The sequence below is a fragment of the Adiantum capillus-veneris genome, chromosome 7 (assembly GCF_014529385.1).
Source record: "Adiantum capillus-veneris isolate H3 chromosome 7, ASM1452938v2, whole genome shotgun sequence".
NCBI classification, from domain to species: domain Eukaryota; kingdom Viridiplantae; phylum Streptophyta; class Polypodiopsida; order Polypodiales; family Pteridaceae; genus Adiantum; species Adiantum capillus-veneris.
In genome coordinates this window covers 9,750,069-9,894,247 of record NC_140937.1, presented here as the reverse complement: position 1 = coordinate 9,894,247, position 144,179 = coordinate 9,750,069, and the positions used below count along the sequence as shown (strand labels likewise).

Here is a 144,179-nt window from a genome sequence, read left to right as displayed (position 1 = left end):
GTAAGGATGGAATACTGAGACTATGTGTATAACCTGAAGATACCACCTACTACCTCAAACAAGCTCATATACAAAACACGGGGTTTCAAGCTGGCGAAATACAGACAGGCCAACGGTTACAAAGACTGGGCGTCTACTAGCCAAACATGGAATACAGTGTCCATAAATACGTCAAATCCTACGATAAATGTATAATGCAGCCACCAGTGGAACATGCCACAATGTTTCAAGTAGTGCAAGCAGCGAAATGGAGTGCTCACATCATTGAGTACTTGAAAAACAAAACCTTTCCAGAGGAATGGGACAAATCAAGAAGGAAAATTGTTGAGGAAGAGGTTAAACACTATTTTCTCATTGCCAACCAACTATATAGGCGGGGAAAGACGAACAATTACCGCTATGTGCTACAGAAAGCGAATATTACGTCATCCTAGATCACGCACACGTGGGATAACCCGGAGGACACTTCTTCGCTGATAAAACGGCAAAGCTAGTGCTAAACTCTGGTATATGGTGGCCGACCCTATTCATGGATGCAACAACATCCGTCAAACGATGTGACGAATGTCAACCCACGTAACCACCCCTACGGAGAAATGACATGCCACTGAGGCCGATGATGGGAGTTCGCGCTTTTGCCAAATGGGGCATTGACTTCATTGGTCCCATCAACCCTCCAGGATACAAGACACACGCACAATACATTATTGTAGCAATGGATTACATGACGAAGTGGGCGGAAGCCAAAGCAACCCAAAAAAATGATGCAAGGACTACAACTCGGTTCCTTTTCGAAAACGTCTTTACGCGGTATGGACTACCAATCAAAATAGTAAGTGATAGAGGAACACACTTTGTGAACGACGTCATTGAGACTCTCCTTGACGAATTCATGGTGGTCCACCGAAAGTCGGCACCCTATCATCCGCAAGCCAACGGACAGGCAGAGAGCACTAACAAAATCCTATGCACTGTGCTCACCAAAATAGTCAGTGACTCAAGAAATGATTGGGATCAAAAATTACACACCGATTTATGGGCTTATCGTGTAGCTTTTAAGACTTCCATTAGCACGAATCTATTTAACCTGGTCTTCGAAATTAATGCGATACTACCATTGGAATTCCTAGTAAAATCCCTCAGGGTGGCAACACAATTAGGATGGATGGGCCATGAGCTATCGGAGAGACTAGACACCCTAGAACAATTAGATGAAACTAGACTCAAAGCGATCACTGGGATATATGCTCAGAAAAAGCAAATGAAAGCTTTTCATGATCGACATGTGATTGGTAAGGAGTTCCAGAAAGGGGGTTACGTTCTCATGTACACCCTAACACAGCACTCCAAGAAACTCAAAAAGCAAGGAATGGGGCCTTTTGTGATCCATGATATATCGCAAAGCGATGCCGTTAAACTTGCAACATTGGCAGGAGAGGAGATGCCTAATTGGACGAGTGGTTGCAGGTTAAAGAAATATCTTCCTCCGCTGACACCAGATGAACTCGCAACACTCCATGCAGCAGCTCAACACAGATGTCGAGCATAGGACATTCGGGAACAAGCACAGCAGGAGGCCAAACTCAAAATATTGAAACGCAGGGAACAATCAAACTTTCAGAGGAAAGAACAACCGGCAATGGCTAATAAGCATGCTCCGAGATCATCCATACAAAGGGCGACTACATGGTTAGGAGGAACGGATCTGCGTATTCAGTTGTGGCTTGCTAATGGCACCACCGAAAGAGCGTTAGTGGATACAGGAGCCAGAGCTAATGTGGTTAACTACTCCACTTTCATAAAAATCACATAGGAACCTCTAATGCCAAACACTATGGGGTTCAAAGGTCACCAACAGAGGTACTATGGACAGTCTAGGCCACATAAATTTGCCAATCAACATTTATGGAACAGTGTATCCACATCGATTTCATGTGGTCGAAGATCAACATCTCAACGAAGCAGTTATTCTAGGCATGCCGTGGATGCGCACTTATCAGGCAACACCAAACTAGCAGGACAACACATTACGCATCGATTATGAGGGCCAATCTTTAGCCACGCCATTCGTACAAACGGACTATGAATGGGAACCTCTACCTTCGCCACAGGCGACAGCTCAGCGATCATCCATCACCAAGGTTACGAAAATATGGGTCAAGAAATCAATCATGGAAACCAAGCCTAGGCAATTGTGGATACCTAAGCGCCAAATCAATCCCGTAAACCTACATTGCCTACAAAAAATTTAAACCATCACGAATTGCCCACCACCGTTGTCAAACGGCCTAAATCGATGGACCACTCTCTTTGACATCCAACCACACTAAAATGGGTATGACAACCGAAACAACATCGCCTTCACGATGCCTCTTATAGTGGATCCCCACCTCGGGAATTTCGATGGCAACCCAAAAAATGCCAACAACCGCCACCATCGGCAACATCAAAACTTTTGCAATGCACAGTCAAACACAGAGCACGCCTTCTACAATTACTATTGTTCGGGCCACACAGCTTCCAAGGAACCTCGCCACCAGCAGCCACTGAAGATATTGTTCAACACCTATCTCTTGCACAGCAATTTGTGTTCCCATGCATTTCCTCCATAAGCATCATAGAGCCACCCTATACGGCTATGCATAGGCACGTGCTTTATTCCCATGCACTCTGACACATGCTCGTCGTCGCGGACGACTCACTTTAGGAAGGGGAGAAAAGCGGTTTGAGTACCACTTGTATATACCATTACTATCATCCTTTTTTTTTTCTTTTCTTTTCATTTCCTTTCTTTCCGTTTCCTTAAAACACAAGTTTTCGGAGCCTGACAGACTCTTAGTTGGCATAATCATGAGCCATACCGTCACGATCTAATACCAAAATAAGAGTATGTATATAAGGGAGGTGACACTAATTTTGGCTAATTTTGGCCAACTAATAATCATTGTAAATAATTTTCTTTTACAAAAACGCAAAAAATGACAGGTGATCAACAAAAAATTGATAAGTCGAGCCAGGAAAGTCAGAATATTGTGGACCCTTGAAAGTCAAAAAATTGATAAGTCGAGCCAGCAAACGCTGAAACTTCAAAGCAAGGACTACAAACATGGCAAATATGGAAAAATTCAACACAAAATGAATTTTGAACCAACTTCTGAAGGATCAAAACTGCAGATCGGACGCCATTTGTAAACCGAGTGTCAGAATGACGAACGGTTCGAACCGCACGTGATGTGCCCAGCAAGATATGAGCAATGAAGGTAGGTATAAATGGGGCATTTATAGTCAAAAAAGGGCAGGAAGAGCTCATTTGCATTCAGAGAGAGAGAGAGAGAGAGAGAGAGAGAGAGAGAGAGAGCCATAGGAGCATAGTGTTTTCGGAACTGCTTCTGCCTGCTGCGACCACCTCGGTGGATCTCACTACACCAGATTTGACAAGTATGATCATTAACCTTGCAAGAGCATGTGTGTGTGACCCATACTGCATCAACAGTACCAAAACAACAAATCAAAGCAGTACAAGGTCACAAAATTGGCAAACTCACAGGGCCAAGGTGGGGGTCCAAAACTCATTATAAACAAGAAAAACTTCATCAGTAGACCCCAACTACCTGGCAGAATCAGCCAAACTAAGAACAGTGGAAAAAGGTGTTGGAACATGGATCACGATCCATGTTCCCAAAACCCTAAAATCAAGGAAACTCCTACAGGAGCAACTATAGAGGCCCAGGAACAAAACCCCATGACTGTTCCTTTTTGCCAAAATCAGGATCAAAGAGGTTCACTAGCTGGACAATGTATCAATAGTCCTGGGGTTGCAAAATGATCACAAACAATGCTCTAAAGATCATCAGGTCCACCTGGATTTCTACAGTCAGTTTGTAAATGGTCTTTTGGTCAAAAGTACTGCTAAAGTAATTTGAAACACTTCAAACTTTCCTCGAAGTCTATCAACAAGCAATGGTGACCTCAGAAGGGTGATGGGATCAAAACCAAGCAAAAGTATACTTGCAAAATGGTGAAACTTGCAAGATTCAGTCTGCCTTCCAAAAAGACTTCAAAGTCTGGGGAAACTTGCTAGGGAACCAAGCAAAGCTATGAACTACAGGCCTCAACCATCAAAAATCAATGCAAGGAGAGATTTCGAGCAAAGCATGACTCCAAAAGTGGTGGCCAGAAACAGATTTGGTCACAACAGAAAAAATATGGCTATAAATCAAGAAATGGGGCAAACTATGGAAAAACATGTCCAAAGTTGAAAAAATTTCACCAGTGTACTAGGAAAACCTATAGGAACCAATGTGCACAAAAATTGTGTTCAAATGCTTCCCAACATGGATCGCGATGCATGTACCTCTTGAGCCAAAATAAGTAAAATCCATGCCATTTGATTCAGGATGATCAAGAAAGCCAAGCCATGAAGTGTCAAGCCATTTGAATCTTAAAAATCCACTTCCAAAAGCCAAAATCTCTGAATCTGTACCTGATTTTCAAAATTTAGCCCAAGTGTCAAACCATTGATCCAAATCCCAAATTTTTTGGACCAAGTCATACTCAAGATGAACCTTACCAGATGGTATCATCAGTTTTCAAAATCTTGCCCAACATGGATCGCGATCCATGTACCTTTAGCTCTAAATCCAGAGAAAATTGCTCAGTAGCATCCCCTTATGCCCAGGGATAACTTCCCAAAGTTAGAATTTTAAAATGTTTTCCAACATGGATCGCGATCCATGTTCCTTTTTGCCAAAATCTATCTATTTCATTACAGTTTTGTGCCTATAGTAATCCTAGGTACACTGGTGAAATTTGGTCAAATTTGGAGTAGTTTTGATAGAGTTAAGCTCACTTTTTTATTTTATGGTCAAGTTTACACTTTTCGACAACTTTGATCAATGGCTAAAATCTGATTTCACTGGCAAATTGGCAATAGGATGCCTCGAAGGAAAGCACAGAAAGAGTGGCATGTGGCACCCTATGAGATAACCGACATCTCATCAAATGAGAAATCTCACCTCACAGAACAAGTACTTGAAGCAATTCCGGCAAATATTTTCATAGGAAGGTTCCAAGCCGCAGACAAAGAAATTGTAAAGGCCACCATCTTTCCCCAAGAAATGTGGACTTTGCACCTGAATCCAGAAGTGCAAGCAGGGGTCAGGTGTTTACAACTCGACAATTTCTTGAGACTGCCTCCTTGGGGAACAGATTTCAGACGGGCTATGATTTCAAAAGCACAATTCAGTACAATGGGGAAGCAACTCGGACAGACAAGGATGGGGCATCCGCTAAAGTAAACATTACAGCGGAAATCATAAATGAAGCCCTCCATCTACCGCAAGGGACGCACAACCTCTTGCAGAAAACAAAGGCAATCGACAATGATAAGGCCTTTTTGAAGCAACGGGGTCACAAGCTGACATATCAGGACCTGATCTACTCAGAAACGGAACTACCGTTGCGTCTTATATCCCAGCATTTCAAGGTACAGAAGCCACCCAGATACACTGAACCCTTGTTGCATATGGCAGTGGTGATGGCGATGGGATTGGCTGAAGGTAGGGTGGTCAGTTGCGACTTTGGCAACTACCTCCTTGACACGGTTGTGGAAGCAAACTTAAAGGGCGGCCAACGAAGTAAATCCTACATGAACGGAGGACCCATGCTCACATGAATAGCCTATCAAGCATTGGGCATGATTGATGATCTACCACCTGCCCAAGCATAAATTGACCTAATCCACAGATCCAAAAGAGCCGTGAGACCAGTGGTAAGGCCTTCTACAAGACCAAATCTTGGAGTCAAAAAAACCAGGCAAAGTGCACCTTTAAGGGATTCGGACAGTGAGAAAATAGAGTCGGATGCTCACAGCAGCCAAGGGGAGGGATCCAACCCACGGAATACTCCTTCAGAATACCAGTCTTCGAAGGAAGAGAAGGATACCCCTTACACCCTGGGATACACTTGATTAAAGAAAAAGGCTACACATTTGGCAGAAGCTATCCCATCACTCATGCCAGAAGAACAATGGAAGAGGCACAGGCATTGAGGGAGAAGCTTTGCCAACAAAATAAAGATCATTAGCAAACCCAAGAGACGGAAGCGGATGACGAAAAAGAAGATGATAAAGTTGAGGATGTTCCTTTAATACGCAGGCAGACAGAGGCCTTGGAAAGAATCAAGCAACAAAAGAGAAAGGAAGCTGAAGAGAAGCGAGAAATTGCTAGTGCCATGCGGCAAAGAATTCACAATGAGCTCAAATGAAAGATGGAACAGAGACAGCAAGAAGAATCAAAGAAGCAATGCGTCGATGATTTGGAATCATCTGAAGAATCTGCAAAAAGCAAAGAGGAGAAAAGTCTCTCGCAAGGTGAGGAACAACATGAGAGACAAGAAGAACAAGACCAAGACCTCAGTTCGCCCAAGGATGCTGAGACAATTTCGGAGAGGTCAGAACAAGAAAAAAACAAAAGTGCAGGACAGTCGGAGCAAAAAGCAGACGGAATAGCAAGGCAATCAACAAACACAGTCACGGACGCAGCCTGCCATGACCTCTGACGCAAGAGAGGGCTTAAAACAAGAGGAAAAGCAAACTGAGGTGGTCGAGCATTCAGATCAGTAGGGGCCAAGAACTCAACGCACTCAAACGGCCATAAAAGAAGGAGTTGAGATGGTTAGCTCCTTTGATATTGACAGTCACCTAGAACAGATCAAGCTGCAATTTCAATGTCAAAGAGCTCTTTATAACCTCGAGGAGTTGGAATTGGAAGATAACAAAAAGGAGGTAGCTAGAACAGCAGCAGAATCCAAGCAATTGACGCAACAAAGAGCGACACTAAAGAATGTGCAAGTCCAGGCGCTGCAGAGAGAAAGAGAAAACGCAAGCTACTATTATAAAGAAGTGCAACAGTTCAATGAGGCGAACTCGGATCTACAGATCAAACAACAAGGCCTCGAGGAGGAGCTAACCAGGGAAAAGGAACAGAATGAGAAGCTACAAGGCTCGTATGCCGTGGTTAGTAGGTCTCTCACTCAACTCTTGGCAATACAGGAGACACCCTCCTCTTCGACTATGCCGGCAAGCTCTACTTCCTTGAGCCAGGAGATCAAGGAGTTAAAAGAAGCCCTAAAACAAGAAAAATATGATAGATAAATCATGATAGCAAGTCATCGGGCCCTACAACAGGCAAAAGACGAGGAAATTGAAGACTTGAAAAAGCAGTTGGGTGAGGCAAGAAAGGAAGTAGAGGATCTGAAAGCCAATCAGACAAAGGATCAGCCGGACACTGAAGAATTTGAGCAGGGAGAAAGATCAGATTGCTTCGAGTTTGAAACTCAACAAACGGAGATAGTAACTACAAGCACTGGAAAAGGCACGCAAGAGTCTGCAGATCCAACCACGACATCCACCTCGGAGTCGGCCAAAGATGAAATTCAGTGTTGGATCTCAGAAGTCAAAGACCCGTCGCATAAGGCATATCTGGAATATGAATTGAAAGTGCAGGAATCAGCTGCCCTCCTCATGATCACTCCAGATGAGGTTGTAAAAAATTTTGGACATGAAATGATCGCTCTACCGTTGATGTGGCAAGAGGTTCGATTATGGCAGCAAAAGATGCTCCCTGAAATTGAACCAAATAGCAGAGGGGATTACAGAGAGGTCCCAATTACAGATCTTCGGATTGAAATAGTCCTTGACAATCAACCCCTCTGGAGAAAGAAATGGTTCGATCAGCGACTGACTGACGAAACATATTACAGGAATGCGCCCCAACATCTCAGGATCGACCCCACTTACTGTCCAATCAACAGGCGGCGATCCTAGGATAGTTTTTACAATTGGCAAAGCAAAAGACCGGCAATGCTGAACTACCCTGTCAAGCCGATCAATAACAACCCCCCATCAGAGAATTACATGGTTCAAACTCTGAAAGGAGTCATCAACATGATGAAGGAGATCCCAAATCTTGCTTGCCAGATGCTGGTAAAGATTGCCAACATGCTCATTACATGCATTACAGCCTTCAGAGACATTGAAGCGGCAGAGCATCCATGGCAGGTATTTGTTGAGGGCACACGGGGCACCTACTGGAACATGGAGACAGAAATCCCCAGTAGAAATATTATCATGGGATTATATGCCATCTCAATACATGCAGACCTTCGAAGAAGCTTTCATGACAGGTTTCTTTGAAGTGGACTCTTCCATATTCAATCCAATGACGAAAGATCTGACAGCTCGTCACATTGCCTATGAGAGCACCATTGCAAATAATCCTTTCAGAGAACTGGCAACCAAAGTCGAGATCGAAGCTAGAGCGCAAAAGTTTAGAAATCTCACTGCAACACTAGAAAGAAGGCACTAAAGTGACTTCCCTCAGATGCAGCTTGCACAAGGGCTTGCAAATGAATAGGAAGGGAGGAATGTTTGGTGGATATGAGCGAGCACGTGTATGCACACCAAATCCGATAGATACTCTATTTTTTCGGCAAAAACCCTGTAATTCTGCCTAAAATGAGTTGTAATCAGAAGAAGATTAGACCATATTCTTTTTTATGCTCTCTGATTCTACCCCTTGTAAGAGTCCGATTGGCCATGGGAAAGCTCCCTAACTTTTAAAGTCAAAACCCTTAGTTTTGAAGGGATTATTATCATTAGCTGGGAGAAGAAAACATGCGCTGCAAAAACCTTCTTGTGTCTACACTTTGTAATCATCATTTCTCCTAAACTAGTAATCAGAATTCTGTTCCGAATAGTACATTGTGTTCCTTGTCTCTTGCTCTTCAATCTAAGTGTAATCATTTCCAATTCTCTGGTGGTTTGCAACGAGTCTTTTGTGAGCTAAATGCATTGATTTGGGAGTTAAAATGGTTGTTTTTTGATGTTTTGACCTTGGATAAGAGTTTCTATGCTTAAGGAGGATCTTTCCAAGTACTTCTGTTTCAGTTTTTTGCACATTTTTTGTGATGAATCGTGATTTATGTACCTTCCCAAATGGTGACAAAACTTGGTAGGATTGAGCCCATAAGTGTTGTGATACCTCTCCTTAAGTTTTGTGACATTCCGGATTCGTTTGGATACCGAAACGGCGTGATTGTGTTGAGTGTTGAGAATGGACGCATACTGATTGTCTGACCAAGAAGTGGTTGATTTGCTTTTGTTGTAAGAACCAGTAGTCTTTGAGTTCACTTTGGTGAGATTGACACTCTCATTAAGTCTTCGTGCCCCACCCCGAGTCGCTTCCTTGCATATTGACATTATGTTAGTACAAAAGAGCTATGTTGCAGACGTCCGTCGCGGCGACCCGCTAACATTTTCCATAGGAGTTGTTTAGCTCAATAGGGTATCGTAGAGGTGTGTCAGAGTCTAACCAATCCTCATCAATTTCAATGTGGAAGCATGTGTAACTCCAAGGTTAGCCTCTCGTTGGCGTCTTATGCGTTGTTGTCGCTCCTTAGCCTCAGCTTGAGCTTGTGTCTTCTTCAATTTTGTTTATGCCTTGGCTACCTTTTTTTAATGGATAGCACATAGTTCCTCTTGGATTAAAGGATCATAGTATCTTTTAAATTTGCTCCCATTGAGGAATCCAATGGTTTCAACTCCATAAAGAGTATCCACAAAAATTTCATTACGTGCTCCATACATAAGGACTTTATCACCAACATTGATATCCTTGTTCCTTAGATGATGGTCAAACAATTTCTTTCTCCTAGCTTTCTCCACAAGTGCGTTTTGCACAGCCAATTGCCTTTCTTCATCTAACCTTCAAGGATATATAAGCGCTCAACTAAAGGATTACCATCCCAACCTTCTTGTGAAGCTACACACAGACTAGGAATTACAAACTCCCATGGCATAACTGCTTCTTGGCCATATACCATTTTGATTGGTGTACAATTAATAGCCACTTTGTAAGAAGTACGATAAGCCCATAGGGTTGACATCAGCTTCAAATCCCAATCTGTGCGATGAGATTCTACCGCTTTGGTCAAGATAGAGAAAAAGGTCTTGTTGGTGCTCTCAGCTTGGCCATTTGCTTGTGGATAATAAGGTGTGGACTTATGTTGTGAGTTGTCATGAAGTTGGTAGTGAGTTCTTTTATCACTCCATTTATAAAATGAGTGCCATTGTCACTCACAATCTCAAAGGGACAACCAAATCTTGTAATAATGTTCTCAAAGAGAAACTTGGCAATTGACCGTCATCAGCCTTATGTGTCACCCTAGCTTCCGTCCACTTTGTCACATAGTCAGTAGTGACGATAATATATCGAGATTGAGTGCTACGAGCTACCGAACTAATTGGGCCTACAAAGTCCAACCCCCATTTTTCAAATGGTTGAGTCACTTTAACCGGATGTAAGGGCATCTTATCCTTTCGTTGTGTGATCTTGTAACATTGGCATTCCTTTTGCAAAAAGTGATACATCTTTGAATAAGGCAGGCCACCAATAGCCTGATTGCAACACCTTTCAAAATGTTAGTTCCCTTGAGAAATGTCCTCGAGCTATACCCATGTGGGCTTCTTGCAGTATGTATAGATACTCATCCCTCACTGGCACAACGTCTATGAATATCATATATCCCTAGCCTATAGAGAGTTCTTGCAATGAGAGAATAAGGTTCACAATTCTTTTAACAATTTTTGAGCTATGTCCTTACAAAGCTCTTTGGGTGGAAAAGCATTAACGAGAAAGTTCACAATATTCTCACTCCACTCAGGTATGGTTTCGACTAGGAATAGAGAAGTATCGGGCAATTCATCATGGACTCCAGTATGGGCTTCACCATTGGGTATGCAAGACAAATGATCTGCCATGACATGTCTTTTACGAGGTCTCACCACAATGGTAAAATCAAACTCAAGAAGAACTAACAACCATTGTGTAATTCTTCCCATGGAACAAGGTTTATTTACTAGATACAACAAGGCTTGATGATCCACATAGAAAACAAATTTATTGGCAAGAAGGTAGTAGTGAAATTTCTTTACTGCGTAAATCATAACTAAACCTTCTTGCTCCATAGTGGTGTATTTTCTCTCTGCATCATTCAATTGATGACTTGCAAAGCTAATCGGGTAGTCCAATTTATGTTCTCCTGGTTGAGCTAGAACACACCCAATAGCAAAGTTTGATGCATCAATATGCACATGAAAAATTATGTTCCAATCGGGCACTCATAAAATGGGAGTGCTTGTCAAGGTCTTTTTCAATGACTCATAAGCATGGTCACACTCCATGGTTCAGTGGAACTCAATAAGAAGCTTGTACAAAGGACGAGCTATCTTTGCAAAGTTTAAAATAAACCGTTGATAATAACCAACATGGACCATGAACCTTTGAACTCCTTTATAATTTGTAGGTGATAGCAATTTATCAATGGCTTTAATTTTGCTCTAATCTGTGGAAATCCTATTTTTGGACACTATATGCCCTAAAATGACTCCATGTTTAACCCAAAATTGGCATTTGAAAGGGCTTAAGGAGATGCAATACAATCTGCACTTCTCAAACACTTTTCGTAAGCTTGATACATATTCTTTCCAAGAGGATAACACAAAGATCATCTAAGAAAGCTTCATAAAACTCCCTCAAATATTCTCTAAAAGTAGTGTTTACTAATCTTTCAAAGGTGGCAGGGGCATTGGTTAAGCCAAAAGCCATAACACGAAATGCGAACACTCCAAATTCGATTATAAAGGCTATTTTAGCTTGGACTTCTAGCACAATTGTGATTTGATTGTATCTACAGTACTTATCTAAAAAGCTATAAGCTTCCTTTCCTGCAACTCTTTCAAGCACATGTTCTGAATATGGCAAGGGGTCATGGTCCCTCCTAGTGGCGGCATTGACCTTCTTGACATCCATGCACACTCTGAGTTTCCCATTCTTTTTTGGTACAATCACTATTGGAGACACCCATTTTGAGTGCTCAATAGGGTATATGAATCCGCATTTCACAATCTTTTCAATCTCTTCTTGAACGATCTTTGAATATTCAGGATTCATTGGGTAGGGTCGTTGCTGAAATGGTTTAGCCATGCTATTCATGGGGATTGTGTGCTGCACCATGGAAGGTGGAACACCTTTCATATCATGATATGTCCAAGAAAATATATCCCTAAATTCCTTGAGAAGTTCTTTAAGTACACACTCCTCAGTCTCTGCCTGATCTCGAGCAATGAAGACAGGTTTGGACTCTTCTCCAGGGACTGCTAACTCTATTTCCTTAACTATAACGGGACCGTCATAAACTCCATTTCTTCCATCAATAAGTTTTCTTTAAGCCTTTGTATACACAACTTTACGTTCCTCTGTGGTGTAGGATTTGAAATGTTCAGGTGCAGGGTGTAAGTCTGTGGGGTTCTGTTGTTCTATGGATTGTGATTTCAGTTTTGATTCCTTTTGTTGTTGAGCTGACTCTTGATTTTGTCGTCTCCTTATAGTACGGCTCAACTTTGGCTTCTCTTTAGCCTCTGCTTGTGGGATGTCAATGGGTTGTGGACTACACCACATAACGCTTTAAAGGTATTCACCCCAGCTATCTACCAACTTCCGATGAGCATCACATGCCCCTATATAATTAAGCCATTCTACGGTAGATTTCTTTTCCTTTATTCTAGCACGCATATTTGCTCAATATCATTGCCTCTTATATCTCTTACTCTTCTTGTCTAATTTTCGATTACGGTCGATCTCTAGTGAAGAGTTACTAGATGAATCGCTACTTGTTTCTTCTTCTCCCTTGGATATATTTTCATCTAGGGGTCCACTAGGCCCTGAATGGTTTGTCCCCACATTTGCACTAAGATTTAACTCAAATTCTTCATCCTTAGAGTCAATTTCAATTTGAGTATTCTGACCCCAAATCGTGTGGGCTATAGTCTTGTGAGACGCTACTGGTTCCAATGCCAATCAGACCTTCATCTTGTAGGTCATTAGAAGCTATATACATTGCTTCTAGCATATTTAAGGGTATCAGTGGTGGCATTTCATCCCCTCAAGTGTTACCCTGGTCATCCCCCTATTTCCCCAAGTGTCTATGTTTGATATTAGGAGGACCCAATCCACATTGTCCGACTTGGTCATCCCAGGTAGTACATCCATATAAGGAGAATCTTTCCCAACATCAATGTCCATTTTATACGTGTAACAATACTGCAATGGGGCCGAGTGAATTGTGGTGTTAGATCTATGATCAATTATAAATGTTTTTCCTAGAGGATGTGCTCGACCAGTTACAAGATCCACTCGAATGACAAAATCTTGGATCTACAAGTAGACATGGTTTTTAGACCAGTCATACACCATTTTTGCTTCCCTCATGAAAGGACATCCTAAGATCATCTCAGATGCCATTGTGTGCTTGGAGAAATCCATAACAATGAAGGTAATTTTTATTTTATGTCCAAAGACATTGATCTTAAGATCTTCTAGCATCCCAATAGGTTTAACAATAGACCATTGGCCGTCTTTTCTACTATGGTTGTGGTTCCAAGGTGAGGTCTTCCCATAGTTTCCCAACAATTTTTAGTCACAATGCTAATCCCAGAGCCACCATCAAGGATTCCCTTCATAGTTAATCCCTTAGTAGTGATTAATATGGCTGCATTGGATTCATCTCCCTCAAAGTATTGTCACAACTTGTTAATAGGTATTTCTACAATAGGGTTCTCATCTAGGTTGGGTTGTGGATCTAAGTGTTCCTCCTCTATTGGCATCTCCCTAACTCCATCCATTTGTGCAAATTGTGGTAGCCTGACCTTCAGTTTTCCATTGAGGAAAGCTCTAAGAGCTAAGAATAGCTTAGGGTCTCCATATAATTTGGACATGATGGTGGTTCTAACCTCTGAAGCCATGAAATCCATCAATTTGGCAATATTTAACGGCACCTTTTGGGCTTTAGTCCCTTAACGTGGGGAAGATGGGATCTCCATTTGTTTGATAGGGTCAGGTAGTACATCTGTAAACATTCTTTCCAACAAGAAGTGAGTATGCCCACTTTCCCATGACTTTAAGTCACTTTCTTCTTGGATGACACTAGGTATGGCTAGGGGTCTATGGACTTTTTGAGGTTGTTGTTGCGTAGGGAACACTGTCTGTGTAATCTGGATCTACCTAGGTGCTGGCTCTAGATCCCTTTGGGTATCTTCTAGCAAACTCCTTAATTGCTTGACCCACTCAATCTCCTCTGCAGGGTTTGGATAAGTTCCTATCTTCTTCTTGGATCCTAGCCATTGTGTCTCATGACGATCTTCCTTGCTAGTTTCTTTCTTAGTGGTTGTTTTGGTCTCCGTGGTTTCACCTGAATCAGAATCCTCTCCAGTGTCATTCATATATACGGGGTCTTCACCAATCCCTATGTTGGTCTTTGAATTGGGGTCTCACTTCGCTGCTTTCTGCGATCTCTTCCTTCGTGTTTTCTGCTTCTTCTGAGATTGGGCAATTGATGCCGTGTCTCTTTCCTCAAGAATATAATTTTGTTTTTGGAGCATCGATCGTGTGAGTACGTTTACTGGTACCACATGCGTAATTTGTGATGGCTCCTCGGTAACCTCAATCAAGTTTAATGGCATGATCTTCGGTGCATTTGGATTATTCGAACATTGGGCAATCAAATGATCTATGCCACATCGATTACACATGAGTATCGACATTGTAGACGTGCTTGCTTGATTGGTTTGCATTAGTGTGGCATTCTTCTCTAGCCTAATAGGACACTCAGCCACACGATGTGGACCTCCACACTCATAGCATTGAAGAGGTGGTCTCTTAGGAGTGTAATTGATATTTTGGCCTCTTGCAGCAAGAGCAGCTACTTGATAGACAGGTTTGACTTGTTTCCAATAGTCCTCCATGTAGTATTGTGGATTTTCTTCAAGTGCATCCATCCCATAGGCAATGTTAGGGTCTATATCTTCCTCAGAGCCTTCCAAACAAGCAATAGATGACTCACAACCCACTTGATTCATAGAAGTGATTCTCGGATGTGGTGGTTTTGCGGTCCTAGCACTAGAGGTGGTAAGGGTGTTGTTTGAACACATTTTGGGCCCTATGGACCATGTGTTGTGATGTTTGTTCAAGAGGTGGAGCCGACATCAATACAGGCACTCGAGGTGTGTCTGTCCATGCTAAGGTTGGTCTATTGGCCATCGCGCGCTTAAATACTATGCAATCCTTAGCTTGATGACCATACCTCCCACAGGCATTGCGATTCCCATTGAATTTTACTTTAAAAGTAGGGCATTCACTGGTACTATGTGGACCATAGCATACTGAGAACCATTGTTGTTCCCTTCTTGGATACATATGATTGTTTTCAAGAGCACGATCGTCTCTAAAACTCTATTGAATGGCCTTGGTGAGATCTGCTAAAGTCATCTCAGATATCTTTGGCTCCTTAGCAATAGGCTTTAGGGTCATTGGTTGATGCTTCGATGCTTGCGAGCTAGTAGATTTAGGCTCAATAGACACTCTTTCTCCTTGAATCATTAAATCATCCTCCAATTGGATCGCACTGGTGGTGACTGCTTCCTAAGTGGTGATACCTCTAATGACTAGGCCATTGTAGATATCCTCATGTCGTAATCCCCTAATGGATCTATCAAGCAATTGATTATTATTGAAGCGCTCATTTGGATTACAACAAGAATTCAAATGCTTTAAGCGACTAATAAAGTCTCTCACGGACTCTCCTTCCTCTCGCTCGGCTTTCTGGAGCTGAGAGGATACACGCCAAAGCACTCTTTCTCGTATGTATTCTTTCAAGAACAGTCTCCTAAGAGTAGGGTAAGTCATTTTTTCTTCCACCCTTAGGGTTCTATACCAATCCCCTGCCTTCCCACTTAAGGTTAGGCTTAAAGCATTACTCTTATGTAGGTCATTGTGTTCTCCTAGAGAATCGCATATTTGTTCAAACACGTCGATATGATTTCTCACATCTTCGTCTCCACTAAATTTTTATGTGAGCTTGGCTATTTGTACTACCTTACTTCTACGTTCTCAACCAGGCATTTTATGCATATTCTCAGCAAAATAGATTGACTGATAGCTTGAGCAAATGTTGCCAGGTCACCTAAGTGAGCAGGCACCGTGGGTGAAGGCGCTCCAGAAACTACATGTGGAGTAGGTATGGGCATTGGGCTTGGCGCATAGGAAGCCCTTGGGTTCCAAGTTTGGTACGGTGTTGTGCCATGTGGTGGCCCAAAGTTCATATGTGTGACCCTAAGCATAGCAGACGTCGCATGTGACATGCTAATGCTAGCCGGTATGGTCCCATTGAAATAAGAGCTTGGGTGTTGTGGTTGTGGAGCATAGGTTGTTGAAACAATGGGAGGATTAGGAGCTACATGAGTATGAGGACCCATAGGTGTATACGATTGGTACACACTTGTAGGTACTGTTGCAGGCATTGAGCTACCATGTAGCGGTGCTTTACTAACAAATGAGGTCCATGGCGTGTTTCTTGGCATGCCCATCATTGGGGTAGGCATGGTAGCCGTGGTGTCATCAAGGGAAAGATGAGCTAGACTTGGAAAGGTAAAGCTATCACTTGTGGGCTCATATTGCACTGAGACCCCTGGCGAAACAACATATGGAGGATCCATCAGACTTACCAAGGGAGTCTGCATTTGCAATAAGATTGGTTGTTTAGCCTTCCCTATATCCAAGAATCTCATGAGACCCATTGAAGGCATGTGGATCCCCTTGTTCTGTTTCTCTAGCTCAATAACCCTATGGATGACCTCACAAACTCTTTGTTGTTGATCCTCTACACTAGTAGCACCCGTTGTGGATTGTAGGACATCAAACCAACCCACGTGATAGGTGTGACCTGTGTATAGGTCGGTTAGAGATTTTGTTTGTCGTTCGTACTCCCAGTTTTCATTTAGGAACGGTCCATCTAGGATTGAGGTGCTAGGGGTGTTCTTTGAACTAGATGCAATGTGGCTCTCTATGGGTTGACCCTTTGTGGTTTCTAATTCAAGAGCACTCGATTACTCTCCTAGAAATGATATTGACAATATAGGGGCTTTTGCTTTTAACTCTCTTTGTTGCTCCGCCTTGCATAAGCTCTCAATTTCCTTTTTCCTAGCCGCAATGATATACTGCTCAACTTCTTGTACTTCTACAGGTTTCTACCATCAGGTAATATAACCTCAAAGGGGAATAGCTCTAAAGAGTCAAAAGTTGTAGTGAATGGAGTATTCATGTGCACCTCTCCAGGAGCATGGGGTGTATGTTGATTATGAATGGTGAATTTACTTCCCCACCCTCCTCTTTTACATCATTAGCCCCATGTTTGGAGCAAGTGGCTCTACTAAAGGTTTCCTTCAAGCGGCTAAGCACACTCGGCCCAGACCGTGGGCCCATGGCATGCATGTCTTGGATTGAGCTATCTCGATTAGGCATCAGATAACCCTCCATGATGTCATAGTCGGAGGAAGAATCACTAGACGCAATATGTGGGACTTAAGTGGTTCTACCTTGGATTCTCGCTAAGGGCCTAGAGCCTAAGGTAGAGGAATAATGAGTGCCCGCGTAAACGAAGACACTCTCGATGTGCTCATCGTCTAGCACACGACTAGAGTGTAGGTACATGTGACCTCGACACTCTAGAGGTGTTGGTGAGTTCCCGTGAAGGCCGCTCACGTATTTTTTTAGGTGTTTACAACCCAATCTGTTGTAATTTTGGTCCCTTTTTTTTAACCAAGTCACAAAATATGGCGTGCGATAGCTCAAAATGAGCATCCTGGCTAGAGGGACGTGTCGTGCTTTACAACCCCCGATTCAGTTACGTACAGTCCTTGGAATCATAAAACTAGTCTTTTCCTAGGTGGGGAGAGGACTAAATTAGTAAGTCCAAAGCGTGAGTGTGAAGGGGATGGTCCATGGAGGACTTGAGGAACTTGTCTCACATGCCCTCCCTTCACTTGAGATCCTAGTCTTTATATATAAGGTAGTGAGTAGTATATCATAGGACTGAGGCCTGGGCCTGGGCCTGGGCTTGGGCTTGGGGAATGATCCCGATCCCGATCCTATCCCTTCCTTTTAGGATAATAAGTTTTTTATTTTAATTCGCAAATTTCTTTTTGGTCCCAAATATCCCAAGCGTTTTTTTTTTTAAAACAATACCGCGAACGGTGGCGCACAGTTTCAGTGGCCTTTTTGGGCCACACACACACTAAACCTTTACCTACTCTCCTAACTAACCTAGCCTTATCTCCTCTACAACTAACTACTCTACTAACTAAGCTTAACTACTCTGCTAATTGCTTTGCTGACTACTAACGAACAGTGAATCTACCTACTCTGCTAACTACTTACTCATTCACTAGCTAACACACTAACTACTAATTGTGCAAATTAAAAAAAACTGTGTAAAAGCAGACATTGGCAAAAAACAAGCTATTCACTATCTATGTAAAGATTGTGTGCAAGCAAACATTGGCAGAAGACAAGCTAACTGACTTATCTACTTACTCATTCACCACTAACACACTAACTACTAACTGTGCAAAAAACAGAGATTATGCAGGAAATAAAAACTTGCAGAAAATAACTTCTACTTCTTCCTCTTCCTTCCTAACACAAACACTCACAATAGAAGCACAGAGTGCCTCTTGAGGTTAGTGCAGGGCGATTCCCCAGCAGCGGCACCAAAAATGTGGGCTTCTGCCGCACGTATCAAAGCAAGGGACTTGCCTAACACTGTGTGCGAGCCACAGATGGATCCAAGCACGCAACTAGACTAAACTAGTAAGCTCAAAGATGACAGTGGTGTGTCACTCACCGCTCTACGCTTGATGTCGTGGAGGATTCCTCACCGCCACGAAGAAGAGGGAGCCGTCGCTATGTCGCGCTCAACCGCCTTGCGGCCGTCGTGCCGCCGCAATGCTCTCTCTCACACTCTCTCTCCCTCTCTCTCTGTCTCTCTCAAGCGCGCGCGCACACACACACACACACACACACACACTAGTACACAAAGGAGACAGAGAAGGAGATGGAGCAAGAGCACTCTTCTTGCATTGCACAAATGAGAGAATGCCCTATTTTAGGTTTAGATTGGCTTTTATATGGGCTTGCCCGTTCACATTTTGGTGCCCACACTTAGCCAATCTTACCCAAACATTATAGGTTCCAGTTTTAGAGTGCACCTCTCATTGGCAATCACTCTTAACTATTCCTACCTGACCGACAAGCCCGACCAATAATATAATACACTACGAGCGAGTCCGACAAGCCCGGCCCATGGCTACATAAAACGTGGTCGCTTGGTGGTAACAGTGTCTATTCTCATGAGCTTTTTAAATCTCATGCACTTCTACTCCCTTTCAATATTCTTCTGGATGCATGCCCTTGTAGTGCTTATCTTTGATTGTTCTACCTCATGTGAAAAAGCTTGCTGCCTATCTTACATTGAAAGGTTGTTAGTGCTACCGAATGAAGCATTGCCATGTGCCCCATATTTTGTCTTTGATTGTTCTACCTCATGTGAAAAATCTTGCATCGTATCTCACATTGACAAGCTGTTAATGATGCCCAATGAAGCACTGGTTAAAAAAATCCATTTGCCCCATATTCTATAAAACGATGCTTCTTTGTCTCCAAGTCCCATATTCTCCACCATGCTACATCATGCAAGCCGTGCTTGGCCTCGATGAATTAGCATGTACTCTCTCTCTCTCTCTCTCTCTCTCTCTCTCTCTCTCTCTCTCTCTCTCTCTCTCTCTCTCTCTCTCTCTCTCTCTCTCTCTCTCTCTCTCTCTCTCTCTCTCTCTCTCTCTCTCTCTTAAATATTGGCACGTTGAAACGAATTCCTATTGTCATATTAGAAAGAGAAGATATCTTGACTCATTTAGATGTATCTACGTAATAGTAATAAGTGGTGCAATATCTAGACATGGACTTTTTAGTTGCTTTGTAGACAAAATCTCAAGAAGAAATGTTTTTGTTGGAATAGTACAATTTTATGATCAAAAATGCCGCTTTACTAGGTCCTTCATCAATCCAAAGAAGAAATCATCTGACACACTCTATCAGTTTCTTCCTATGTTGTTAAAAAGAGAAGGAGACTACCTTATAGATCAATTAATTGTGTGTGTAATATTAATAATTGTAGCATCTACATAGTCACTCTCTATGTTTGTGGCATGGGATCTTCCCAAAGATGAATGATTATTTTTAGGTGTGGGCGGATATTTTCATTGACAAGGGTTGTTATTATTGCATTGTAGCATATTTTTAGCAGCTATTTTTTCTTAACGTGGAACAATCTTTTGCATCATTCTCGAATCATAATTTACAAAAAAGCAAGGGGACCAAGGCCTCCCCATCGTTTGTGTGCACCCACCATTCTCATAAACAAGATCATTGTCTGAGTCGATATGATTGGTGGTGATGATCATGGAATCCTATCGATGAAAATGGGCAAATGCTTTCCTATAAGTAATGATGGATTTTTGTTTGCAAAATTTTCTAAAAACAAGTAAAGTTTGATATATTCCAAAGATCTTGCAAGTTTTGTTTGCCCTATTGTATATCATGCTTTTCTTTAAAGGAAATAGTCACGTAAAGGGTACGCATCCAAAAGAAGAGAGAGAGAAAGAGAGAGAGAGAGAGAGAGAGAGAGAGAGAGAGAGAGAGATTTTATTATAGTCCTTAGAGATCAAATATGACCTATGGGACCAAAGTTACATGTGATGTAATATGTGTATGGCTGATGAGTGACTCTCGATGCTCCAAAATTGTGGTGAGAGTCTCAATGGAGAGCCCACACTGTGGTTGGGAGAGGAAAGTGTTTAGGTCTAAGTCATGGCTGAAAATGTGAGAGAAGCAAGTTTGGATGTGACCAAAAGTTGAGCACTCTAGTAGTGTGTGGTAATCAGACTCTCGAACTTGCAGTGATCATAATGTGCACAGTAGATTTGACTCTTCTCCATTGCCCCAACACCCTTTCTTGCATCGAATGGAATGGGAGCTAAGCTGAATGGCTGTGATAGTGCGTATCGCCAACAAGGGGTTAGACTCAAGCATGTAAGTGTGAGTACGATTTCCTCTTTCAGCGAAGAACATGGTTTTGTAGTTGGGGGCAATATGGGTGGTGTAATGTACGAAGCGTGACCCACTGGATTTCTCCCAAGCCATAATACATTGGCATTGTAGAAAAGCTTCATTTACTTGGGAGTCAATTGAAGCATCATGTAGCAAGTGTGATGCATCCCATCTCCCAAATCACTACTTTATGTCTTGCATCCATCTCTTCTCAAGATCTTGCTTTTATGTGTCTTTTGAACTTTCTTGTTTGCTTCCCATGCAATTGTAGAAAGTTGATGTGAGGGGTTTTGATGCATCTTTATCATGTACTCCACAACCATTTTCATGCCCATGACTTCAATTGGAAGAGATCCCCACTCAAGAAGTAGGAGCATATATGGTGTTTGTGTCTTAACTTTTGGAGAAAGTTTGTAAGAAAACGCTTTTGGACGTTCTCAAACTCTTTCCAAGTAGATTTTGAGAGAGAGAGAGAGAGAGAGAGAGAGAGAGAGAGAGAGAGAGCCAAATTGCAGTTAGAAATCAATGAATTGTTTGCAAGAGAGGAGTGCTTGTGATTGCTATGCCACCTCATGTTGAGCTAAAGATGTGAGGACAATGTCTTCTATGAGCATGGCCTACTCTTGAACCAGTTGGTTATTGTGTTGTCAATGCCCTTGCCCCAATCCCGATTTTTGAATGCTCCTTCCTTCATGCCCACACTCACTTGTAGCAATGGGTCTCGTATCACCATGAAAATTTCCATTGGCTCAAATTAAATATTGAACCTCCATTTTCTACTTGGAAATCACTTTGGATACATCTATTATGCCTACACATAAAACCTACTATATATGAATAGGATTGCTCATTGAACTTTTGAGGTAAGACGAGCCTATAGCCTACCACTTCAAAACACTTGAAATTTGTACATTCCTAAACCAATTTCAGCATGTTTCAAAAGGTGAAAGCATGCCATGATGCCACGTCTAAAGTTATAATGCCTTGATAAGGAATGTACATGACAATGACCTTTATAATTCATTTTTGAAAATAACACATTATGCACATTGGAGAAATTTCTCTCACGTATGAAAAAGCATTAAGAGTGAGATAGATAATATTTTCATGCACGTGCCACAAAACAACATCCACGCCCTCTAAACATGCACATCCTCCAGCATGTTTCACACATATCTCTTTGTAACATGTCGTGAAATGTTAAATAACTACTTAAGTCTAGTTGATGACGAATCATGTAGCATTGTGTTGTGTTGTCAACCTAATCAAAATGGTGTGAGAAAGAAAAGCTCTTATCTATTGGGCACAAGTTGGTGGAAAATTTCATTCCATAGCAAATTTAATGTTGAAAATAATTATTCCACAAGGACAAATTGTGTACCTTGTGCCAAATTGCTAGGCAACCATTTGAGTATAGCATGTTCTATTATTTATAGACTAAAGAAAAATTATTGAACAAAGCCAAGCCGGTGAAAAGTTTATGCCATGTGGAAAAATCCTCAAGCTTGCCATGCCACCTGGAGGGAACCTCTGTATCATGTGCATTTAAAGGGTATAAAAAGAACCCCTCAAGTTACGTGCTACAAGAGGTCATAACATGACCCCTCTTTGAACAATAACTATATATATATATATCAATTTCTCCTCAGGATAGGTAAAAATCCAAGGTATAGGGTGAAAGTCCATGTGTGGTACGTGTGGTGGCTTGGGTGATGAAGATAATTTTTTCCACTAGAGTGGGATTTTATTGTTGAAAGCTTTCAACTTCATGCTTTTGCGATTGAAGCCATTTTTTTGGATCTTTTTCACTATGCACAATGGAATTATACATGGTGTACGCATTTTCGTACGTATTGAAGACTGGGAACTTGCCTCTGCATTGTGTGTGAGCCTCGAAAGGCTGCAAACACACAGCTAGAGAATCCTGGCAAGCTCAAAGAACAATGGTGTGTCATTCACCTCTCAATGCTTCCATCGTGAAGGATCGTGTGCTACAAAGAAGAAGGAGCTCCCGCCGATGCCGCACTCTACTGCCTTGCCACCGCCGATGTCACCACAATGCTCTCTCTCTCTCTCTCTCTCTCTCTCTCTCTCTAGCATACACACATACATACACAAAGGAGAAGGAGACAGAGATGGAGCAAGAGCACTTCTTAGCTTACACCTCAGAGAATGAGGATTTTTAGGTCAAATGGACCTTTTATAATAGTTTGGCCCGTTCACACATGGATCCCCACACAGTGCTCGATTGTTGCAAAACTGCTGTAAAAATAAGATAAGTGGTGTGTCTCTCATCGGCGATCACCTACACACCTATTGGACCGACAAGCCCGATCCATGACTCAATCAAATAAATAATATGCGTCCGTCAAAGGTGATAGGGTGTGCGTGAGGGTTAACATGCCCCCCTTCCTGATGTAGATTCTGTCCTCGGAAGCTATTCAGATGAAGTACGTTCATCAAGGTGGAAGAGCATCCGAGATTGAATGTCCTTAGCCTTCTCCAATCACTGCAAAATCAACCAAAATTGGCACAGTAACTACATTCTCATATACAATTAAGAAGCATATGGAATTGTAAGCAGACAAATTGATTGGTAACTGAACATTAAACAATTTGTCAGCAATAAACATTAAATTGTAATATAATCAAACGCATAAACAATTGTAAGAGTCAAAAACTAAACAAGTTTGGGGCTGGTAATTTAACGATCGAAAGGCACTAGAGGTCAAATATTAATACTATGGGCAAGCGTCTCAATTTTCTCTGGTCAATTAAGTTGTTTAATCGTGAGAGCCAAGTATTTCATGTTTGAGGGTTGACTAGAGGCTATACCTAGAAGACCTTGTAGTTAAGCTACGATAAAAAGAATTCCTCATGAAATCATCGCCTGACTTATTTCCTTTCCTTTGACCCCCCAAAATCTTTTCACATTGATACAATTTTGATGTGTGTGCTTATTTTGTATGCCTTGGGTTTTTTGCTTTTCCAGGAAAAGCGCCCACATTGGGAACCTCTAGGGCTATAGTACCATAGGCGATACATGTGAGTGAAGTACCAAATCAAGCTGAGAATTCTCTTCCAGCTTAAGATTTTACATTGTGGCACTTTTGTTTTTTGTTTTTTTTTCGTTTTCAGCATTTTAATTTTGTAACTTTGGGGGGTCATATAACACTGTTACCCTTCCCAGGCTCATCACACTAGTAAACTCCCTTTATAATACTTAAGTTAAAGGTCAATAGGGACTAAGCCCACTAGGAAGCCCTAGTACATTGCACACAATGCTGCCTAAATCGGATTAAGAACCTAAAGTAACCATTGATTATTAGGAAGGCATTCCCCATGGTATTAATAGAAGATCTCTAACTCCTAGCTTGGTCAAACTAGCTTAGTCAAACTACTTGATTCTGAAACCTAGACAAGAAATTATGAAAGAAAATTATATAGAATCTAATGTTTAATCTAAGCAAATGTGCAGAATATTGAGCTACCAATCATATTTAAAGCAGACATCATGGATGCAAAAACAAAGACAAGGGGCAATGCTAATGGTCAAGAAACACTTGTTTGTGTTGATGATCGCACTTGATTTGAAGAGTGAACGAGAGAAAGATTCCATGAAGGTCCACATCCTAACAAAAGTAACATGTTACACACTAGGAAACAGAAAGAATACCTCTAGGAGGCATATTTATGGGAAAAGGCACCAACCCTTATTGAACACAATCAAAAAACATAAAGAACCCTAACCTAATTATTTGCACTCCCCGAGAGAGTCAAGGGAATAGGATATTGCAGAGATTGGCGGGGAACCCTAAGGCTAAACCCCTATCCTCGTCATTATCAAGAAAAATGAAGTCATCATTCGTGATACCATATGTGCCATCTCTATAATCATGTAACTCTTCCTCATCATTAGAGGCACAAATGTTCACTAAGAGCATCACTAGATGCATATAGTCATCTTGGTCAAGAGAGTAGTCTTGTGCAATCGGGGCGACGTCCTCTACTAAGTATGGATCAGTCATGGTCAAGAGACGTATCATCCATTCTAACTCCTTGAGATTCTTGTCACACGCTACCGTATCTACCAGATCCCATTCACATGCAAGCACATGGTAGACTATGTAAAACACTTGTGCAAAGTAAAGAGGGTACCTCTCACCCAAGGTAGGAGTGGATGACTCTATCGTACTAGCCATATCTGTATACATAGATAGATGATGGTTAGAGTGCAAATATTATAAGGGTCGTGTCAAAAGGTCGTGTCCTTGTGCATAATGTGTTTTTATGATTTTGGGTCATGTACTAGAACTTGTAGGTTTTGAGATTTTTGTTTGGTGGCTCTTGCTCTTTTACTTTTTAATTTTTGTTTTTTGTGAGCATAAGGCTTTATATATACATTCCCTAAGATTGGGAGATTGAGAGGTCAGGGAGGAAGGTTAAGAGGGAAGCAAGTGAATGATGGATGTCAGCAAACACAACCCCCCCCCCCCCCCCCCCCCCCCCCCCTCTTCCTTGGGTAGATCATACCTTTTGAAACAATGTCATCACCCTTTGAAACCAATTGTTCCAAGTTGTTATGGGTGAAGTCTTTAATTAATAGTTTTCCATTGCCCTACGCGTTTCATCTAGTTGCGAGGGTGGTAAGGTACTCTCCCATGATTTTATTTACAACGTTGTTATAGGTGTTGAACTTACAACGGGAGGTGCAAATTCTTTTTTGTTTGTATGGATATGTACAATGGTAGGTGGAGGTTGTGTCAAAACTTCGATTTTCGTATATGAACTACATGAAGATCAAGAAGCTTCATTTGACTTCCTTGTTCCTGAGCTAGGTGGAACAAATCGTTCTTTCTTCAGTACTCAAACTAGCTCTGGAGTGGGTGTGTAGCATTCCGTGATTTTTTCCTTTTCGTGATCTTCGATTTGTTTTGGAGCTACCTGATTGGGCTCACATGGGTCAGGTGATAGGTAAGAGCATAATTTATGTTTTGGCACCCAAATTTGATCATTTCCTTCATAGTAGCCTTGGGCTTCCAGCAGTTTTTTAGGAACCCAATGCAACGTTTCTTTACATTTATTGGGGCGAGTGGGATGTCACTTACCAGGCTCCTATTTTTTAGCACTAGCAGTGGTCGCTAAAGAATCTTTAGGAACCCACTTGTATGTTTTCTTTGTTATATTAGGATGGGACTTGTGTGTCTCAAGCTTTATTTCAACTACAGAAGTTGAAGCTCTAGAGAGTTGGGCTATGGGGACATATGGTTCAACCTCTTAGACATGCAATGTTTTGGGTTTTGTTTCCTTAAGAGGCAATATCTCATGGAATATGTCTTGAGTGGCAGGGCTAAGAGTTGGTTTCTATGTTGTGACACCCCCAGTCCCCCAGTCTATAGTGCATTTGGTGGCTATCATCCATGTGTGTCCTAGGTTTATATTACCCTCCATAGTTTCAACGGGCATTACCAATTTTTTTGAGCTACAACCCCTTGTCATAACTGACAGAAGTGTGCCAAATTCCAAAAACAGTGGTTTTTTTCTTGTTGACACCCTTGACTTGGATAATACTCTCAGATAGAGATAGCTTTCCTAACTAACACCACACCCCATATAATAGCAGATTATACTTAGCACCCGTGTCCAATAAGGAGTTGTATAGCACTTTTCCATAGGCACTATTTAGCTCAATAGGGTATCGTAGAGGTGTGTCAGAGTCCAACCAATCACCCTCTGTTTCAACATGGAATGCATGTTTAACTCCCAGGTTGGCCTCTCGTTGGCGTTTTATACGTTGTTGTCTCTCCTTAGCCTCATCTTGAGCTTGTATCTTCTTCAACTCGGTTTGTGTCTTGGCTGCCTTTTTTTAATGGATGGCACGTAGTTCCTCTTGGCTTAAAGGATCATAATATCTTTTAAATTTACTCCCATTGAGGAATCCAATGGTTTCTATTCCATGAAGAGTTTAGACCCGAATGGTACCTTGTGGGGTGATTTCGCATACTCTATATGGTCCTTTTCCCGCATATTTCAACTTTTTCTTCTCGTTACACACTCCATACATAAGGACTTTATCACCAACATTGATATCTTTTTCCTTTAGATGATGGTCAAACCATTTCTTCCTCCTATCTTTCTCCACAAGTGCATTTTGCACAGCCAAGTGTCTTTCTTCATCTAACCTCTCAAGGATATATAAACGCTCATCTAAAGGGTTATCATCCCAACCTTCTTGTGAAGCTACGCGTAAACTAGGAATTACAAAGTCCCATGGCATAACTTCTTCTTGGCCATATACCATTTTGATTGGTGTACAATTAATAGTCACTTTGTAAGAAATACAATAAGCCCATAGAGCTAAAGTCGGCTTCAAATCCCAATGTGTGCAATGAACTTCCACTGTTTTGGTCAAGATAGAAATTAAGGTCTTGTTGGTACTCTCAGCTTGGCCATTTTCTTGTGGATAATAAGGTGTAAACTTAAGGTGAGCTATCATGAAGTTGGTAGTAAGTTCTTTTATTACTCCATTTATAAAATGAGTGCCATTTTCACTCACAATCTCAAAGGGACAACCAAATCTTGTAATAATGTTCTTAAAGAGAAACTTGGCAGTTGACCTTGCATTAGCCTTGCGTGTCGCCCTGGCTTCCGTCAAATTTGTCACATAGTCAGTGGCAATGATAATATAACAAGATTGAGTGCTACGAGTTGTCGGATTAATTGGGCCTACAAAGTCTAAACCTCATTTTTCAAATGGTTGAGTTACTTTAACAGGATGTAAGGGCATCTTATCCTTTCCTTGTGTGACCTTGTAACGTTGGCATTCATCACATCCTTTCGCAAAAAGTGATGCATCCTTGAATAAGGTAGGCCACCAATAGCCTGATTGCAATGCCTTTCTAGCAGTTAGCGCCCCTAAGAAATGTCCTCCGGCTATACCCCTTGTGGGCTTTCTATAGTATGTATAAATACTCATCCTCACGGACACAACGTCTAAGAATATCGTCCTTCCTTAGCTTGTAGAGAGTTCCTACAATGAGAGAATAAGGTTCACATTCTTTTAACAGTTTTTGAGCTATATCCTTACGAAGCTCTTTGGGTGGAAAACCATTAACTAGAAAGTTCACAATCTTCTCACTCCATTCATGCATGGTCTCGACTAGAAATAAGGAAGTATCGGGCGATTCATCATCGACTCCAGTAGGGGCTTCACCATTGGGTATGCAAGACAAATGAACCGCCATGACATGTCTTTTACGAGGTCTCACCACAACGGTAAAATCAAGGTTCAAGGAGAATTAACAACCATCGTGTAATTCTTCCCGTGGAACAAGGTTTATTTACTAGATACAACAAGGCTTGACGATCCACATAGAAAACAAACTTGTTGGCAAGAAGGTAGTAGCAAAATTTCTTCACTGCATAAATCATAGCTAAACCTTCTTGCTCTGTAATGGTGTAATTTCTCTTGGCATCATTCAATTGACGACTTGCAAAGCTAATAGGGTAGTCAATTTATGTTCTCCTGGTTGAGCTAGAACACACCCAGTAGCAAAGTTTGATGCATCAATATGCACATGGAAAATTCTATTTCAATCAGGCACTCGTAAAATGGGAGTTCTTGTCAAGGTCTTTTTTAATGACTCATAAGGATGGTCACACTCCGCATTCCAATGGAACTCAAGAAGAAGCTTGTACAAAGGACGAGGTACCTCGGCAAGTTTAAAATAAACCGCCGGTAATAACCAACATGGCCCATGAATCTTTGAACTCCTTTATAGTTCGTAGGCGGTGGTCAATCAGCAATGGCTTTAATTTTGCTCTCATTTGTGGAAATCCTATTTTTGGACACTATATGCCCTAAAATGACTCCATGTTTAACCCAAAATTGGCATTTGAAAGGGCTTAAGGAGGTGCAATACAATCTGCACTTCTCAAACGCTTTTCGTATAAGCATGATAGATGTTCTTTCCAAGAGGAATAAACACAAAGGTCATCTAAGAAAGCTTCTCAAAACTCCCTCAAATATTCTCTAAAAGCAGTGTTTATTAATATTTCAAAGGTAGCAGGGGCATTGGTTAAGCCAAAAGCTATAACACAAAATGCGAACACTCCAAATTCGATTATAAAGGCTCTTTTAGCTTGGTCTTCTAGCACAATTGTGATTTGATTGTAGCCAGAGTACCCATCTAAAAAGCTAGAAGCTTCCTTTCCTACAACTCTTTCAAGCACATGTTCTGAATATGGCAAGGGGTAATGGTCCCTCCTAGTGGCGGCATTGACCTCCTTGAGATCCACGTACACTCTGAGTTTCCCATTCTTTTTTGGCACAATAACTATTGGAGACACCCATTCTAAGTGCTCAATAGGGTATATGAATTCGGATTTCACAAGCTTTTCAATCTCTTCTCGAATGATCTTGGCATACTTAGGATTCATTGGGTAGGTTCGTGGCTGAACTGGTTTAGCCATGCTATTTATGGAGATTGTGTGTTGCACCACGGAAGGTGGAACACCTTTCATATCATGGTATGTCCAAGCAAATATATCCCTAAATTCCTTGAGAGGTTCTTTAAGTACATACTCCTTAGTCTCTGTCAAATCTTGGGCAATGAAAACAAGTTTGGACTCCTCACCTTGGTCTACTAACTCTATTTCCTTAACTATTGTTGGACCATCATAGACTCCATTGCTTCCATCGATAGGTTTTGTTTGAGCCTTTTTATACACAACCTTACACTCCTCCGTGGTGTAGGATTTGAAATGATTGGGTACAAGGTGTAAATCTGTGGGGTCTTGTTGTTCTGTGGACTCTGATTTCACTTCTGCTTCCTTTTGTTGTTGAGCTAGCTCTCGATTTTGTCATCTCCTTATGGTACGGCTCAACTTTGGCTTCTCCGGAGCCTCTAGTTGTGTGATGTCAATGGGTTGTGGACTACACCACATAACGCTTTGAAGGTATTCCCCAGTTATCTACCAACTTCCAATGAGCATCACCCACATGCCCCTATATAATGTAGCCATCCTGCGGTAGATTTCTTTTCATTTTTATTCTAGCACGCACATTTGCTCGATATCGTCGCCTCTTATATCTCTTACTCTTCTTGTCTAATTTTCAATTACGGTTGATCTCTAGTGATGAGTCACTAGATGAATTGCTACTTGTGTCTTCTACTCCCTTGGATAGATTTGTTGGAATTAGGGTTGTAGAGAAACGCACACAGCTTGGAGAAGACGAAGGAAGCTCAAGGCACACAATAGAGAGTATATTACTTAGGAAAGATAGATAGCCCTAAAGTGATGGGCGTATATACAATGCATGGGGGGAAAAACCTCCTAAAGAAGGGAAAAATGCCTCGGCGGTCCTAGTGTGTTCACACACATCACTACCACATGTATATGGTAACAAATCCCCCCTGGAGTGATGCGGTGAATGAGAGCTGGCACATGAGTAAAGGGAAGTGCCATGCCCTAAGGACATGATCAGTCCACAAAGGGGAGTAAGTCCAAAGCTTTGCGGAAAGCTTCAAGCTTCTCATGAGACAATGCCTTTGTGAAAAGATCTGCAAGGTTGTCCTGTGTTGGCACATAAGCCAAGCTGATCTCTCCTGCTGAGAGCCTCTCCCTGACATAGTGGTCATGCACCTCAATGTGCTTTGTGCTAGCATGAAAAGCTGGGTTCCTCGCAACTGCCAATGCGCTCTGACTATCAGTGTAGATAGTGTTGGCAGTGTCCTGTCCAACACCCAAATCAGCCCATAAGGCGTCTGAGCCATACACACTCAATCGTAGCTGTGAATACTGCCCTGTACTCAGCCTAACAACTCGAAGTGGCCATAGTAGGTTGCTTCTTTCTCAACCATGATATACATGAACTGCCAAGCATGAAACAAAAACCACTTGTGGACACTCGCGTGTCAAAACAACCAGCCCAATCCGAGTCTGAAAAAGCATGTAAGTCTGGCAGCAATGATCCCCCCTTGGGATAAAACAAGCAAAGATGTAAAGTGCCACTAAGGTAGCGGAAAATCCTCTTGACCCTAGGCTATGCATAACTCTGCTGACCTGTGAGACTGCAAACTGAATATCCGGCCTCGTGTTGCATACATAAATGAGGCAGCCAACAACAGTTTGATAAAGAGTGACATCAGCAGGATCGCTAGCATCATGTAGACTCAACTTCAAACCTATTTCCATGGGAGTGGCAATAGGTTTGCAATCCTCAAGTCCAAACTTACATACCACCATCACACTGCTTAAACTGTATACCCAAGTAATGATGCAACAGCCCCAAATCTTTCATCTTGAAAGTAGCATTCAAATCATCCTTAAATTCAGCAATATGTCTCTCATTTGGTCCAGTGATCAGCAAATCATCGACATAAAGAACCACAATGAGAAGTACATCACCCTCACGCTTTACAACAATGTGCTTTCTGTTGGACTGTTACGAAAGCCTCGTTTGACCAAATGAGTGTCAGCTTTCTCATACCAAGAACGAGGAGATTGCTTCAACCCATACAAAGCCTTCTTACATCTGCACACTTTGTCCTCTTGTCCTTTTATGACAAACCGCGAGGCTGCGTCACATAAACTTCCTCAAATATGTCACCATTCAAGAAAGCAGTAACAATGTCTGATTGATGTACATCCCAACCAAAATGAGCTGCCAATGCACATAGAAAACGTACAGTAGTCATACGACAAGTGGGAGCAAAAGTCTCTTCATAATCTATGCCTTTTTGTTGTGCATAACCCTTTGCAACAAGTCGAGCCTTATGGCGATTGATCTCACTATTTGGCTTGCGTTTCAACTTGTAAACCCACTTCATACCAATTGCCTTTTTGCCAAGAGTCAAATCACATAAAGTCCATGTGTCATTTTCTATAAGTGCATCATATTCTAATTGCATCGCAGCCATTCAATTTTCTCAATATGTGCTTCATCAAAAGACAGAGGCTCCTCAACATCATGTAAGCTAGACACAGCCAAAGCATAACAATCTGATGCATAAGATGCATGGCGAGAGCCTGAACGAGTACGACTAGACAAAGGTGCATCCAATTTACTGCTACGCAAAGTGTGCACCAGCCATATGGTCATACCTCTAGCCTGCTCATTTTTAGTCCTTTCCTCATCAAGTACATCATGTACATCTACATCAGTAATAGGCTAATTTGTAACATTTTCAGAAACCCCCATAGGTTGTACATTTGCCTCATTGGAACTTACATTCGTATTTCCACCACTAAAAAGAGGCAACAAAGTGTCATAACTGTCGTGTGAGCTTACATTACTGTCTCTAGTACATGACAGCAAGGGCTGAACAGAATCTTCCACAAACACTACATCCCATGAAACTAGAATACGCTTTGTTTGAGGATGATATAACCTGTAACCTTTCCTTTCAGTACTATAACCAACAAAAATACATTTGACAGCCTTATCATCCAATTTTCTGCGCTGTGTTTGTGGCACCAAAGCATATGCCAAACAACCAAAAACATGCATGTGCTCAATAGAAGGCTTTCTATCATGCCATGCTTCATATGGAGTAATAAACTGCAAAGCTTTTGTAGGACACCTGTTTAGTACATAAGTGGCACACATGATGGCCTCAAGCCAAAAAGAATGCGGCAAAGCTTGACTTTTGACCATAAATCGTGCCATTTTTGTCAGTGACCTGTTTTTCCTCTCAGCAACACCATTTTGCTGAGGTGTATAAGGCATTGTACATTGGTGTTTCATCCCACGACTAGCCAGAAATGCATTAAATTCATGAGACATATACTCCCCCCCTCGATGGGAACGGAGGGTGCCCATAGTACATTTCGAGACATTTTCAGCCATAGCTAGAAATTGTTTGAAGCACATAAAAACTTCGGACTTCGCTTTAAGAGGAAATACCCATGCATGCCTAGAGTAATCATCAATGAAAGTCACGAAGTATAGGTAATTGCCCAAGGACGGAGTTTGCATGGGCCCACAAACATCACTATGCACAAGCTGCAACCTGCAACCTGCAACCTGCATGTGGCCGAACTGAAGCATCCTTTGGAAACTTAGAATGCTACATCTTACCCAAAATACAGCCTTCACAAACATGTTTGACAGGTGCTTCAAGAGACGGCAAAGAAGCAACCATATCAGATTTCTGCAAACGCAGCAAACTGGCAAAATTCAGATTACCAAAGCGTGCATGCCAAAGTTTGCATCTAAAATAGCCCTTAAATCTGAAATAGCATTTGCAAAATTTTCTCCACACTTGTCATACAAAGTGAGCTTATAAAACCCACAGCACAAAAGGCCAAATGCAACAATTTCATCACCAAAATTGAGATCATGAACTGTACATCTGTCATCCACAAATTTGACTACAAGTCCAAGTCTAGCAAGTGCGGATACAGACAAGAGATTCTTCTTGATCCCAGGTACATAAAGTGCATCAACAAGTGTGAAGGAACTGCCATTTGCAGCAGTAAGTACAATCTTTCCAACTCCTTGAACCGGATAAAGGCATTGTTGGCACAAGTTATTGAATTCCCATGAGGGACAGACTCAAGAGAGGTAAACAATTCATGATGTGAGGTAATGTGCTTTGTAGCACCACTGTCGAAATACCACACATGTGAATCTACAGCAACTGACAAGCATGCATCATGGACAGCAGGATTATAAGTGCACTCTGCGCTAAAAGCCCATTCTGCATCAACATCAACATCACAGTCTCCTTTCACAGAAGACTCAACGATGGCTGCATTTGTAGTGGAACCAGCATTCGCAGTGGAACCACCCTCTTTTTTCTTAGCCTCTTTGGCCTTCAACTTAGGACACGACTTGATCAAGTGATCATTAGCTTTACAATAATGGCAACGCATCTTCTTTTTGCCCTTATCGCCAGAATTTCCAGAAAATTTGCTGGCAGCAAAAGCATTAGGAACAGAATTTTTGCCACTCGCAGCAGAACCATAAGAAGTGGTTGCATTGCTGCTACCACCCTTTCTTTGAGAAGCAATAAAAGCCTGCTCAACTGCACGCTGCCTAGTCCTGTTTTTTCTGGAAAGTGACTCTTGCAACAGCAATGTGCATAATGCATCAAACTTGACAACTTTTGGATTTCCTTAGGTCATAAGTCTCCAAGTACTAGCAAAAGTCTGGTAAGAATCTGGTAAGGCATTAAGGACAGTCTGCACTAGGGAACTGTCTTAAATGACTTCACCTGCAGAAATGAGTTGCTCATTGATATCCTTGACACTAGCAAGGAAAGTGTCATCATCTTCCTCATGCATAATCTTTGACTCCAACTCTTTACGCAACGAAGCAAGTTTAGCCTCATTGCGACTTGCATAAAGACTAGCTAAAATATCCCAAGCTTGTTTTGCATATTTTGTTGAACAGATGTGAGGAACAATGGTGCGCTTCACAGACAACGCAATCAATGCATGAGCCTGCGCATCCTTAACATCCCAACGATCCTTTTCTGCCATAGGCAAAACAACTCTAACAGCAGCAATCCTTGCAGCAAGATCTGCAACATCCTCAACATCGCCTACATCCTCAGAACCAGGACTTACATCAATGCCTTGGACAATGTTCCAGATGCCCTTTGACACAAGAACATGTTGCATCATATAAGCCCACATAGGGTAATTGTCCCTATCCAACCTGTCCTCAGCACCAAACATCTTGAACACATCTGAGTTGTTGTTGTCAGCCATGGTAAATGTTGCACCTGATGTGAAAACTGCCCGAAAATAGGAGAAACGGAGCGGGAACAACACGTTCTATATAGCACAAACCGTAGAATACTGTAAGGCACATGTTATGCAGAAAAAAGCACTGACAGAAATTCTGCACAAAATGACGAAATTGCCTGTGCAGACCTGCCTGTAGTGGAAACGGAGGTCGAAATGAGCCCAAATAAAAAATCTGAGCAGACCATGCTTTTGGCGACGTGCAAACGCTCGCCAAACCTCACTGTAATCAGAGAAAGTGAGCAGGTGTGTGCTGGAGCAGCTGCGGCTAAGCCCGGGAGGACGTAACCTGCTCTGATACCAATTGTTGGAATTAGGGTTGCAGAGAAACGCACACAGCTTGGAGAAGACGAAGGAAGCTCAAGGCACACAATAGAGAGTATATTACTTAGTGTGCAATGGAAAGATAGATAGCCCGAGAGTGATGGGCGTATATACAATGCACGGGGGGAAAAACCTCCTAAAGAGGGAAAAAAGGCCCCAGCGGTCCTAGTGTGTTCACACACATCACTACCACATGTATATGGTAACAAGATTGTCATCTAGGGTACCACTGGGCCCTGAATGGTTTGTCCCCACATTTACACTAAGATTTAACTCAGATTCTTTGTGCTCAGAGTCAATCGCAATTGATGATTCTGACTCCAAATCGTGTGGACTATAGTCTTGTGAGACGGTAATGGTTCCAATGTCGGTCAAGGCTTCATCTTGTAGGTCAATAGAAGTTATATGCATTACTTCTATCATATTTAAAGGTACGAGTGGTGGCATTTCATCCCCCTCAGGTGTTACCCAGGTCGTCCCCCTATTTCCCCAAGTGTCTATGGTTGCTGCTAGGTGGACCCAATCCACATTGTCAGACTTGGTTATCCCAGGTAGAAGATCCATATAAGGAGAATGTTCCCCAACATCAATGTCTACTTTACACGTGTAACAATACTGCAATGGGGCCGAGTGAACCGTGGTGTCAGATCTATGATCAATTATAAATCTGTTTTCCAGAGGATGTGCTCGACCAGTAACAAGATCCACTCGAATGATAGAATCTTGGAACTGCAAGTAGACATGATTTTTAGGCCAGTCATGCATCATTTTTTCCTCTCTCATGAAAGGACGTCCTAAGATCATCTCAGATGTCATAATGTGCTTGAGAAATCCATAACAATGAAGGTATTTCTTATTTTGTGTACAAAGACCTGATCTTGAGATCTTCTAACATCCCAATAGATTTAGCAATAGACCCATTGGCCATCTTTACTACTATGGTTGTGGTCCCAAGGTGAGGTCTTCCTATAGTTTCCCAGTAATTTTTAGTCACAATGCTAACCCCAGTGCCACCATCAAGGATTCCCTTCACAGTTAATCCCTTGGTAGTGATTGGTATAGTCGCATTGGATTCATCCCCCTCAAATTATTGTCCCAACTTGTTAACAAGTATTTCTACAACAAGGTTCTTATCTAGGTTGGGTTGTGGATCTAAGTGTTTGTCCTCTATTGGCATCTCCCTAGCTCCATCCATCTGTGCAAATTGTGCTAGCCCGACTTTTAGTTCTCCATTGAGTAAAGCTCGAAGAGCTTAGAATAGCTCGGGCTCTCCATATAGTTTGAATATGATGGTGGTTCTAACTTATGAAGCCATGAAATCCATCAATTTGGCAATGTTTAACGGCACCTTTTGGGCTTCATTCCCTTGACGTGGGGAAGATCGGATCTCCATTTCCTTGATAGGGTCAGGTAGTCCCTCTGTAAACATACTTTCCAACAAGAAGTGAGTATGCCCACTTTTCCATGACTTTAAGTCACTTTCTTCTTGGATGAAACTAGGTATGGCTAGGGGTCTATAGATTTTGTGAGGTTGTTGTTGCGTAGGGAACACCGTGTCTATAATCTGGATCTGCCTAGGTGCTGGCTCTAGATCCCTTTGGGTATCTTCTGCCAAACTTCTTAATTGCTTGACTCGCTCGATCTCCTCTATAGGGTTTGGGTAGGTTCATATCTTCTTCTTGGATCCTGGCCATTGTGGCTCATGACAATCTTTGTTGTTTGTGTCTTTTCTAATGGTCATTTTAGTCTCCTTGGATTCACCTGAATCAGAATCCTCTTCAGCATCGTTCATATATACGGGGTCGTCACAAGTCCCTATGTTGGTCTTTGAACTAGGTTCTGACTTCGCTGCTTTTTGCGATGTCTTCCTTCGTGTTTTCGTCTTTTTTTTTAGATTGGCCAATTGATGTCGTGTCCCTTTCTTCAAGAATATAATTTTGTTTTTGGAGCATTGATCTTGTGAGTACATTTACTGGTACCACAAGCGTACTTTGTGTTGGCTCCTCCGTAACCTCAATTAAATTAAATGGCGTTATATTTGGTGCATTTGGATTATTAGGACATTGGGCAATCAAACGATCTATGTCACATCGATTACACATGAGTATCGGCATTGTAGATGGGCTCGCTTGTTTGGTTTGCATTAGTGTGACGTTCTTTTGTAGTCAAATGGGGCATTCACCCACACAATGTGGACCTCAAGACTCATAGCATTGAAGAGGTGGTCTCTTGGCAGTGAAAAATAATATTTTGGCCTCTTGCTGCAAGAGTAGCTACTTGATAGACATGTTTGACGTGTCCCCAATAGTCCTCCATGTAATATTGTAGACTTTCTTCAAGTGGATCAATTCTATAGGCAATATTAGGGTCTATATCTTCCTTACAGCCTTCCAAACAAGCAATAGATGACTCACAACCCACTTGATTCACAAAAGTGATTCTCGTATGTGGTGGTTGCGGTCCTATCACTAGAGGTGATAAGGGTGTTGTTTGAACAACATTTTGGGCCCTAGGGACCATGTGTTGTGACGTTTGTTCAAGAGGTGGGGCTGGTAGCAGTGCAGGCACTCGAGGTGTGTCTGTCCATGCTAAGGTTGGTCTCTTGGCCATCGCACGCTTAAATGCTATGCAACCCTTAGCTTGATGATCATACCTCCCAAAGACATTGCAATTCCCATTGAATTTTACTCTAAAAGTAGGGCATTCATTGGTACTATGCGGACCATAGCATACTGAGCACCATTGTTGCTCCCTTCTTGGATTCATATGATTGTTTTTCGGAGCACAATCCTCTAAGACTCTCTTGAATGGCCTTGGTGAGATTTACTAAAGTCATCTCAGATATCTTTGGCTCCTTAGCAATAGACTTTAGGGTCATTGGATGATGCCCCGATGCTTGCGAGCTAGTAGATTTAGGCTCAACAGACACTCTTTCTCCTTGAATCATTAAATTATCCTCCAATTGGATCGCATTGGTGGTGCCTGCTTCCCAAGTGGTGATACCTCTAATGACTAGGCCATTGTAGATATCCTCATGTCGTAATCCCCTAATTAATCTATCAAACAATTGGCTATTATTTAAGCGCTCATTTGGATTACAACGAGGATTCAAATGCTTCAAGCGACTAATAAAGTCTCTCATTGACTCTCCTTCCTCTCATTGGGCTTTCTGGAGCTGAGAGGATACACCCCAAAGCACTCCCTCTCGTGTGTATTCTTTAAAGAACGGTCTCCTAAGAGTAGGGTAAATCACTTTTTCTTCCACCCTTAGGGTTCTATACCAATCCCCAGCCTTCCCACTTAAGGTCAGGCTTAAAGCATTATCTTATGTAGTTCATAGTGTTCTCCTAGGGAATCACATATTTGTTCAAACACTTCGATATGCTATTTCACATCCCCATCTCCACTAATTTTTTGTGTGATCTTGGCTATTTGTACCGCCTTACTTCTAGACTCTCTATCAGGCGTGGTACGCATATTCTCAGCAATAGATCGACCGATAGCTTGAGCAAACGTTGCCAAGTCACCTAAGTGAACAGGCACCGTGGGTGAAGGCGCTCCAGAAACTACATGTGGAGTAGGTATTGGCATTGGGCTTGGCGCATAGGAAGCCCTTGGGTTCCAAGTTTGGTACGGTGTTGTGCCATGTGGTGGCCCAAAGTTCATATGTGTGACCCTAGGTATAACAGACGTCACATGTGACATGCTAATGCTAGCCAGTATGGTCCCATTGAAATAAGAGCTTGGGTGTTGTGGTTGTGGAGCATAGGTTGTTGAAACAATGGGAGGTTTAGGAGCTACATAAGTATGAGGACCCATAGGTGTATACGATTGGTACACACTTGTAGGTACTGTTGTAGGCATTGAGCTACCATGTAGCGGTGCTTTACTAACAAATGAGGTCCATGGCGTGTTTCTTGGCATGCCCATCATTGGGGTAGGCATGGTAGCCGTGGTGTCATTAAGGGAAAGATGAGCTAGACTTGGAAAGGTAAAGCTATCACTTGTGGGCTCATATTGCACTGAGACCCCTGGCGAAACAACATATGGAGGATCCATCAGACTTACCAAGGGAGTCTGCATTTGCAATAGATTGGTTGTTTAGCCTTCCCTATATCCAAGAATCTCATGAGACCCGTTGAAGGCATGTGGATCCCCTTGTTCTGTCTCTCTAGCTCAATAACCCTATGGATGACCTCACAAACTCTTTGTTGTTGATCCTCTACACTAGTAGCACCCGTTGTGGATTGTAGGACATCAAACCAACCCACGTGATAGGTGTGACCTGTGTATAGGTCGTTACAATTTTCATTTGTAGTTCGTACTCCCAGTTCTCATTTAGGAACGCTCCATCTAGGATTGAGGTGTTAGGGGTGTCCTTTGAACTAGAAGCAATATGGCTCTCTATGGGTTGACCCTTAGTGGTCGCTAATTCAGGAGCACTCGATTGCTTGCTTGGCATGGATGTTGACATAGGGGCTTTTGCTTTTAACTCTCTCCTTTGCTCTGCCTTATGTAAGCTCTCAATTTCCCTTTTGTATAGTCATAATGATATACCGCTCAACCTCTTGCACTTCGGCAAGGTTTCTACCACCAGGTAATATAACCTCGGGGGAGAATAGCTCTGAAGAGTTAGCGGGTGCAGTGAATGGAGTATTCACATGCACACTCTCCAGGAGCATGGGATCTACGTTGGTCATGAATGGCAAATTTACTTTCCCACCCCCCTCATTTACATCGTTAGCTCCATGTTCGGAGCGAGTGGCTCTACTAAAGGTTTCCTTCAAGCGGCTAAGCACTCTCGGCCCGGATCGTGGGCCCATGGCATGCATGTCTTGGCTTGAGCTATCGAGATTAGGCATTGGGTAACCCTCCATGATGTCGTAGTCAAAGGAAGAGTCCCTAGATACAATATGCGGGTCCTGAGTGGTACTACCTTGGGTTCCCGCTGAGGGCCTAGAGCCTAAGGTACAGGAATAATGACTGCCTGTGTAAACGGAGACACTTTCCTCGTCCTCTAGCACACGACCAGAGCGTAAGTGCATGTGACCTCAACACTCTAGAGGTGTTGGTGAGTGCCCATGAAGGTCGCTCACCTAGTTTTTTAGGTGCTTACAACCCAATTTTGTTAATGTTTTGGTCCCTTTTTTTTAATCAAGCCACAGAATATAGCATATGATAGCTCAAAACGAGCGTCTTGGTTAGAGAGACGGGCCGTGCTTTACAGCCCCCAATTTGGTTACGTACAACCCTCGGAATCCTAAAACTAGTCTTTTCTTAGGCGGGGAGAGGGCTAGAATTAGTAAGTCCAAAAGGTGAGAGGGGAGAGGGCTAGAATTAGTAAATCCTAAAACTAGTCTTTTCTTAGGCGGGGAGAGGGCTAGAATTAGTAAGTCCAAAAGGTGAGTGTGAAGGGGATGGTGGAGGACTTGAGGAACTTGTCCCACATACCTCCCTTCACTTGAGATCCTAGTCTTTATATATAAGGTAGTGTGAGTAGTATATCGTAAGACTGAGGCTTGGGCTTGGGCGTGGGCGTGGGCGTGGGCTTGGGCTTGGGGAAAGATCCCTTCCTTTTAGAATAATACTTTTAAATTTCAATTTTTGAATTTCTTTTTAGTCCCAAATATCTCGAGCGTTTTTTTTTCCAAAAAAGTTTTTTTGTCCTGGTATGTCATGTGGATATCGAGATCCCACGCGCACACAGCAGCTCCTAGGAGCTCTGTCTAATCTCCTTGTAGCTAATTAACTGTCTGACACAGAATTGCACACTCACACACAATCAACTCTGCTGCTCACTGTCTACACTCACTAACAACTCTACGAACACCTTCACAATACAGATCTTGTAAAACTAACAAAAACCAGTACAATGCAGCACCAACACAGCTTACAACCACTAACAGAATCTGACAAAAACTTGCTAAAACTGTGCATTAGAGTTACTTAACAGAATCTAACAAAAAACCTGCTCATCTGCCCATTGCAGCCACTTAACAGTTCTCACATAACTCGACAAAAAGTAGAAAAATAGATGGAAGAAAGGCTTCTAGAGGTAGCAATGAGTGCTCCTCAAGCTTAATGCAAAGTTGTTTCTGGCAGTGGCGCAAAAAATGTACGCATTGTCGTACGTGTCAAAGGTTGGGAACTTGTCTGTGCACTATGTGCAAGCCTTGAAAGGCTGCAAACACACAAGTAGAGAATCCTAGCAAGCTCAAAGAACAATGGTGTGTCACTCACCTCTCAATGCTTCGGTCGTGAAGGATCTTGTGCTGCGAAGAAGAAGGAGCTGTCGTCGATCCCGCGCTCTACCGCCTCGTCGCTGTTGATGTCACGCAATGCTCGATCTCTCTCTCTCTCTCTCTCTCTCTCTCTCTCTCTCTCTCTCTCTCTCTCTCTCTCTCTCTCTCTCTCTCTCTCTCTCTGACGTTTTTTGACCTAGTAGACGGCAGTTCACTCTTTTGACCATAACTCGCTCATTTGAACTCCGATTTAAGCGATCTATAGCCGCAATCAAAGAGCACAAAGCCCTCTACGCATTGATGTAAAGACATAATTTTTTTGTGTAATGGAAGGCTTTGCTTTAACAACATCTCAGAACTGAAAAAACTATCAAAACTTTTCGTTTTTGTTGCCGACTTGAAGGCAATGTGAGACAAAACTTGCAAGGGTGGAAAATCCACACTCGCCATGGAGAATGATCCAAAATCTTCAAGGAATTTGGATCCTAATCCAACCACATCTACAACAAGCGAAGCAATGATCATGGCTTACTTGATCTCATTACAAGAAACTATCAACAAGCAAGGTGAAGAGTTGCGCGCACTTGCAATGGAGAATGGCACTTTAAGAGTTTTCATGTGGAGAATGAGAACCTCAAGAAGGTTCTTGAAATGCAAACAACACGCTTGATGCATCTTGAGAATGAACTTCAAGAATGTAAACGCTCTCGTGTTGACATGAATGTATTGAAAGAGCGCTTGAGCAAAGTTGAGAGTGATCATGTATTGAAAGAGGAAACAATAGATACAATACGACATGATGTATGTGAGATGAGAAATTCATCCAAATCATGGGCTGATATATGTAAGGATAATGCGGTTTCTACATCTCCTATCATGCAAGCCGTTGTCCAAGCAAAGAATGTAGAGAATGCGGACACTAAAGAATTGCAAGAACAACAAAAACGCTCAAAGAACATCGTCATTCGTGGAATCAAGGAGGAAAGCGTGGAAACACCCTAATCTCTTGCAGTTGCTATTGAAGAGTTTTTTGCTACACACTTTGGTATGTCAGGAATCATGACTTACGGTGCACATCGAGTTGGAAAACAAAGAGTCCCTCGCTCGGGAGAAAGACCTATTGTATGTACCATGGCTGATGAGGTAAAGAGAAAGATCATCCTTGACAATAGTTGGATCTACCTCAAAGGAACGGATTGTAATGTATATGAGGATCGCACTCTTATACAAAAAAAACGTCGCAAAGCATATGAGGAAAGAAGCAAGAAGGTTAAAGTGTCATCTCAAGAAGAAAAGCCACTTAAGGAGGATATAAGTCCACCCAACAAATAGGGATACATGATCTATGAGACCAACTCACGCTTGCGAATAAGCTTTGGGAATTGTAATGGGTATCCATGGAATGCGGGAATTGGCATTGATGAGCTTACCAATGACTCCGATGTGATACTTTTTGTCAAAACATGGGAGCATGATGCACAAAGAATTCTTGGATTTGACAAACATGATGTGCATTCTTTGATGTGGGCCAAAAATGCAAAGCAAGAAAGAGGCCAAGGAGGTGTAGCATGTATGACCAAAAAGGGTTTGAAAGATGTTTCCGTTGTCAAAGAAGATAAGTATAAACGTTACTTATGGCTGAAAATCAGTCCACCAAATGGTCAAGTCATGTTTGTGGCTAGTTGCTACATTCCTCACTATGACTCCAACTTTTATGCTCGCTTGGATATGGATAGAGATAAGCCCTTTGTTGAACTAGAGGAAGACATTGCTCATTACAAAGATCAAGGTGAAGTCATTCTTTTTGAAGACATGAATGCTCGCACAAATACGTTACAACACGACACACAACAAGTCGACATGCCGCATGTCTCAAGAAGAATGGATGACTCATACATGAATAATCGAATTTCTAATGATGCAAAAGAGCTAGATCACTATGGAAAGTCACTTCTACATATGCGCAATAGCACCGGAATGCTCATTGCAAATGGTGTATCTCTATGGCAAGGCACCAATGACTTTACATGTAGAAAGCACAATGGTGATAGCATGATTGACTATATGTTGTTCTCGGAAGCAACTCTAGAATGCATACAAAGCTTTATACTTGGTGAATGGAATCCGGAATCGGATCATTGGATGTTATGTATTGACCTCAAGTGTGGTAAACGGCCCGAGCATGTAGCCTCCAATCATGATGTGAATCGTTTCTACCTACGTCTAGACTTCAAACGAGCACTTATATATGCTGATATGGTGGACCAAATGTTAAGCATGATAGAGCATCAAGATCCCAATATTAGAATGCAAGTGGAAGTTTTCAAAGAAGTGATTTGCTCTTGTGCGAAGGAATGCTTTTCGGTGAAACACATGTCTTGCAAAAGGTCTAAGAAGGGTAGCACCAAGAAGAAATGGTTTGACATGGAATGTAGTAAGCCCGAAAACACTTGTTAAGATTGGATGCAAGCAAAGACAAGGAAGTCTACTTGGAATGTTCACACACATACAAAGCACTTGTTCAAAAGAAGAGGAGAAGGTGGGAAGTCCAAAAACAACTTCTTTTAGTGCAAGAGAAAGCACATGCATGTGGCAAGTTTTTGCAAAATCTTAAAGGCAAGCGCGTTGAGAGCTTTGGTGACTTGACTCTTGAGGATATGTATATGCATTGCAAGAACCTCTATGAGAAACCCAATGTTGATAAGATGGAGTGTTGTAGCTCCCTTCCGTTTATGTCTCCCTTCTTTACCATTGAAGATGTATGCCGCACGCTTGAGAAACTTGCTACTCGCAAGGCAGGGAACCTTCAAGGTGTCAAGGTTGAAATGATTAAATGAGAAGCAAGAAAACACAATATTGGATATGCGATATGTTTAACCTTGCACTTCAGCATGGCATGCCTCATGATTGGAGTGCAAATTGGATCAAACCTTTGCACAAAGGAGGAGATGTAAACAATGTGAACAACTATCGCACTATAATGGTTGGTTCTTTGATGGCAAAGTTATTTGGATGTATCATGGAGATGAAGATAAGTGAATGGGTTGAAAAGAATGGCAAACGTGCGCTTGGCCAAGCAGGTTTTCGAAAGCATCATGGCACTATTGATCACCTTGTCACTCTTCGAGTTCTTATGGAAGCGTCTCGATTGAAAGGAAAAAAGTTGTATTGTTGCTTTCTGGATTTCAAAAAAGCTTTTGACATGGTATCGCGAGGAAACCTTTGGAGACGTATGCAAAGCTTTCAAGTGTCGAGAGAATTTATGCATGCAGTCTTTCGCATATACCAAAAAGTGATATGTCGATTACGTATGGAAGATAGAATTTTAGAATTTTTTGCAAGCACCATTGGTGTCAAACAAGGATGCCCACTTTCCCCAACCCTCTTTGGGCTACTCATTGATGAATTGGATTGCATGGTTCTTGATTTTATGAAGCAAGAAGGCATAGAAGAGGTTAAGATCAGAAATGCGGTGATCATGCTTTTGCTTTATGCCGATGATGTAGTGCTCTTGGCACATACCTTAGAAGATGCACAAAAGCTTATGAGTGTCTTGGAACGCTTTTGCCTACATAGCGGGTTGATCGTGAATGGATCCAAAACTAAGGTTATGCTTGTAAAGACCCTCAATGACAAATATTTATACATTCTACACAACAATGAGCAACTTGAAGTGGTATATCACGTCAAGTACCTTGGCCTTGAGGTTCCATCCAATCATAAATGGAAGGATTGTGCAATGCGTCGCTTGGAAGCCGAAAAAAGTATCTCTTTGACACATTGGTGACACCGGTGCTTCTTTATGGAGTGGAGGTGTGGGGTGGAAGCATCGGGAAGTCTACTTGGAAAGAGTTTGAGAATGTTCAAAACCGCTTTCTCACTAACTTTCTCCAAGTTAAGACACAAACACCCTACATGCTCTTACTTCTTGAATCCGGATCCCTTCCCATTGAGGTCTTGGTCATGCAAAGGGTTGTGGAGTACATGCTTAAGACACAACGTAGCCCTTTGCATCGACTTCCTAGAATCGGAATAGGAAGCAAGTCAAAAGGTCCAAAAGACACGCAAGAGAAAAATACTAAGTTTGGGGTGGATGCTTGACATCAAGAAATGGTTTGAAAGATGGGATGCATGTCACTTGGTCAAGGATGCGTCGATTGACTCCCAAGTTAATGAGGCCTTCTTACAACGGCAATGTATCACGGCTTGGGAGAAATTCAGAGGTTCTCGCTTCAGCCATTACACCACACACGTTGCCCCAAACTACAAATCTCTCTTCTTCTCTAAATGAGGTAACTGAACCCATCCCTACATCCTTGAGCCCATCCCGTTGAGTGCCATCCGCACCATTGCCTCCATTTGTCTTAGCTCCCATTCTCTACGCTGCGAGACAGGACGTTAGGGCACTGGCGAGGAGTCTCATCAACTTTGCACCTTATGCCCTCGTCAAGTGCGAGAGAGTGAGTATCACACACTACTTGAGTGCTCAGATTTTGACCACATTAGGTCCTCTTTTCCCCATATATTCAGCCATGAGCTCTCCCTACATACCTTCCTCTCCCAACCATGATGTGGACTCTCTATTGCGACGCTCATTTCAGCCATTTTTTAGCATCGAGAGTCACTTATGACCTCCACTCACACCACGTGACATGTTCATTTGGTCCCATAGGTCACATTTGACCTCCGAGGACGATAATAGAACTATCTATCTCTCTCTCTCTCTCTCTCTCTCTCTCTCTCTCTAGCATACACACACACATACACGAAGGAGATAGAGATGGAGGAAGAGCACTTCTTAGCTTACACCTCAGAGAATGAGGATTTTTAGGTCAAATGGACCTTTTATAAGAGTTTGGCCCGTTCACACATGGGCGCCCACACAGTGGTCGATCGTTGCAAAAATGCTGTAAAAATAAGATAAGTGGTGCGCCTCTCATCGGCGATCACCTACACACCTATTGGATCGACAAGCCCGGTCCACGTCTCAATCAAATAAATAATATGCGTCCGTCAAAGGTAATAGGGTGTGTGTGAGGGTTAACACATGGTTTCCATGTGAGTGATTGGAGGTGTGATGTTACCATACCATAGTGCTACTTTGATGCTTCTTTGGTTTTGTGGTTGCTTGAGTTGATCAACTTGGTTACTTTAAATCCATGGCGAGTTTGCAATTTTTCTATTGTACATGGTGTGATTTTTATCTAGATCTAGTTCATTAGAAAATTTTCCTTTTATAATGTTACAGTTCATGTTTATAAAAAATATGCATTTCCACAGGCAAGGATGTATGTATGTTTTAGTTGATTGTTAGGCGAATGAAGGAATGCAAACATACATGTATAATTTTTTCATGTCATACTAGTATTCATAGAGATCATTTATTTGATATAAAAGTGAAAAAGCTCAAAAAAAAGATTCAATTGCAAAAAATCAAAATTGAAAGCTCACAAAAATAAAATCCCCTTTAAATCCTCATGCACACCCTAGGTTCTCTCCATGATTTCCTTCACTTCATCGGTTATCGTATAAATGGATTTATCTATGCAATTGTCTTCAGCAAACTTGTTGTTCTGTTTTCCCTCACATGCTTCCATGGTGTTGAGAGATTGATCAATACCCAAAACATGATGCTCAGAGGATCATTGGTTTGTTAACCTCCATCCATTAACGTGTGTTATGCCCAAAACATAATCCGCTAGGAATAAATCTACTACTTTCAAAGCTGCATCTGCTTTGGCTTTACTTCCTGCGTAAAAGTGTTCTCAAAATTCATCATAGCTAAGTATCTTCAATTGATCCCCATTACCTTCCTATATTGAAAGCAATCTACTTCTTCTTTGTCATCTACTTTATTTCTAAGTCCATGTACTGGTCACCCACATGTACAACTGCTGCTTCAATTTTGCCAGCTATTCCCATACGTGCCGATAAGTTTTTGTATTTGATCACACAATTTTGGAGCTACTTAATGCTCAAATTCCTTGATCATGCACTCAATCAGAATGCCCATAAGTTCCATCTCTAGCCTGTAGCATGCAGGGTATTCATCGCCATTATAACAATCAAACTTATCTCTTTTAGCATCTAAAGCTTCTTCTACCGCTTTGTCCACTTTTTCCTGCTTTATCTCGGCTTCATCTGGCTGAGAAAAATCCAAGAAATTAATATGCTTGTACCTATTCATACCAACCAAATTGCTCCTACATAACCTATTGCTACTGCATGATAACAGCAAATAGTTGCATCATCTAGTGCATTGTCTGCTCTAGCGGCATAGACATCTTCTCGAGCCAATTTCCCCATCCCACCTCATTTCACATCGGGTTCACCAAAGAGGTCAGGGGATTTATGTTCGCGAGGTGAGTAAGGTCAACATTGGACTACTCACTGTCGGAAAAAGGTGAGAGAAAAGCCACTACACAACTAATGCAGCCACAAATGACACTTTAGTATTAGAATTGATATTACTAACGAATTATGAAAATGAATAAAAAAACTAACTGCAAATGTGGCTCTATGTTTTGATTCCTTTTGCTTAGTTGAGAGTGAAAGAGAAAGAAGTGGTGCCCGTCACAAATGAGAGGACAAGAGTGGGCGTCCTCATCCTCTTCCCACCTTGCTCTTCCACTTTGCTTTAACCCTTACCTTCTCCTTTGCCTTCCCTCGCTCCTTTTCTTTCTTGTTCTTCGTATCAAGCACCTCTTACTTCATGCAAACCACCAAAGATTTGAAAACTAATCATTAACTTTCCTCTCGCTTCAACATACCTTTAAAAAAAGTATGTGAAAACTCTTTGCCTTCTACTTGTTAGAAAAACCTATCCTTCACACAAAATCTGATGCTCATGCTTTTTCTCTGCTTGCTCGTTATCTCCTTGCATGATCCTTGTTGCAACTCGTTGTCCTTCCTTTTTGCTGCTCGTTAAACTCTTCCCTTGACAGCCCAAACAAACTCTCTTGAACTTTTATGTCCTTGAAAGCTTGCTTGTTGCCGGCTCCCTCCTAACTCTCCTTGTTAAAGAAAAATCCCATCCTCATCATACTTTCCCTCCTTTACAGCTTTTAATACATTTAAATTTTTTTCCCTTTACCTTATTTTTTAGCTAAAGCTTGGCATGGGATCCCTAGCTTAGGGATGTGATATCCCGAAGATGAGCATTGTCAAATTCGCCAAGGATGGTACCAAAATAGTTCGCAAAGATGTGTGCTTCCTTTTTCCCTTTTACTATGCCGCCTTTCCTTCTCTGTAGATGATTCCCTGAGCTTCAAACTGCTTGTGCTCATTGCCTTAGATCACAACTTGTCAACTTTTTTAAGCTCATCCAATTCCCTATTAAAATAACTTCCCTTGTTTTTCTATGTATGGATGGGCCACTTAGTTTTTGAAAGCCCATGGCCCAATCGTTAACGGTCTTAAAGGTGCAAGCATAGGTGAATGCATTGTAGAAAGGCCTTCCCTTCACATCTAGTAGCTCAAAGCTTCTTTGTTGAACATATGTTGGGCATATACGACAATCATTGCGTTCAAGGTGATGAAACTATGAAGAGAATGCCCATCAAGAACTTTTTTGTGCTTTCATAAGAGCTCCACATCTAACTTATATATTGACCAAGCATTGCAACGTACAACATCTTTCCATGTTGGGCAGAATCTTGCAATCAATGTACAACCTTTCAACCTATGAGCTCCTCAAGCTCTTTAAGTGTGCCGCATTTGACCTAATTATTGACTAAACATCACATTAAGTGTACATATCAAGCAAAACATTGCCAGTCACAATATTGGGCATGCATTTCAACCAAAGCACTGACAATCATGACATTTTCCCCAAATAGCCTACCCCCAAGTCGGTAACAAATGCCAATAATCCACTTGAGTGATGATAATGCGACGATATTGGTGCGCTCTTGGACCGTGGGTTTGCATTCACTGGGGAGATGGCTAGGTTCTCCATAGGTCACAACGGCCCACAATTTTTTTTTAAATGAAACATTTTTAGCATTTAACTCCATGTGGAGCAATTTGAACCATCTGGTTTATCCTCCTTGGTTAAGAAAGGATACATATTTTGTGAAGAATGAGCCATGCTAGAATGAGTTAGAGATATTTGCCTTAGGGGTGATCAACAAGAGAGTGGGCAAGAGTGAAGATGACTAGTCACCTTGACGATAAAAAATATTGCCTCAAAGATATTCATGACCAAAGAATCTTGCTCCAAGATGATCATAGATATAACTTGGCAAAAAATGACACCCAAACATGTCGATGACAAGAATCTTGACTGACTTTGTTATCTCAATTGAATTGTCACCAAATTATATACAAAGGTTTGCCTCAGATTTGTTTTGGCCGCACACTATGTTTTTACCATGGCCCCAATGTCCTTGATTGCAAAGATGACTACCCAAGTGGAAGTGTGAAGACCCCCTTATAGGTATGCTTGCTTTATCAAAGAGGTATCCTTTTGGAGAGCAACGAATTTCTTTGCGAGCCTTACCAAAATATTGTCTGCAAGATGAGTGACATATGATAGGTTAATGTTGCGCATTGTCTCTTGTTGCCTACTCCTAGTGGCAAATGTAGCTCTAAAGCCAACCATTGATAGCATGCAGAGGCAAGGTGTATTCTTGTGATGCATAGCCAACACTGTATTTGGCTTATTCATGAAAGCAAAACTACTGAATTAGGACAAAGATGTGTTTCCTTAAATCCTAGAAGAGCAAAACCTTTTCCTCCTTGTAATGTTGAACCCCCCCTCCAAGAACAATTATATGTTATCAACATAGACTCAATTTGGTTCCAAATGCCAATGTATATGCAAGATACTAGGGCTTGTATATCGACATGTAGGCATTGATTCTAGAATGTTTTTGAACTTCTTATTCCAAGTTAAAATGCAAGTCATTTTGCATGAAAATAGGGCTTGTACATCTACTATACCTTTTTTGGAATCTTATACTTCAAAAGAAGATTTTGAATAAGCAATTAGATAAAATCATATGAAGTTGTGACTTGAATAGAATTTTCAAGTTATATTAAGTAAACCTGTGAGGAGGGCCACCATAGCCTAGCGTAGCCTATTGCTAGGCAGCTCCAACGGTACCTCGCCGGGTAGGGGCCCCTTAGGAGGGTTGTATGGAGACCTCGTGTCATGCTTGCAAGAGATGCATGTCCTACTGTCGGCGGATTTACTGCTATCATCGAGGGTTGCCTTTGGCTTGTGGACAGGGGTTGCCCTAGGAGGGGGGCACCCACCTGCCCATCCCTCTCCAATAACATATGGTGGTGTAGCATTGGGCAAGTTTTTTCTTGAAGGGCTTGGCAGTACGACTTCATTTCAAAGCACAACCGCTCGCTTGCTTCGACAAGGTGTGTGTGGATCTGTGATAGGTAGGGTGCATCGTGGCAAGATGTGCCCTCCTTGGCACCGGAGTATCTCTTCCAATGGGGTGGGCTTCCCTTCAAGCCCAGTTTGATGTCGCTGGATTGTTCTTGGTGGCATTGGACATTGCTGATGGTGCATGGCTCTTTGACAAAAGCCTGTGGCACCTATGTTGTGGAGGAGTTTTTGTGTGAGGTGATGGATCTCGAAGGCTCTCGGGACCCTTACATGCTGGTATACTATGATATGGGGACTCTTTTTTCTAGGGTTGCTCCCGGATCAACCCGTCATGATTTGTACTAGATCTTGTTGTAGGATGTGTTTTAAGTGGATCATAATAGCTATTTATAATGGGGTGGATCCCTTGTTAGCCTAACATCACTGCTGGTCGAGATGAACACTTGTTATTATTTTTGTGACTTTTGTCGATGTCCGTGAGGTGTTTGATGTTTTTCTAATTAGACTTCACCACTCCCTTCTATATACATATTGGCAAGTTCTTTACTTTATTACACACAAATCTTCCCAGATTCGTTTGCTGCCTGCTAGTGGTGCACATGGAGCAACAAAACTTTGACTCATCTTTTAGATTTGAACTCAGATACATTCACCTAAAAATCCCAACACTAACCACCTCAATCAATTGTTTTCGGTGTTAGCATTTCATACCTTTAATTATGAAAAAAGAATCCGCAACCCCCTCCTAGCCCCTCGTCCATCTGCAATTGCTGACTGCTGCTCAGGTCCATGCCACATGCGTTGACCTCTGCTCTTTCTTTCCCATCATTCAAAATTGGCATAGATGCCAGATTTTGTTAATAATTTCTTTATTCCAAATCGTAGATCGTAGGTACATATTATATTCAATTCAACCTTGAGATTCCTCCGATTCGCTTTCATGCCCCTTTGGAATTTGCTTCCCTTAGTTACAAAAAGGAGGATAGGATTCGAACCCACACCGTAAGAGCAATGATTCGCGCTCTGCTCTTGTAACTACTAGAGCAAGCTTGTTCAACTGCTCTTTGAGGCAACTCAAGCAACAAAAAAATATTACCCACGTCCCCTTCTCCCTCTGCTCATTGCCCTCAATCTCTACGTGCATTGTGCTCATTTGCTTATCGCTCGCCCTTACTTGCTCATCCTCTCCTGCTCTGCATGTTTCATTGCCCTACACCTGCAATTCTCCAACTTCCCCCTCTAAACGGATCTCAATAGATTCTCATTTTTTTTTTCAAATTTCTCCCAGATGGTACCCCCTACTCGCTCCTCTCTCATTTTATTCATTCATTAGGAATATTCCATCTCATCGCACCATCTCGCCTCTATTTCTATGAAGGTATTTCTCCTCCCCTAACTAAAAGAAGGAAGCATTATATGGCAAGATTCAAACTAGAATAAAATGCCAGTGATGCTGCTGTAAGCCATCCGAGCAAGTGCCCTGTGTGATTCTTGTAGCACTCAACAAATTTTATAAAAATCTACATAATGTGGCCTTTCCCCCTTCACGTGCAACCGTGGTTTGCCCTACTCTTTTCGCCAACATACGTAGCCTATGTCTGCTTGCCTCCCCCCCGCCCCCCCCGCCTTCACACGGGTGTTTTCCTGGGTGTCCCCGCCACTTGCAACCATTCTCCGCCTCCTAGGCAGCTCGGGCCTTGTTTTATTCTTTAGTTTTCAAGATTCCTCCCATCTGTTTCTTCTCATATGAGGCTTACCTCCCACCTTGAGATTCTTATCTTGAAAAAATGGGTGCAAGTATCGAACACGACCCCACTGGTGCCATGACTTAGAGTATGATTCCGTAACTAGTTGAGAATGCATGCGATGCAACTAGCAGTGCAGTCTATTTTTTTTTGTTTTTAAAAACCGTACGAACCCCCACCTCACTGCCGCACCACCCATGCTCTCATGGCTTTCGCCTTTGCCTTGCTGTCGACGTCACCTATTGGCATTTTCTTGCCTCGCCTTGCCTCCCTCGTCGATCACCACCTGCAAGCCCGCCTTGTGATTTGCGGCACCCCTTGGCTTTTATTGTTGGATCTTCCCAGTTTCTTAGTTATAAAACTTTAACAAGATTGCCCCCCCCCCCTCTCAAGTGGCTTAATAAAACTTCTACAGTGGATCATGGATACAATTACCATCCCACACTAAGTTTTTATAAACTGGTTCATGGACCCGGGAAAAAGAATGAGACTTGGCTTTTGCCGCAGCAACGATGAGTATGCAAGAACTCTTCGAGGAGGGGCCGCCCTGTGCAGCGCGAGTTGTTGATGGCGCTCTCAGAATGGTTGTGGTGAGCTTTTTCAGTCCTCATTCATCTTTGCTCAGCATCTCTTTAGGTTACAAAATGCCCTCATTGTGTGCGCGTTGATATTTGTCAGTGGGACTGCACTTTGTACTAACGGGGTTCTCCCCTTGAACCGTTCACATGCTGTGCGCACCTTGTAAGGGCTCTTGCCCTTGAAAATTGGAGTAGAAGATTCTTTTTCGTTGGTTCTCTTCTTTTTCTGGCATGTGGCCTTCGATTGTTTCCATGAAGTCAGATACCGAATGACCATCAACTGTGTTCTTCCCACCTCGTGCAGTGTGTGTAACTATGTGTCTGCAGGAAAAAAGATGTGATAGCCATGGGAATCGATTTATTGATTGCAATTTAGAAGCAATGCAGTGTACTTAAACAGTGACGTTGATTGGAATCTGAGCTATGTGTATGTGCATGTCATTTCCTGTGGCATAAGAGTTTCGCTGTGCAGTCATATGCCAAAAGAGGTTTATGTGCTCCGAATACCAATATGCTCATAAGTGCCATTCACAGCTTGAGAGCTTAACACAGCGACAGAAACTGGTATCGTATCCTGATCTTTTGGATCTCCTGTGTATGCTTGTGTCAACCTTTTTGTGTTTTCCATAGGCACCCCCATTTATTTTTTTTAAGGGTCTTGGGGTTAGGGCGTTGAGCTGACTGGGCCTGGCCTAGTATATAGGCAGGTGTAGTGGGCACTCTCTCTATGATGTTTATCTTGCACCCTCTGGGGCTTTCACGGTCATGATGGTTACGCAGGCTGATCAGCCCCCTCCCCACTCCGGCATTCTCTCTCTCTCTCTCTCTCTCTCTCTCTCTCTCTCTCTCTCTCTCTGCACAAACAGTGGATGTATACTGTGTACCAAGAGACCCAGTCCTCATCTACTCCTACAAGAAAACCAAAAGACTTCTGCCAGTTGATAAGAGCACCACTGGCCAAGGAAAGGTAGCAAGAGCATCCCATAAACTGGTCAAAATGTGTGTGTCATACTGTGCAAAGAGGAAAGTGTCATCTGCATACTCCTGACCCAAAAAATCTGGTGAGCCATCCAGAGGCCTAACAAGTCCTTTCAATTGTGGATGCCTGAGTAAGAGTGACATGGCCTCAACAAAAAATAGAAGCAAGTAAGGTGTGAAGGGGCATCCCTGCTGGACAGAGTGAGACAAATGAAATATCCGCTCAATGTGTCTCTAATCGTGACAACTCTGGAAGCACTACGATATAATGCAGAAACTCTTGAAATCCACTTCAAGGGAAAACCATTCTTTGCCGATTGTCCTCTAGAAGACCCGAATCCACTCTATCATAGGCCTTCTCAAATCGAGAAGCATGATAGCCACTGGTTGTCCCGATTGTTGTGCCCATTCAACTGCCTCATAAAAGGTAAAAATTTTGTCCAAAATGCAACGATCCTGAACAAAACCTGAGTATGAAGCATGGATGAGGTCAGGTTAAAACTTTCTGAAATGCATACTAATCATGCGGGCCAAAATCTTATACACAAAAAACATGAAAGTTTGTCACGAGAACGTGGAAACTGTTATGAGGACGTGGCATCTGCTAACCTTAGTTGTTGGTTTCTTTCCAATGATTTTTGTTTTATTTTTGAGACCCTCTTTTTGAAGTTGCAAATGGTTGGACATTGTATGGCCAATGTGAACGGTAGTCACACCCGCAGACGGGAAGTTGGTCGGCACTGGAATTCGTATAGTAAGAGGATGTCTAGGCTCAATCCAAGATCATGTAGGTTCCCTTGCGCACTTAGCAAGTTGGTGGATACTAGGAAGTGAACTCAATAAAGGCATAAAGTCAAGGTGGGATCACCAACAGAAAGTATCCGACAGTTGGGCCACATTGCACTTTTGGATGCGGTCCCAATGAGGATAGATGGTTAGATGACTAGTGGGAGCCCAACGGAAGCATCTCCTAAAAATTAGGAAACTGCTATTTTGGGCCATGAAATGTGTTCGCGTTATTACCTTCGGAATGACAAGGGGAACATTTTACAACTCTGCCGCGAAGTCAACTGGGCAACCAGTCGGGAGATTTAAAAAAAATGCAACCCCGAAACGGGAAAATGCTTGTAAACGCGCCAAGTGGCACATTTCTGTGCACTTTCCTCATGCATGAAGAAGTGGTGCTGAATTTGTAGCTGGGAGGCCTCATTTTGCAAGAACTGTCACAGGTTAAGAGCTATGGAGTGCTTCCTTTCCACTCTATGTACAATGTGGTGCTAGGAGTGATGACCTGCACACTACACATTGCTCTCTCTCTCTCTCTCTCTCTCTCTCTCTCTCTCTCTCTCTCTCTCCCCCCTACGTGCAGTTATGTGATGGCCCACAAGAGGGCTCTTCATTTGATTGATGTACAATTGTGTGGGTCCATGCGCAATTGTGGAGGCAAGAGCCTCTTGCACAGGTACTGGATTAGCTAGTTGCTAATCCCCGAAGGTACAGGTGAATTCGGAGAGGTTTCACGTGAGAAATCTCGTCCGATTCAAAGGGCAAGTAGCCCTACAGGTGCGGGAGCTCGAGGACTTGCTACAGATGCCACTTGCTCGCGAAACGGAGCCCAAAACAGGGAATTACAGCCTGCTGTGTATTTTTGCAGGTTTAGGGTTTCGGCCCTAAACGGTCCCTAATACCCCGAGGAGGTTCGGGGACGCGAGAGGACCGTTGCAGAGGTGATATGGCGCATTTTCAGGCTAGAAAACAGAGAATTTAGCGTGCTGCAGATTCTTACCAGGTTTTGCAAAGTGTCCGTATGCGTCGGGAAAGTCATCTATTGCGTGGGGATACTGTCTGTGAAGCGTCCTAGTACAGTTATGCTGCCAAAATCGGGCCAGAACAGGTGGTTTTCAGCCCGGATTATGCGGGACGGCTCGTAGGAAATCACAGGTTTTATTCACTTTGTTAATATATAAAGAAATTACGAAAGAGGCACCAATTTTGGGGCCTACAGGTTGTCAGCGTCTGCTCGGAGCATTCTAGCTTCCGAGCCTCGTGTGTGCTTAAGTGTTAATTCCCATCGCAGGTTTCCTTTGCACGTTCTCTGTGTGTGTGTCTAAAGTAAAGAATTTCGGGTGAAAGCCAAAGCCTACCGTCCCACCGGCCGGTTTCAAAGTCCACTGTGAGAGAGAAGATGCATCTGGGCCTTTTGATATAAGAGAAATGAGTCCAGATGCCATATCAAGAGGCATCTATTGTGTAATGAAAATATGTTGCAAACCAGAGAGCATAACTCTCTCTCTTGCTCATGCTTCCAATGTCTTACATGGTATCAAAGATTTTCAACACTCTAAAGATCGATGGTGAGACTTGCATCCGTGAGAGACTTTCCTCGCTAGCATTTCTTTGCAAATCTCCTTGCATTTTTTGCTCAAAATCTCTCCTTGCTCTTGGGTGGTAACTTTTGTAGTTGCGTTTTTGGGCGAACAATAGCCTATTGACTTGTGTTCTGTGCATTGGAGGATGCTATCTCTTGACATGATATCATGTGGTGGTGGTTTGTGCAGTCTATTTGTTTCTAAATTGGCTTTATCTAACAAAAAAATAATTCTAAATGAATTATTGGATTTATAACTGAGGGTTTTCTCACTTTGGACACCAGGAAAAATAATTCTTAGTGAAGTATTGGAATTTTAAGTGAGAGGGTTTTTCTCACTTTGGACACCAGGAAAAATAATTCTTAGTGAAGTATTGGAATTGTAAGTGAGAGGGTTTTTCTCAGTGGAGACATCCGAGTACAAATATCTCTAGTGCATCATTCAGAGTAATGACGGGAGCACTGTGAACGGGAATATCTATAAGGCCACCAGGAACGGGTACTTCTGATGCGTCACATTGGATGGTTGACAAGGAGCATCAAGAAGAAGTATTCAACCATCGGGGAACATACAACTCTGATGCGTCATTGGATGGGTGACATAGAGCATCACAAAGGAGATTGTATTGGAAGCTTGGTAGGAAAGGACTAGGTGATGGGTAATCCTGATGCGTCACAAGGTGGGTGCGGGGGCATCAGAAAGGGAATATTCCGAACTTTGTTAGAACTGTGCACGAGGATGAGCAAGCACTTGAATGAAGATGGGTTCAGAGGAAACTTTGAGGAAATAGAGTTGCTTTTCGGAAAAGCAAACGCTTTTCTGCGAGGAAGTTGATGTGTGCATTGCATCTGTGCATGTGGTTGCATCCAGGGACGCCTGGGAAGTGTGGTGCAAGCATTGTTTTCAGCTTATAAGGTTTCATTGAGTTTTTTAGCAGGTTGAGATCATTTTTAAAGTGTGATCGGCTGCCCACTTTGTAAGTAGGCAGCCCTTGGTAAAAAAAGCATCAAAATCCTAGCGTCCCACTCTCCCTCTCTCTTTGGCAGAAGAACCAGAGATCTCTCCTCTCCTTGTCTGAGGCGCCATCCACCTTCCCTATTCTTGCTAGGAGGACCACTCTTATTCCTGCTGGCTGCTAGGAACCATAAAAGCAAACTCTTCTCCTCTCTCAGGAACCAGGAAAGGCGAGGGCTGGAGATAAGAGGGTGCTGCTGCAGATTTCAGCTGCGAAGTCGACGCCGTCGGCGATGCCTATGGCTGCCCCGAGTGTACCAGATGACGCCAAGACCATGTAGGCGAGTTCCATCGCGAAGAAGTGCCTACGGAGAGTGTTTCCATCTCGGCAAGTTATTGTTTTTCTCTGTTTTCAGCCCATAAACGTCGTAGACGGGGCTGATTCATGAGAAGAAACCCGAGAGCACACCTCTTCTGTGTGTAGGATTGGAAGAGAGGATTCTTTGTGTAGAGATCTCTTCCGGGGCTTTGCTTTTTGAGAACCGAGTTGCATTTCGAGCGTCGAGACTTTCAAGGTAATGTTTTTCATGTTATGATCTTTGAGTATTTGTTTGTAGGTGTACTTCTTTGCGAGGGAGTAGGAGCAGAGGAAGGCACAAGCCTCTGCAAGAGAAAAGCAATCTGCGGAATTAGAGCCAGATCAGCCCAAGGGTTTCGCACCCTGAGTTTGGGAATAGGTCCACAGATTTGAGAGTGGTAAACTCTCGAGTTGGGATCCAGAAGTTGAGATTCCCAAGGAAGGATTTCGCGTCCAGGAAAGCAGAGTTATTATGCAAGGAGAGGGTTTTTGGGAACAAAGTCGGAAAAGAGTTGTAGGGATACCATGCCTTGAGTTTGGAAGGTGAGATTGAGAGGCGAGAACCTTGGTTCTTGAGGATTTGGAATAAGAAACGGAAGTTCCTTGGAATAGGGTCTTGCCCTAGGAATAGGAAACTGAGGCTTCCAGGAACCATCGAGTCTTATTCTAGAACGAGCGTGGTAATACGTTTGGTTCAAGTGCTTGTATATACTTCTCCCTAGTAATAAAGATACTTTTACGTGTGTGTGTGGAGGGGGGCGGCGAGTCCATCTTCTGGTCCCCAATATTGATCGATCTTCTCTCTCTCTCTCTCTCTCTATTAAATATATTCTTTGTATACGATCCACTGCACACTCTGTGTATTTACCTTCCGCCTATGTTGATAGAAATACACTACTTCCGCATGCAAATTCTTTGTGCGCGTTTTTTGGTGTGTGTGTGTGTGTATATATTCTCAGGCTTCAGTATGAAGTGGTAAGTTCTGTTCATTCGAGTATATTTTATATTATGCGCTCCCGTTTGTGACGTTTGTGAAAGTGGTAGCAAAGCTTTGGAGTACCTGGATAGTGCATGAGGATGCAGACCTTGTTGTCAAGGTGAGTCGACTACTCGTCGAATTTTTTTCTGCTAACGAGAATGATATGAGTCAACTTCCTTTTCAGGAAGTGGACTGGCATTTGAGATACCTCTCTTGAGCGTCTTTTTGTGTGCCATGATATTTCGACACAAGAATCTCTATGTGAGATGCGTTCGGTCGCTCTGTGTTTCTCTATTGGGAAGGGATCTTCCGATGGTCATTGGTCATCAAGTATGCTATGTATTACAGTAGCAAGTTATGGTTGTAGCATACGCTTCCGCATAAGCAGGTCAAGTACCATTGGCATACTGTTAGTATGAGCATGGACGATTATATTCTTCTATGAATGGTCAACCAACCACTCCTAGACGGAAAGAGACATTTTAACCACATATGGGAGACATCCCTGAGAATCAAAGCGGGTTCGGCCTGTTGTGAACCGAGTTTGAACATACGTTCAGAGAATACTATGGTTAGAATCTTATCTACCTAAGATTTTGCAAGGCGAAACATTTCTTATGAGTTTCGCAAGGAACAAACACCGATGGGCGTTAGGAAAACACTGTTGGTGTAACAGTTGCAGGAGGAAAAGACGGAAAGAAGTTCCACTGGTTTAGGGATCTTCGGATCAGACCAAATCGGCCTACCTTGAGTAAAGGCAAGGAAACAAGAATTGATGAGTTGTTGCCATAAGGGTGGACTTTAAGAAGCAATCCAAAAGAAGAACCACTGGAGATCATTGTCCTAGTTAAAGTCATCAAGTCGAAGCGTCTTCGAATGCTTCAATTCCAGTTTGGCAATCAGAAGGAAGCAAAGTAACATTTTGTTAAACTCAAGGATTGAGGGACACATGTGGGAGCGATTCTAGGGCGGGCCAAACGAATGCATTGATCTAATGTGTCTATGACCTCGACGCAAAATCAGACATAAGCCATAAACCAGTTCAGTAGACACTGACTTTGCACTACACGACACAAATCAAGCACTTGCACAAAGACGACGTCACTGAACATTCACATCATATTCAAACCATATTACATAAAAATCCATCCAGACCTAGGACCATGATTCCTGGCAACGTGTTTAGCAATCGCATCTAGATCCACACCGGACCTCATTGATGTCGAATTAACTCATTCTTATTGCGATCATGTCCATAGAATCTCAAGATTGAAATGTTGAAATGTTGCAGTCATTTCGTCTTTCAAATCTGCACTCAAACACAATCACATGAGTGAGCACAAAAATCATATTCATTTTCGGGAATTCCCATTACCAAGTTCTTCATTCAGAAAGTCATCAATAGAATATTGTCAGCACATCAGTATCCCTAAAATCCGGAAGGAAATCAGATACTTTACTCCATCTGGGTAATCTGTGACAAAGGAGCGAAGTAACTCCCCTCTTGTGCAATCCTGCTTGCACGAGATTCAACCCTGTTGATATGCGGGATCTCTCGGAATAGACGCAGCTAGACCGAAAGGCTCAAGGTAAAGTTCCAAATTTGAGGAGTATTTGCTAGGTCCTCCTCCTCCATCCACCTCGCATCCAATGCCGGATAGTTCTTGACTAAGAACCGCCGTTCACTTTACCTTTCTCTTCCCTTTCTTGGCGAAAGCCGTATCTAGATCTAGATCATACTGATGTCCTAAAAAATCTATCCTGGTTCTGGGGAATTCTTTGATTCCCTTTTTGTTTCTTTCCTTGTGCCAAAAGGTATCAAATTTTACTGCTTGTTCACCCTTCTTAAGTTCTTTGGTCTTCTTGCTCTTATCCTCGAGTAAGTCGTATTGATTGGCTCTATAAAAGTGCTTCCTCTTAGAATAAAACATCTGGTCATTAGAGTCCGAACTCTTAGAAGAGGATGAATTCTCCTTAGAACTGTCATAAGATTTCCAAGATTTTCGGTGGGATCTGCTCTTCTTGGCCTTCTTCTTGTTCTTACCGTGTCTCTGAGTCTTTTCTTCGTTTCGTGCTCTTTTGGTCCTCATTACTGGAATCAGAGGAGCTATCTGAATTGTTAGAAGAGGATGAGGATGAACTGGACACACCCTCAAAACGTACACGCTTCTTTGTCTTTCGTGCATTTGCAAAAGAAGACTGTCGACCCAATGCGCGACGGACTGGGTGGGAGTGGCTAATAAGTCCGAGTGGCTACTATTTCCGGGGCAGGGACATGAAGATTGTTTCATAGAAAAAATTTGAGAGAGATGCTTTAGGTTCTTTTCTCGAGTGATGATATCGAACACTACCAAAGAGCGTTGATAACAATACTATGTGCAACGGGATTGATTGATGGTGAATGCTGAGGATGAGTGCTCAGTGCGTACTCAAGGTTCCTTTTACTGAAGAGATAGTTACTTTTACTTCATTAGAAATGTGCAATAGACTAAAGTAGGTAGGGCAATTTTGCTAAGTTAATATATAAGCAAACCCAAGTTAGCACTTTCTGGCAGAAGAGGCAGCAGGAGCTCCCCGCTCAACAGGCAACTTCTCAGCAGTACCCCCCCTCAGACCATCCCTGGCGTTTTGCATCTTCAACCACCCCTGGCGTTTTTGCATGTACACCACAGCCTCAGCGTTTTCTCCCTACAGCCAACCATCGCCATAAGTCTCTAGTTTTTGGCACTTGGTCAGCAAGCGACAGGCTCAGCCAGCCATTGGCGTTTTCACTAACGCTAGGCAGCCTGCAAATTCCAGCCTTTTGGTGGCGTTTTTCAGCAGGTGTTCCTCATCATTGGCAGCGTTTTCAGCAGGTGCAGATCTGCCCTAAAACGCAGCTCAGCAGGTATAAAGCATCAGCGTTTTCATCTGCAGCATGAACCCCGAAGGAAGCGACCATTTTCAGCCATAAACACCACAAGAAAACAGTCCATTTTCAGCCCGAAACAGTCCAAGAAATTTAGCATAAAGAAGATCACAGAATTCAGCCCAAGTCGTCGTCGTCATGACCGTCGTCGTCATCAGCATAGTCCCGTTGCATCAGTCCATTGCATACGCATTGTACACCTTCGTGCAATCAAAGTAGACCACTCTCGTCGACGAGAGTGGGGCCTTCGGAGGAGGGTTTTACAACCTCTCGGTGTCGTATCTCTTCTCTCTCCTTCTCTCAGTCTCATTCACTTGCACGCACAATATCCAATCACTTTGTTCGTTATCATAGCATTCTCCATAAGACGGAAAGCTCTCTCTTTCCCTAAGAACTAAAAGGAACCTTGAGCAATAAAGATCACTAATCTTGAGAAAAAAACAACATTCATTCCGTTGCACCTTACATTGGTATTAGAGCTTTGGAAGTGTTCTGCATTACTCAACGAAAGAACCACAAGAACCGCAAGAATTTTTTTTGCTTGTTGTGATCTGTCACGTGACACATCCCAACCCTATGTGTCCGTGGACAAGCTACACCACAACAGGGTTCAATCAGTCCAGTCAAGTTTAGATTAGCAGTGATCGGGCACTTTTGTGAGTCTATTCGTAGACCGTGCATGCCTAGTCACTTAGCATAGATGCATATCCTCCGGTTGCACACAGCATGATCATCGAAATTCCCATCAGAATCCATTAGCATCAGTTAGGGGGATTTTCTAGTGCATTTAGCCTAATTTCCTATTTTTGGTTATTTTCACTTATTATTTTTAAGTGACTTTCCAACAAAAGTAGGTAGGGCAATTTTGCTAAGTTAATATATAAGCAAACCCAAGTTAACACATTCTGGCAGAAAAGGCAGCAGGAGCTTCCCGCTCAACAGGCAACTTCTCAGCAGTACCCCCCAGTACCCCAACGTTTTTGGATCCCCATCCTCGCCGGGCAAGTTCCCCTCAGGCAACTTCTCAGTAGTACCCCCCTGTACCCCAGCGTTTTTGGATCCCCATCCTCGCCGGGCAAGTTCCCATCCTTGGCGTTCCACAGCAGGCTATCGCCATCACCCTCAGCATCATAGCGGCAGCAGATTCTCATGATCGCATCAGAATTTCCCGATTTGCTGGCGTTTTTTCCCAGATTAGCATGGGCGTTTTTGCAAGCATCATAGTGTTTTTGATTTGCTGTCCCAGATCAGCACCAGCGTTTTGCTAAGCAACAGGAACCATTAGCGTTTTTGTTTTCAGCCTTAAGCCGCAGCAAATACACAGTTTTCAGCCCTACGACACAGTAGCAGATTCCCCCCAATTGGTTGCAGATCTTCCCCCATTTTCAGCCATAAAAACGCAGCCAAAACAGTCATTTTCAGCCACCGAACAGTCCCAGAATTCAGCAATTAGAAGATCTCAGATTTCAGCCATCATGTCGCCGTCATCATCACCGTCGTCCTCATCGGCATAGTCCCATTGCATTCGCATTGTACACCTTTGTGAAATCAAGTTAGACCACTCTCGCCGACGAGAGTGGGGCCTTCGGAGGAGGGTTTTACAACCTCTCGGGTGTCGTATCTATTCTCTCTCCTTCTCTCAGTCTCATTCACTTGCACGCACAATATCCACTCACTTTGTTCATTACCATAGCACTCTCCATAAGACGGAAAGCTCTCTCTTTCCCTAAGAACTAAAAGGAACCTTGAGCAAATAAAGATCACTAATCTTGAGAAAATACAACATTCATTCCGCTGCACCTTACATGATCGCACAAACCCAAGTTTACTTGGGCGTGGCGATTCCTAATCGTGTTTTGTTGAAGAGTGACAGGAATCCCAAGAAAGAAGGGCTTGTCCAGCCTCCCCTTGTGTCTCCTTTCACTCATTGAGAGCGGACCGTGCACTTAGCGGCCGGCCAATCGACGTGAGGTGGGAAAAAGCAACCTTGGTGTGAGCGCAAGGCCGCCAAGGGGTGCGCCCACAGAAAAGGGTAGAACTCGGGTGAAGAGAAGATCCTTCTTCAACGCGATTTGCAAGCGAAAGAAAACCTCAAGAACCTCAAGATCCTCAAGAACCCAAGAACCCAAGAACCAAGACCCTCAAGACCCAAGTCCCTCACGAGCTTAAGACCCCAAGATCATAGTGCATGATCGTCACCCGAAGCGGCATGGATACTTCGCATTCAGGTGATGAGCATGAGAGAGGCGACGAAGGATTTTTCCCACCTGGAGATTTTTCCAGCCCTCCCCCTTCGCCATCTACGCCAGACCCTATGGAGGCAATGGTTAAGCAGATGATGGCCATGATGGATAGACAAGAAGACAAGCGCCTTGCTTTAGAACGCGAGCGCCTTGCTCAGGAGTGTGAGCGCATTGCTCTTGCCGCAAAACAAGAAGAGAATTGCCTTGCTCAGGACCGTGAGCGCGACGACAGAATTGCAAAAATGGCCGTAGATCAAGCAGCCAAGGACCGCGAGCGCGATGAAAGAAACGCAAGATTTGCCGCACAACAAGAAGAAAATCGACTTGCTCTCGAACGCGAGCGCGTTGAACGAAATGAACGAAAAGTAGAAAAGGAGGCCGAGCTTGAAGCTCAAAGGGAGCTTCGCAATCAAGAATTTATTGTCCAAATCCTAGCCTCGAAGACTGAACCACCCAAAGATCGTGGGAGTTCGTCAAGTGGCGCAAGCCACGATGCGGATTCACACAATCCAGTCACAGAGAAGTTGACTTTCAGTAAGTATGACGGTAAGATGGACGCTACTGTTATTCATTCTTGGTTGCATCAATTTAATGCTTATTTTGCGACAACTAAGAAAACAGGCAATAGCAAAGGTTTGACGGCAGCTATGTACCTTGCCGGTGATGCCATAAATTGGTACCAGACATGGCAAGAGACACAACTAGCCGCACACTTAGAGGCAGCAGACGATTTCACGCCCCTCTTTTAGTTGGGCTGATTTCCAAGACAAGCTCAAGGCGCGGTTTATGCCACCTCAGTACCTTGCACGATTGATGGATGATTGGCGAGCTCTCAAGCAAAATGATATGCTGGTTATGTCTTTCTCTAATCGTGCTTTGCAGCTTGGCACTCAATTACGCAAATCGGATGCGAAGCGCAAGGAGGCATTCCTTTACGGATTGGACGAGTATATCAAGTATGATGTCGAGGTACTCGATCCAATCGATCTCAACAAAGCGGTAGCAATTGCTCTCACCCACGAGATGAAGCACAACAAAGGAAAGCCTAAGGAGAACAAGACTTCCACAAGTACCTCGCAGACTTCTTAGAACCCGCAGAACGGTAAGAATGATAACTCTTCTAACCAATCTTCCAACAATATCTCATCAAAGAATTCTTCCAATGAATCTAAGGGTAAGGCTAACACAACTGCTAAACCTAAGCTTACTCCAGATGAAAAGGTAGCACAAGGAATTGTAGGAGGATACATCACGTCGGAAGAACAAAGCACTTATTCTAAAGAAGGTCGTTGTTTTCATTGTCACATTAAGGGTCACATAAAAAGAACATGTCCTAAGCTTGAATCGAATGAATCTAAAGAACCCACAGCACCCACTACATCTATCAATGCAATGAATGATAACACGATTGTGCCCAAAGTTTCTCAGGACCCTCCCATTGATGATTCACTCATTAAATGTTATGGTCGTACGTCGAGGCACCGTTTTGTCATATTGTTTGACCCAGGTAGTATGCATGATGTGATCAACCCCTCTCTTGTTGAGAGAGCTCGCCTCGAAGTTAGTCCGAGATCTCCTATCGAGGTCTCTGGCTTTCGTCCTGGTATGGACGCTCTCATCACGAAGGAGTGCCTTGATGTGTTGTTTGCAATTCAACAGACTGCCTTCACTAGAAGATTTGTTGTTTCTCCTCTCTCAGGATGTGATATGATTTTAGGCATGAAATGGTTTCGTGAAATAAACCCTCTCGTTGATTGGGAGGCTAGCACTTTAACTCTCAATGCCAAAAGTGATTCCCTACTGTCTTTCATGGAGTGGATACTTCTCCTTCTCCATCTCTCATTGCTAATACGCAGGACAAGATTGACAAGATTCAAGAGAAGGAGACTCTCTCAGTCTCTTTTTCTTTACAACATGACACACAGGATTTGCATGATTATGAGAAGCATGATGATTTGAATGATAATGATTTGCATGATGATTTGGATGACAAAGACAAGCATGATTACTTGCACGAAGATGATGTGATCAATGATGTGTTAGTTGATGCTGTTCCTAGCGAAGCTACCCCGTTGTAGATTCAATCAATCATGAAGAATCGATCTTGGCTTTCGAGTCGAGGTCCACAGATCCCCCACAAGAAGATTCGCCAGATCCCAAAGAAGCGATCTTGGCTCTCGAGCCTTGGTCCAAAGAACCATCACAGGAAGTATTATGTGTTCGCATGATTGATACCCATGCATTGTTCGAGTGTTTCATTCATGAAGGTTTCCTGTATTTAGTCAACATCGTTATGTGATCCCTTTTTCTAGGCATGACATATTGTATGTTGAGCACGTTTCTCTCATGGATGAGCACGAATGTATGCGGATTGTTCATGAAAAGTTGAAAAGTTTGTATGTCAGGAAGTCGCATTCCAGGTCTCTTCCTTGGCATGACACAGTTTTCGAAAGAGCACATAATTGTATGAGCACCAAGCATTGGCATTTCCATTGTGATTTGCCACAGTTGATTGATTTCGATCAAACAGAAAAGATTCGATCGCATTGTTTGCATGGGTTTGATGAACGGGTTGTCACTCTGTCTATTTGTTTATCTACATTGCATACACAGTCTTTAGAGAAGACAAGTTTTTTTCCCTTCACTTTACATGGAATGGGTATGTTCATGGTTTTGTGTTGGAGATGTTTTCAGGAATTTTCAGCCATGGAGATTCTTGAAGACGAAAGAAGCAGGACTCTCAATGAAGTTGAAGCATCGAAGGAGCCATAGAAGACTTTGTGTCGCTTTCGACGCGGCCCAAAGAAGCAAGCGTTGTAGACCTTTATGAAGTTCAAGTACCGCTCGACCCACACAGCAGAGTGGGCCGACGAAGAGTCCCTTCCAGGATTCCGGATGCTGTTGGCGATCTCCCTCGACGCCATACAGTTCGGTACCAGTACCTCACTTTGAAAAGGAGGGGATGTCACGTGACACATCCCAACCCTATGTGTCTGTGGACAAGCTACACCATAGCAGGGTTCCCGTCAGTCAAGTCAGTTTAGATTAGCAGTGATCTGGCACTTTTGTGAGTCTCTTCATAGACCGCGCATGCCCAATCACTTAGCATAGATGCATATCCTCCGGTTGCACATAGCATGATCATCAGAATTCCCATCAGAATCCATTCGCATTAGTTAGGGAAATTTTCCAGTGCATTTAGCCTATTTTCCTATTTTTGGTTATTTTCACTTATTATTTTTAAGCGACTTTCCAACAAAAGTAGGTAGGGCAATTTTGCTAAGTTAATATATAAGCAAACCCAAGTTAGCACTTTCTGGCAGAAGAGGTAGCAAGAGCTCCCCGCTCAGCAGGCAACTTCTCAGCAGTACCCCCCTCAGACCATCCTTGGCGTTTTGCATCTTCAACCACCCTTGGCGTTTTTGCATCTACACCACAGCCTCAACGTTTTCTCCCTACAACCAACCATCGCCATAAGTCTCCAGTTTTTGGCACTTGGTCAGCAAGCGACAGGCTCAGCCAGCCATTGGCGTTTTCACTAACGCTAGGCAGCCTGCAAATTCCAGCCTTTTGGTGGCGTTTTTCAGCAGGTGTTCCTCATCATTGGCAGCGTTTTCAGCAGGTGCAGATCTGCCCTAAAACGCAGCTCAGCAGGTATAAAGCATCAGCGTTTTCATCTGCAGCATGAACCCCGAAGGAAGCGACCATTTTCAGCCATAAACACCACAAGAAAACAGTCCATTTTCAGCCCGAAACAGTCCAAGAAATTCAGCATAAAGAAGATCACAGAATTCAGCCCAAGTCGCCGTCGTCATGACCGTCGTCGTCATCGGCATAGTCCCGTTGCATCAGTCCATTGCATACACATTGTACACCTTCGTGCAATCAAAGTAGACCACTCTTGTCGACGAGAGTGGGGCCTTCGGAGGAGGGTTTTACAACCTCTCGGTGTCGTATCCAAACCCCCCTCCAGGGGCCCCCCTCTCTATCGCTAGAGAGGTATTTGCTTTGATTGCACAAATGCTGATACAATGGTCCTAGATGCTAAGATGCCGATGGGTGTGTCACAAACTGCTGACGTGTCAAACCACTGAAGAACGGAGCCAACCCGCAGATCTCGACCGAGGGGCCTAAACCCTAAGAGAAGAAGCAGTAGAAGAAGTTTCAACCAACTTAAGGTTCCCATCCGGTGGGGCCTAAAGTAAAGCAACCCATAGAAAAGCATAGAAGCCGATGACTTGGCATCCTTTACGGAATTTCGTATTTTGTGTTGTCTTGCTAACGTGGCAGCCTATATTGATTTCTACGTTTTGTGCTGACATGTGTTGACGTGGTAGTGTACGGAATTCCCTGTTTTGCGTTGGTAGCTTTTGTTGGGCAAGATGCTTTTGAGTATGATGCTTTTCATGTAAATTGCTTTTAAGAGGCTAAGGAGTCTACCCGCAAGAGATGCAGAGTAGAGACATGGGAGTTGTACCTTGTTGAAGCAATATAAAGAAATACTGAAAGGGACGCCAAGGCTTGGGGCCAGTGCTGTCTTTGGGTGGAATACAGCCACTCCTCGTCTCGTGTCGTGCATCTCTTTCTGTTCAGTTGTTATTTGAAGTGCTTAAAGTTGTTCAGTCTGTTCTTTTCCGTTTGCACGTGGTGCCCGTTCCCATGAGTGGTATCAGAGCTTCAGGCGTGTGCTTTTTTGAAAGCATACCGGTCCTACCAAAGAGGAGACAGAGCAAGGTGGCGCTTCCAAAGTCTATTTGAATTTGATTTGAAGTATCTTCGTGTCCCGATCCCGGACTAATTAGCCACTCCCACCCTGCGCATTGGGCGCGCTTCTGTCTTCATCGCTCTGTCTTATAGGGCATAAGCCATAAAGATCACTTGCAAGAGAAGGATCAAAGATTTTTCGAGCCGTTGTTTTTCGCAGAGGCAGTGCCATGTAGTGGTGGATGTCTATAGCTACCAAGCCGCACACTCCAAGGCCTTGGCAAGGTTTAAAGAATTTTTTTTGCCCGAAGTTATATGCCTTCAGACATCTTTCTTCGGGGTGCAGCTTTTGGCAAAGTGGGGTGTCCCGAAATGCTTGCCACGGAAACCCTAGCAAATTATAACTTGAAATTTCTCGACATCTCTCAGCAAGTGTCTCTTCTCAAACCGAAAACCTTGGAGATCTAGTGTGATTGTTATGTCTTGGGACTACCATCACCACCACAGGAACATTGTATATCGAGGCCTGTTTTGACTATTCAAGAGCTTATGGACCATGTTGGGGTCGGTTACAACCTCATGGAAGAAATCTAACCCTTCTGCCTCTTCCCGACTTGTGTCGTGCATCTCTTTCTATTTAGTTGTTATTTGAAGTGCTTAAAGTTGTTCAGTCTGTTCTTTTCCGTTGGCACGTGGTGCCCATTCGCGTGACAAGGTGCTTGGTTCTGCGAGGCTAAGGGCTGAAAATGCAAAATGCTAAGGATTCGTGCTGGGATCTGCAACTGCGACGATGCCATGGGCTGATCTGCTATCACCGAAGTCGGCGCTGGGCTGAAAACTGAAAAACGCTGGCTGATCTGGGGCTGAATCTGAATCGCTGATATGAGGCGGAATCTGAAAGCGCTGGGCTGAATTTGAGTCTGAAAACGCTGATCTGATCTCAATTTGAAAACGTTGATCTGATCTGAGGCTGAATCTGAAAACGCTGATCTGATCTGAGGCTGAATTTGAAAACACTGGGCTGATCTGGTACTTTGGCAAAAAACTGAAAACGCTGGCTGATCTGGTGCAAAAACGCGTGAGGTGCTGAGGTAACGTGGGTACTGGTACTTGTACTGCAAGTACTGACTTATGGTTGAGAAGTGACAACTAGGGTCACTTATATTAGGGAGAAAAGATGGGTAGGGCAATGCCACTTAAAAATCCCACGATTCTAAAAATGATGCAAAAATGTCACTTATTAATGAGTTGATGAACTTCTAATAAGAGGTGATTCACATGTAGATAAATTCGGTACTAATGCAATTGTAAGCAGACATTGGCTATGATCATGTGCAATCAGAGGGGATGCAACTAATCTAAGGTGCCTGGACATGAACGTCTTGCACAATTGTGGGCACAAAACATTGGTAAAAGGAGGAGGAGGTTTGTCTATCACGAGTTCATGGGTTAATTAATGTGAAAGTAATATGTAAAAGGTGAATATGGTTGCCTTGTGGAGCAAACCTGCGACAAGTGCTGTCTTTTTATTTTCTAGAATCTGTGTATTTAAAACCCTGTCTAAATGTACTATTATACAACATCCTTTCCATTGCAGGCTGGTGTCACATGGGGGCTTATAGCAGGATCTCATGATTCTCTGAAAGAAGGTGCGTTCTGATGTTAGTAAGGGTGTTATGATAATCCATAAGGGTAAATTATGCCAAGCCAAACTTTATCATCTCTGATTGAAGTCTCTCGTTTTCTGAATTCAGGATATAGAGGGGTTTCGAGGGCTGCGTATGTGGTAAGCTTCAAAATTGTGTTACAAATTGAATCCTTTACCAGCAGTTATTGTCCTGTCGATTTCTTTATACGCCTCAGAGAGTTTTCTCATTATACTAAATTAGCAGCAGGTTTACGTTTTTTGCCTGGTCTGTTTGCAGGCTAAATCAGTTGGCAGGAATAGTGCATTATGGGGTAACTCTTTTGTCAGTTTACTGAGTTAGAATGCAATTAATATGTAATGCTAGAGACCTTTTATAGTTGTCTATGTCAAAGCTGGATCTTTGGCAACCTAATACAGTGTAAAGGTAGTTTAAGTGCAGATTATTAACTCAAATTGTGGTAGGGTGCATTTGAAGTTGGTTGTGAAGATTTTAATGTCTTGAATGGGATCTTTCAACACATGCTGAAGTCATGTGAAATGGTTCTTGCACAAGGAAAATTCACAATTTTTATTTATTTTCTTACTTTGCATTTGAGAAAAGAAAGAAAGAGGAAAGAAAGCTTTTTAACGTCTATGTGAGGCCAAAGTCCTGTCACAAACTGGTGACGCGTCAGGCCCCCTGACACACTCACAGTCTGGCAGAGTGTACGGACTGGCAAAACGCGTTGACAGGCTTACGCGGCAGTATCGTACGGACGTCCCGTAAATTTTGCTGGCAGGTTGTCAAGCGCAAATTACAAAACTGTCCGTACAGTCTACCATGTCGGCTTGCTATACGATCAGCCACGTCGGCATGTCAGCACAGATTTCGGAAATCCGTGCTGTTTGCCACGTCAGCCCGTTCGTAAATTTTGTGTCACGTCATCCAATCTGTTGTAACAAACTGCTGACGTGTCAACCTACTGAAGAACGGAGCTATTGGCCGAGGAGCCTAAACTCTAGAAGAAGCAGAAGCAACAGAAGAAGCAGCAAACAGACTTCTGGAAATTCCGTCGACTGCTGACGTGGCAGAACTGTACGGATTTTTGCTTTTTAGGTTGGCAGTGCTGACGTGGCAGGTTGTACGGATTTCTGCATTTGCGTTGGCTGATGACGTGGCAGGTTGTACGGATTTTCGTAAATTATGCTGGCATCTTTTTGGCATTGCTTTTGGACCAGATGCTTTTGAGTTTGAAGGCTTTTTACTGTAAACTACTTTTGGGGCCTAGGGCCTTTAAATATGAGGTTAGGGCTCATTCTCTGGCATGCTTCCTGGAGAAGGTGCAGAGTCTAGAGTACCGGCTTGTACTGTGTTGATGCAATATAAAGAAATACCGAAAGGGGTGTCAAGGTTTGGGGCCAATATTCTTTGGGGTGGAACTCCCCCACTCCGTGTCGCGTGTCGTCTCTCTCTCTCTCTCTCTCTCTCTCTCTCTCTTTCTCAGTTCAGATGTTATCGAAGTGTTAAAAGTCTGCTCAGTCTGTTCTTTTCTATTGGCACGTGGTGCCCGTCTTGTGACAGTGGTATCAGAGGATCAGGCGTGTGCTTTTTTGAAAGCATACCGGTCCTACCAAAGAGCAAACAAAGCAAGATTATACTTTCAAAAGCTCATTGGAAATTTTAGCCTCGTGCTTCGACCCGGACTTGTTAGCCACTTCCACCCTTACTTCATCGCGCATCGGGTGTGCTCCCGTCTTCACCGCTCATGTCTTACAGGGCATAAGCCATTAAGATCACTTGCAAGAGAAGGATCCAAGATTTATTTCGAGCTGCTGTTTTTCTCAGAGACAGTACCATGCAGATGTCTATAGCTACCAAGTAGCACACTTCCAAGGATTTGACAAGCTTTCAAGAAAATTTTGCCCGAAGCTATATGGTCTTTGACATCTTCCTTCGGAGTGCAACTTCTAGCAAAGTGGGTATCTTGAAATGCTTGCCATGGAAACCCTAGCAGATTATAACTTGAAATTTCTCGACATCTCTCAGTAGATGCCTCTTCACGAGTAGATGACCTTGGAGGTTCGATGTGATTGCTATCTCTTGAGACTACCATTGCCGCCAAAGAAACACTGTCTGTCCAAGAGCTGATGGACAATGCTGTGCTCGGCTACGACCTCATGGAAGGAACCTAACCCTAATTTTTGGTGCAGGTTTCAGGATGGAAAGTCATTCGACTTTTCGAGCTCGGCTAATGTCGAGATTGCTTTTTAAGTTTGAAGTTTGTTTGAGAATTTGTTTGAAAACTTGTTTGTAAGGTGCAGTGGAATGAATGTCGTACTTTCTCAAGATGAGTGATCCATATTTGCTCAAGGCTCCCTTTAGTTCTTATGGAAGGGAGAGCCTTCCGTTCTTAATGGAGAGTGCTATGATCACAAACAAAGTGAGTGGATACTGTGCGCGCAAGTGTATGAGACTGAGAGATACGACACCAAAGACGTTGCAAAACCCTCCTCCAAAGGCCCCACTCTTGTTGGCGAGAGTGGTCTACTATTGACTGCACAAACGGGTACAATGATGATGCATAAAAACTGATGCAACTTGGGGCTATGTCGGTGACGACGACGGGGATGGCGACAATGACCTAAGGGCTGAAATCTGCAACCTTCTAATTGCTGTCCACAACATGCTATCTGCGGAATTTCCAGGCTGATTTGGACTGCTGAAAAACGCAGGTTTGACTACGTTTTTGTGGAGGCTGAAATGGCTTAACAAACGGTGGTATCTACAGGGTGTTAGGGCTGGAAAAACGCTGTTTTACTTGCTGCAGTTGATGCTGAAAACGCTACTTGGTTTGCTGCTAATCAGGTGGTTCTGCTGGCAATAGGAAAAGCTAGATGCAAAGGGCTACCGCGGTCAAGCAATGGCTGAATCGCCCAAGCAAGGGAGGGCTGGCGATGCTACAAACGCTAGGGCTGAAATGTTGGCGATGAGGCTAGAACCAAAAATGCCAAGTGCTTGAGGGATTCTTGTTGAGAGAGGGGAGTACCTGCTGCCAAAGGCCTGTTGTGCTCCTTGCTTATCTGCCAAAGAATGCTAGCTTTGGTTTGCTTATATATTTTCTTACCCAAATTGCCCTACCTACTTTTGTTGGAAAGTCACTCAAATTAATAAGTGAAAAATGTCAAAAATAGGGAAAATAGGCTAAATGCACTGGAAAATTCCCCTGATAGAATTTGATAGAATCTGATGGATTTTGATGGGAATATTGATGATCATGCTGTGTGCAACCAGAGGATATGCATCTATGCTAAGTGACTGGGCATGCACGGTCTACGAATAGACTCACCAAAAGTGCCAGATCACTTCTAATCTAGACTGACTGGACTGATTGAACCCTGTTATGTTGTAGCTTGTCCACGGACACATAGGGTTTGAAGTGTCACGTGACATCCCCTCCTTTTCAAAGTGAGGTACTGGTACCGAACTGTATGGCGTCGAGGGAGATCACCAATAGCATCCGGAATCTTGGAAAGGACTCTTTACTCTGATGTGTGGGTCGTGCGGTACTTGAACTTCATAAAGGTCTGCAACGCTTGTTTCTTTGGGCTGTGCCGAAAGCGACACAAAGTCTTTTGTGGCTCCTTTGATGCTTCAACTTCGTCTAGAGTCTTGCTTCTTTCTTCTTCAAGAATCTCCAAGGCTGAAAATTCCTGAAACCATTTCTAACACAAAAACATGAACATACCCATTCCATGTAAAGTGAATGAAAAAAATCTTGTCTTCCTCAAAGATTGTGCATGCCATGTAGATGAACAAAGAGATGGAGTGCCAAACCGTTCATCAAAGACATGCAAACAATGAGATCGAATCTTTCTCTTTTGATCTAGAGCAATCAACTTTGGTAATTCACAACGGAAATACCCATACTTGGTGCTCATACTTTCATGTGCTCGTTCTACGAATGTGTCGTGCCAAGGAAGAGACAAGAAAGGTGACTTCCTTGAATGCATACTTTTCAGCTTTTCATGAACAATCCGCATACATCCGTGCTCATTCATGACTGAAACGTGCTCAACGTACAATATGTCATGCCTAGGAAAAGGGATCACATAAAGACGTTGACTAAAATACATGAAACGATCACAAATGAAACACTAGAGCAATGCGTGCGTATCAATCATGCGAACACATAATACTTCCTGTGAGGGTTCTGTGGACCTAGGCTGAAGAGCCAAGATCGGTTCTTCCTGAATGACAGAATCTACAACGAGGTTAGTTTCGCTAGAAAAAGCAGCCATTAACACATCATCCTTGTGAACAATCACATCATCTTTATGCAACTCATCATGCTTGTGAGAAATCACATCTTGATCATGCAAATCATCATGCTCGTGAGAAATCACATCTTGATCATGCAAATCATCATGCTCGTGAGAAATCACATCTTGATCATGCAAATCATCATGCTTGTCTTTATCATCCAAATCATCATGCTGATCATTGTCAATCAAATCATCATGCTGCTCACAATCATGCAAAGCCTGTGTGTCATGCTTTGGAGAAAAAGAGACTGAGAGAGTCTCCTTCTCATGAATCCGTTCAATCTTGTCGTGCATATTAGCAATGAGAGATGGAGAAGGAACGATGTCCTCTCCATGAATGACAATGGGAGAACCACTTTTGGCATTGAGAGTGAAAGTGTTAGCCTCCCAATCAATGAGAGGGTTAGCATTACGAAACCATCGAATGCCCGAAATCATATCACATCCTGAGAGAGGAGAGACAACAAATCTTCTAGTGAAGGCAGCTTTTTGAATTGCAAACAACATATCAAGGCACTCCTCCGTGATGAGAGCGTCCATACCGGGAAGAAAGCCAGAGACCTCGATAGGAGATCTCTAACTAACTTTGGGGCGGGCTCTCTCAACAAGAGAGGGACTGATCACATATGCATACTACCTGGGTCAAACAATATGACAAAACATTGCCCCGTCATACGACCGTAACATTTAATGAGAGAATCATCAATGGGAGGGTCATGAGAAACTTGGGACACTCGTGTTATCATTAATTGCATTGACAGAGGAAGTGGGTTCTGTGGATTCTTTAGATTCATTCGATTCAAGCTTAGGACATGTTCTTTTTATGTGACCCTTAATGTGACAATGAAAACAACGACCTTCCTTAGAATAAGTGCTTTGCTCTTCCGACGTGATGTATCCTCCTACAATTCCTTGTGCTACCTTTTTATATGGAGTAAGCTTAGGTTTAGCAATTGTGTTAGCCTTACCTTTAGATTCATTGGAAGAATTCTTTTCTGAGAGATTGTTGGAAGATTGGTTAGAAGAGTTGCCATTCTTACCGTTCTTATCGTTCTGAGGGTTCTGAGAAGTCTGCGTGGACGTCTTGTTCTCCTTAGGCTTTCCCTTGTGCTTCATCTCCTATGAGAGAGCAATCGCTACCGCCTTGTTGAGATCGATTGGATCGAGTACCTCGACATCGTACTTGATATACTTGTCCAATCCATAAAGGAATGCCTCTTTGTGTTCACATCCGACTTGCGTAATTGGGTACCTAGCTGCAAAACACTATTAGAAAAGACATAACCGGCATACCATTTTGCTTGAGAGCGCGCCAATCGTCCTTCAATCGTGCGAGGTACTAAGGTGGCATAAACCGCGCCTTGAGCTTGTCTTGGAAATCAGCCCAATTGAAGGAAAGGGGCGTGAGTTCGTTGGCTTCCTCTAGGTGCGCGGCTAATTGTGCCTCTTGCCATGCGTGGTACCAATTAATGGCATCACCGGCAAGGTACATAGCTGTCGTCAATACTTTGCTATTTCCTGTCTTCTTAGTTGTCGCAAAATAAGTATTAAATTGATGCAACCAAGAATGAATAACCGTAGTATCCATCTTATCATCATACTTACTGAAAGTCAACTTCTCGGTGACTGGGTTGTTGGAATCCGCATCGTGGCTTGCGCCACTTGAGAAACTCCCACGATCTTTGGCTGGTTCGGACCTCGAGGCTAGCACTTGTCGAAGCAATTCTTGAGTACGTAGATCTCTTTGAGCCTCACGCTCGGCCTCCCTTTCTGCTTTTCGTTCGTTTCGTTTATCGCGCTCGCGTTCGATGCCAACGCAACTCGATTCGCTTCTTGTTGTTGTATTGCATTTCTTTCATTTCGTTCTTCGCGCTTGCGTTCCAAAGCAATGCGAGTCGCTTCTTGTTGGGCCAGCGCAATGCAATTCGCTTCTTGTTGTGCCAGCGCAAGGCGATTCGCTTCTTGTTGTGCCGCCATCATGTCCAACATCGACTTGACCATCATCTCCATAGAAGTTGGTCCAACTTGTGGCGTAGATGGCGAAGGGGGAGGGTCGGAAAAATCTCTTGGTGGGGAGAACTCTTCGTCGCCTCTCTCATGCTCATCACCTGTATACGAAGTATCCATTCTGCTTCGGGTGACGACCATGCACTAGGGTCTTTGGTTCTTAAGTTCTTGAGGGTCTTGGGTTCTTGGGTTCTTGAGGTTCTTGAGGTTTTCTTTCGCTTGCAAACCGTGTTTGAGAAGGATCTTCTCTTCACCCGAGTTCTACTCCTTCCTGCGGGCGCACCCCTTGGCGGCCTTGCGATCACACCAAGGTTGCTTTTTCCCACCTCACGTCGATTGGCCGGCCGCTAAGTGCACGGTCCGCTCTCAATGAGTGAAAAGAGACACAAGGGGAGGCTGGACAAGCCCTTCTTTCTTGGGATTCCTGTCACTCTTCAGAAAACACGATTAGGAATCGACACGCCCAAGCGAACTTGGGTTCGTGCGACCTAAACAAGCAAAAAAAATTATTGTGTTCTTTCCTTGAGTGATACAGAACACTGCCAAAGCTCTGATACCAATGTAAGGTGCAGCGGAATGAATGTTGTACTTTCTCAAGATGAGTGATCCATATTTGCTCAAGGTTCCCTTTAGTTCTTATGGAAGGGAGAGCCTTCCGTTCTTAATGGAGAGTGCTATGATCACAAACAAAGTGAGTGGATACTGTGCGCGCAAGTGTATGAGACTGAGAGATAGAGAGAAGAGAGATACGACACTAGAGACGTTGCAAAATCCTCCTCCAAAGGCCCCACTCTCGTTGGCGAGAGTGGTCTACTATTGATTCCACAAACGGGTACAATGATGATGCATAAAAACTGATGCAACTTGGGGGCTATGTCCGTGACGACGACGGGGATGGTGACAATGACCTAAGGACTGAAATTTGTAACCTTCTAACTGCAGTACACAACACGCTATCTACTGAATTTTCGAGCTGATTTGGACTGCTGAAAAACGCTGGTTTGGCTGCGTTTTTGTGGAGGCTGAAAAGGCTTAACAAACGTTGGTATCTGCAGGGTGCTAGGGATGGGAAAACGCTGTTTTATCTGCTGCAGTTGATGCTGAAAACGCTACTTGGTCTGCTGCAATTGATGCTGAAAAACGCTACTTGGTCTGCTGCTAATCAGGTGGTTCTGCTGGCGATAGGAAAAGCTAGATGCAAAGGGCTACCGCGGTCAAGCAATGGCTGAATCGCCAAGGCAAGGGAGGGCTGGCGATGCTACAAACGCTAGGGGGTTGGAACCAAAAACGCTAAGTGCTTGAGGGGTTCTTGTTCTTGCTGAGAGAGGGGAGTACCTGTTGCCAAAGGCCTGTTGTGCTCCTTGCTTATGTGCCAAAGAATGCTAGCTTTGGTTTGCTTATATATTTTCTTACCCAAATTGCCCTACCTACTTTTGTTGGAAAGTCACTTGAATTAATAAGTGAAAAATGTCAAAAATAGGGAAAATAGGCTAAATGCACTGGAAAATTCCCCTGATAGAATCTGATGGATTCTAGAATCTGATGGATTCTGATGGAAATACTGATGATCATGCTGTGTGCAACCAGAGGATATGCATCTATGCTAAGTGACTGGGCATGCACGGTCTACGAATAGACTCACAGAAAGTGCCAGATCACTTCTAATCTAGACTGACTGGACTGATTGAACCCTGTTATGTTGTAGCTTTTCCACGGACACATAGGGTTGGATGTGTCACGTGACATGTTTGGTGATCCTGTTTGAAATTTGGTGGTGATCCCGTTTGGAATTTGTTTGAAATGGATGGTATCTGTTTTAAACCCGTCTTGGTGCCGATTTGAACTGTTTGACTCTGGTTTTAATACTGGCTTCATTGATTGATGATTGTACTCCCGGGTGGAGAAGTGAGAAATACTGTTTTGGTATTGTTTGAACCTCGGAATGACGCAGGCCGATGCCTAGGGAGTGTTTTGTTGTATACTAGAAAAACACCGAACGACGCAGGCCGATGCCTGGGGAGCGTTTGGTTGTATGCTTGAACCTCCAAGCGACGCAGACTGCGGTCTAGAGACCGTTTGGTTGTACAGTCTTCTGAGCTCATGGCCCGGACCTTTTTAGGTTATTTGCGGGGGGAGTGACGAGGTAGTCGTTGAGTAGCTTCATACCGCAGACCGTGATGAGCGCGCGGCGGTGTGTGCAAGTGAAAGAGCACGCGAGTGTGCGGGGTGTGTGCAGGGAGAGGTGGCGAAGACCAGCAAGAAGGAGGGCGCTAGTAGATCAAAAGGGAGAGAGAGAGAGAGGGCACGCTATCTGCAAGGGAATAAGTGAGTGAGTTGTAAAAACTCACTATCCCTTTATTATTGTGTAAGGACCAATTTAATAAGTTAGTGGCCAAGTTCAATGTGAACTTGGCCAAAGGTTAGTACCTTTAAAATATACATTAAAAGGGGGCCATTTGGGCCTTTAACCCAACAACCTCCCACCTAAAGGCATAAATGGCGCCTTTAAGCTACGTGACTCCCACCATCTCTATGCATAGATGATGTTGTGCTTTGGGTAAGCACTTAGTGAGAGCATGGGTTGGATTTTGTGATGTATGGACCTTAGCCAATGTAATAAGGCCATCCTCAAGCACTTCTCATATGAAGTGATACCGCACATCAATATGCCTTGTGCGTGCATGAAACATGGCGTTCTTTGCTAGACATATGGCACTTTGGCTATCACAACCAAGCATAGGTGCCTTGGCAGGCAAACCAAACTCACTGCATAGGCGTGCTAACCAAATAGCTTCTTTGGAAGCCTCTGTGGCTGAAATATATTTAGCCTCTGTCGTAGACAATGCAACAATCTTTTGCAATCTAGAACACCATGAAACAACACCTCCCGCAAGAGTAAATACATAGCCACTTGTGGATTTCCATGTATCCACATCACCAGCCATGTCAGAGTCACAAAATCTTTTTAATTCCATTGGTCCTTTACCATAGCAGAGGCATTTGTTTTTAGTCCCTTTCAAGTACCTCATAATGGACTTCACTGGATCCCAATGCAACCTGCCTGGACTAGCCATAAACCGGCTCACAACTCCCACTGCATGGGCTATGTCAGGCCTAGTAGCAACACATAGCATACATAAGTGAACCACAAGCTGAAGCATAAGGCACACTTTGTATGTCATTGGCTTCTTCCTTTGACTTGGGACAATCATCCTTGGAGATTTTGACATATGGCTATAATGGCACACCAAGAGGCTTTGCTTCAGCCATGTTAAATCTGTCCAGCACCTTTTCAATGTACTTTTCTTGCGACAAATACAATAGGCGCTTGTCTCTTTGCCGTGTAACACGCACTTCAAGTATATGTTCAACTGCCCCAAGAAAACGCAGATTTCAGCTGCCCTTTAAGAGCATCAACAATGCTTCTTTTCTTTGCAGCTATCAACATATTGTCTACATAGAGCACAAGAATGATAGGGCTGCCATACTCATCACGTTTGGTATACAAACAATGGTCTGCATGGCTTCTTTTGTAGCCATGTTTAAGCATGAAGCGATCAAACTTCTTGTACCACTGTCTACATGACTGTTTCAGCCCATACAAGCTTCTATTGAGCATACATACCAAATGTTCCTTGCCAGGGATGACAAAACCCTCGGGTTGCTTCATGTAAAGCTCTTCTTCCACATCACCATGCAAGAAAGCGGTATGTACATCCATTTGGTCCATTTCCAAATCAAGAGCAGCCACAATGGCAAACAATACACGCAAAGTGGTCATCTTCACAACAGGAGAGAACACTTCTTGAAAGTCTATGCCCTTGGTTTGAACATATCCCTTTGCAACAAGCCTTGCCTTATACTTGGGTTTTGCATCAACAGTCTTGATTTTATACACCCATTTGTTAGGAATAGCCTTCCTTCCTTTGGGCAATTCAACCAAATCCCAAGTATGATTAGCATGCAAAGCTTTAATCTCTTCTTGCATAGCAAGCTCACACTTGTCGCTGTGCTCACATGTCTTTGCCTCTTTATACGTAAGAGGCTCTCCCTCATCTGTCAACATAATGTAATGCAAAGAGGGGTCATATCGACTCACATGCCATCTTTGACGAGTAGACCGTCTCACCCAATGATCCACATTATCCCGCAATGGGTTTACATCAGGTGGCACTACAAAATCATCAACAATAGGCTGCTGTACATCATTTTCAGCATTGTTTCTTGGCTGCAAATGCCCTTCAGGAGCCTCAATTTGCTGTCCAACATCATCTGGCTCAAACACCACTGGATCATCTACATTTTCAGTCATTTGTGGTGCATCTTGAGGGTCAAAAATAGGCCTAACGGGTGGCTGGTCATGCTGAAATTTCACCCTTTTATGGTCATGCTTTGAGGCACAATTGTTTTGAAGCAGCCTTGCCTCATTAAAAACAACATCCCGGCTGCGTACAACCCGTTTGAGCTAAGGTAACCAAATCCTGTAACCCATTTCGCCTTCTTCACCATATCCCATGAAGAGGCCTTTAATGGACTTCGCATCTAGTTTACTCCTCAACTCAGGTCTAACATGCACAAAAGCTTCACAACCAAAAATGCGTAAGCGATCATATGAAGCATGCTTGCCAGACCAAACCTCTTCAGGGATGTCACCTTTCAAAGACATGTGAGGGGATCGATTGCATATATGCACTGCAGTTTTCAAAGCTTCTCCCCAAAATCCATGAGAGAGATTAGCTGTGGACAGCATGCATCTCACCCTCTCACAAAGTGTCCTATTAAATCTTTCAGCCACACCATTAGAAGAGGGGCTGTATGGCACAATAAGCTCCCTCTTAATGCCCAAATTTTCACAAAACTTGTTAAATTCAACACTTGTGTACTTCCCCCCATTGTCTGTACGCAAGCATTTAAGCTTTCTACATGTTTGGGTGGTCACAAATGCATAAAATCTCTTAAACACAGCAAAGGCTTCATCCTTAGATTTAAGCAAATAAACCCAAATTTTTCTAGAATGATCATCAACAAAGGAGACAAAATAACATGCACTACCCATAGACTTAGTAGGCATGCTACATACATCAGAATGTACAAGATCAAGCACACAAGATTTACGAGAGACACCAGAGTAATAAGAACACTTTACTTGCTTGCCATATTGACATTCATTACAAAAGTCAAGCTTCGTGCATTTAGCATCAAGCTTGTTAGAAAGGCCCTTTTGGCTCATATGGCCAAGCCTCTTGTGCCACAACTCCATGTGAGAGTTAATTTCAGCTAATGCAATAAACTTGCCCAACACGGCATCAAAGTCATAAGCATCATCATCTGACAAAGTGGAACACAAGATGTCCTCTACATCTGACAGCTCCTCAATTACGACACTAGAAGCCACATTGGCCTTCTCTTTGTCCTTTGAGCTATCCTGTGCATCTGCCTTGACTTCCTTCTTCTCTTTCTTTTTGTCTCCGCCATTCTTTTTCCTTTCTAACTCAGCTTTATAGTACCTGCAATCGGGTTTCTTGTGACCTTTCCTGCCGCATTGATAGCAAGTCACATCACCCTTGCCTTTGCTTGCATTTCCCCTTTCTTTACTCTTACTCTTGCTCCTTTGTGCATAAGCATTCTTCTTTTTTGTCTTGCCTCTAACCATGTTGGCAGAGCTGCCTCCCTCTCCACTTGCTTTCCTCTTGATTTCTTCATTCAAGATAGAATCCCTAACACCATCAAAGGTCAAATTGGGGTTATTGGACAACGAAACCACCAAAGTTTTCCATGACTCAGGTAAGGTCATAAGCAAGAAGATAGCTTTCAGCTTATCATCAAAAGGGGACAAGCCAGAATCCTGTAACTGCGAATAATGGCAAGTGCTTTGCCGCGCTCTTGGACTCATCTAGTTGCATGCCAACAAGTTTTCGCATCAAGTGCACCTGGTTGATAGGCGTTGTATTTTCATACATTCCCTTTAACTTCTCCCATACATCAAAAGCAGTTGTGAGACCTTTCACATCAATGACGGTCTCATCTGTCATGGCCATTTTAATGTATGTAACGGCCTTCCTGTTCATGCTAACCCATGCTTCATTCGTCATTCTGTGGCTTCACCTGTTCAAGTGCTCCTTCGCAATCCTTAAGAAATAGGATTCCCTGAATCCTGTCTTTCCAAAGATCAAAACCTGTACCATCGAACCTCCTAATCTCGAAGAGGTTCTTCACATCCGAAGAAGATGAGGCTATAGTTGCACGAAATAAGAGGGATAATACGCTGAATTTTTGGGCAAAATGCGCAAAATTCGGAGTATAGCCTCACAAAGATGTGCACTACAACTCCAAATGGTCACAGGAGCAATTTGGGGCAAAACAGGTTGATTTGGGCACAAAATTCAGTTTCTGAAATTTATGCGTAGGAAATTTCAGCGAGCGAATTTGTGCTCGAAAACAACAAATTTAGTTGTTTTTAGCCTCAAAAGACATACATAAGGCTAATACACAGCTTTTAGAAGCATGTAAGCGCAAAAGCCTCAATTTGTAGCATCAAAATTGCATGAAATTGAGCCACAAATGGTCATACATTGCCAAAATTTGTCAAATGTGCGTGGATTGCATCTATTTGCACTTTCCCCAATGTAATCGCACCATAAAAACACTTGCAAAAACCTGCGTAAATCTGAAATTTGCTTAAAACACTTGTTTTAGGGCTTGTTTTTCGGGAATTTCAGTGTTTTCGGGTAGCGGAGACTTAGCAAAAGTATTCCCACACCTTAATACATCATTTGCAGAACCTGTATTTTGCTGTCATAACCTGTAATTTGTTGTTTTTGACCTAATTTCAGCCTGTTTTGGGTCAATTTGGGTTGCCGGGAGCTCTCTAGTGTCCCGGGACGAGTCCTTTGGCGACGAAATTGCAAAATCTCGTGTGAAAGTTGACCTTCTTGGCTGAAATTCAGCGTTTGCAGGTTTGGGAGCAAACCCTAATCGGGCTCTCATACCAGTTGATGAGCGCGCGGCGGTGTGTGCAAGTGAAAGAGCACGCGAGAGTGTGCGGGGTGTGTGTAGGGAGAGGTGGCGAAGACCAGCAAGAAGGAGGGCGCTAGCAAGTTGAAAGGAAGAGAGAGAGAGAGGGCACGCTATCTGCAAGGGAATAAATGAGTGAGTTGTAAAAACTCACTATCCCTTTATTATTGTATAAGGACCAATTTAATAAGTTAGTGGCCAAGTGCAATGTGAACTTGACCAAAGGTTAGTAGCTTTAAAATATACATTAAAAGGGGGCCATTTGGGCCTTTAACCCAACAGACTGTTTGTTTCGCGAGCGTGCTCTGCGGCGCTGTTTGTTGTGTTTTGTAACATACATATGTGAGCATTTGTGTTGCATTGTGATGTGCCAATGACAGAATATTCCTAATTGGATGAGATTGCTTGGGTATGTAATTTCAGTGCATCAAGACACCCGTGGCAGATCAGTATGGGTTGGGTGTGATGCCTAATTTTATTACGCCGGAATATCAAGAGTTCCGATATGGCTAAAAGGAGAAGCTTACTCCTTCATCAAAAGAGTAGAAAGGAGAAGCTAACTTCTTAACAAAAAGAGCAAACTGAATGTCTCTCCGAACGGATTTTTTTTTGAGCTAACTTGAGTGGTTTTGCAGATATGCTGTAATCGCGGACGATTACTCTCTTTCAAGAAGGGGAGATGTAACAACCTGCTGACGTGTCGACCTACTGAAGAACGGAGCTACTAGCCGAGGGGCCTAAACCCTAGAAGAAGCAGAAGCAACAGAAGAAGCAGCAATAGACCTCCGGAAATTGCGCTGACTACTGACGTGGCAGAACTGTACGGATTTCCCGTATTGCGCTGGCTGATGATGTGGCAGGTTTTATGGATTTCCGTAAATTACGATGACAGCTTTTTGGCATTGCTTTTGGACCAGATGCTTTTGAGTTTGAAGGCTTTTTACTGTAAACTGCTTTTGGGGCCTAGGGCCTTTAAATATGAGGCTAGGGCTCATTCTTTGGCATGCTTCCGGGAGAAGGTGCAGAGTCTAGAGTACTGGCTTGTATTGTGTTCTCCTCTAAATCAAAACTAGACAATAACATCACCTTTGCCTTTAAAATAAGCAATGTTCTCCTCTAAATCAAAATATGGTTGATCTCTATCCATGCAAGCATAAAGGGGGAATCATGATAAGGAATGTAACAACCGGTTAAAAAAATGGGTGCTTTTTTTGGTGTCATAATTTTCAGCCATACATAACGTTTGTGCTTGTCATCTTTCACAATTGATGCAAAATCTTTCAATCCTTTCTTAACCATACATGCTACTTCTCCTTGCCCTCTTCGTTGCTTGAGATTCTTTGACCACATCAATGAATGTACATTGTAATCCTCCAACCCGTTAATTTTTTGTGTATCATGCTCCCAAGTTTCAACAAGAAGTACAACATCGGCTTTGCTTGTTAGTTCATCAATGCCAACTCGCACATTCCATGGGGATCCATTACAATTCCAAAAGCATACTTTCAATTGTAACTCGATCTCATAGGTCGCGGATTCCTATTTGCTCGAGGGACTTGCCTGCTCCTTGGTCACATTTCTTCATGAGAGATCTCTTTGTTTTTTTTATTCCTCTCCTCATATGCCTTGTGACACATATTTTGTTGCTTAATAGTGCGATCTTCACATACAAAACATTTTGTATCCCTAAAATAGATCCAACTATTATCAAGGATAATCTTTCGTTTGATCTCATCCGGCATGGTGCATACAATTGGTCGTTCTCTCGAGCGAGGAGCTCCTTGCTTACCCACTCTATGTGCTCCATAAACCATAACTCTCGACATGCCAAAGTGGGTTTTGAAAAAATCTTCAATAACAATGGCAAGAGAAGGAGGTGTCTCTAACTTCTCTTCGGGAATTCCACGAATAACAATGTTCTTAGAGCGTTGCTCCTGTTTCTTCAACTCCTCTACATCGACATTCTCAACATTCTTTGTTTGAGCCATAGCTTGCATGAGGGAGGAATTAGGAGCCACATTGCTACCACTGATCAACCCAAGTCTTATTTGTGCATACATTTTTCATGTTGCATACATCCCGGCTCATGGTGTCAAATTTCTCCTATTTCAATACATGGTCATGCCCTGCTTTACTCATGCGCTCCTTCTAAGCATTCAAGTCCACAAGAGAGCGTTTACATTCCTTGACTTTCTCTTCAAGTTGCATCAAACGTGTTATTTGCATCTCAAGTGTGCTCTGGAGATTCTCATTCTCAACCACAAGAACCCTTAGCGGGCCATTCTCCATTGCAAGTGCCGGTAAGTCTTCACCTTGTTTGTTTACGGTCTCTTGCAATGATATCAAGTATGCTTGGATCATGGTTTTCGAGGTTGTTTGTTGAGTGGTTGTGTTGCTATCTCCAGACTCAGGAGGTTTTGAATTATTTTCTACAATGGTTGTGGACCTTGTTGAAGAAGAACCCTTGCGAGTGCTGGAAGACATTGTATGTAAAATAAGAGATGAGAGTCAACTTCCCCGAACCTGTTCACTTCAGAAATGCTGCTGCAGAAAAGCCTTCCATAATCTTGAAAATTTCTGTTTTTACATCAATGTGTAGAGGGCGTCGTGCTCTTAGATTAAGGCTATAGAATCACCCAAATCGAAGGTCGGATGAAGAAGTTATGATCAAAAGAGTTAATTGCTGTCTACTAGGTCAAAAACGGCTGCACGAGAGAGAGAGAGAGAGAGAGAGAGAGAGAGAGAGAGAGAGAGAGAGAGAGAGAGAGAGAGAGAGAGATAGATAGATCTGGGAAAGGCTCTCCATGCTGGTAACAACTGCTCATACAAGTGATGATGGTTGGTCTGACATAGACACTAAGGATAGTTGGGGCACTTTTGCCCCTTGTTAGGAGGTTTTTTTCTCTGGTTTGTATATACGCCCATCACTCACTGGCAAGCTTTATCTTTGAATTAGCACACTCAGTATACTACTTGCGCTCTTGAGCTTCTCCTTCATCTTCTCCTTCTCAGCGTGCTTTCTGCAACCGTATTTCCAACTCTTTCTCATTGCTCGGATTGCAAAAGGTGAGGCTCACTAATCTTATTTCTTTTCCCAAGAGCTGCTCCTTCTAGGTGATCCAGATTGTCACCAATCCTTGGCATGAGGAATCTGCTCTTGATGGTATTCTTGTTCAACGCACTGTAGTCTATGCACATGCGCCAAGAACCTCCTTTTTTCAGCTTGTATGAGTACTAACAACACTTGGTGAATAGAAGGGAGAAGAGCAGGGCTGAATCAGCCTTTTCTCTAAAAGCTTGTTAAGCTGACTTATAAATCTTTTTTTGTTGAGCTACTCTAATCCTCTATGGTGGCCTATTCACTGGATATTGCGTGGCACTAGTTCTATGGCATGAATGGTCATGTCTTGTGGGTGACTATCACGAGTCTATACCTTGCACTTTCCTTTAAAGGTGAATTTGGGGTTATCTGTAACAAACTTGGACACTCCAAGTCAAGATTCTACTACGACACAGCAGAGATTCACTTGAAAACAGTTCAGAATTCACACTTGAGTTCACACGGCCCGTCGTAGTTCCGTGCCTAGAGGTATTGGCCCAAAAGACTGGCGCCTCTTTCGGTATTTCTTTTTCTATTAATCTGTGTTCAAAGTACAAGAGAGTGGGTAGGTGCTCACTCTCAGACTCTGCGTCCAGATGCTCTGAGAAGTGAGGCCCTGCCCACTATTTTATAGATACAAGGGATGCCCAAAAGCAGAGCCCCAAAAGCAATAACTAAAAAGCTTACAATTTAAAAGCAATTATCCCAAAAGCTGTCCAAAAATCAGCCAGCGCTTTATACAGCAATTTTCATACGGAAATGCCACTTCAGCCCTGCCAACGTGATTTGCACTGCGTTTTTCGGAAATTCTGTACATTGGCCACGTAAGCCTGTCGGCGCATATTGCGGGGATCCTTACTGTTGCCACGTGTTAGTGTGTGTCCAGGTCTGCTGCCACATCACCCATTTGTGACATACCCCTCTCTTGAAAGCATTGTAATCGCCCTCGATTACGCCTGCAAAACAGACAGAGGTTATAAATTGTCTTAGCAGACATTGGCTGTTAGTACTGATGCACTAGGCACAACACATCTAGCACATGTACCAATCGACAGTCACATCACTTGACATCACAGGACATCAGATAGCAAATCACATGACTAATCGGCAACGTATTTAACAATCGCATCTAGATCCATTCAGGACCTCACAGATGCCCGATTAACTAATCCATATTGCAATCATGTCTATAGAGATTCATGAGCCTGAAATGCTGCAGTCATTTTGTCTATCAGTTCCTGCACTCAAACAAGTCAAGTACAAATCAATCAGTATCATTTTCGGGAAATTCCAGTTCATAAAGTCATACAGCAGAATATTGTCAGCTCAGTAGTATCCCTGAAACCCGAAGGGCCATCAGTGACTCTATATCAAAATATTGGGGCAATCTGTCGACAAAGGAGCGCACCTTTAAAAGGCTTCAAGAGACTCACATGAAAAGCATTGTGAATTCTCCAAGTATCGGGCAGTTTCAGTCTAAAAGAGACATCATTTATCTTTTCTTTTATCTGGAAAGGTCCATAGTATCTCATGCGAAGCTTTGGAAAAAGCCGCTCCTTTCCTTTTCGTTTTCTTAGGCGTGCCTTCTCAAAATGTAAGAGCACCCTATCGTTCTCCTTTAATTTCAAATCGCGACCATATCAATCTGCTGCCTTCTTATGTCTATCTTGAGATTTCTCTAAAGCTTCCCGGACCAAGTCCAAGTCCCTCGTGAACTGGTCGGCTTCAAAAATCTTATCTTTCGTGCTTAGGAAGGGTGGAACGTTCGTAGCACCTTCAATAATCTGAAATGGCGCCTTCCCCATCGAAGAGTGGATCGTGTTATTGTAGCAAATTCCACCAAGGGCAAAAACTTTTCCCATTGAGTCTTCTGGTTAGAAATGTAAGACTTCAATAAATCCAGTACGACTGAATTTGCAATCTCAGATTGCCCATCTGTCTGCGGGTGGAAAGATGACGAGAAGTGCAACCGTGTGCCAATGTTCTTCCAAATAGCCTTTCAAAACAAACTCGTGAATCAGGGATCTTTGTCAGAGACTATTGTCTCAGTCATGCCATGTATTCTAAATATCTGGGCAATAAACAGTCTCGCTAAATGATCTGACTTGACTGTTTTCTTCATTGGAATGAAATGAGCTTGCTTATTAAATCTGTCAATATCATTCCAGATACCACCGTGCCCACTCTGTGTCTTTGGGAGATCGAAAATGAAATCCATAGCAATACTTTCCGAGAGGAGGGTGGGAATGGGTGAAGGCTGTAACAATCCCTGTGCTTTATGTCTGTCAAACTTGACCTTTTGGCATACCAAGCAACTGCGTACAAAATAGTCCACATCCTTCTTGAGTCTCGGCCAAAAGAAGTATCGCTCCACACCTTGGTGTCAATGCTGCGGTTATCCGTAAATGGTGGACTGTGGCATTCGGTTAGAACCTTTTCCCTTAACGGCTGTGTAACGCACAACATCGTTTTCTTCATCAAGTAGCCATCTCGAATGGAATATCCCACTACTACCTCTCCATTGTGTATTCGACCGAATACATGTAAAAAATCTGAATCTGTGGCGTACTGATCGACCATGTCCTTGAAGCTTCTATGATGTATTGCCGAAATAGCCAAGACCAACGGCTTCCGAGACAAAGCATGTGCCACCAAGTTCTTCTGTCCCTGCACATGGACAATTTGGAAGTGAAACTGTGACAAGATGTTAGCCCACCGCATCTGCTTTTTCGATAGCTGCTTTTGTGACAAGAAGTAGTGTAAACTCTGATGATCAGTGAAGACCGTAAAATCGGATCCGAGTAGGTAATGTCGCCACTGAGTAAGAGCATGGATAACCACCAAAAGCTCTTTCTCATAAATTTGTGGTGTCAATTCTGGCCTTGAAAACAATCGGGCCTCATAGGCAATGACATGGCCTTCTTGCATTAAGACCACACCCAGACTACGACCACAAGCATCACAATATACTTCGAATGACTTTTGCAAAACCGGCAAAGTCAAAACTGGTCCTGTAGTCAATTTCTCTTTCAAAGTCTGAAAGGCAGTTATCTTTGTGGGTCCCTACGAGAAAGGGACTCCTTTCTGTGTCAAGATATGCAAAGGGGAAGCAAACTCTGCAAACTTTCTAATGAACTGCCGGTAGTAAGAACATAAGCCCAAGAAGCTTCTAACTTCATGGACATTCATCAAATCGGGCCAATCACGTATAGTCTCAGTCTTGGCCAGGTCCATTTGTACTCCTGCTTCTGCTGAGACTATGTGTCCCAAAAAGTGTACCTCTAGTAAGAAAAAAATCACTCTTCTTCGCATTGATCACCAGCTTGTGACCCCGCAATGCCTGAAGGACCTGTAGCAGATGTTGTCTATGTTCTGCCTCATCCTTGGAGAAGACAATAATGTCATCAAAGAAAGTGCCAACAAAAGATCTGTACTCTTTGAAAATCTTATCCATCATTCGGTTAAAAGTCGTTGAAGCATTGGTAAGGCCAAAAGGCATCACAAAGAATTCATATAAAAGCTGTCTTATAGACATCTCCCGGCGCGATTCGGATTTGATGATATCCGCTTTTCAAATCGGTCTTGCTGAAACAAGAGGATCCCTGTAATCTGTCAAGAATATCATCGATCCTCGGAATCGGAAATCTATTCTCGATGGTGATTTTATTGAGAGCTCTATAATCAATGCACATTCTCCAAGATCAGTCTTTCTTTAAAACCAACAACACCGGAGAGCAGTAGGGTGAAGTACTCGGCTGGATAAGATCTGTTTCCAAGAGGTCTTTCACTTGGTTCATAATCTCTTCATTCTGGGCTCGGTTCACTCGGTTCGGTGGTCGGTTCGGTGGTGTGCTTCAAGGTATCAGATCAATGGTATGATCCTCAGGATGAGATGGTGGTGACTCGCCTGGCAGGCCCTCAAAGAAACAATCGGCATTGAGTGTGGAGAAAATCTTGGTGTTCTTTTTCGAGGTCAAAACATATTCGACCTTTAATCATCATTCAGTTCTCTCAAGAAAATCAAGTAAAGAAACCGAATTTCATCAAGTAAAATCTCTTTGTCCTTCATTTGTCAAAGTCGCTTTCTCAGCCCGATAGTTGACCACAGCGTTGTTCTTCTGGTACCAAGGGATTTCTCGGAGGACATCACAACCTTCCTAAGGGCATTACGTAGAACTCCTCGTGCCCTAAATACCCCTGACATTGCAAACGAAGTTTGCCAATGATCGGTGTAATGGAAACATCCCGTCCGAGTGCTGCTAGAATTGCCTCCGCCTGTGGCCTCCGCATGTTGGACGTAATTCCAAGTCGAGCTGCCAATTCAACAAGTTGGCCTTGGCTCCTCAATCAAAGAAAATGAGGGCTTCCTGATCTTCCACTTTGCCCTAAGTGTGGCAAAGTTTTGTACTTTCGTTCATCTGATTCGGTTCGGGCCCCACGCAATGTGTGACCAATTCTGCTTTCATCTGCCTTTTCTGCCACGTTCCTCTGCTGCTCTAGAACTCTCTGGCCTGTCTTCAGTCCGTTCTTGCTATGCCTTTTTGGGGCACTTTGCGGAGATGTGTCCAAATTCCCGGCAACCAAAACACTTCCTCTCTTTGAGATAGATAGTCCTTTCTGTAAGAGTCAATTGGGGACGTGTATCTTTCTTTCCTTTGTCCTGGAAACTCTTTCTCTTTCTACTTTCATTGTGAGAGGTCTCTTGGGTTCTCTGAGTCAAGATCTCATCAGTAGGGTAAGTCAAATTTGCCGAATGTATCGCAAAACCCTGTTTCATATGACCCATTAATTCTTGAATAGAATTCGACTTTTGTTCCAGGCAGTAGTCTCGGATCTCTGTAGAGAGAGTCTGCAACAAAACCGCTCAATCTGTTCCTTAAAAGAGACCTTCATAAATGAAGAGGTTGGTAGAAAAGAGTTCCAAATTCTCTCGCAATAAGCGTTCAAAGAATCTCCCTTGGTCATCCGAAGATGATTCCAAGCGGTTCGTATATCTTGTTCGTACTCTTGAGTCAGGCAAGAAGAAAATAAAGAGCCTTTTAAATTTCAACCATTTAACTGGAGCTTCCTCCCTCAGAAGAAGGGTGGACCACCATGTTCGAGCATTTCCCTTGAAGAAAGAGGTAGCCCTCCGAATCTTGGAGTGCTTTGTAATGTCCTCTAGAGAAAGCTATGTCAAACTGTTGAATGAAGGCCAAAGCCCTCGGAGCATCTCTGAACCCAGAAAAGGATTCAAACTTAGTCGAGTGTCCATCTTCTTTGAATTCTTTTGTTTTCTTGCTCTTGTCTTCGAGGAAGTCATATTGGTTGGCTTTGTAAAAATGCGTCTTCTCAAGAGTGCTTGTCCACGTCTTTCTGCGAGTACAGGTTCCACTTTTCTGCACTCGACTGTCTTTTCGCTTTCCTCCCTACCTGAGAGGAGAAGCGATGGCCACACGCCATCTAGAGTAAATCTTATAATCGGGAAATTCTTCAGGTGTTTCGCCAATCTCGGGTCCCTGGAGTACTTGATCAATCTGGTCAAACATATGCCAATGTGCAATTGACATTTGTACTCCGTTCTAGCAGACTTGTCCGTCGATTTTTTTTATTTTGCCCAAATCTTCATTCTTTTCTTCAGTTCCCGCGTCGGATTTTCAACTTTTCTTTGCCTTCCCATTGAGAGGTGTCATCTCTGTCAGATTCTTCACGAGAACCCATGTGTAATTTGGGATTCTTTATGGCTTTATGCCCTGTAAGACAGAGTGATGAAGACGGGAGCGCGTCCGATGCGTGATGTATGAAGGGTGGGAGTGGCTAATAAGTACGGGGTTGCGACATGAAGATTCTTTCCCAAAAGCTGTGTGCGTTGCAAAAGGGATTGGATCCTCCGTAGAAGAAGAATCTTTTTGTGCTCTAATACCACTGTAACAAACTTGGACACTCCAAGTCAAGATTCTACCGTGACACAGTAGAGATTCACTTCAAAACAGTTCACAATTCACACTTGAGTAGACACGGCCTAGCGTAGTTCCGTGCCTAGAGGTATTGGCCCCAAAGACTGGCGCCCCTTTCGGTATTTCTTTTTGTATTAATCTGTGTTCAAAGTACAAGAGAGTGGGTAGGTGCTTACTCTCAGACTCTGTGTCGAGATGCTCTGAGAAGTGAGGCCCTGCCAACTATTTTATAGATACAAGGGATACACATAAGCAGAGCCCCAAAAGCAGTAACTGAAAAGCTTTCAATTTTAAAAGCAATTATCCCAAAAGCTGTCCAAAAATCAGCCAGCGCTTTATCTTGCAATTTCCGTAGGGAAATGCCACGTCAGCCCTCCCAACGTGATTTGCGCCGCGTTTTTTGGAAATTCCGTACTGTTGCCATGTGTCAGTGTGTGTCTGGGTTTGTTGCCACGTCACCCATTTGTGACATTATCCTAGATCGATCTAAGTATAAGGTGACTGGGTCTGTGGGCCCTCCTTGGTCCAAGTCGTTTCTATCTCCTCCTCTCTGTCTTGTTCCCTATTTCCCTCATTTGCTAGGATTGTCCTGGACTCCCTTGGGGGCAAGTAGCACAGGGTAGTTTGGATCATCACCTGTGTGAGAGAATTATATCCTGAGCCTCTATACCTTGCTCCTCATCTCTGCTCGGTACGCTTAGCCACATATACCTGGCTCCTATCGTGTGCGTGTGCACACCTTGCTAAAGTTGTCGCGGCTCCATGCGTACATAAGTTCTGAATGCATAGGGAGATAATTTGCGTGGCTTTACAAAATCAATTTCATCCTCAACCTCATATACCTTGCTCCTCATTTGCGTGGCTTTACAAAATCAATTTCATCCTCAACCTCATATACCTTGCTCCTCATCTCTGCTCGGTACGCTCAACCACATATACCCGGCTCCTACCATGTGCGTGTGCACACCTTGCTAAAGTTGTCGCAACTCCATGCAAACATAAGTTCTAAATGCACAGGGAGATAATTTGTGCGGCTTTACAAAATCAATTTTCAACGGCCTAAATCTATGTCGCGTCTTGCCAATCAATTAGGGAACTTCGATCCCATTACTCTCGGCACTTGGCGGTGCATGTGAGATATTGCTGAGGGGGTTGGGCCCCAATCTATTTTCTTTGCAGTCAGCCTTGATTGCGAACAACGTAAAGTTGAAAATCTAGCAAAATCAAAATTGAACATGATTTGTGCCAATTGAATAATCCAACATTGAAATTCTTGCTCATTCGCAGTGAAATTTACACTCTTTACGATCTATTCAAAAGTAAAGAATATTCACTCCGCAGGGTTGATATGTGTATGTACAACCTCAGATACTCTAGAAGGGAGTCATTTTGCATCCTTTCTCTCCCCAACCCATGAATGAAATACACTTTTGAAAGAAATTTGTTCTGTTCTTTGGATTAGTGATGACAACAATTTCCAACCCCTTCTGAACAAAGAAGTTCTCCGTACCACTCTAAGCCATGTCATAGCTTGCTTTATGTTATTCTTCTCTTGAGAAGTACTCCCTCGTGTCTTTTGCAGGGCGTTTTATGGCGATACATTGCATCGAACTCCTTTTAGAATACACAACATAAAGGTGGATCAATTTTTAAATTATAAACGCCATATATTCAAGTCATCCAATGCTATTTGTGTCCATACATGGTGGAGGACTTATTTGCCACTTCCACCCTTCATCGCGCATCGGGCGTGCTTCCGTCTTTATCGCTATGTTTTACAGGGCATAAGCCATAAAGAACCCAAGATTTGGATTTCATGGACTCAACAGAATATTTGCAGTTTCTGCTCAACGAGCTCCACGACATTCTTTCGCGGCATCCTCAGCAGAATCTTTCGATGCTGCAAAGTTTTCAACAATTTTTGAGCTACATGTTACCCCTTCTGATGCCCCAGGTGGTACCTCCTCCTCCGGCACCAGAAAGTACGAGAGCTTCCAACCGGCAACCTTCTCAGCCGTCTGTTCCGATCGGGGGAGTTTTTAGGAATATGGTGCAACCATCTGATCCTGATCCAATGCAACCGCCTTTGCCACTGCCATTGCCCCCACCTCCACCACCACCACCGCCACCAAGCTACAATGGTTGGAGCCCACTTGGATACCCTTATTATCCATACCTGGGATATGCGCCTAACCAACCCAAAGATTTTAAAGATGGCGGCACGACAGTCAAATTTTTCACTTTTTCCGGGGTGAAAGATCGCAAGAAAGCATTGCAGTTCCTACAACAATTCGACAACATCTATGCTTTAGGGAACTATACAAAAGAATCCAAGATTTCTCGAGCATCAGGATTTCTTAAAGATAATGCTATGCAATGGTGGAGTTCAATCGCAACACAACCGCATGCTCCAAGGACCTGGTAAGCTTTCAAGACAGTTTTTGCACGTAGTTACATGACTTCGATGTTTGAAGTCCGGATTTTGGTAGAGTGGGGCAACTTGAAAATGCTTGCCACCAAAACCATGGACGGCTATAACCAAAGGTTTCTCAACGTGTACCTTCCGGTGTCCTTCTTTAAGTTCATTCCCTTGGAGGACCAGTGCGAGTGCTACACCATTGGACTACCGTCACCCTTGCAGGAATATTGTCTCTCCAAGCAAGTCTCTACCATGCAAGAGCTTATGGACCATGCCGTGGTCGGCTACAAGCTCATGAAAGGAAAGTTGGAGTTTACCATAGAAGAACCTATGGCCACTAACCAGAACTCCTGTCACGTGACACATCTAACCCTATGTGTCCGTGGACAAGCTACAACATCATCAGGGTTCAGTCAGTCTAGATTTAGTCAGTCTAGATTTAGAAGTGATCTGGCACTTTTGTGAGTCTATTCGTAGACCGTGCATGCCCTGTCACTTGGTATAGATGCATATCCTCTGGTTGCACACAGCATGATCATCAGTATTCCCTTCAAGAATCCATCAGATTCAGTCAGGGGAATTTCCCAGTGCATTTAGCCTATTTTCCCTATTTTTGACATTTTTCACTTATTATTTTTAAGTGACTTCCCAACAAAAGTAGATAGGGCAATTTTGCTAAGTTAATATATAAGCAAAACCAAGTTAGCACTAAAAGGCAGAAGAGGCAGCAGGAGCACATGCTCAACAGGCACCTTCTCAGCAGGACCCCAAGGACTTCTAGCGTTTTTGCTCCACAGCAACTTGGCTAGCGTTTTTGGACAAGACAACGCAGATCAACCAGCGTTTTGCATTTGCAGAACCTCGGCGACAGAAAACCCATTTTCAGCCCTAGCGTTTTTGCATCTGCTAGCAACCTCAACGTTTTGCAGATCTATCGCGACAGAATCAGCCCTAGGATCAGCCTTTTCAATTTTCAGCAGTTAGACATCGCAGATCAAGTCCCGAACTTCGCAGATCTCACCTTCCCGCAGCAGTTCCTCGCTGCACGGTCAGTTTCCGCAAGGTTTACAGTATCAGCCCGGAAAACGCAGATATTAGCACCTGCGTCTTCAGCGCGTCATTGTCGCCTCATCCTCATCGACATAGAGTCAGACTTCAGCAGATAGAAGATTTGCAGATTTCAGCCCATAGCGTTTTTGGACAGCAGTAGGAAAATTGCAGATTCCAGCCCTTAGGTCGACTTCGTCATCCCCGTCGTCATCGTCGACATAGCCTAGACTTGCATCAGTTTCATGCATACCATTTGTACCAGTTTGTGCAATCATAAGTAGACCACTCTCGCCGACGAGAGTGGGGCCTTCGGAGGAGGGTTTTACAACGTGTCTGGTGTCGTATCCCTCTTCTCTCTCTATCTCTCAGTCTCATACACTTGCACGCATAGTGTCCATTCACTTTGTTTGTGATCATAGCACTTTCCATTAAGAACGGAAGGCTCTACCTTCCATAAGAACAAAAGGAACCTTGAGCACAGTTCGGAGCACTCATCTTGAGCAAAGCGCAAACAATCATTCCGCTGCACCTAACAACTCCCGGCAACAACAAACAAATTCTCGGGAATCCCGTGAAAACCAACCTCAACGGCCTCGTCTGACACAACATCAACGAGACGCCTTGTTACAAGAAGGCCGATGCTTCGAATGTTTCCAAATAGGGTATACGTTCAATACATATCCCGAGCGAGCCTCGATGTCCTGAGTGCAACCTTCTGCTCCCACGTCAGACAAATCCTCGGGGCCACCTCCGGCCAAGAAGGCTAGACTTGCTATTGGACTAGTACCCGATATTTATGGTATACACCTCGAGAGTTTTAATGAATTATGCAGAGCTTATGGAAAAGTCAACAGATTGAAAGCCCTTATTTTCTTTGACCCGGAGCTATGGAGAACTTCATCCATCCAGAATTCTTGAAGCAGATACACTTTGATTATGATACAGAGGGTGGAGAAATTGAAGCTGAGCTAGCCACGGGGCAAACTTAGAAAGTGGTACCGCTCATTGGTGCACTTCCAGTGACTATACAAGATTATCATGGAAAAGCCGATTTCCACATTATGAAGTTGGGCAATTGCGACGTTCTCTTGGGCATGCCCTCGGAACGACAAGAATGATGCAACTCTCCAGGTCCGGAACCGAACCATCACCGTGATGCAGAAGGGCAAGCCCGTTGTCCTCAAAGTTCGGTTGTCCGAACAAAACCCTGAATGACCTCTCTAGTTGTTTTCTAGTTAGATACTTTTGAACATTGTTTGAGAAAGTATTGTTTGAACTTTGTTTGAAATAGATGCTATTTGTTTTAAACCTGTCTTGGTGCCGATTTGAAATGTTTGACTCTGGTTTTAATACTGGTTTCATTGATTGGTGATTTTTACTCCCGGGTGGAGAAGTGAGAAATACTGTTTTGTATTGTTTAAACCTCGGAACGACGCAGGCCGATGCCTGTGGAGCGTTTGGTTGTATGCTTGAACCTCCAAGCGATGCAGACTGCGGTTTGGGGAGCGTTTGGTTGTATAGTCCTTTGAGCTCATGGCCCGGACCTTTTTAGGTTATTTGTGGGGGGGGGTGACGAGGTAGTCCTTGAGTAGCTTCCTACTGCAGACCGTTTGTCTCGGGAGGGTGCTCAGCGATGCTGTTTGTTGTGTCTTGTAACATGCATATGTAAGCATTTGTGTTGCATTGTGATGTGTTAATTATTGAATATTCCTAATTGGATGAGATTGCCTGGGTATGTAATTTTAGTGCATCAAGACACCCGTGGAAGATCAATACGGTCTGGGTGTGATGGCTAATTTTACTACGCCGGAATATCAAAGAGTTCCGATTTGGACGAGAGGAGAAGCTAACTCCTTGATCAAAACAGCCGAAAGGAGAAGCTAACTCCTTAACAAAAAGAGCAAACTGATTGTCCCTCGGAATGACCCTCGGAAATTTTTGAGCTAACTTGAGTTGTTTTGCAGATGCTGTAATCGCGGACGATTACTCTCTTTCAAGAAGGGGAGATGTCACAAACTGCTGACGTGTCAAAGCCTAAAGAATGGAGCCAACTTACAGATACCGGCCGAGGGGCCTAAACTCTAAGAAGAACGTGTAACAGAAGAAGTCCTACCAACTTATGGGGATCGCGTCCGATGGGGCCCCAAGTGACTTAAAGAATTAAAATAAAGCAGGAGAGACACACACACACACAAATTGCGTAGCTGCTGATGAAGTGGCAGATTTTCAAAAATTGCATTGGCACGATGATGTGGCAGGCTGTTCGGATTTCCGCATTTTGCATTGGCTGATGATGTGGCAGTTGTACGGATTTCCGTGATTTACGTTGGCAGCTTTTTGGCTTTGCTTTTGAGTTTGAAGGCTTTTTCACTGTAACTGCTTTTTAGGCCAAGGGCCTTTAAATATGAGGTTAGGGCTCATTCTTTGGCATGCTTCCTGGAGAAGGTGCAGAGTCTGAAGTACCGGCTTGTTTTGTGTTGATGCAATATAAAGAAATACAGAAAGGGGCGCCAAGGTTTGGGGCCAATACTCTCTGGGGTGGAATTCCGCCACTCCGTGTCGCGTGTCGTCTCTCTCTCTCTCTCTCAGTTAAGTTGTTATTGAAGTGCTAAAAGTTTGTTCAGTCTGTTCTTTTCTATTGGCACGTGGTGCCCGTCTTGTGACACATACCTAATAGTCGCTTTCCAATATTTGTGAAAGAGAATTCGACACGCTAATTTTTGCAAGGCATGACTGCAGTTTTTCTTAATGGACAGTGCAGTTGTTTTTGTTTCATTTTAACATGTCAAATAAAGAAATTACTTATATGCTGTTTTTTGTACCGTTTTTCATGATGTGGGGGATTGTGTGTTTAGGCTGTTGTGCGGGAACTTACTACGGATTCAATTGTGGCTTGGAAAGATTGAGGAGGAGAAGAGATTGGGTAATTACTAGTTCTGAAGCATATACTTCAATATGTTGAGTAACTAAGACTGTTAATAATGATTCTACATGTTCTGTTAGGTTGTGAAAATTGTATGCTTAAACCTTGATCAGTCCATAAATTAGTCTGCATGATTCACTACTCTATCTGCTCTTAAAATCATAATTTGATATACTTGGTTTGTGTGTGAACCTGCTCTGAGAACTACATAAGACATGAAAGGTGAAGGTACTCCCTGGCAACGATGTCAAAAGAAGGTTGTGCAGCCATAGCAGTATAGCATGGCCCTAACCGACTAAATATGTCGTCCAAGGGTTTACGGCTTTACCCTTCACAAGATGGTGACCCCTATGTAGGACAGATTTCTAGGGTTCTTCTTAATTTCTGTTAAGAGAGACTTCATTATGAACTATCTATTGCGGTTCAAGGACAGATTCTTGACATACGTCAGGGAATTGTGCAGGCAAATGCAGCTGTTGCTGGTGCTGTCACAGGTGCACTGCTAGCTGCGAAATCTGGGAGTGGCGCTAAAATTGGTGCTACTTCAGCTACGTTCGCTGCTGTTGCAACTCTTTTACACCATGTATCTCCACTCCAATATCCACCTACTGGCCTTTAGCTTGAGAGTTTGGGGCTTACAAGCAAAACTGGAAATATGTAAATGCTCACTTAACTGCAGAAGTATTGGGCCTCTCAATCAAGTAAATGAGCCGCAAGGTTTTGCAGTGAAGTTGTATCATTCTATAAACTATTGCTTTCTTTGCCATTCTCGGCAACTTGATTTCACGGTTCAAACATGATAGAAGGCAAGCCTCCCTGTCAGTTACCTTTTCAGCCATTCAGCTCAGCCATGAAATTGATCGTGTCTTTTAGGTGGGTCTTTTGGCACATGGATACCAACTCCTGTCTAAACAGTGAAAAAGCTGAGGCGCAAAAGAAACAACACGACTTCAAGCACAGGGCAAGGAAAAGATCTACAAGGAGCCAAACTCCATGTTTTGTTTTGGTTGTCTTCTCACATCCCATTTTGACTAATACTAGTTATGCCCACTCTTTCCTTGTTGGATAGTGATGTTTCTGAAATTTGTTCCTACTATGTCAAAATTGTCCTCTTTAAGTTAAACATTGGGCAACAAATAGCACCAATTGAATCGTGAGAGAAACTTACTATTAACAAGGGCATTCTACTTTGGGTATCAATTGGAATAGAGCTCAATGGAGTTATAGATTCGCAGTATTTGGGTTTATTCCCCAACCAGTAAACAAGTTGTTCTCTTCTTCATAAGTCTATATGGGCAGCCAGCAAATCAAGGAAATGTGGAGTGAGTAGTGGTTTATGTCCCATAGGTGAAATGCATGAGGAAACCATAAACCTCTTCTTCCAATGTCCAGCTAACAAGCACATTCTTGAGTTCTTCCATACTGGATTTTTTCAGCTGCATCTACCTGGAAGAATATGTCGGGTGAATTTCACGGTTTGGACATTCTTTTGTGGCATACTTCTGGTCGTGTGCGCCTATCAACATGGTGCTCTGTTTCAAATGGAGCTTCACCTCAGACCTTCAGCAAGAGAATAGCTCTCCCCGGACCACGTAATCCATCTCTTAGCTCAACATATTTACATATGGAAAATCTGTTCTAGGGTTCTTAAGTTGCACTCTGATAACAAGAACCGGCTTATACACTCATGCAAGGCCTTTTATTCACTGCAGGGCTGCTTGAAAGATGTATATTGTATCTTAGCCTGTCTGTACTAGCTTGTACTCTAGTTTTTCCATATGAACTTCTAGTTTTATCATACTCTCTCACCCATGGCTAGTATGTGCCATATTTTCATGGTCTTGTCTTGGATTGTTGGGAATCTCTCTCTCTCTCTCTCTCTCTTTAGTTTCGTACGACGTTAAAACTCTCTTCTTCTTCTTCTTCTTCTTCTCTCTCTCTGTGGCAGTACCTTTTTGGGAACGAGAGATATCACATTTTGTTGCACATGAGTGATGCATAGCATTGGTCGAAAGCTTACTACAAGTTGAGACAAACATGCTAAAATTAATAGGACCTTTTGGTTTGAGTGAGCTTAGCAAGTTTTCGATGCATGATTTGGTCTTGCAAAAGAAAAAAGTTAAACATAGTTGCTTGTTTTCAAATTGCAATTATTTCTTATCTTGCAGTCGCAAATTAGAAAACTGCATTTCACACTTCAAAAGTTTTTAACTTCACAAGTTTATTCACATTTTTGCTTTCATTGTGATCACTAATTTTGTCGTAATTTTTTCGTTGCTCACAAGAGGAACTATACATTCCCTAAAATAATGAGTTGCCATTTACCTTCGCTATTAGTGGCATTATCTTTATTTACAATTATCATCATAACCAATATCCTTGTTACTCCATCCATGACGAGGTCTCATCAATGGCTGCATGTACTTATGTATAGTCACCCTATGTGTCTTTTGTTAAAATAGCAATCTGACGCTTTGTATGAGCTAGTTCAATGGGATTGCCTCGGCCCTCACACACCCAACGTGATGGAAATGGCCTATGAATTTTGCGAGTAGCGGAATTAGGAAATTAGATGAAGCACTTTTGTGAGATTACTTTGTGAGCATAGCGGGTGAACTTAATTGATGGTAGCAACATAAACATGTTAACTTGGCATGAACAATACTTTGCAAGAGAGAGAGTTTAGAGAACATGACAATAGTTGATGGCCGGATTCATATGGAGCCGGTCCCCCCTCCCGTAGGCATTTGTATTATAGTTTCTCCCATCAAGAGAGACTTGGTATAATACAATCTTCGTGTTCCTTGTGACTTAGGTGATGCAATGAAGATGGAAAGCTTCATGCATCACAAGCATAACATAAACTTTGTAGAAAGCATTAATTATCCCAAGCCTCAGTCCCAAGGCCTCAAACACCTTCGAAGGTGGAGAGAGCTAGCGGGGAAAGAGGATAGGGAAGATGAAGAAGAAACATTCCATAGGAAAAAGAAATAATTCCTCACTTATCATCACTCTTCTTGCTAGCATACAAAATAGCATAGTAATGAAGATGGAGAAGATGGCAAGCTTAAGCATTGAAGCATGGCTCTTAGTTGGATTTGCATTCCATAGCCAAGAGTGTTGGTGTAGGCTTGCACTTCTCACAAGCGTGGAGAAGGAGGTGGAGTTCCTCAACTTTCAACAAGTGAGAATGATGCACAAAATGAGTGTGTGTGTGGTGTATATCCCCCTAGCACCCCCCTTGCTTGCTTGGGGCGAGTTGTGGCTTTTCCACATGCTTCAAGCTCATTGGACCCCTCTCCCCCTAGCCAATCACATGCATCATGCAGTCAAGTACATGGGTAGTCTTTTGACAAGTGTCCTCCTTACCCCTTAGAGAGAGAGAGCGCTTGAAAATATCTAGATATTTGTTGGATGGAACTAGAAGCTCATAGGAACCCTCTTTAGCCCAACCAATAACATTCAAGCACACCATGTGGTTAAGTTTAAAAAGAGCCTGACATGTGTCCCACGTGTCCTTTGAGAAAATGGGTGCCCTTTGAGTGAGTGGAAGGTTAGGTCAAAGATTTCCTTAACTTTGGGACTTTCATGCATAGGAAGCTCAAGCACCTCACCCCCCATGCATGGGAAGCTTCTCAAGATCCTTCCTCATTAAGTATGACGAGTACCTCAAGTACCTTAGTCATCAAGCATGGCAAGCACCTTAGGTGGAGTTCCCACCTCAAGCTCAGCGCTAGCTTGCCTAAGGTCAAAGGCTCAAAGGCAAGTTTAGGTCGGGTTCCCACCTCAAGCTCAGCCCTAATTTGCCTAATCACCCCTAATTTGCCTAAGGTCAAATACAAGTTTAGGTCGGGTTCCCACCTCAAGCTCAGCCCTAGCTTGCCTAAGGTCAAAGGACTTTTAACATTAACCATTGCAGGTCTTTAATGAAGCTAACCTTAAGGTCTTTTAAGCGCCATTAGTTAACCTTGCTCTTTGATAGACCATCTCTCATTTGGTCCCATTGGCTCCGTGGTAAGCACATGTTATATTCTAATCCTTGTTCGCGTTTATTATCCCACATTAAATGATCAGTTTTAATATGAAAAAATCATTTGGGTTGGTTAGATATTAGATTTAATGACATTACCTCTCTCTTGAAATCATAGTCGTCATCGACTATGAGGTAAAAGAGATAAATCCATAGTCATTAGTCAATTTGTCTTAGCGGGTAGAGGATCCCTTTTTACCCTAGGACATCATTCCAAGATGGATGACTAATCCATTTGGTGCTTGGGAGACATAGCTGCCGCAAGCATGTTTGCTCTTTAGTCCATTTCATCCTCCCAAGTAGAGTGACAAATTCTACATGGTGTTTGAGAGATGTAGTCATCCCAAAAATGATTCTTAGTATGCATACTACTTCAATTTGTGCACAATAAAGAGAGAATTAGTCTTATAAGACAAAAAATTTGATCCCAAACATGATTCTTAGTATGCACACTACTTAAATTTGTGCACAATAAAGAGAGAATTAGTCTTATAAGACAAAACCATTTATCATTTAAAAGAAACATGTACAATTGCTTACTCTAATGTAGCATTGTAAGCGTTGACAAGGTTCATACTATCCTTAAGCTTGATTCTTTGCATCCATCTAGCATCTTCAAAAGGATAATTTTTGAACTTAATAAGATACCGTTGGATAATCTTACCATGTCGTAGTACCTTGTTTTCATGTTGAAGGATAGCTTCGGGTTGTAGCACCTCTTCTTGGTCTTTGATTTTGGGAGGGTCTTCAATAATTGGTTCATTTGAAGGCTCTCCTTTGTGGCTTGAGTAGGCTCACATGAAAAGCATTGTGTATGAGCCAATGGCTAGGCAACTTGAGTTGATAAACCACCTCATTGATTGGCTTCAAAATTTGAAAAGGACCATAGTATCTTTTTGCTAGTTTAGCATAATATTTTTGATGGTCTGTAGGATTTTTGCCCGTCGTTTGCCTCAATCGAACCTTAGAAAATTTAAGTAAGACCCAATCTATTTTCTTTGAACGTTAAGACACTTCTGTGCTTGTCAGCAGACAACAACTTTTTGCCTTAGTTGGGAGATGGATATAGCCTCTTTAATCTTTTGAAAAGATGCTTGCAGGTCACGGCTATACTCATCGGCAACGAAGATCTTCCCATGTACTTTAAGTAGCAAGGGACTTTTAGGTCTTCCCTCTATGATTTCAAAAGGCTCTTTTTCCGTAGAAATATGAATAATATTATTATACTCATACTCTACAAGAGGTAAGTACTTTTCCCATTGTAAGCGTTGATCTACTTCTGTAATATAGGTCTTTAGTAGATCAAGAATTGTAAGATTAGCTATCTCACTTTGGCCATCCGTTTGTGGGTGATAGATCGAAGAGAAATTCAATCTTGTACCTAGATTTTCAAGGAGACCTTTCCAGAAATTACTGGTCATTCTATGATCTCTATCTGACACGATGGATGTTGGCAATCCATGGTGTCTGAAAATCTGGGATATGAAGATAGTTGCTATTTGGTGTGCTTGAATAGTCTTCTTGACAGGGATAAAGTGTGCTTGCTTGCTAAACCTGTCGACTATTGTCTATATTCCCGTATTTCCATGGATAGACTTGGGTAATCCAAAGATAAAATCCATGTATATACTCTCCTATGGTGAATTAGGAATTGGCAATGGTTGGAGTAATCCAGGTTGCTTCTTGACAGGGATAAAGTGTGCTTGCTTGCTAAACCTGTCGACTATTGTCCATATTCCCGTATTCCCATGGATAGACTTGGGTAATCCAAAGATAAAATCCATGTATATACTCTCCTATGGTGAATTAGGAATTGGCAATGGCTAGAGTAATCCAGGTTGCTTCCCTCTATCGTACTTGGTCTTTTGGCATACCACACATTTTGAAACATACTCTTGTATGTCCACTTTCATGGTAGGCCAATAAAAGTATGTCTCTACTCCTCGAAGAGTAGGTTGAATGCCTCTATGCCCCGCATAGGGAGGAGCCTAGGATTCATACATGACTTTCTCACGAAGGGAGTGGGTAACACATAGCCTATTGTCATGGAGAAGATAACCATCCTGCAAGGTGAATGGTTCCTCTTTCTTCCCCAAAGTAAGGGCTGAAATTATGTCTTTAAAGTCACGGTCAGTAGCATACACATCTATCATAGAAGATAGATCATTGTGAGTTGCTATTGACACAACATTAACTTTTGGTTGTCATGAAAGTGCATCAACCACTTGATTGTGCTTACAAAAAATGTGAGCAATGTGGAAAGTAAATTGCGAAAGAAAATCCCACCTCATTTGTTTGTCAGAAAGCTTTGTTTGTGTCATAAAGTACTTGAGACTTTGATGGTCTGTTCGTAAAATGAATGGAGTCCCCAATAGATAGTGCTTCCATGTGTCTAGGGCATGTAGAACAACTAACAGCTCTTTCTCATAAATGCCTAAGACCCGTTCATCCGTGTTCAGCCTTCGGCTCTCATATGCTATGGCATGCCCTTCTTGAAGCAATACTGCTCCAAGGCAATCACCACAAGCATCACATTGGACCTCAAATGGCTTTGAGAGGTCCGGAAGCATAAGGACTGGTTGGGAGGTAAGCTTCTCTTTGAGCTTGTCAAAAGCAATTTTCTCCTTAGCAGTCCATGAATATTTAACGTTTTTCTTTGTTAAGTCATGTTGGAGAGAATTTTGCTATGAAGCGTATATATTATGCACACATATCAATAAAGCTTCTTAGCTCATGTAGATTTCTTGGATTAGGCCATTCTTCTATTACCTCCAACTTTGATCCGTACGGATACCATCTCGAGAGATAATATGACCTAAGTATTGAATCTCTTGAAGGAAAAATTTTCTTTTGATTGAGAAAAAGCTTATTCTCCCTTAATCCTTGAAAAATCACTTGGAGATGTTGCTTGTGTTCCTCCAAGGAATTGGAGTAGATGATGATATCATCAAAGAACACTCAAGTGAATTTGCGGTAGGGTCTAAAAATTTTCTCCATCAATTGATTGAATGTAGCTGGTGCATTAGTCAAGCCAAAAGGCATGACTGGATATTCATAAAGGCCAAACATTGTACGAAACGCGGTCTTTAGGATGTTTTCATTCACTATCCTTATTTGATGGTAGCCACTTTAAGGTCAATCCTACTTAATTAGGTAGAGCCTTGTAGCTTATCAAACAGATCTTCTACCCGAGGTATGGGAAATCTGTTTTTGATAGTGATATAGTTTAGTGCGCGATAGTCCACACACATGTGGTATGTACCATCTTTCTTTTGCACTAAAAGGACTGGAGAACAAAAGGGAGAGGAGCTAGGCCTCACCATCCCTTTGTCTACCAATTCTTGTACTTGCCTCATGATCTCCTCTTGTTGAGCTTGTGAAACTCGATAAGGAGGTTTGTTAGGCGGTGAGCTTCCTGATAGGAGCTCAATTCGATGCTCATCATCCCCTCGTTTTGGAGGTAAGTCCATAGGGATGTCATCGATGAACACATCTTGGAATCCTTTTAGAAAGTTAGACAAGTCTAACTCTTCTTGATTCCTACCATTCACCTTTGATGAAACATTAGGACCTTTTAGGGACTCTTTGACAAAAATCATGTACGCAAAAATTGAGCTTTTCATTGATTTATCAAGGGTGAGAGGATTTACAAGTGGTATAGTACAACCAGACTCATTAGTATCTATATACATATTCTTTCCCTTGTAGGTGAAGTAGATTCTCCTATTAGGGAACTTCATGTTGGCAGCCATGCGGTTGAACCATGGTACCCCTAGGATAGCATCCTCATGTTGGAGAGGAGAGATAAAGAAGTCTTCTTTGTCGACATAGCTTTCAACATGAAGCCTCAAATTTGCAATCAAGGGAGTAACGGAGGCTTCCTGTCTCTTGAAAGCGGCATTGACAGTTACAGCATCTCCCATCTCAAAAGCTTGAATGCCCAACTTGGTGGCCAACTCCATTGATATGAAGTTGTGAGTAGAACCAGGGTTAAACAAGATGAAGGCATCATGCTCCCTTACTTTTCTCCAAGCATAGGAGAGAGGTGATCCTTTGCAATGAGCATCCTCTTTTGGAGCTTCAATAGTGGAAGCTCTAGGAGTCTCATTGCGAGCATTTCTTTTGGGGCAAGAACGATAACCATGTCCTTGCTCCCCACACTTAAAACATTTGTGATCCTTGCGGAAAGTTTCAAGCTCTTCAGGAGAGATTTTATTTTTATCTTTGTAAACTCCTTTCTCCTTGGACAGATTGTTGTTGGAATGGCCTTCGAAATTTTTTTGGGTATTAATTTTTTCCTTTGCATCACTTTTGTCTTTATTTTCCATGGGCTTGACATTCCATCTAACCCCTTGTTGGAAATTGATGCATGAAGCAACCATGGTATGATGGATTACTTCGCTGATAGAACCAGGCCGTTGAGAGTTGACATACTCGGCCATCTCTTCAGGTAATCCCGCACAAAATTGTTGCTTTTGCTCAGCAAAGTCTATCTTTTGAAAGACAGTAGCCTTGAGATGTAAATCCCAAAACTTGTCCACATATTTGTGGATAGACTCACAAGAGAGAAGCCTTAAAATCCGCCATTTGGTGAGCACTTTGTCCTTTGCATCGCTTGCAATGAATTGCAAGCCTTAAACTCCGCCATTTGGTGAGCACTTTGTCCTTTGCATTGCTTGCAAGGAATCGCTTCATGATGGAAACTCGTAGAGTTTTCCATGTCTTTGGTGCTTCGCCATTGCCACGAAGGCTAGCCACCATTGACGAGCCGATCTTTGGAAGTGCATAGCTACATGGCATAGCTTGGAGGATTCCGTGAAGCCCTCATCTCCAAAGGCCGCATTAAATTGTTGGATGAAGGCCAATACTTTGTCGGTAGCACCAAAGGTGCCATCATAGGTGAGAAAAGAGATACTCTTTCCTTCCTCTTTGAAATTCTTGAGCTTTTGTGACCTTCGCCATGCAGGGTAAGATTTACGATGTCCTCCCCTCTTGTATTCTATAGGAGAATAGCCATAGCTTTCATCGGTAGAGGAGGAAGGTGAAGAAAAAGGAGAAGAGGGTGACCTCTTTCTTGCCCTTTTCTTCCTTGGTTTCCTCTCTTCCCTTTTGGAGTGACGAGAAGAAGGACTATGGGTTAACCGTTTCCTCTTGGGAGGAGTTGGCGATCGTTTAGTCCGCCTTCTTCATGGAGCCACATCTTTGGAGGAATTTAGGGATTTATTGCTTTCTTAATCTTTGGATTCCTCCTTTGGTATGGGAGAGAGTCTTGTTTTGGGGTCTCATCAAGATGTCTCGTAAGCTCTCTCTCCTCTTGGAGAGGAAAGGAAATCCCATAAGCACGAAATTGTTGAGTAATTTCGGCTTGCAAAGTGGGGTTGCCCATAGCTTGGTGCAACCTAGTGACAAGATAATTGACAAACATGGGGGCATCATCATTGACACCTTCATGTGCAAAATCAAAGTTATCAATGTTCATTCTACTCTCTTGGTTATTGTCAGCCATGCTAATTAAACTTATGTGTTTACTTAGTGTATGCTTTGGCAATTCAAAACCTTAGTTGCTACTCCTCTTAGCCTTGAAAATAGGCACTTAAGTATCTAAACCCACGGCTCGAATTGGTTAATTATAGAGAGTAGTGGAGTGAGTCTAACATAGCGAAGTTGCCAAGGGATAGCTCCTTTCCGACTTCTTATGGCTCAATAATGGTAAAGCTGTAGGCAAGTCTAAAAAGACTCCATTATTAAGTCCAAAGCTCCCAAGGTGTGCACCATATCCCACATAGTGGGCTCAACAAAACCAATAATAGATCCCATTCCCACTTACCTAATATAATTAACAAACAACCATTAATAGGCTACTTAAGGACCTCTCTTCTTAAGCAAGAAAAAAGAAACCAAATGCTATGATACCAATGTAATGGAAATGGCCTATGAATTTTGAGAGTAGCAGAATTAGGAAATTAGATGAAGCACTTTTGTGAGATTACTTTGTAAGCATAGCGGGTGAACTTAATTGATGGTAGCAATATAAACATGGTACTCAGTTAACTTGGCATGAACAATACTTTTGCAAGAGAGAGAGTTTAGAGAACATGACAATAGTTGAGGATCGGATTCAAACGGAGCAGGTCCCCCCTCCAATAGGCATTTGTATTATAGTTTCTCCCATCAAGAGAGACCTGGTACAATACAATCTTTGTGTTCCTTGTGACCTAGGTGATGCAATGAAGATGGAAAGATTCATGCATTACAAGCATAACATAAACTTTGTAGAAAGCATTAACTGTCCCAAGCCTCAGCCCCAAGGCCTCAAACACCTTCGAAGGTGGAGAGAGCTAGCGGGGAATGATGATAGGAAAGAGGAAGAAGAAACATTCCATAGGAGAAAGAAATAATTCCTCACTTATCATCACTCTTCTTGCTAGCATACATAATAGCATAGTAATGAAGATGGAGAAGATGGCAAGCTTAAGCATTGAAGCATGGCTCTTGGTTGGATTTGCATTTCATAGCCAAGAGTGTTGGTGTAGGCTCTCACTTCTTAGGTGGAGTTCCTCAACTTTCACCAAGTGAGAATGATGCACAAAATGAGTGTGTATGTGGTGTATATCCCCCTAGCATCCCCCTTGCTTGCTTGGGGCGAGTTGTGGCTTTTCCACATGCTTCAATCTCATTGGACCCCTCTCCCCCTAGCCAATCACATGCATCATGTAGTCATGTACATGGGTGGTCTTTTGACAAGTGTCCTCCTTACCCCTTAGAGAGAGAGAGAGCTTGAAAATATCTAGATATTTTTTGGATGGAACTAGAAGCTCATTGGAATCCTCTTTAGCCCGACCAATAACATTCAAGCACACCATGTGGTTAAGCTTAGAAAGAGTCTGACATGTGTCCCATGTGCCCTTTGGGTGAGTGGAAGGTTAGGTCAAAGATACCCCAGGAAGCTTCTCAAGCACCTTCCTCATTAAGTTTGTAGGGTCTCTTTTTGACTCAAGCACCTTACCCCCCATGCATGGGAAGCTTCTGAAGCACTTTCCTCATTAAGTATGACAAGTACCTCAAGTACCTTAGTCATCAAGCATGACAAGCACCTTAGGTGGAGTTCCCACCTCAAGCTCAGCCCTAGCTTCCCTAAGGTGAAAGGCAAGTTTAGGTGGGGTTACCACCTTAAGCTCAGCCCTAGCTTGGCTAAGGTCAAAGACAAGTTTAGGTCGGGTTCCCACCTCAAGCTCAACCCTAGCTTGCCTAAGGTCAAAGACAAGTTTAGGTCGGGTTCCCACCTCAAACTCAGCCCTAGCTTGCCTAAGGTCAAAGGAATTTTAACACTAACCATTGGGGGTCTTTAATGAAGCTAACCCTAAGGTCTTTGAAGCTCCATTAGTTAACCTTGCTCTTTGACAGACCATCTCTCATTTGGACCCCTTTACCATTGGCCCCGTGTTGAGATAGATCCGGTAGCACATGTTATATTCTAACCCCTGTTCGTGTTTATTATCCCACATTAAATGATTAGTGAGAAAATCATTTGGTTGGTTAGATGTTAGATTTAATGACACCCACACCCTCATATCGCACCATAGTAGGCCTTAAATAAGATGCCATCATGACTGTGTATATACCTTAAGAGGAAACATCTCCTTGTATTCTCAAGTGTACGCATCAATGGCTCACAATGCAACTTCCCAAGGTGATCACATAACAGAGTATCACTACTTTGAAACTCTACATCTTTACCTCTTGCTACCCCCAAAGAGTCTTGAGAGATCTTCCAATACTCACTACCAAAGGACACATGATAACCCAAAGCATCTAGCTCATTTATTGAGATAAATCTCTTTGAAAACATGGGTATATATCTAACATCATTTAACACCGATGAAGAGCCATGAGGAAATGCCAAATGGACTTCTCTCACACCTTTAACCTCACATGGCTTATCACCTTATTTCAACAAGCCCTTTCTTGCAGCACAATATGATGCACCTTTCGTGATGGGGAGGAACATGAAAGGATGCTCCAAGATCCGAGATCCAATCACGCATTGAGCCATCATTCATGGCTAACAGAAAAGCATGTGGGTGCATAGATACATAAAATTCATATGCCTCCAAAATATGAGTAACATACTCATCATTTCATCACTCAAAAAAATTACACGATGCGTCGGTTTTCTTTTGCATTGTCTCATAAGCTTGAAACAATGTTGCCTAATGTGTCCGTGATGACCACAATGCCAACATATCAAGTCTTGACGAGTGCAAGACTTACCTCTCACACGGTCATACATAGAGAATAATCTCAATCCCACGTCATGAGTTCTCTTATGCATGACGCCAATGAAAATGGCTTCTACAAGGTGAATTTAATTTTAGATCTAGCTAATGCATCCCAATCATTGTCAAACAGAGACTTGCGCTTTTGTGACTTTCCATGTAAACGTATCAACAAGTCACACTTAATGGATCGAGGATATGCTCTTTGCCAAGATAAAGAGGCACAACCATATCTTTGGTATAAATGACAATAAGATGCAAGCAATACAAATGAGCAAAAATGATCCAAAAAATTCTCCAAATGCAACCACAAAATAGTTCAAATTGATGCTTCTCAAATCAATGTATAAGAGGGTCGTTTACAACAAAACATTGCCAAAAGTAGCTAATATGAAGTAAACTGGAATCAACAACATAGTCCACAACAAGGAACAAACAAAAAGATGCATCTTACAATAAAGTTACAATAAAGTATCAAAACAAGTATAAGTCATATGTATGTTAAATGATCTTCAAATATCAATTGTGCCAAGATAGAGCATATAGAAGAGAATACACATCAAGTATGTATACCAAAATTGAGCATGCACATGTAACAATACACCATTTTGATATGTATCTATTCAAAAATTACATCCAAATCCACACTTGCATACACAAATGAAACCTTAAATTAAATAGCTCTTAAAGGGAACTACAATATCATGTACATGTTCAAAATCTCAATTTACACAATGCTCTGCAATATGTTCATTCACATGTCATCACTCCTATGCAACCACTTTGTTGTTGTTGCACTTGCACCAAATCTGTATAAATTTTCAAGAACTTAATACTTGCAATGCATCCGTATTAGGCCTAAACCTTGGTTTAATTCCAAGTTCATATATATCTAAGTCTCTATGAGAGGGATGCAAAATATTATATTTTGAAGCTTTTTAAAAAAAAGTTGCACTATCTATTTCTACCTGCTGCTGCTTTGCCAAAATTCACCAAAACTCTCAATCTTTAAGCTCTACTTAAATTGAACTACCTATTTCTACCTACTGCCTCTTTGCAAAAATCCACCAAAAAGCTCAATCTTCAAGCTCTACTTAAGTTGCACTATCTATTTCTACCTGTTGCTTCTTTGCCAAAATCCACCAAAAAGCTCAATCTTCAAGCTCTACTTAAACTGCATCTTCAAGCTCAGAATTTATGCACCCAATTCAAGCACCCATTATGCTCTCAAAAGCACATACACTTGCACAATATGAGAAATAGAAAAGTTTTTTTTTTGTATATAGTCAGCTTGAGCAAAATAGCAACAAAAAAGTGAGAAATGTGCAAAAACTTCATTCTACAAAGTTGTAGATCCCGTTGAAACAAAGGGGCACATTGAACAAAATTCCATTATATGTGAATTATACAAAGAGATATTTGACCTGCAAAATGGTGTTTCTGTGCACATGCAGTTTTTTGCTAAGATACACCAACACAATGTTTTCCACATCCCATACTAAGCTTCTACAAAAGCATCCATCTCTCTAAACTAAGATCTCAAGATCTCATTCTATACTCACAAAGCTCACAATCTTTGTTGATCCATCCAAGATGACAACCATGGTTTTGATACCACTTGCTACACTCGAGGTTCTTGCATGGAGAGTAAGAGAATGTGTGTGTGTGTGTGTGTGTGTGTGTGTGTGTGTGTGTGTGTGTGTGTGTGTGTGTGTGTGTGTGTGTGTGTGTGTGTGAGAGAGAGAGAGAGAGAGAGAGAGAGAGAGAGAGAGAGAGAGAGAGAGACGTTGTGTAGGTAGATCCAATGGTCAGCTCCTCCAATCGTATTCCTTCTCAAAGAATGAATTCTAGGTGTGTATATGTGATGGTTATGAGTGTGTCCACACTCGGCAATTGACCACTTGACCTTTAGCCCCAACATAGGTCTTCCCAGCAGTAGAACCCAAGTTTAAAGAGTTTATGAGCCAGAATGTGATGCTCTGGGTGGACATTTGTGGTGAACATACCAAACCATGGAGTCTTGCATTATGAAAGGAATGTCAAAAACCTACATGTTAGGCTAGCCCATAAACTGTTTAACATTCATCCAAAAGCTCCATAATCTTAACCAAAATCCCTACCAAGCTCTACAACCTACAATGGAGAAAGCAACCAACTAGCTTCCATTTTTTTTGGCTATATGTTCTATGTCGAAAATACCCACTAGATTCTTCAAGTAGAATACATGTACTGTAGGAAACTTTAGCAACTTTTTTGAAAACATATGTACCTCCCCATCAAAACTTCCTAGCTATTGAGATAACTTGTTTCATTTGATAATTAGTAGGGCAGCAACAAGATAGGTAGATGATGAGAATTGGAAATAGATAATAAGTTAGCACAAAAAGTCTTGAAAAAAGTGTAGGATGCATTCCTTTCCACACCTACTCACTTTGCTTGTAAATCTGGCTAACATCCACTCCCATTTTTGTTTTTCAGTGACTTGGAACCCCATGAGCATACCCAAGAGCTTAAAGAGGATCTAAATAAGAAAAATATTTCTCTAGGAGAGAGATTCTCACTTTGATCATCATCCTTCTTCAAGCTCTAATGTTCTTGGTCCTACTCTTAAAGGAATTTTAAGGCTTCATAAATTTCCTTAACACCCTTGTAGAAGGGAGGCTTGTTAGTAGCAAAAGCTTCCCTTAATATGCTTAAGACAATGATGAGAAAGAAAAATGGACTTATCACAAGAGTAAAAGGGAGACTTGTTAGTAAAAAATCTTCCTTAAATATGCTTAAGACAATGATCAAAAAGCAAATTAGACTTATGTATCCAAACACTTGAATCCTTGAAATTTTGAAGGAATTATGTAGAAGAGTAAATCTTATTAATCTTGGCTACTTTGTATCAATCCTCATTTTGCTTATTAGTCCAAGTAAAACAATATCTTTTGAGATATCCATCAGGTTGTGACCTTCCAACAAAGCCTCTCAAAAGTCTTTCTTATCGAGAGATGACTGTGCCTAGTGTTTTCCACCTATCATCTATGTTGGTTACCCTATTAAGATCACTTGCAATCAACAAAGGTTGAGGCAAAAAATTTAGAGACTTTTAACACAAGGTTTGTAAGGGCTAGTTAGGAGACCACATTTGCACATGTAGGGTTCTAAGCAGGTTGTGAGGGAGATCTATTGATGCATAGGGTCTCTATGAGTAGTTGAAATGAAAGAGGCAATATTTAAGTGGATGCTTGACATCACCCACTTTGACCTCACCATGTGTAATACTAGCTAAACTTTGTACTAAGTCTCTTGAGATTGAAGAGGAGAGCATCCGCTCCTAGGTATCTTGAAGTCCCAAAGACATAAGACTTGAATCTCTTGTTGAATGTTAGAGAACTGGTTTCTAATGACAAGTCTGGTGGGGTTAGTAAGGCCGCCTTTGTAGTCAAGGAGGAGACCTTTTAGTTTTGTAAGCTTAGTCAAATTTTATAGCTTTTGGAGGGTTTAGCCAAAGAGACCAAATTCAATTAGTGTCAAGATTCTTCTTCTTTTTCCTTTTATGCTTGATGAACACATGCATAGGTTGAAATTCTTCCTCAACTTGAGTCATAAGTATGTCAACAAATTTTGTGGATGATGATGTCAATGTAGCTTTTTGCACTGCATCTTCCTTCTCAAGGTCTTCTTGGGTTTCCCCTTCTAACTTTTAGGAGCTAAGAATTGAGAAGGGCCTCAAGCCAGGTCTCATACATTGCATCTCAAGCAAGTATCATCTTAGTGCCAACACCTTGGTTCATTAAATGCAGAGCCCTCAATGCCCAACAGAGTTGCTAAGTGTGGAGTCTGCAAGCAGATGTTCATGGTTTCAATAGTAGTAGGCTACAATAATAAGCTTCAAAGAATTGAAAGAAATCCATGGAAACATCCAATAGGAGGCACAATGATTGCGCCTTTACACAAGGAAATGATTGGCTAGTTGTAGCGGTATAGCGACAACACAAGGTGTCAATTGCTATAATCCATAGAAGTCACATGCATCTCAACTACAAGCTAGCAATTCAAAAGAATAGTTTTGTTGAAAAAACACGTGTAATATCATATCTCCATGAGGGTCTTTGACCTTCCACTTACTCCTATATACACTCTTCATCTTATGTCTTGACTTAAAAGATCATAAGTTTCTATTGACACACTTAATTCTCAAACATCAAGTGGCATCAAAATCTCTACCTTGCTTTTTAATCCTTGACTCAAGGGAGAATTACTGCTTCCAATCAAGCACCATGCCCATTTTGTCTATAAGCATGTATTTCAACACACATGTTTTGACGCACTTTAAAATTTTGTTATGTACTCCAAACTCAATTGTGAAATCTCTCATATGAAGGATCCCTTGTATGCCATACTTGTTATGACGGCCATATCACTCTACATGCTATCCTTGTAATAAGGAGATTAGACAATGGAAATAATCAACGGCTAAGACCTTCTCCATAGCAGGTTCTCAAGATGTGCATGCCATATTTTTTCTTAAGAACTTAGAAAGAGTATCCAACTCAGTGCTTGTTCTCTTGGAGGCTTCAAAGAAGACACCTACCATGTTGATCAACAACACCATCCTACATGATTCTCCCTGCCTATAGATACATAAGGTAATGCATGCGAAATCCAACAATTTTTGCATCATGTTCTATAGCTGTAAAATTCAGCAAAGGTGTAGACACTTTCATTGCAGTAGTAATTCATTGTAAGACCTACCCAAAAGAAGCCAAAATAATTTAGATTAGTTTACCCTCTTTTCATCTTAGTTTGGTATTCGCTATAGATGTATTTTCTAGGGTAGTGGCCATCAATAGAACCATCTAGTTGAATCAAAGCAAACTTGGTATGCTAGATCATTGATATGTATGTTCTCTAGCTGTAAACATTACCAAATCCCAAATTACAAGTTCTCTATGAGGGGGGACATTAATATAACCATTAGAGTTTATCCTCATTTGGCGCATGGGTGCTAGAAATATAAGCTTAATATTTCTTTAACCTTGTGCAAATCACTCTATGGTCTTAGGATATGAATCCGAGGTAGAATCTATAAGGTAAATACTCTATTTTGGCACACCAATCAGGTCCAAGAGTAGCCAAAAAGGTCATGAATATGGGCAGAATCATGGGGAGGTGAACCTATTCACATGGGAGGTGTATTTAGGATGGCCATATCAATCTACATGCTATCCTTGTAAGGAGATAAGACAATGGACATAATCAATGGCTAAGACCTTCTCCATAGCGGGTTCTCAAGATGTGCATGCCATATGTGTTCTTAAGAACATAGAAAGAGTATCCATCTCAATGCTTCTGCTCTTGGAGGCTTCAAAGAAGACACCTACCATGTTGATAAAAAACACCATCCTACATGATTCTCCGTGCCTATAGCTACATCAAATAATGCATGCGAAATCCAACAATTTTTGCATCATGTTCTATGTAATGGAAATGGCCTATGAACATTGAGAATAGCGGAATCAAGAGAATTGTAGTGAACATTTTTATGAGACTACTTTGAGAAGATAGAGGGTGAACTCAACATAATCATTATACCTGATTAACTTGGCATGAAAAATACTTTGTAAGAGAGAGAACTAGAGAACTAGAGAACTTGATAACAATTTAGGACCGGGTTTATGTGGAGCCGGTCCCCCCCCCAAAAGGCTTTTGTATTATAAATTCTCCCATAAAGAGAGACTTGATACAATACAAGCTTTGTATTCCTTGAGACCTTGATGGTGAAATGAAGATAGAGAGATTTATGCACCATAATTATGCAAGTAACTTAGCTAAATGAAAGCATTAACTTGTCCATGACCTTAGTCCCAAGACCTCAAACAACTTTAAAGGGAGTGTGTTTTTTTAGCAAGCTTCTAATTTCGAGCTTTTGCGATCAAAACAATTTTTACGAGCTTTTCAACATTTAATATAGAGCCTTTTTTAATGGCACAAAGTACTAAACTAAAAATATCACATTTTACATATGATAGACACCAGAAAACATTCATAAGTTTCTCAAAGTCTCAATTGTAAGCTTGAACATTTGGCAATGTATGAACCTCAATGCATACATCTAACAAGAGGGGAATTCAAAGTTCAATGTCCATACAATATCCTCTTGAACTAAGTGTCATATATGCATGAAAATTTTTACACAATCAATGAGGGAGAAACACTATGCATGGAGGATTTTTATAATCTATATACACATGCAATGGTGACCTTCCTCTATGCTCACCTATCCCAATACATCATACTTTGCACATCCGTTCAATATTGCAATTCTGTCGCTTAGTGAATGTAACAAGCAACCACCTATTCATTGTAGATGCCACAAAATACTTAGGTACCAATAAATGTATCTCTTTAAGTTTAACACTTTGCATGCATATGCGGTAGACATGCAAGAGCTATTTATCTCACTTAAAGAGCCACATGGACCATTTTTCATGGCCTCTTATAACGTGATTGTGTACCATCAATTAGAAAATTAACTTGTATGGAGATCAGACATGTTTTCACACTTGAAATGGGGGAAAAAATCATTGTACAATGCTCTTGCATACAACATTCGAATCAACAAAAGAAAGTATAATGTTTTAATTATTCAAAACCTATCATGTTACATTTTGCATTGTGAGTTACCTATGGTTTTGGAAAAACATGTGCTTGTTGATTATGTCTTAATTGTAATCAACAAGCACATCTTTTCTTGAAACCATAGGCAACCTACAACGCAAAATGTAACATGATATGTTCGAATCCACAAAATTCTAGTATGACATGGCAAGATCCACCAAGTGTTGGCATGTCTTCCTTGCATCATGTATCAAGAAATTGACCTTCCCCCTCACAAGGAGAAGTACATGCTAATTGAGAGAAAAAAATTTGCTTATATAGATTGTAAGTCACCACCTTGATGAATTTGAATTTTAGGAGGGATTCCATCCCACATCTTGCACTAGCAAATAAGATTGTCTTTTTATAGAAAAAAATGAGACATTCTCTAATTGAAAAGGCATAGTGAGTCATATACATAGGTACTAGGTTAGTGACCATCCCTACCATAGACAATACAAGCCCAAAAGGGTGACAGTTCCTGCCATACATAGCAGTCCCAAAAGGGTGCATGAGAAGAAAGGACTCGCATTATTGCCACATTGGCTCAGGTGATGGAAATCCTTGTCATACACTTACTCATGCACCACTCAAACTGTTGCATTGCCAAACAAGTTTTGTACGCATAATCAAGAGAAACTTGGGCCTTTCAAAGTAAAGAGATGACGAAACAGAACCAAGCAAAGGAAAAAACTAAAATTTCCTAAATTGACATGAAGTCATTTTGTACTCTTGTTACCAAAGCAAAGCATTGTCTTTGGGCATGAATGCCAACAAAAGAGAGGCCCATACTTTGTGTTTCAAGGATAGTTAGTTAGTGAAACCCATACTTTAATAAAAAAATGTATTTCAATGCAATCACACAAAATGTGCATTTCCCTTTGCCCAAAAAATGGACTACTCTCATCATAGGATATTCAATACATGGCACTAGGTAATCATGCCATCCCTTATTTGCATGGATATCTAGAAAAGGTATGCATGGTCAATTGCGTAATGAATTCAAAGATTGGCATGGTAAAAAAGCATGCATGTCATCCATATGCATGCAGACAAACAATATTCTCTATGTATCCACATAAATGGGCACATTGTCAAGATATATTGCTGACCTGGCAATGGTGAGCATTCCATCCATTGCTGGTAGAGAAGATAAGAAAAGATAGATGACATGCCTAGCTTGCACCGCTTCAAATGACAAGATCCAGGATCGAAGCCCACCCTTGAAAAGTCTAAGAGCCTTGCACTAACCAATGAGATGGACACCTATGCTTCTGGACAGGTGTATCTTATTAATTTAAATAAAGGATACCCCTCACACACCTGCCCTCCCAAGGGGCGGCCATATCGTGCAATGGAGCTTCTGGCATCTGTATACCTACCCTGCCTCCCTCTCATACCATCTAGAGATTCTCATTGCACACCTTCCAAAATATGGTCACCTACCTATGTCAACATCACCCTCAGGTTTCCATCCATACATACCCCAACACACATACTGCCTTCTAGAAAATTAAGATGCCACATCTCTTTCAAGATTCTTGCACTCCCCTCTCAACACTCTCAACACAATGCCCTACTCAACTTGAGTAGAATAGGCAAACACAATCAACATCTGACCTTAATGTGTGCGTCTGTGTGCTTGAGAGAGAGAGAGAGAGAGAGAGAGAGAGAGAGAGAGAGAGAGAGAGAGAGAGAGAGAGAGAGAGAGAGAGAGAGAGGAGAGAGAGAGAGAGAGAGAGAGAGAGAGAGAGAGAGAGAGAGAGAGAAATGAAATGTTATATTAACGCCTTCAAAAGGCCAAAGTGACCTATGAGACCAGAAAGTTACAATGTGGTGGATTTGATACAAATTCTTAGTAACAAAAAAACTATAGAATCCTAGGCCGCTAGATGTGAGCTAAGCAGCTAGATGGGCTTGTGTAGGATATGAGTAGGGAGTAGGGGGCGAGTTGAATGGGGGGACTAAGACAACATAGTGTGGGTGTATCTTCTAAAAGTGATAAATCACAAGAGATCCAGCATTGGTCCCTGTCGAATCTCATCAATCTCCTCCATTGGTCCCTGCCGAATCTCATCAATCTCCTCCATTGGACCCTGACGAATCTCATCAATCTCCTCCATGGTCAGTAGTCTGACCGGGCGTCATGCATGCTGGGCCAAAGTGATCCGACTTCTCTAATGCAACCTCCATCGATGTTGTGTAGTCCTCCACAGTCATGGGCATCTGGATCTCCCTAGCTCGATCGCTTGCTCTGGTGCAAGGAGAGTGTGGGTTCTGTCTGCTGTGTCTAGCTGATTCAGGTCATCGTAGATGGGCCTAGTGATCTGAGACTGTGTAATACTCAAAGAGGATGCACTCCAATGAGTACTAGAAGGGGGGAAATTTGTCCGTATTGGACCCAAAACCATGATGTCATCTCCCCATACCAACATCTTGTATGTCCTTGCATGATTAACTTTCAGGAGGACTCAAGTGCTTTGCGGGCATATATGTCCCTCAGAAGGTTCCATAGGCGGCATATAAAGGAGACTGATCTGGTGAGCACCTCAACCACTAGTTGGGGGGCATCTAGCTCTACTTCAATAATGTCACGTGGTATTGAGGACTTGGCTCTAATAAGCCGCAAGATCATGGAGACCAAAGGATTCTCCATGTCCCCCTTCTATCAATGCCACTTGACCTCCCATGATGGTCCAATGAAGGTCCCGACTCCCCATATCTCAGCTCCATAGAGCAATGCAAAAGCCAACAAAGTTTCAAAGAGCCAAAGCTTCATCATAGGCTCCTCAAACTAAACGTGTGAAAACCTCCTCTCCAATCTACCAAACGTGTGCAACTATTAGTAGGCAGCGTGCCATTGGTGCTGCATAGTGTCCACTAGAGCAAAACGTAAACCGGAATTACCTCTTCACCCACATCTTGCAAGCGACAGACCAAACAGTTCCGAACTGTCGACCATGGTGCAGCTGGCGCATACATTTACTGTTGCCCTAATTCAATTGGAAGGCACCTCAAAATGACAAGCAAGACACTTGAAAATGACCAAAAATGAAACATTAGCCTTATCCGGCCGCCAACATTAGATTTTAACTTTCTTCAATAGACCCTGATCAACCAACATTCTCAAGGGTAGCCTGCTTGTCCGAGTGCGCACAGACGACCAGTGAGCTCCACACACTGATGACCAAACATGGTTGTGGCAAGGACGCCTTTAAAGGCTTGTGATTTGGTCGATATCTATGTCAAATGTGGTGCTTTACCAAAGCATGAACAATTCATGCACTGCATCCTCTCACCACGTTGATTATAGAATATGTTGAACATGTCTCTAGAAAGGAAGCGCAAGGCTATCTGGACTGGATGCAATGGGAAGACCTTTTTCTAAATGCAAAGGGAGTGCACTCAAACAAGCAAAGACTTAATGCAGCTTGATCATCCACACGCGCGGATGATCGGCGAGCTCCACATCAGTGGGTTTCTCATGAAAGATGCATATGTATGGAGTGCATTGTTGAGTGTGTATATCAAATGTAATCTCCTTCTCGGAATGGCAGCACTTGGAATGAGTTGATTGTAGGATATGCCAAACATGGCTTTGAACAGAAGCTCTAGGATCTTTCAACCAGATGCAAAGATGACGTGCAAAAGATAACTTGGAATGCATGTTCAAAAGCAGCCTGATCATCCGCGTGCACGCGGATGACCAGCGAGCTAGTTACTTCAATAAGATGCATATATGGGGAGTACACTGTTGAGCCAAATGTAGTACCCTCATGAAATTGTTGTACCCTCATTTAGTCAAATTGTTGGATGCAGTACCCTCATGTAGTCAAATTGTTGAGTCATCACTTGGAATGCATTGATTGAAGGGTATAACCAACATGGCTATGGAATGGAAGCCCTGTGTTGTTTTCACCGGATGTGAAAGAAGGGCTTTCACCTTTAAGTCTCAGCAATACTTTGGTCAATATGTATGCAAAATGTGAGGTCCTACCAAAAGCCTGAATAGTTTTTGATGGGCATCCTCTCCAAGTCATCATCTGATTGATTGTATTATATGCCCAATATGCTGGCAAGGAATCTCTTGATGGGCATCCTCTCCAAAATTTCATCTCATTTATTAAAGGATATGCTCAACATGGCTTTGGCAAAGAATCTCTAGGATGTTTCAACTAGATGTAAAGGGAAGGCCTTTCTTCAAATGTTTTCACTTATGCTTGCACCTTGAGGATCTATGGCCTTATGAAAGACTTTCATATGGGTGAAAGACTTCACAATGAGATTGTTGATCAGGGTCTATTGAAGAAAGTTGTCATGCTAGGTTATGATTGATCTCTGTGTACATGCCAAATGTAGTGCCCTTTCTTGGAGCAGGTTTAATGCAAGAAATGCCTAGCATGGTTGTGACAAGGAAGCTCTGGGCTATCTTATCCAGATGCAAAGAAAAGTCCTTTCTCCAATTTCATTCACCTACACTTCATCATGAAGGCCTATGTCCTTACGCAAGATGTTTACATGGGTAAGAGAATTCACAATGAGATTTCTAGTTAGGAGCTATTGGAGAAACATGTGCTTGGTTAATCTTTGGTTGATATATATATCAAATGTAGTGCCCTTACAAAAGCACATAAAGTTCTTGGATGAGCTTTCTATCGAAAACCTCATTTCTTGGACCACGTTGATGGCCAGGTATGCCCAACCTGGCTATGCCAAGGAAGCTCTAGGCTAGATAACCCACATGCAAACGAAGGCTTTTCACTAGATGCAATCTCCAAGGCTAGCGGTTGTTGGAGAAACACATTGAGCTTGGAAATGCTTATGTGGATATGCATACAGAGAAAAGGTCTTTCTAAAAAATGCAATCATGTATTTACATGTACCATGGAGACCTTTGACCTTACACACCTTTACATGAGTGAGAGAATTCACATTGAGATCGGCAGTTGAAGTATTATTTTGTGCTTGGCAATGATTTGTTTGATATGTATAGTAAACATAGTGCCCTTATGAAAGAAGAAAAAATTCTTGATGAACTTTTTGTCTGAAATGCTGTCTCTTGGAACATGTTGATTGCAAGATATGCCAAACATGGCTACGCCATGCTTAGTTCAATTGTTCATTAGATGCAAAGGGAAGTATCCAATCACATAAACTCACTTCCTAATGCCATGTGGTCTTACCAAGGGTCTTACACAAGAAGTTGACATGGATGAGAGATTTCATGATGAGATTGCTTTAGGGGCTATTTTAGAGAAAGATGTCATTCTTGGGCAAGCCTTTGTTTGGTATGTATGCCAAGTGTAGTTTCCATGTTGGTGTTGTCTCTTGCAAACAGTACATTGATTGAAAGAGAACCTCTGTTGTAATGTGTTGTAATGGCTCTATCTCACCTTTATATTGCGATGTTACAAAAGCTCTAGACATATAGAGGCTCGGACACAGTTGCAGTATGTGACAAAGGTGAGATAGTGCCATTACAACACACTAGGATACTATTTTGCACCAAAATGATGGCAAAAATATTAAAAAAGGTGAAACAATTACAAATGTACAAAATTACAAGCTCTTAAATATAATGCATTCCATTCCTTTAAAAAAAATCAACCATGCCCTCTTTATACCAAGGACACTTTTGTTCAATACGAAAAATGGCCACCCTCATCCAAGCTTCCACGGGGAATTTATTTCATTTGAAACACTTGCTTGACACTTCATACTATCCACTAATAATGTGCATACATTTTATAAAACCTTTTGATAGAGTACCCTTTTTACAAGGGACTCATTTCCAAAATTAGCTTGGTTTTGAGGTTTTCTGCGTTGATTTGCTAGGTTACTTTGAGACTATGGTAGGCATGTTGTTTGGTATTCCTCACAATACGACGTTCAAACAAAACTAAGTAGAAAAGGTGCCTTTTTATCGTTAGTGTAATATGAGCATTAAAAAGCTCGAAAATAATGTTTCAATCCCAAAATCTTGAAGACAAACGCTCGTAAATAAAAAATCCCCCTTTGAAGGTGGAGAGAGCTAGCAGGGAATGAGGATAGGAAAGAGGAAGAAATAACATTCTTACGAGAAAGAAATAGTTTCTCACTTATCATACTCTTGTTGCATAGCATAGCATAATATCATTATAATGATGATGATGAAGATGGCAAGCTTAAGCATTGAAGCATGGCTCTTGGTTGGATTTGCATTCCATAGCCAAGAGTGTTGGTGTAGGCTCTCAACTTCTCAACAATTTTGGAGAAGGAGATGAAGCTCTTGAACTTGGCACTTCACACAATGAGAGTGTGTGTGAGAGAGAGAAGTATACCCCTTAAGAAATCCCTCTACTTGCATGGTTGACCCCTTCTTCTAGCTCATGCTTGTCGCTCATTAGCTCTCTCAAGCCTAGCCAATCACAAGCCTTGGTGACAACTAGCAATAGAGGTAGCCTTTGGACAATTAGTGTCCTCCTTCCCCTTTGAGAGAGAGGACTTAATTAATGATTAAACAATTAATATAATTAGCTAAAATCTTATTGGACCCCTTTAGAGGCCAACTAATAGGCTTTAGGAACCTTATGAGGGCAACATGGAGACGAGATTGACATGTGTCCTTGTTCCCTCTTTAGACTAGGCTTGCCTTGAGTGAGGGTGTGTGTGTTCTCTCTCTCTCTCTCGCTCCTCCACAAGTAGGGCTCTCACCTCCCCCCCCTTCCCCCCCCCCCCCCCGCCCCATATGTAGGGATCCTTGTTGAATTTTTGGAACACCTTAAGCCCCTCTAGCACCTTAGTCATGAAGCACTTTAAGCACCTTAGTCATGAGGCACCTCAAGCACCTTAGTCAGCAAGCACGACAAGCACCTCAAGCACCTTAGTCAGCAAGCATGACAAGCACCTCAAGCACCTTAAGTACATCCTTAGCTTGCTTAAGGTCCTAGGTCTAAGGACTTTTAACACTAACCTTTGGAGGTCTTTAATGAAGCTAACCCTAAGGTCTCTAAGCTCCATTAGCTAGCATTGCTCTTTGACATACCAACTCTCATTTGGACCCATTGACTTTGGCCCCACGTTGAGATAGATCCATAAGCACATGTCTATATTATAGCTCTTGTTCTTGTTTATTTTTCCACATTAAATGATCACTTTAATGTGAGAAAATCATTTGGGTTAGTTAGATACTATGTTTTATGACATTACCTCTCTCTTGAAATTGTAGTGTCCTTGACCTATGAGGTAGAAGAGATAAAGCCTTAGTTATTAGTCGATGTTTCTTAGCCGGTAGAGGATCACTTTTTACCCTACAAAATCATTCCAAGATGGATGACTAAACCATTTGGGGCTTGAGAGACTTAGCTGCTGCAAACATGTCTTCTCTTGAGTCCATTTCATTCTCCCAAAGTAGAATGACAAATTCTACTTGGTGTTTGAGAGACGTCGTCATCACAAACATGATTGTAAGCATCCATACCACTTAAATTTGTGCACAATAAAAAGATAATTACTCTTATAAGAAAAAAATATTTTGATCATTTAAAAGAAAGATTTACATTTGCTTACTCTAAATGTAACATTGTAAGCATTGACAAGGTTCATACTATCCTTAAGTTGTACTCCTTGCATCCATCTAGCATCTTCAAAAGGATAATTTTTGATTTAATAAGATATCATCGGATAATCTTAGCATGCCGTAGCACCTTGTCCTCATGCCAAAGGATAGCTTCGGGTTGTAGCACCTCTTCTTGGTCTTTGATTTCTGGGGGGCCTTCAATAATTGGGTTTGTTGGTGGCTCTCCTTTGTAGGGCTTGAGTAGGATCACATGAAAAGCATTGTGTATGATCCAATGATTGTGTATGAGCAAATTATTTGGCAATTTGAGTTGATAAGCCATGTCATTGGTTGGCTTCAATATTTGAAAATGACCATAGTATCTTTTTGCTAGTTTAGTATAATAATTTTGATGTCTCGTAGGATTTTTGCATGTTGTTTGCCTCAATCAAGCCTTGGGAAACTTGAGTAATACCCAATCATTTTCCTTGAATGTTAAGGCCCTTGTCTGCTTATCAACATCAGCCTTTTTCCTTCATTGGGAGATGGATATAGCCTCCTTAATCTTTTGGAAAGACTCTTGCAGGTCACAACTATACTCATCGGCAACAAAGATCTTCCCATGTACTTTAAGTAGCAAGGGACTTTTAGGTATTCCCTCTATGATCTCAAAGGTGCCTTTCCCATAGTAGTATGGACATTATTATTGTACGCATACTCTACAAGGGGTGAGTACTTCTCCCATTGTGAGCGTTGATCTACTTCTATAACATAAGTCTTTAGTAGATTGAGAATCGTAAGATTGACTATCTCACTTTGGCCATCTGTTTGTGGGTGATATACCGAAGAGAAATTCAATCTTGTACCTAGATTTTCAAAGAGACCTTTCCAAAAATTACTGGTCATTCTAGGATCTCTATCTGACACGATGGATGTTGGCAATCTATGGTGTTTGAAAATCTGAGATATGAAGAGGGTTGCCATTTGGTGTGCCTTAATAGTCTTTTTGATAGGAATAAAGTGTGCTTGCTTGCTAAACCTGTAGACTATTGTCCATATTCCCGTATTCCCATGGATAGACTTGGTAATCCAAACATAAAATCTATGGATATGCTCTCCCATGGAGAATTAGGGATTGGCAATGGATAGAGTAATCCAAGTTGTTTCCCTCAATCATACTTTGTCTTTTGGCATATCACAATTTGGATACATACTCTTGTATGTCCTCTTTCATGGTAGGCCAATAGAAGTATGTTTCTACACATCGAAGAGTAGGTTGAATCCCTCAATGACCCGCATATGGAGGAGCTTGGGTTGTTAGGAAATAGGACGTAGATAAATAGATATTTGAGTAGCTTACTTAATGGAGAGACATAAATTTTCACACATGAGAGATTATAGAGTAGAGAGAGAGAGAAGGAGAGAGCACACAATCCACCCATGTGTGGCCGCCCTTGAGAAGACAAGTCCGCCTTTGAATCCGGCCACCGGCCACACTGGCCATTGACTTCCAACCATCGGCCAACCGACCAAACGATCGGTTGTTTTTTGACCACTTTCCGGCCGCCATCCAACCATAATATTTCAAAAAAAAAAAGAATACTCTGGCTGGCCGTGAAAATTTCGGTTTCCGACGAGTGATTTTTGTTCACGCACGATGGCTTCTCCTCATAAGGGGGGCCTTACAAATGTGCGTTTTTAATACAAAAAATTACAAGGGGTAAATCAGGCTCCATACTTAACAATCTGTCACTTGGAGACTGATCTCCAAATGAAACCTGTGATTGCTTTCCATCCTGGCTTCTTATCCTTGAATGCCAATTGAAGATGAGAAAAAGCTCAACTTCTCCTTGTTGACCAGCTTTGTAAACATGTCTGCAGAATTTTCACTTGTATGCACATTTTCTAGCTTTACCTGTCCCTCTTCCAAAAGAGTGCGTATGAAGTAATATCTCACCTCAATGTGCTTTGTCAAGTTGAATGAACGTCCCAGTTATTTGCAAGATGGATAGCACTTTGGCTATCACTGTATAAGAGACAATTGTCTTGTTTGAATCCAATCCCTTCTAAGAATCTGTGAAGACACAAAATCTCTTTGCTTGCCTCCGTCATTGCTACATATTCTGCTTTTGTGGTAGAAAGTGAGACCACTTTCTGTAGCTTTGAAGCCGAACTTACTGTTGTGCCTCCAATTGTGAAGACGTAGCCAGTAGTGCTCCTTCAAGTGTCTTTGTCACTTGCCATATCTGCATCAGCATACCCTTGCAAGAAAATGTCAGTGCCTCCAAAATACAAAGCACTCGTAGTTGTTACCTTTAGATACCTAAGTATCCACTTCACAGCTTACCAATGCTATTTACCTTGAGTATCCATGAACCTACTCACAACTCCCACTGCATGTGCAATATCTGGCCTTGTCCATACCACATCATACATTAGAGAACCTATTGTTGCAACATATGAAACTTTAGACATATAGGCTATATCCTCTTGTGTCTTTGGACACATATCCTTGGTTAGTTTAAAGTGACTAGCCAAAGGTATAGAAACAAATTTTGCATCTTGCATTGCAAACCTTTCTAGTACCTTCTTGATGTAATCCTCTTGAGATAGCTTTAGTGTCTTCTTTGTTCTGTCCCTTGATATCTTCATACCAAGTATCCTCTTTCAACACCCAAATATTTCATTGAAAAATATTTAGACAACTCCTCTTTTCGGTCGTTGATGTCCTGCATGTTAGCACTTGCAACCAACATGTCATCAACATACAACATTAGGATGATGAACTTCCCATCTCCCAAATTCTTTGTGTAAATGTAGTGATCAAAGTTGTATCTTCTAAATTTGTGATCCAACATCCATCAATCAAACTTCAAGTACCACTTCCTTGATTCTTGTTTTAAGCCGTACAAGTAATATGCAAACCATTTCAACTTACATTTTACTTCATACTCCTTTGGTTTAAGCATGTAAATTTCATCCTCTAAGTCACCATGAGCGAATGCCGTATTTACATCCATTTGCTCAAGATTTAAATCATGAGTAGCCACAAGGCTTAAGGCAAGCCTATTTTAAGTCCATTTTTCCAATAGGAGAAAAATATTTCATTGATGTAAATACCTTTCTTTTGAGAAAACCCTTTTATCACAAGCCTAGACTTGTACCTTCTCTTCCCACCTTCTTACTCCTTAAACTTATACACCCATGTTTTTTGCAGTGCCCACTTACCTATAGGCAACTCAACCAGCTCCCATGTTTGGTTGCGATGTAATGAGTCCATCTCCACTTGCATGATCTTCATCCATTCTTCTTTAGATTCATGATGCATAGCTTCTTTGTATGATTATGACTCTCCATAATCTGAGATCAAGAGATGGTTGAAGGAAGGAACAAACCATTTTCAAGGTCTACTTTATTTTGTGGATCTTTGAGGAATAGGTTGAGGCTCCTCATTTGATTGACATTGTTGCACGTTGTCACCGTTTTCACTCCTTGAGTTTTCATCGTCCTCAAGCTCCATGTAATCATCAGCTATTTATTCTGTTTTTTTTCTTTCCAAGTAATCTTTGTGCACATTTTTTTCATTGATCTCTACTTCTAAAGATTTTACCATCTGCAGGATTCCATAGGTGAGACCCAAAGTCACCTTCTCCATAGCCAATAAAGAAATACTTTTTAGACTTTGCATCTAGCTTTGACCTTAGGCTTCTATCTATGTGCATGAAAGCCTCACAACCAAACCCTTTGAGAAATGCATAATTCACCGGTTTACCACTCCCCCATCCAATGCCGTTGATGATGACCGATTGATTAAGTACACATACATACTTTCAGATTCCGGCCAAAGCTCAAGCGGTAAGGCTGCATGTAGCCACATACCTTGTGCTCGCTCCATGATTTTCCTGTTCATCCTTTCTGAAATCCCATTTTGTTGATGTGTCCTTGGGGTTGTCTTTTGCCTCCAAATTCCATTGCTAGCATAAAAGCTTTCAAAAGCTTGGCTTCAATATTGTGAGGCATTTAATTTTGGTATTACTTCATTCTCCATAAAGGATTTCCACTTTTGAAATATGGAAAACACATCGGGTTTATTCTTCATTACATAAACCCATGTTTTTCTAGTCATGTTGTCTATGAATGTTACATAGTATAATGAACCACCAAGTGATGGTGTACTTGTGGGACCCCAAAGATCAGAATGAACCAACTCAAGTTTTTAATATTTTCTTTCATTTCTTGATTTTTGAAATTTTACCCTCTTTTGTTTACCGTAAACACAATCTTCACAGAACTCTAAGTCCACTTCTTCCAAAGCTGGTAGAAGCTTCTTTGATTGAAGGATTTGCATTCCTTTGGCACTCATATGCCCAAGCCGGTAGTGCCACACCACACTGTCGACTTCTGTAGCTATGGTACAAGTTGAAGATTGTGTGCTGACAGTACAAAAGTAAAGTGTACCAACCTTTTCTCCTTTGGCAACCACCAAAGATCCGTTTGAGATCTTCCACTGTTTGTTTCCGAATGCAATGTTGTGACCTTCATCCTCTAGTTTTCTTGTAGAGATTAAATTCTTGCAAGAGAAGGAACATGCCTAACATCTTTAAGCTTCCATTTTGACACAAATTGTACCTTTACTAAACAATTTCACAAGCTTCATCATCTCCCAAGTTTACATACCCAAAATTACCTTTGGTCTAATCTTGGAATTGTTTCTTGTGTGGTGTCGCATGGAATGAAGCCCCAGAATCTACTATCCAGGAATTAGACACATTATCTAATGAGAGAATTAGAGCGTCTTGTTCTAGTTTATCTACCACATTGGCCTCCGATGTTGGCTTGTTGTCTTGAGACTCTAACTCCTTCTTCTTCTTGGACCAAAAATACTTCTTAACGTGTCCCTCCTTGCCGCTATTCCAACATTCAAGAACTCACTTTGTGCGTGACTTGCTCTGCCTTGAGCGATCATGACCCTTTTGGTTTTTGAACCTCTGCTTAGGCCTTCCTCTTGTTTCCATTGATAGTGCAACACTTGATGATTCACCTGTGCTTCTAATTTGCATTTGATCGCTTAGGAGAACACCCACAATGTCATCAAAATTAAGAGTATTTGTGCCAGGAGATAGAGTTACTTACAACCATTACAATACTGTCCCAATTATCCGGTAGAGACAAAAGCATAAGGAGATCTCGCACTTTGTCATAGAAATTGATTTTCAATGATCTAAGTTGTTGGTGTTAAAGTCGTTTAGGTGTTCTTCAACTGAACCATTCTCTACCATCTTTAGATTGAACAAGCGCTCCATGAGAAATACCTTATTAGATGTCGATGGTTTCTTGTGGAGGCCGTCAAGTGACTTCATCAAATCCTCCGTGGTCTTCATCTTCAAAACATTGAAGGACACCATTGATACCAAGCTTAGCCAGATTGTTCCTGATGCCTTTTGGTCAAGAACAATCCATGCTTTATCTGCCATTGTTACGGGCTTCTTTGTAAGACCGCCTAGTGGCAAATAAAGATCCTTCTGGTAGAGATAGTTTTCAATCTACATCTTTCAATGTTGGTAGTTTTTGTCATTGAACTTCTCAATCTTGAGCTTCCCTTCCTCCACCATTACTCAAGACCATATTAGGTAAAGTGGGAAAATTCCAATTCCCAGGTTGGACAACTTTCAATATATCATGTATAAAATATAGAGATTTTGTCAAAAATTTGAGTTTTCTTAAGGTCTCATTCCACTTTATGCACATACAATACACAATGAAAACAACTAAAATATCATGGTTTCAATAAATTGGATTATTAGGAGAGGAGTATATTGCATCCATTATCGTTGTCTATGTTCTACTGTGCTACCTACAACTTATCTCAACATGGAGAGCTTGGTTTCTAGGTCCACCACTTGTCCAAGTTAATGTAAAAGTGACTCAAGGTTCACAACTTGTGAAAGCAAGGATCCATTGAGGAATACAATCCACTTGGCTATTTTTCCTTAATTTATTGCATGTGACATTTAAGCAAGGTCCACTTCTAATCTATAACTTCTTAATTTGAGGCATGGGGCATACATAAAATATGTAGCATATGCTCTATTGCCTCATAGGAAGGTTGGTTTCAAGGTGCACTTATCCATGCTAGCCTATCTTGGAGAAATGATGGAGCTTGCTTCTCTCCTTGTTTCAATGGAGACTAGCTTGGACAAGTGGTGGACCTTTGCTTCTCTCTATGTTTCAATAGAGTTAGCTTGGACAAGTGGTGATCTTGGAACAAAACCCCCATGTAAAACATATCATGGGTATTCCAAGTGATTAGAAAGATTACCATTTAAGATATAACCTTATAGGTTGGACAACTAGATCTTGGCTTGGAGAAATGGTGGACCTTTGATTCTCTCCATGTTTCAATGGAGTCTATCTTGGAGAAATGGTGGAGCTTGCTTCTGTCCATGTTTCAATGGAGCCTAGCTTGAACAGTTGGTGGACCTTTGCTTCTCTCTATGTTTCAATAGAGTTAGCTTAGACACGTGGTGGATCTTCAAAATAAACCAACTACTATCAATGTTGCCTAGCTTGGACAAGTGGTGGAGTGTTTCTCTACTCCATGTTTCAATGGATCTTAGCTTGGACAAGTGTTGGACCTTAAAACAAAAACCCCATGTACAACATAGAATGGATTTTCTAGATTTCAATGGAGTCTAGCTTTAACAAATGGTGGAGCTTGTCTTCATCCATGTTTCAATGAAACTATCTTGGACAAGTGGTGGACTTTGTAACAAACCCCCCCATGTACAACATATCATTGGTTTTCTAAGTGATGGGAAGGAATACCATTCAAGATATAAACTTATAGCTTGGATAAGTAGTTGACTTTAAAACCAAATTCATCATAATACAATGAAATACAGGTCAGCCAATTCCTAAATCTTGAGACCAAACCTCCCATGCTATTAGAGATAATATATTGGATAAGTGGTGGACCTTCTATTATTTTCCCATGCCTAGTTTAGACAACCGGTACACTTCGCAGCTATAAAGGTTGGACGAGTTGTGGAGCCTTGTTTCTATCCATGTTTTAATGGATCCTAGCTTGGACAAGTGGTGGACCTTGGAAAAAAGCTTCCATGTACAACATATATGAGGTTTTCCATGTTTTAATGGAACCTATCTTGGACAAATGGTGAAGCTTGCTTCTCTCCATGTTGATTTTGGAACTACCTTAGACAAGTGGTGGAGCTTTTCTTTTCTACTCTTCATAATACAATGAAGTATATGTTGGTTACATAGTGAATCTTAAGGCCAAACCTCCCATTTTACTAGAGATGATAGGTTGGACAAGTGGATCAACCTTCTATCATTTCTCCATGACTATATTGGACAATTTGTAGACATAACATCTCTCTATGTTGTCTAGAGATGAGCTTGGACAAGTGATGGACCCTGCTTCTCTTTTCCCTTGGTTTACTAGTTTGAAGACTCAGTATATATACTTTCTTAGATCTAGCTTGAACAAGTGGTGGACCTTGCATCCACAATCTTAATTCAGTACAAAAAAGTATATGAAAAAATAACATAGGAATCTTGGTTTGAAGGTCAAGCAATTAGGTTCCAAATGCACATAATAATATATTTTCCACCCATATTAAAAGAAAGTTAAATATGTTATTACCAAATTGACAAAGGTAACGTCCAAGAATTATATCTTTCCATCTTGTCAGATCTAAATCTTCATCAAGGCGACATGCATGTATACATCAACTTTCAAGCCATTCAAGAATACATGCACTTAGATTCCATAGTTTTGTTTTCAAAGTCTTTTAGGTTCTAAAACTCTTTCACATAAAGTATGTAATGACAAAATTCTTGAAGCAAACATTTGTGCCCAAGAAAAAGATCCCTCTCACATATTTAAAGTCCATGAATTCTCTGATCCACACTTACAAGTTTTATTTTGACATCAAACATCAATTCTTTCATAGTTCCAAATAAATGCAACCTCGATATGAATTGACAAAAAATGAATTTCTTTTACTATATGACCCAACATAGGCCCCAATCCAATAAAAAATGAGAGCTCAAAAACCTCAGTCTGCTCAGAATTTTGATTTGGGCTCATTTCGGCCTCCGTTTCCACTACAGGCAGTACTGCACAGGCTATTTTGTCATTTTGTGCAGAATTTTTGTCAGTGCCATTTTCTGCATAACAGGTGCCTTACAGTCTTCTACGGTTTGTGCTATATAGCACAGGTTTTTCCCGCTACGTTTCTCCTATTTTCGGGCAGTTTTCACATCAGGTGCAGCATTTACCATGGCTGACAATAACAACACAGATGTGTTCAAGATGTTTGCTGCTGAGGACAGGTTGGATGGGGACAACTACCCTATGTGGGCTTATATGATGCAACATGTTCTTGTGTCAAAGGGTGTCTGGAACATTGTGCAGCGCATTGATGTACGTCCTGGTTCTGAGGATGTAGGCGATGTTGAGGATGTTGCAGGTCTTGCTGCAAGGATTGCATCTAATAGAGTTGTTTTGCCTACGGCAGAACAAGCTCGTTGGGATGTTAAGGATGCGCAGGCTCATGCATTGATTGCATTGTCTGTGAAGCGCACCATTGTTCCTCACATCCGTTCTGCAAAATCTGCAAAACAGGCTTGGGATATTCTAGCAGGTCTTTATGCAAGCCGCAATGAGGCTAAAATTGCTTTGCTGCGTAAAGAGCTGGAGTCGAAGATTATGCATGAGGAAGATGATATGGACACTTTCCTTGCTAGTGTCAAGGATATCAATGAGCAGCTTATTTCTGCAGGTGAAGTCATTTCAGACAGTTCCCTTGTGCAGACGGTTCTTGATGCCTTACTAGATTCCTACCAGACATTTGTTAGTACTTGGAGACTGATGACCCAAGGAAATCCTGAAGTTGTCAAGTTTGATACATTATGCACATTGCTGTTGCAAGAGTCACTTTCTAGAAAAAACAAGACTAGGCAGCGTGCAGTTGAATAGGCCTTTATTGCTTCTCAAAGAAAGGGTGGTAACAGTAATGCAGCCACTTCTTATGGTTCTGCTGCGAGTGGCAAAAATTATGTTCCTAATGCTTCTGTTGGAAGTACTTCGTCTGGAAATTCTGGTGATAAGGCAAAAAGAAGATGCATTGCCATTATTGTAAAGCCAATGATCACTTGATCAAGTTGTATCCTAAGTTGAAGGCCAAAGAGGCTAAGAAGAAAGAGGGTGGTTCCACTACAAATGCTGGTTCCACTACAAATGCAGCCATTGTTGAGTCTTCTGTGAAAGGAGACTGTGTTGCTGATGTTGATGCAGAATGGGCTTTTAGCGCAAAGTGCACTTACAATCCTGCTGTCCATGATGCATGCTTGTCAGTTGCTGCAGATTCACATGTGTGGTATTTCGACAGTGCTACTACAAACCACATTACCTCACATCATGAATTGTTTACCTCTCTCGAGTCTGTCCCTCATGGGAATTCAGTCACTTGTGCCAACAACGCCTCTTATCCAGTTCAAGGAGTTGGAAAGATTGTGCTCACTGCTGCTAATGGCAGTTCCTTCACACTTGTTGATGCACTTTATGTACCTGGGATCAATAAGAATCTCTTATCTGTATCCGCACTTGCTAGACTTGTACTTGTAGTCAAATTTGTGGATGACAGATGTACAATTCATGATCTCAGTTTTGGTGATGAAATTGTTGCATCTGGGCTTCTGTGCCATGGGCTGTATAAGCTCACTTTGTATGACGAGTGTGGACAAAATTTTGCAAATGTTGTTGCAGATTCAAGGGCTATTTCAGATGCAAAACTTTGGCATGCACGTTTTGGTCATCTGAATTTTGCCAGTTTGTTGCGTTTGCAGAAATCTGATATGGTTGCTTCTTTGCCGCCTCTTGAAGCACCTGTCCAACATGTTTGTGAAGGCTGTATTTTGGGTAAGATGCAGCATTCTAAGTTTCCAAAGGATGGTTCAGTTCGGGCCACATGCACAGGTTGCAGCTTGTGCATAGTGATGTTTGTGGGCCCATGCAAACTCCGTCCTTGGGCAATTACCTGTACTTCATGACTTTCATTGATGATTACTCCAGGCATGCATGGGTATTTCCGCTTAAAGCAAATTCCAAAGTCTTTATGTGCTTCAAACAATTTCTGGCTATTGCTGAAAATGTCTCGAAATGTACTACTGCTCAGGAAAACATTTTTGTGTGATGCGTTGCACCCTTGTTAAGTTATAGTAACTCCATATCCATAGCTCAAAGTATTCAGCACAAAAATCCAAAAAACTTTGTGCGTCTGGTCGCACCACATGATAAACTTCATCTTTGTCCTCCACAAGTCGCATGTGTTGAGCCCAAGATGGCATAGAATCTCCATGTTTCATTTCAACTGTCTTGAGAAGTAACCCCTCTAGATCCAAGATAAGTACTCTTTTGATGTCCTTGAAAGCAAGTGGTAGGTGATAAGGAGGTGATTCATTCCTTGGACAAGGTCTTGGAGGAGGTTGGATGGGTAATTCAATAGTTTTCTTCAATTTATGCCAGCATATAGCCAATCCATTTTTTGTAATGGTTCTGAAATTAAAGAACAAGAACACTTAATGCAAACACAACAATAGACATGAGTTTTACATTGTCTACCCTAAGGTTTTATTAGATACCAAAATCCATCTATGATCTACTCATTAATAGAAAGAAAGTCAAATTAAAATCCTGACTCTTTTTTATGCTACACTCTCTCTTAGTCTCAATACCATGGAGTTCAACTAAACTTAAGTCAACTAATAACTACTACTTGTTGTTAAAGGTATGCTTGAAGTGTATAAGGCTTAACCAATGCTCTAGTGTAGAATGGGTATTTAGGTCTCAAGGTCTACCACTTATCCAAGCAAAGATCCATTTAGATATGGAAACCCAATTTTTCTTAATATAATGATATAGAGTGGACAAGTGGTGAATCCTGAGACCAAGCCACTCATGCTACTAGGGATAATAGGTTGGACAAGTGGTGGACCTTGAATGTAAACCCCCCATGTACAAAGTATCAGGGGTTTTGGGTATTTCAATGGACTCTAGCATCTTGGAAACATGGTGGAGCTTACTTCTCTCCATGTTTCAATGGAGTCTATCTTGGATAAATGGTGGAGCATCATTCTCTCCATGTTTCAATGGAGCCTAGCTTGGACAAGTGATGCACGTTTGTTTCTCTCTATGTTTGAACAGATTTAGCTTGGACAAGTGGTGGACCTTGGAACAAAATCCCCATGTAAAACATATCATGGACATTACAAGTGGTGAGAAAAAATACCATTCAATATATAACCTTATAGGTTGGAAAAGTGGTGGACCTTAACACCCAATTATTATTAATATAATGACATAGAGTGGACAAGTGGTGAATCTTGCGACCAAACCTACTAGGAAAAGTACGTTGGACAAGTGGTGGACCTTGAATGCAAACCCCCCATGTACAAAATATTACTCATGCTACTAGGAATAATTTGGTATTAAGGTCCATGTTTCAATGGAGCCTAGCTTGGAAAAGTGGTGGACCTTTGTTTCTCTCTATGTTTCAATAGAATTTTCTTGGACAAGTGGTGAACCTTGGAACAAAACCCCCATGTAAAGCATGTCATGGGCATTACAAGTGGTGAGAAAAAATACCATTCAAGGTATAACCTTATAGGCTGGACAAGTGGTGGACCTTAGCACCCAATTCCTCTTATTATAATGACATATAGTGGAAAAGTGGTGAATTGTGAGACCAAACCTACTAGGGATAATAGGTTGGAGAAATGGTTGACCTTGAATGTAAATCACCCATGTATAAAATATCATGGGTTTTGCGTATTTCAATGGAGCTTAGCATCTTGGAGACATGGTGGAACTTACTTCTCTCCATGTTTTAATGGAGCCTATCTAGGAGAAATGGTGGAGGTTCCTTCTCTCCATGTTTCAATGGAGCCTAGCTTGGACAAGTCGTGGACCTTTGTTTCTCTCTATGTTTGAATATGGTTAGCTTGGACAAGTGGTGGATCTTGGAATGAAACTCCCATGTAAAACATATCATGGGCATTTCAAGTGGCGAGAAAGGATACCATTTAAGATATAACCTTATAGGTTGGACAAGTGGTGGACCTTAACACAATATAATGACATAGAGTGTACAAGTGGTGAATCTTGAAACCAAACCACTCATGCTACTAGGGATAATAGGTTAAACAAGTGGTGGGCTTTCAATAAAACCCCCTAGAGTGTTTCAATGGAGCCTAGCTTGGAAACATGGTAAAGCTTGCTTCTCTCCATGTTTCAATGCAACCTATCTTGGATAAATGGTGCAGCATCATTCTCTCCATGTTTCAATGGAGCCTAGCTTGGACAAGTGGTGGACCTTTGTTTCTCTCTATGTTTGAATAGAGTTATCTTGGAAAAGTGGTGGACCTTGGAACAAAAACCCCATGTAAAACATATCATGTGCATTACAAGTGGTGAGAAAAAATACCATTCAATATATAACCTTATAGGTTGGACAAGTGGTGGACCTTAACACCCAATTATTCTTAATATAATGACATAGAGTGGATAAGTGGTGAAATTGGGACCAAACCTACTAGGGAAATAGGTTGGACAAGTGGTGGACCTTGAATGTAAACGCCCCATGTACAAAATATCACTCATGCTACTAGAAATAATTTGGTATTAAGGTCCATGTTTCAATGCAGCCTAGCTTGGAAAAGTGGTGGACCTTTGTTTCTCTCTATGTTTCAATAGATTTATCTTGGACAAGTGGTGTACCTTGGAACAAAACCCCCATGTAAATCATGTCATGGGCATTACAAGTGGTGAGAAAAAATACCATTCAAGCTATAACATTATAGGTTGGACAAGTGGTGGACCTTAACACCTAATTCCTCTTAATATAATGACATAGAGTGGACAAGTGGTGAATCATGAGACCAAACCTACTAGGGATAATAGGTTGGACAAGTGGTGAACCTTGAATGTAAACCCCCCATGTACAAAAAATTATGGGTATTGGGTATTTCAATGGAGCCTAGCAACTTGGAGACATGGTGGAACTTATTTCTCTCCATGTTTCAATGGAGCCTATCTAGGAGAAACAGTGGAGGTTCCTTCTCTCCATGTTTCAATGAGCCTAGCTTGGACAAGTGGTGGACCTTTCTTTCTCTATATGTTTTAATAGAGTTAGCTTGGACAAGTGGTGGACCTTGGAATGAAACCCCCATGTAAAACATATCATGGGCATTTCAAGTGGTGAGAAAGGATACTATTTAAAATATAACCTTATAGGCTGGACAAGTGGTGGACCTTAACACATATTTCTTCTTAATATAATGACATAGAGTGTACAAGTGGTGAATCTTGAGACCAAACCACTCTTGCTACTAGGGATAATAGGTTAGACAAGTGGTGGACCTTGAATGTAAACCCCTCATGTACAAAATTATGGGTTTAGGGTATTTCAATGGAGCCTAGCTTGGAGACATGGTGGAGATTGCTTCTCTCAATGTTTCAATGGAACCTATCTTGGAGAAATGGTGGATCATCCTTCTCTCCATGTTTCAATGGAGCCTATCTTGGACAAGTGGTGGACCTTTGCTTCTCTCTATGTTTTAATGGAGTTAGCTTGGACAAGTGGTGGGTCTTGGAACAAAACCCCTTTGTAAAACATAGCATGGACATTACAAGTGATGAGGAAAAATATCATTCAAGATATAACCTTATAGGTTGGAAAAGTGGTGATGGACCTTGACAAGTGGTGAAGGATACCATTTAAGATATACCCTTATAGGTTGGACAAGTGGTGGACCTTAACACCCAGTTATTCTTAATATAATGACATAGAGTGGATAAGTGGTGAATCTTAAGACCAAATCACTCATGCTACTAGGTATAATACGTTAGAGAAGTGGTAGACCTTGAATGTAAACACCCCATGTACAAAATATCATGGTTTTAGGGTGTTTCAATGGAGCCTAGAATCTCGAAGACATGGTAGATCTTGATTCTTTCCATGTTTGAATGGCACCTATCTTGGAAAAATGATGGAGGTTACTTCTCTCCATACTTCAACGGAGCCTAGCTTTGACAAGTGGTGAACCTTTGCTTATCTCTATGTTTGAATAGAGTTAGCTTGGACAAGTGGTGGACCTTTGCTTCTCTCTATGTTTGAATAGAGTTAGCTTGGACAAGTAGTGGACCTTGGAATGAAACCTCCGTGTAAAACATATCATGGGCATTTCAAGTGGTGAGAAAGGATACCATTTAAGATATAACCTTATAGGTTGGACAAGTGGTGGACCTTAATACATAGTTCTTCTTAATATAATGACATAGAGTGTACAAGTGGTGTATCTTGAGACCAAACCACTCGTGCTACTAGGGATCCTAGCTTGGACAAGTGGTGGACCTTGGAAAAAAGTCCCCCTGTACAACATAGCTGAGTTTTTTCATGTTTTAATGGAAGAGAGATTCGACAAATGGTGGAGCTTGCTTATCTCCATGTGGATTTTAGAACTAGCTTGGACAAGTGGTAGAGCTTTGGTTTTTTACTCTTCATAATACAATGATGTATAGGTTGGTTACATGGTGAATCTTAAGGCCAAACCTCCCATCTTACTAGAGATGATAGGTTGGACAAGTGGTCAACCTTCTATCATTTCTCCATGCCTATAATTAGAGAATTAGTAGAACTAGCATCTTTCTATGTTGTCTAGAGCTGAGCTTGGACAAGTAGTGGACCTTGCTACTCTCTTCCCTTGGATTATTAGTTTGAAGACTCATTATATATACTTGCTTAGATCTATATAATTACTCATTAGTTAGGTTACAAGTGGGTATGTAATTTATTAGCCTCAAGGGACTTTGAATATTGAATAGTAAGAAAGTCAAGTGCTGGTTTGAAGATCTTTTGCTTATCTAAACTAGACTCTAACTCAATAATAAGTTTCATAAGTTCCACGAATTGTCCTATCTAGGCTCCAAAAGAGTCTTAATTGGTTTGTGCTAGATTCTAACTTCCTTGATGGGGTAGAATCCTAGAAAAATGAGGCACTATAAGTTTTACCTTAGCTCAAATGGATTTTTCACTTAAACTTGACTGCAATTTGGCTATCTAGTCTTTGTCTCGATGGAGTTTAACACTAGATACATAGTAGTGATATTTAAGCTTGATGTCTCTTCACTTGATCGAGATATGAGACCATACTTTCAAGGTCACCACTTGTCTTACCTAAAGACCAATGTGAGACATGGGAGCAAGAAAGCCATCCGATATTGTTTTAAGGACTATTACATAGGCAATCAATAACTTAAGTAAAGCAAAAAGACTTGGATCTTTCACAATTAATAACTTAAGTAAAGCCAAAAAGACTTGGATCTTTGACAGTTTTTTTCAAACTAAAAAAGCACAATCTCATGCTAACAAAACTATAAATCACAATTGAAAGGTTTGAACAAGAAAAAGATCAACAATCTTAATAAGAAGGATACTTTTCATTTCATTTGATGATTACAAACTAAAATAAAGTCTCTCAAGAAATTGATAAACAAAAAATGTAGGTGACTGCTTCATTATTTTGAGCAAAAATATCAAAATCTCTATTGATTGAGCTCCATCTAGTAGTATCCTTTGTAAGATCCTGCAAGAAGGAATAAAAAGAAAGATTTGTTAGATACCATGCACATGAGTGTTCAAGCATGTGTATCAAGAATATATGACATGTCACTAGTACCTTAGGGTTGCTTTCTATCCAGCCTTAGAAGATTGTTCTCAGCTTTCACCTTATTTATATAAGCCTTTGCTGTGGTTGCCTTCAAAACTCCTTTTGTGTTACAACCCAATTGCCTAGCTAAAGTGGTCAATTGTGACGCCTTCATGCTTTCAATGGGTGTACGCTCCTTTGCCAAGATCTCTTGTATTTGGGCTCTTCTCATTTCATTGCGGTGGCTTGTGTCACTTGCATCTTCAATGATAGTTTCATCTCTGTCACCTTTTGCAGGTGGTATTCTTCTTGTAAAGAACACCTTAGCTGACCAAACATCATTTTTCTGCTTCCAATACTCCATGATTTGTTTGTATTCACTATCATTTGTCACTATAGGTTGTCCATAACGATTAGAAGCAATTAAATCACGCACATCCCTTCTCTCATCAAGCTGAATCAAGTATGGCAGTAGCTCCTTCACGAGCATATTGTCAACCATCTTCTCAGCATCAAATTGTGGTGGAAAAATGCAATTGTTTGCTGGTGAAATATATCCCTTGTAAGGAGAGTCATCAATAAGCACTGTTCTTTGTGGATCACATTCAAACCCCATGGCAATTTTGGCTAGAGGCTTGAACATTGCCTCAACGTTTGGATTGTCGGGTCTAAACAATTTTTGAGTTTGAGCGGTGTAGCAAACATCTTGCGACCAAATTGCAAAGAAAGGCAATGTATCCTCAGCTAAGTTGTTTAGTGCTGCAAGGATTTGATACACATTATTCCTAGTAGCTGTCGACTAAATTGCAACATTAAACCTTTGTAAAATAGTCTTCAAGAATTGGATGCAACCTGGCCTGAGTATAATATATCTTTTTGAATCCATTTGCACTGAGTTGTGGTGTGAGGATGGTTGAGGGGAACATTTCAACAATAGACCATTTAAATCCAATATAATTGTAAGCATGGATTTTTCAACATCTACGCTACATGACGTAGTACCAATTGGCAATAGCTCGTGAGTGGACTTTTCAGTCTCTTTTGATGTATGTTGCATTTTTGAAGCATCGATTTCTTGGTTCTCATTATTGGAAGCTTGCTCAAGTTGCACAACACTAGACTCTAGTATAGAAATATCATCCATCTTGGGCACTTTAGAAACCATAGAATCTATGGATTCTATAGTTGTTGACTGAACCATAGAAGCATTATCCATCCCAGTTTGTGAATCTAAGAAAACACACACACAAATGGTATCTCAAAACCACTAGAATTTTATTCACCATATTTATATGTAGAACTCCTAGTAAGAAATTTATTTAAGGTAAAGTCGTTGTTAGAATCCTTGCAACCATTTTCAGCATTCGTACACCAAACACCACTTGTCTAAAATACAATCTACTAACTCAACATTTTCCATCCTACACTTTATTAAAGATGAGTACTTAAAGTGAAAACTCAAAGCCACCCTTGTTGAGGAAACATGGATACAAGGTCCACCAAATGTCCAACCTAGACTACAAGAAAATAATTAGAGATTTGGCTTAGATTGGATTCAAAGGCCACCACTTATTCAAGTAAGATAACTCCACTTGTTTAAGATAGTAATGTTTGAAGCCCCACCACTTGTCCAACCTAGACATTGATTAAATTTTGGTAAGATTTATCACAAATCTAGAGTAGAATCAAGATTCTATGGCCAAGGTAGTCAAATATGTTAGACAACACACAAAGCATAAGAGCACTCTAGATTCTCGTTGAGCATAAACTAAACAATAATCAAATGTTATATTCACTTGAGATTTCATCCATGAAAAATGAAAATGATGCATGTACTTGAGATTTCCATCTATGTACAATACTTTACAATGTCAAGTAAAGTTATAGTCAGCAAACAACTCTTCTCCTGCTTCAACTTGACAAATAGTCTCAATGCATACATGGCCATATTCTTCTGACTTGATGTGTGAAGAGGTGCATTTATGCCAAGGTGGAAAATTTGGATTAAATGTATAGCGTACATTGGGACAGACATTTGTACTGTGAGAACTTTATAGGAACTATTTATATAACACGTTTCCTTCTTCTACACAACCAATAATGTATGATTGATCTTCCTCTTCTTCTATGTTTGGATCCTCTAGAAGAGAATATTTATAAGCTCTTGGAAATATTTTGCATATCTTTTTCCAGTCTTGAAATCTATACTTATGCCCTCCATAGTTTAGAATAGTCAAACCACTTTCCAGGGTAGTATGCACAAATAGCCCATAACCAGCTCCTTCAATACATGAAAGTTGCACTTCAAAATACACACCGTTAAGATGGAAAATTACATCTTTGGGAATAGGAAAAGTTGCTGTCCCAAAAGGATCTTCATGCCAATCATAGTGTGAAATACATCTAGTTTTTATATCACTTAACTCCTTTGTGTCTGCAAAAAGAAGAAAATATTATGCATAAAATAATGACAATATCAAAGAAAGATATCATTATTTTATAGTCCAATAGGTCCATTGTATGGAAGACTTAGAGTGCCTCTTACATGGTGCCTCCAAGGTTTCCAAAAAATAAAATCATTGGAAAAAAAAGGCAACTGTGTCTTCAATCTATTGCCCATTTGAAGCATAGAGAGAACCAAGGTCCACCACTTGTCCAAGCTAGACATGGAGCATTGACACAAGATCCAACACTTATCCAAGAACCCTATAGTATATGTGGTAACATGGGATGCATTGATGCAACAAAAGTAGTCTAGCCTCCTCATCCATCTCTTTTTTCTTGTAGCCTAGAGGGATTAGTTTCAAGGTCTATCACTAGTCAAAAACTACACATAGAACATTGATACAAGGTTCCACCACATGTGAAACCTATCATCTCTAGTAGCATGGATGGTTTGATATCAAGGTTCATCGCGTGTCCTACCTATACTCTATTGTAGCATATAGATTCTGGTTTGGTGGTACTACACTTGTCCAAACTTGGCTTGTTGTTGATATCTGGAGGTAATCAAGGGTCCTCCAC

The 144,179-nt window shown here is 41.9% G+C and overlaps 1 protein-coding gene across 1 annotated transcript; it reads left to right on the top strand.

Moving 5' to 3' along the window:
- The first annotated feature begins 52,906 nt into the window (after window positions 1-52,906).
- On the top strand, window positions 52,907-99,773 carry ATOEP16-4 (Mitochondrial import inner membrane translocase subunit Tim17/Tim22/Tim23 family protein). The gene is made up of 6 exons (XM_086515604.1): window positions 52,907-53,055; window positions 70,134-70,185; window positions 70,291-70,322; window positions 70,462-70,495; window positions 98,868-98,935; window positions 99,399-99,773. Exons 1-6 carry the CDS (start codon window positions 52,978-52,980, stop codon window positions 99,552-99,554), a joined length of 420 nt encoding a protein of 139 aa, XP_086371730.1. The 5' UTR covers window positions 52,907-52,977; the 3' UTR covers window positions 99,555-99,773.
- Window positions 99,774-144,179: the final 44,406 nt, after the last annotated feature.

What these genes read in the sequence shown, in the direction of transcription:
- ATOEP16-4 (XM_086515604.1), top strand. Translation starts at nt 52,978, where the DNA reads ATGAGTATGCAAGAACTCTTCGAGGAGGGGCCGCCCTGTGCAGCGCGA. An exon ending in GCGCTCTCAGAATGGTTGTG is followed by an intron (nt 53,056 to 70,133) that starts GTGAGCTTTTTC and finishes TTTCCATTGCAG; the next exon opens with GCTGGTGTCACATGGGGGCT. An exon ending in TCATGATTCTCTGAAAGAAG is followed by an intron (nt 70,186 to 70,290) that starts GTGCGTTCTGAT and finishes TTCTGAATTCAG; the next exon opens with GATATAGAGGGGTTTCGAGG.